Source organism: Callospermophilus lateralis, chromosome 3 (genome assembly GCF_048772815.1).
Source record: "Callospermophilus lateralis isolate mCalLat2 chromosome 3, mCalLat2.hap1, whole genome shotgun sequence".
Taxonomy (NCBI): Eukaryota; Metazoa; Chordata; class Mammalia; order Rodentia; family Sciuridae; genus Callospermophilus; species Callospermophilus lateralis.
This window is the reverse complement of record NC_135307.1, coordinates 19,483,856-19,628,034: the sequence shown is the minus strand read 5'-3', so window position 1 is coordinate 19,628,034 and position 144,179 is coordinate 19,483,856. Positions and strand designations below refer to the sequence as shown.

At 38.8% G+C, this 144,179-nt stretch overlaps 1 protein-coding gene across 2 annotated transcripts; it reads left to right on the top strand.

Moving 5' to 3' along the window:
* The first annotated feature begins 46,424 nt into the window (after positions 1-46,424).
* Flrt2 (fibronectin leucine rich transmembrane protein 2) lies at positions 46,425-135,648 on the top strand. 2 transcript variants are annotated; one of them, XM_076849784.2, is made up of 2 exons: positions 46,425-46,501; positions 127,727-135,648. In XM_076849784.2, exon 2 carries the CDS (start codon positions 128,112-128,114, stop codon positions 130,092-130,094), a length of 1,983 nt encoding a protein of 660 aa, XP_076705899.2. In that variant the 5' UTR covers positions 46,425-46,501; positions 127,727-128,111; the 3' UTR covers positions 130,095-135,648. The 2 variants fall into 2 exon arrangements, with proteins under 2 accessions (XP_076705899.2, XP_076705898.2); XM_076849783.2 differs by lacking the exon at positions 46,425-46,501 and adding an exon at positions 49,779-49,906.
* The last annotated feature ends 8,531 nt before the right edge of the window (positions 135,649-144,179 follow it).

Here is a 144,179-nt window from a genome sequence, read left to right as displayed (position 1 = left end):
ACTTCTGTTCCAAGCTTCCCATTGGTAGAGCCAAAGAGTTTAGACACCAAATTTATATTCCTCTGAAAGAAAGGAAATCAAACCTGGAATAAAGCCTTTCTGCTCTCCAGAAACCATGCTTGCCTTTAACAAGAAATAACAAGAACTGATCAGGTGATTCTTTTATTTTCTAAGCCAAGCACATGCATTTTTTTTTTTTTTTTTTTTTTTGCAGTGGGGGAGACACATGTCTATATGTGGAGGAAAGGAACTCAGAAAAGAAAATGTGGTCTCTGAAAAACAAAGTCAGACCAACAAAAGGGGATTTTTAAATGACACCTTTAAAGTCAACTATGATTTTTACTGGATAATTAAAGTAATAGCAAATTCCATTGCATAATTTCATTTAAATCAGCAAAGATGAAAATGGCCATCCTCTAAATGCTTGTTGCAGTTAGAATTTAGAAGGCATTCATGTTGTGAATGGAAAGTATATGCTATATATTCTAAGCCTAGTTTGATAGTCTGGTTCAGATCTATGGCTAAATGAAAAAGATAAAAACAATGTTCATAAAGCCCCTGTATTTAACTTAAATAACTTACTATGTGTTTCCCATTTTGAGGAAATGTTTATGGTAAATGTTGTATTCTCATTTAGTGTGTTTAATTGGTAAATTTGAAGTCAACCACTATGTGTTGATCTTTAAGTGTTTTGGGTTTTATTTCTCCTTGTTTACACTATTCAAAACTCAGAAATGTTCCAGTAAATGCTGAAAACATTGGGTTCACCATCATTTAGAATGTTTTAATTCAGCAGTAAATGTGCCTTATTTTCCTTTTATTTGGAATGAAAATGTAGCAAGTAAAATTAGATACGTTTTCTACAGTGTGTTTCAAGAGTCAGAAATTATCTAGTTACAGGCAACTATGGAATCATGCTTTGAAGTTCAGATCAACTACATCTTTAAGTATTTGAGATATTTCCAATAATCAGTGAATCCAAGCAGGATTTTCACCTTGGGTCTTTTTTCTCCAAGATGACTGGGGAGAGGTACACACACACACACATACACACACACACACACACACACACACACACACACTCTACTGGGAGTCCAAAAGAAATAAAAGCCACACTTTAACAAAGGACTAAAAAGTACCTCCAGGCAACTCTTGCTTGTCAATAGATGCATCATTGACCTGACACTGGAGGTGTGAGAAGAACTGGTAAAAGTTTTGTAGATTGGAATTAAAGTGTCCTAGGCTGACAGGTTTAAAACCCGATTGTCTCATGTTCTTGTCACAACTCATAATACTGTGAAAATGACCAAAGTCTAGCGAAAGAATACAAGTGTGGTTGTCATGTGTATAGGCAAACACACAGAAGGAGTTGAGTGGTAGAAACCAAAAGATCCAAAGGCATCATGTTCATTTGCAGTTGGTCAAATGAAAGAAGAAGAAAATATTTGCAGTCCTTGTCCTGAGTCTGTGACATCTTGCTCTTTCCTTCCAGCTTGTGGACTTTTCTATCAGAATTGAGGATATGACAGCAGCACTAACTGTATCGGTGAAACTTAGAACTTAATGTTTTTAAGTCCCAAGAGATGCCAACATAAGTGGTTGGCGAAGGGTTAGTACCATGCAGTACCTCATTGGAGTTAGGGTGCTCTCACCCATTTGTCACTACTTTCTTCTCTGATGATGTCAAACACTCTGGATTCCATGTGGCAGGGTCTTTGAAATAGCATTAATATTTTCGTACTGTATATAAGTAAGGATGCAACCCCAAACTCTGGACAGTAACTGGTAGTTCCCAGGAAATATACAATAATATAAAAAATGTGCTCAATGGTTGGCCTAGTAGGAATTTTGCATCATAGTAGGAATTTTGCATCTCTCTACTAATCAGAAACACAATATGGAAAATGTATTAAGTCCTGTGATGTGAGAAATGGCAAGACCTCTTTTAATTCATATTCCATGCATTGTGTTTATTTTTCCTAGTAATAAAACAGGGTCCAGTATTATCTAGTAATAATACAGTTGTCCTTAGCATGAGCTTATAAAAGAAAACGTATTCTAAGGATTAATCTGTCTGTAAATTCAATAGTATGTCTTATTTCCAATGCTTCTCATTCAAATGTTTGATCAAACTGTAAGTTTGCTAAGAGGGAGAGTTTTTTATCCATGTAGGACCAAGAACATCTACCTTGTGTTGACTTTGGCTTTAGCAAAAGAGAAACTTGGGGCGAGACTTCTGGAATTTTTCCTTCTTGTCAATAATATATTATCTCTGCTATTTAACCACAGGATAGCTTCTCAAACCAGTTCCCAGCTTTCTGAATCTTGTTATGAGTAGAAGTTGCTTAATAGGTGTGAATTCTTAAGTAGGACACTGCAGAAAGTATTTTATGGTAATCTCTAGTGTGAAATCACTGTAATGGTATATAACCTCAGACACTGAAGTGTTATCCATCTTTTCTTCCTAGAATGAAGAAGAAGACAGTCTAAAGGTGAGATTTCATTCTTTCTGACATCTAATCCAACTAAATATATTGAACATTTATGATATGCAATTGGATTTCACAAGGAGGATTATTTCTCTGCAAGAGTTATTATGAGCACTATATTGCAGATTCTTGAAAAAACTTCTGAAGCTGTGGGAAGTTAAGTAACCTGCTTCAGGTGTAATACTTACTAAGATCTAATTCATCATGGAATTATCCCAAATTCAGGTCTCATTCAGCCATACTTAACCTACCTTGGATCTCTTGGATGGTGTAAGTATTTGACCTTCAGGCCTCTTTTACACTTAATATGTTCTGAGAGTGCCCATGGCCTAGATTATGCAGAAGATTAGTAGACCAGGTTTCAAAACCTGTCGCAGTCCGGCTGCAGCAAACTAACCGGGGGGGTGATGAACAACTTGTGTAGATCGATACAGCAGGAGTGGAAGCCGTTTATTGTAGGACCGGAGCGATATTTATACATTCCACACACCTTATCTTAATTAGCATAAACTAGATACAGCAGTCAACCAATAAGGAATCTCCACACTTAATGGCTCGCTGGTGTTACTTCATAAATTATTCCCTCTGGCATTTTGTTAGGTGCCATCTAGACTTGTTTACAGACCTTCACAAAAACCTTTGTATTTCTCCTCTCAAACCTCATCCTGATAAAATTCCTGATGGTAACAAGGTGGCTCTAAATGGTTATGTAAGCTGGGAAACCAAGCTTCCATGACAATGATGGCAATGTCCTATAGTATTTGCCATTCCTGAAAACTCAAAATTAAGTTTATTATTTTTTCTGGAGATATTCAAAACCTTTCAACGTGTTGATACTGAAACACAAGGGCTACCTTGTGCTCTCCTTCAAATGTCCCTGTCCTGGTACCTGGGGAAGAAGGGGTTTCATTCTACAAACTTCCTAAACTACTGACCTTGGATTATTGCTTCTCTGATTCCACCTCACTCCTTGGCCAAGCACCGAAACTAACTCCTGGTAGGAAGCTGACATCTGCATCAGGTCCATGTGAGGTTATTTCAACAATCCTTTGACCTGATTTATCTGGACTCAGCAAATTATAATAAAAATATGTGAAATGAATAAAACTGTATGTGAAATGCATTTTTCTTATAGTTCAAGTGTGTGGTGGCCTCCAAAATAGTATTCTTCCTGCCCAATTTTAAAATATCTGAGAGAGAAGCAAGAAAGTCAGACAAGTGAAGATCAAAATAGTTGTATTATACACACAAAAACTGATGGGTATGGCTTAGGTATCTGTCCACAGTGGACTTCCTAGTAGTAAACACCAGAATGAGCCTTATTTCCCTGAGCCCAGGCAGCACTGAACAATCACGACAGGCTTCCCCACATTGGGTCCTCCCTGTTAAACACTAGAGTGAGGAGCAGACAGAAAGCATTCTCCTTGTAGGCAGCCTAGCTCTCAAGGGAAAAAGAGTTCCAGGGTTACGCTGTGCTTACCAAGTTCCTCTTAACTCAGCATCTGACAATGACCTCTTCATTCCTGGGGAAGAGTAAGAGAGACAGTGAGGAGGGGACAGGAATGTTTAGGGAAAATCTCCCCTGATTAAAATCCAGAAAAAATGAGTAATAAATGAACCTCCAAATGCAGAAGATAAACATCTTAACAATGAAGCTGCTCACAGGAAATTCTCCTCATATGGATGTTTCTAACTTTCTTTAGGTACTTGTAGTTCTCATATCTGTAAAAAGAACAGTTTCTTTAGCATTGGTCTAGTCTCTTCTTTAAAATCAGTTGACCAGTATTTGGAAAGCCCTGGCCCTCTGGATGATGTATGATTTACACCGCGATCCATTCCCTTCCCTGCCTCAGTGTATTTTCCTCTGTGAATTTCAGAATACAGGAATAACCTCAGAGGACAGAGTGACTCAATCAAAGTAATCAGTGATGGCATTTGGCATCAATATTCCACAACCTAATCCAAAGGAGCAGGTAGGACTTTTATGGTGAATTTCAGCCCTCTTAATCTTTCCAAATAGGCCAGCCTGGGTGTTCCTTCCTACTCCCTCCCATTATCTGTGTCCTTTGAGGTCTATAGATAAAATTCTCTATTCTCTTATACTACTAGTTGCAGAGAAGTAAATATTGACACTCTCACAGCCAGTATCCAAGGACAGATTCTTTCAGTTAAAATGTTATAGGTACAGTTTACCATTAACAGACATAATGACCAGGCAAGTTTGAAAAATGATCTTCCCAAGATCCTGTGACTAGCACTGAATTAAAATTGTAGTCTACTGACTTGAGTGCTTTTTCCACACTACATTTTCCTCTCGTTTGAAAACCAAATCATAAATCTGGAATGTTCTATAAAATATTCAATCAGCACTTCCAAGAATTTAAATCCAGTTGTCCTATAAGTGCCATTTGAATTCAGTTGTGGCGACATCTTATCAGACTACTCTAAGCGAGGACTGACTCGAACCTCATAGGGTAATTGTCTGTATTAACTGTTTTGGCATTATATTATTTGTCCTGGCTTAAATGAAATTTATTTTCAAAAAGCAGATGGTAAGCTCTTGAAAACACTGACCTCTTCTTTTACATCTCTCAAATCTCCCACATTTTGTGTTCACTGAATGCTAATTGATTGGCTGAAGAATTTGTCCTCCTCTGACACTGTGTTTGGAATAATGCTGCCTAATTACTCATACTTCTTTATCAGAGTGTCATGTTTTGATACAACTTAATGGAGATAGTAGGAGGAGGAGGAGGTGGAGGCATAGGACTAAGATATTGAAGCCAGGTAATTAAAATGATTCAGCTCAAAGACATCCTGCTAGTTAACAGCAGATGTGGGACCAAAGATTTAGCTCTCTTGACACTTACTATGATGAAGTTTCCATTTTGCCACGCTGAATCTTTCTGGGCTACTTTGGCAGTATTCCTAGTCTGGGAAGCCGTCCCTATAATCAAAATACATATTTTGAGGTTTGAATCCCAGAGATGAAGATCAAGTCAATATTAGGTGGAATACAGAAATCTGCATTGTTAGCAAATACCCAGAGTGATTTTAAGCTTGTCCTTTGAATCATCACCTGAGAAACAGCCCTAATATTATCAGCAATCTGTTTTTACTCTCCTAGTGTTTTCCTATCTCTACTTAGTTTGTTAATTCTTTTTCCCTATGCCTAAATCCAAGATGAATGGATGTGTGGGTGGATAGTTAGATAGATAGATAGACAGACAGACAGACAGGCTTGGTGAATATGTTGAGGAAGAGTGTTTAGAAATGGCCAACAGACAGATAAGTCATTGACAAGACAGTCTTTACAGCAGCAAAAGTGAAAAGTAACTCTGGTTTACCGCCATTGCAGCCCTAACCATCATACCTGTGAGAATAACTCAAAATCACAGGCCTGTTCCTTCTACCTGTGCACCGATAGCCCCAGGATCCATAAAGTAAACTCGCTTCCTACTTAACATGCTTTTAAATGCAGGGATGAACAATGAAGAGACACTAAGTTGAACCTTGTGACATATTTAATGAATGAAGTGACAGCAACACATTCTTCAAAAACAGTTCAAACAAAACTAACTCCATTTGTCATTGCCCATTGAAGATCAAGCTGCAACAACTTTGACCCAACCTCATATCTAGAAAGATCCAAGGTTGCATGAATGCATGCTCTTACTACATATTGTGTTATAGATTTGAATACTTGAGAAAAGGCCACTGCTTATCTTGCTTCCTTTTGTAATTTGGAGTTTAGCACTACTTCTGGAAAACAAAAGATATTCAACAAAAATTAAGAAAACAAGCGTCTTGAAAAGGCCTCAAGAGGCTTCCACTATCCATAGCAGACATTAATAGAAAAGTGTATTATCACTCCGGAAAACAACTTCTGTTAAACAGTAGCAAATTACATGGCATTCAGAATGATACTATGGATTATATGAATGGCTTGATGTTATATATGAAATGATCAGCATTAAATCTAGTACATAGTGGATGCTCAATGCAGAGCTATGATCATAATTATTACAGTTATTATTATAAATATTAGGCTTTAATTAAAAGAAAATATTCAGAACTTGACTTGTAATTGCATGTGGTTCCTGAATGATTGAAGTTGACTAAGGGTTAAAATTTCCAGGAATTCTGTCTCTGAAGATAAGTAAAGAGTATTTTGGTATGTAATTGAAAGATTTTCTCTGAGTTAGCAGAACTTGTGGGCCTCTGATCATTTTTAAATAAATCTGTCTTCCTATGATCATTTTAGAATAAATCTGGCTTCCTATAAATAACACATACTGAGACTACTTTAAAAACATAGTGAATAATTTTATGACATTTTGTAAGAATATATATATATATTATATATATTGGAAAAGGAAGGCTATATGTACATGCAGACTTATACACATGTGTGTGTGTGTGTCTTTGTGTTAGGAAAGGGATGTATTTTTAATTGCATAATCCAGAGTTTTCTCTCTTGATCTTTAATGTTCCAAAATTCTTTTAAAACTAATACAAGTCAAAGATTATACACTATACTCATAATTCCCATGGTCCAAATTTTAGACCACTATTACACTGCAATAAATTCCTGTTTACCCACAGTCCATACCACTAGGATAGGAAAATACCATAAATGGATTTTATGGGATCTTTGTTAATACCATCCTCCAGTTTTATGCTTAAGAAGAGGGAAATAGTGACCGAATACTATTTAGGCTGTGGTCAGATGAAAACAACCTCCAAGATGTGTCAAGGATCAACAGAGCCTGCCCAGGCTGCCATGACCAGTGGTTCTTAACTTCCACCCCCACTTAGAGTTCACTTGGAAAGCCTCAGGAAAATAATAGATTTTTCTTTGAAGAATATACTTTTACACATGCACATAAAATCTGGCATAAAACTTCAGGATATTCACGACTCCCAGAGAAATTAAATTTTAAAAAAGTCTCACATATAGCATGTAAAATATTTCCAGCTAAGGTTGCATATCATTATAGGAGGCAACCCTTCTTTACCAAATGCTCTTTCCACAGAGTGACTCAGTTGGTGACGAGCCAGCACAAAGTCCAGACGTGAGCAAGCCTTCCATCGATGAGATGTGTTGTCTTAGAAACTATAGAAATAGAGCTACATGCATGACTATGGATTTTTTTTGAATGATGTATTTTGATCACTTTTTCTTTTTGAAAATCCAAAGAACTGTTTTTATTAAATTTTTATAAGTAGAATTATCAGCACGTCAATAATCTGAAATACCAATCATAAGTATTTACTACATCTTTGGTATATCACTGAATTAGCCCCTGTAGAAGTCACACAAAGGTATCATAAGGATAAATTTTAGTCCTTGAAAAAATTCAAATCTGTTTGAGATTCCCAAATAAACACTGACACAAGTATATATCTAATAAAAATATAGCATGCACCAAACAAATAAAGAAACTTTTGGCAATTTCATGTGCCAGCATAAAAATACAGAATGTTTTAGATTGCCAGAGTACTGAGTTGCCATGGTATCTCAGGATACATCCAGGTATTGCTCTCTGGTCTATAACAGGAGAGAACAGATTTGCAAGGTCTAAAACTAGGTTGGAGTATGAAAAAAAATTGCAAGGACAGATTCTTCCTCCTCCACCTCCTTGTCATAGTAGCTAACTTTGGTGTGTGTGTGTAGCAAGTATTGTTCTAAGGTTTTCATAGATTAATATTCCTGGTCTTTACTAGCATACCGTGAGGTAGGTTCTGTCTTCATTTGACCACTGCGGTAACTGTGACATACCTCATGTCCAAGATATTAGGGACAGAAAATGGTCCATTCAAAATGCCAACTTTGATAGGTCTGCTTTTAGAGGCTGTGCCTTTATGAATGTGGCATTCTGTTTCGAAACTGTTAAGCACTGTGCCAACACAGCGCGTGACTCTGGGAAGACAGAGCTCACTGTCAATGTTCCACTGTGCAAGATCGTTTTTGCAAAGATGGTCACGACAACATCAACCATCCCACAGCATCCACAGCATTCTGGTTTTGTCGTGCCGCCATTAGTGACTGGAGTCTATTCTTTTCCCTGGATCTGGTGGACTCTGTGATGGTTTTAACTAGCTGAACACAGCAGACATTCTGGGGGCTTGTGATTTGAGGTCTTAAGCAGGAGGAGAAGCTCCTGGCTGGGCTTTGCAGAATGCTTGCACTTGATGCACTCTTCCTAAGAACCTTGCTGCTGTGCTGAGAAGTCCAGGGGCTCTGTAGATAGATCCAGCTGCACTTGCAGCCAGCATCAACTGCCAGAGATGGGAATGACAGTCTTGTGCACCCTGCCAGGTCGGTTCAGCTTCAGCTGACTCCAGACCCGGCTGCAATCTCACTGCATCCAAATGAGACCCAAAAAACCATCCTTGTGGGGCCCACTCTAGCGGTGCTCCTGACCTTCTCCTATGCCCATCTGTGTACTTACTTATAAAATCTAGTTTTATCACAGAACCCTGCTGTCAGTTGAGCAAGACCCTTATGTCCTTTAATACCTGATCAACTTGGATATCAGATCCCTCATCCTCAACCTACCCCCTGATATCTAATTACTCTATCTTCAGTAAAAATCTTGTGATGTCACTTTAGGCAAAATCCCCTTACCCTAGATGTTTCCTGTTAGTAATTTCCCATCTATTGACCCTTTTGCTGCTCTTGTTATACATTTCCACTTGCCTTTACTGTATTCAGAGTTGAACCTAATCTCTCTCTCCCTCTGCAAAATCCCAGAGCAGTCATCCCTATACGTATCATGATGGTCCTGAATAAGACTCCCTTCCCACACATTAACAAGAATCACTGAATAATTTTCTTTAGCAAATAGAAAATTTGGGATTTGGTAGCTGAGCACAGTCAATCAACAATGAACATGTTTAAGTGTTATGTAGACAAACATATGAATGGTTGGTTGCTTTAAACCATTAAACTTAGGGCAATTTGTTATATAGCAATATAGACCTGAAATGCCCACTGACAAGAAGGTCTATTGAGAAATAGTCAAGTGATGATAAAATAGTTCTTAGAATTACAGTGTAAGTTACAGTCAAGAGAAGCACAGGGAACTAGGGGAGCACAAAGCTGTAGCACCTTCAGATCTGGAGATGGGAATGGCTCTTAGAGTGTCAGCAGCTGAGATGGAGAAAGGCAAAGGAGGAAGCAGGGAGAGATAGAGGTAAGAAGAAGGAGAAAGTGCCAGGAAGAAGGATGGAAGGAGAAAAGTAGGAAGAAGAAGAGGGGAGAGAGAGAGATATTGCAGAGTGGTGCCCATGAGAGGAGACAGGTGAGTGGGTTGGCATAGTTAAAGAAAAGGCCTGGTAGGCAGGAGTGTGTTTTGGGAGGAGGTGATAAATGAGAGGAGTCTGGGCTTAGAATAGGTTTGAGAAAGATCACACAGATCTTTGTGTGGCCTGCTGAAATTTTTAGATTTTATTCAGAAGGTAATGGAGACCTGACAATTGCAAAAGACAGAGCTAAATAACCTTATGTGCAACTTGGGAAGGTAGGTCTATTTGGCAGTGTTGTGCAATAAATGACAGGAAAAGATTTTGTCAGGAGATGGATCAGAAACCTATAAAGAAAGAGGAAAAGGAATACTGAATCTATAGTTATAATTATGTGGAAGAGTTGATTAAGAAATAAATGAAGGGGCTGGTGTTGTAGCTCAGGGGTAGACCACTTGCCTAGCATGTGTGAGGTACTGGGTTTAATCCTCAGCACTACACATAAATAAGCAAAATAAAGGTCCATTGACAACTAATAAAAAATTTAATTTAAAATACATAGATAAATGAATGAAGGCCATAGAATCAAGGGCACTTAGAGATTGATAGTATGGAGGGGAAAATGAGAGGATGGAGTTATAGATAAGTCCCAGTTTTCAGGCTTTGGCAATCATTGGCTAGTTCGGCTATCATTCAGGGAAATGAATAAAGACCAAGGAGCAGAAATGAAGAAAAGATACAGAATAAATTTTGAACAAAATCTGAGTCTGGTACACTTTAATGGTATCCATGGAGAGATGTCAAATAAATGAAAAGCAGAACTCTGAATTTCAAGATGGATGTTACAGAAAACATACAGATGAGAGTATACATACACACACACACACACATACACACACACACATGCACATACCTTAGCATTTTAACATCTCTGAAGCCAGAATACCTCTTAAAGTTAGTAGAAACTGTCTAATTCCTTGACAATGTTTTTTCTTAACGTTTTAAAAAATACTGTTGTTTAATCAATGGCATCTTAAATTCAATGAAATAAAATAGCATCTCAAAACAGTCTGTATCTAGAGATTGCTTAGAAAAAGGTTACATTTATTTAATTTTTTTAAAAAAAAGTCTATGAAAAATACATTAAGAAAATATTAGTGCAGGTAATACACTAGAGGGGTCAAATAAAGTCACATGATTCAAAAGATGAATTTGGGAACATTGAGTGATATGGTTTGTGTGTGTCCCTCAAATTTCATGTGCTAGAAACTTGATTCCCAAAGTCATATTTTATTATTATTTTTTTAATTGACACATAATAATTCTATACATCATGATGTTATGTTATGTTTTGATACATGTAGGAGACTGAGGCAGAGGATCCCAAGTTCAAAGCCAGCTTCAGCAAGAGCAAGGCACAAAGCAACTCAGCAAGACCCTATCTCTAAATAAAATACAAAAAAAAATAGGGTTTGGGATGTTGCTCAGTATTCAAGTACCCCTGAGTACAATTCCTGATATGAGCCCCCCCCAAGAAAAAACTCATGTATGAGACAGTGCAAGAACATTCAGAGGTGAGATGATCGTTTTCTGAGAACCTTAACCTAATCAATTAATTAATCCCCTGATGAAATTAACTGGGTGGAAACTGAAGGTTACCCCTGGAGGTAACCTGCTGGAGTGGCTGGAGGCAGTGGGTCATTGGGGTCATGCCTGGGGTATATATTTTGTTTCTGACAGAGTGGGATTCTCTCTAATCATCATGTGAGCTGCTTCTCTCTACCACACTCTTCACCATGATGTTCTGACTCACCTTGAGCCGGGAGAAATGAAGACAGCTGTCTAAGGATTGAGACCTCTGAAACCATAAGCCTCCAAATAAACTTTTCCTTCTCTAAAATTGCTTTTGTCAAGTCTTTTAGTTATAGCAGTGAAAACGTTGACTAAAACAATGTTCAAACCAGGGTAAGTATATCCATCTCCTCAAATATTTGTCATTCCTTTTTGGTGAGAACATTCAAAATCCTTCTAACTTTTTTGAAATATACAATACATTATCACTATCTATAGTCACTTTCCTTTGCACTGGAACACCAGAAATTATCTCTCTTATCTAACTGTAACTTAGTACCTGTTGTCCAAACTTTCTCCACCCCTCTCTCCACCCTACTCTCTACAGCCTCCAATAACCACTATTCTATTCTTAAATTCTATGATATCAATCCAAAGTCATTTTATGGTACTTGAGAGCTGTGCACTTTGGGAGGTGACAAGGTCCTGAAGGCTCTTCCCTCATGAATGGATTATTCTATCCACGGATCAACAAGTTAGTGAGGGGATAGCTTTCCTATAAAAGGGAGCTCTCTCTGGCAGGCTTGCTCTGTCTCACCAGGTGATGGCAGGACTCTGGACACAGCTGCAGTTAATGAACAAGGTACTAATACTCTAGAAACAAAGCTTCCAAGAATAATCAAGACCTCACCTGCAAGAAGTAAATGGAGCACTTGAGGAAGTTGGTGGAATGACAAATGGGGAACAGGACCAAGATGGACACCCTGATGCAAATAGAATAGAACCCAATAGAGTCCTCTGGGGAAAGGTTTTGGGGAGAGTGAACCGGGAGGCTGTTTGAGCTACTCCAGATCATCAACCAGTAAGTGGCTTGGGGATTGTTTAAAACTTAGTCAACATCAGGTTCAAAGTTAATCTGGAACTGAGGAAAGAGGTGATTCATAACAGGAGGATGAAGAAGCCTTAGCTGTGTCTGTGGGGAATGAGAGGTTACAGAGACTGGAGGAATCAGTGAGATGGGTTTTCAGGAATTGCTTGGCTGTTGGATGCCATCATCCAGGGGAGAAAGACTCAGTTCCAGAGAAAACGACTTTTCTCTTCCCAGACAACAGGACTGGATATCAGATCCCTCATCCTCAACCTACCCCCTGATATCTAATTACTCTATCTTCAGTAAAAATCTTGTGATGTCACTTTAGGCAAAATCCCCTTACCCTAGATGTTTCCTGTTAGTAATTTCCCATCTATTGACCCTTTTGCTGCTCTTGTTATACATTTCCACTTGCCTTTACTGTATTCAGAGTTGAACCTAATCTCTGAAGATTTCCAGTAAGTTTCAAATAGCTAGATAATTTGGTTTTCCAGGCTATGGGTCAAAAAATCATAAAAGTAATAAAACATTGAGAATTTTCTTAAAAATCCATTGTGATTTAGCCAAATCACTTTATTGATCAAAAGCAAAAAGTAAAAATACTCTTAATATTATATAACTATAATGTAATATATACTTATCATGTAACTCATGCTGTGTATTCTTACCCATTATCTTAACTCTCCAATAACTGAACCAAGGAAGCCCACAATTATCACATCTGTTATTACTCACAAGGAGATGAAGACCCAACGATATTATTTCATTTGCTCTAGGACCAGGTAGTGAAAAGAAGAGTCAAACTCAGGTTATCAATGTTAAAGCACAAGTTGCTTCTGTATTATTTTATCCAAATGTCTTTTTTGACTCTCGGTTTAAGATCTAGATTGTAGCAATATAAGATGCCCAGCTCTTCAGTTAAAAAAGGAAGTGGCTAAGGAGAATAATCATCTGGGAAGATTTGGCTAAAATGAAGAAAGACATCAGAACTGCCAAACCTTCCCATACAGAAGCCCCCAAAAACAAGTCTCAAAACTTTCAAAGTGCACAGAAAATACTATGCCAAAGAATCCTGGGTTTTATGTAATTTTTGTGTTATGCAGGAAAAAGCTAGATTTCATGAAGTTTCGTGGTGATCTGAGGTCAGGAAGTAAGTTAGAATTGACAAAATCGCTGCAATACTCAAAACAAGGGGTGAGCAGACAGACTATGAAGAAATCCTGCAACTCTCTTTTCTAGACAGCGTGTGAATTCACATTTTTTAAAAATTTTTAAATGACTGGAAAAATACAAACACAGTCAAAATATATTTTTTTGTCAAAATGGTATGAAATTGAAAATTCAATGTCCATCATTCACATTTATTGAAATGCTTGCCCACTCATTCGTTTATATATTGCCCATGGCTATGGTACCAGCAAAGTGAAGTGGTGGTGTCAGAAACCAGAAAGCCTTACTATATCTTGCTTTGTGGAAGAATGTTGGCTGATACCTGCTCTAAATAAAAATGGAAAATAATCTCTTTTCAGACAATCATTCATCATTTCTGAGAAAGTAAAACTTAGTAGCAAATGTATAAATTCCAGCTTTCAAACTGATGGGGAACTCTACTCTCAACTCTACTCTTATATCTCTGTTTCTCATTTGGCAACTCTCATTCTCTATATGAGTTACACTTGATCATTTTTAGAATCTAGAACATGATGTCCTTCTGCTCTGAGTTTCTGTTCGTGCTCTTGCCTGCCTGAAATTCTTTCGCCATCCTCCTCAGCACATATTATTATTCATTGCCCAAGCCCACTAGCCTACAAGGAAAACAGACAGATACAATGAAATTTATTTTAAAATTCACTGTAACTGTAAATCTGTAAATATGACATCATTTTTTTCTTCCAGTTTGAGGTATCATTACAACGATTGATCATGTTTAGCTGGTCAAATGATGTAATTATTTACAAATATTCATTAACATTGTTAAACCTAAAAAATAAAATTTTAATGTGCAAGCATCCTTACTAAGATGGACTGGACTTTTTTCATTTATATTTCCCGAGGTCCATGTGTTTTGAATGAATCTCAAATTATTGATAGAATAACACAGAACTCAACATCAAATTCCCTTCCCTTATTTTTCATTATTGTCTCTATTTTTTGGTGTGGTAGTGATAAAATCTATTGGCATAAATAAGCATTTTGGAATGGGAGAGTTTAGGGAGAATCATTTCACAGACCTACCTTAAGAGTTTCACACCAAAAACTGCATAACGATTTATAATCTATTTTTTTAATGATCTACCAGCCTTCCATTCAATTTGGTTCTCATTCTTTTTTTATTTTTAAGCAGGTAATTGGAAGCCACCAGGCTCACAAAGGAATTTGTTACAGAGTCTCCAATGATTCATTCCCCTACCATCATTAATCTTTGTACCTGCAAGGTTCTTACACTTTTGAGCAGAACCCCAGATGCATACCTTTCCTTTGTAAATGGAAGAAGAGGCACCTACTGACAAAGTGAGGTGGGAAAGTTCCCTGTTGAGTAGATTAATTTTAGGAACATGTAAGAATAAAGCCAACTCTGTAGACACTGATGTCTACAGAACACGTTGGCCTATCCTACCTGCCCTGCAAATCTCTGAAGCCTAAGAGGTGCATGCTCCAATAGTTGACTATATGCACCCCTGTACTCCCCAGCAGTCAGCACAGAGTACAAATGAATTGAACTTACATGAATGACTAATGGAGTTACATCCTGAGATTCTAATATTCATTGAAGTGTGGTATTTTCCTTCCTCATTATTCCCATATAAGCTAAAGACTTGTAGTTTTCTCACAGTTCGTGAAAACATTCCAGATTTCTCAGATTTCTTAAACAGTTTTTTCTCCAACAAACCCTATGAAGAAATACAAAGCCCCCCACTCCCTACCCTTTTGAGAAAAGAGAAACAAGCAGCTTTGGGCTGTGACAACATGATAACCTCACTTTTTAAAAATGTATGGCTATTGAAAAACCAGATTAATTAGTACTCCCAGAGTTAGGCTATATTCACGGGGTAGAGAACTCAGTAGAGGTGGCTTCTGGCCAAAATAACAATGATCAGTTGCTAATTAGCTTTGCCTATTATTTGTCTGAAGGCATTCATTCTGTACACCAGAATAAAGTATATATTTGAGCTATGTAAATTATTAAGAAACCTGATACATTACAACTAACTAAAAATCAGGGTGGAATAAATGAAGAACCTGAATACTTTCACCTTCTAAAAGAAAACTTTCATTTATGTTCTACTCTTTTTCTGTAGTTATATTTTTCTATAGCCAAAAACCAAAGGAGAAATAAATCACAGTACTACAGTTTTCTTTGTTATAGAGCATTTTCCCAGAATCCCACCCCACCAATACCCCTTTGTCTATAAAGGCAAAGAATAAAATTGATTCCACTCAATTTCTTCTAAACTCACTGCTGTATTTTTATAAGACAAGAAAACCAAGGGCAAAACCATCTAGACTTTCCACCTATAGAGGCAAAATTAGCTGAAGTCTCCGGTTCACTTTGTTTTTATAGTTAAACTATAAATTTCAGGACTTGCCTTTCTATGTCTATATTTCTTTATTGGCACTCTACCGCTAAAATTGGCGACCCCATTAGATCTCTATTTCCAAAGTTAGGATGGAGCTCTCTACTTTTCCTTTTTCTTTTCAATGGCAACTTCTACCTTAAGGACCCTAGCTTATATTCCTGAGATAGCCAGTGTTTCACAGGAAATCCCAGACCATACTATTGACAAATGGATCCAACCTACTAAGACCAATTTAAGTCAAGGCTGGTTTCACCATAGGGAAAGTTGGCCCAAGTGTAGGACCAGACAAGTGTCGTTTCAAATATTTATAATAAATAACATAATCTATTACGCGGGTACAAAACCTGAAGACTAAAGATGTAGTAAATTGCTCAGGGTTACAAGACGATAAAATGTAGGTGTAGGTTTGCTGACTCCAAAATCAGGACCTTTCTTAGCAACCTTCCCATGTAGCAGAATTGGAAGATGGAGCCTAAGAGAAAGTATTTGGGTCATTTAATCATCATAGCTGGATTAATTCTGGTTAGTTGTATAAGAGTTTGAGGCTGCAAGTTTAATTACTTTCCCTCTCTCTCCTTCTCTTTGTACCTTTTTCATGGAATGAGGCACCAAGAAAGTCCTCATCAGATGCCTGCCTCCTTGATATTGCACTTCCCAACTTCTGTCCACATCCATGAGGAATTAAGTTACCGTTCCTTATACATTACCCAGTCTCAGGTATTCAGGTGTAACAGTGCAACATGGACTAAGACACCGTCCAAGGAAGTCTCCTTTTCTAGGGAACACTCCCACCTGTATGACCCACAAAGATTTACTTACAAAGTCATATTTTGTTACATATAATGACGTTCCTCCTGAATAGAACTGGTTAGACAAGAAACAAGCCACAACACAAAGGCGGTGAAATCACAGTCATGTAAATTAACCCGTCCTCACTGTAGTCTCTTTCAAAGAAGCTAGGCAGCTTTAGAAACCTGAACAACTGAGCTAGTTGCTAGAGTTAGAGCAGAGGATAATCCAGGGATGACAATGTAGGTCTATGTGGATAAGAGGGAGCAGAAGAGACTAATGTGAAGGCAAAGTTTATAAGGAAATGGAACTGGAGCAAGAGAAGAGCATAGGAACTAGGATAAAATGAGGTCTCCTGAGAAGCTTTGCCTCCTAAACATACCAATATGTCCATAAATCATGCCTTTTAAAGCGATTTGAATAGATCACTTTTCCTTACAGATAGCCAGTCTAACAAAGTCATTACTAAGTGCACTATGAGGTTATATTTGGATTAACTATATAAGAAATGTATTTTTATCCTGCATTTGAGATAATGTTTATGATGTCAGGTGTACCCGAGGGTGTCCACAAACAAAAATGTACAGAATCATGGTTCAGTAACTAAATGCTTAGGTCAAGGGCAGAAAACAATGTTTTATTGAGGGGTGTTTTGTTAAAACAAGCACATCTAATGAACTTGCAAATGGTTACATCTTGAAAATGATCGTATCTGTGAAAATCCATGGAAAGTCAGAACTATGCAGCTGCATCTTAAATTAAACTTCCTACGGCAGGTGTGGCAACTTTGGGGTCTTTCATTTTGTTCTCAATTTTTAAATATAGTATGGTAAAGATCAACCACACCAAGAGAAGATGAAAGGTGATCTTTGCTAAGAGGAAGGCAGCTACATTTTAATGGGTAATGCTGATTTTGTGGCATCTATTGTATAAAGGTGACAGAGAAAAATAGACACCGAAACATTAATCACACAAAATCTGTCACTAAAGGGGGACACAACCAACAATTTTACCATCAAAATGCAATCCATAATCAGGAGAAAAGGGAATTGTTTCACTGTGTGATTCCACCCCTAATAACTAATTAATTAGATGCCAACTGCTAACTACTGGAGCCAATACAGACAAAAGGTCTATTTTCTTCCTTTGCAACAATAGCAATTATCAATGGACTATATTCATTTCTTCAAAATTTCATTTTGTCAGAGATTTAAAATGAATCATTTTCAAAGCTCTGATAATTAAAGTCCCTAAAACCTTGAGTATAAATTTGCAAGGTGAAATCTTTTAAAAATGCGATCAGTAGTATTTATTCCACTTATATTTAAGACGATATGGTGTGCTGCTTGCAAAACCCTAAACATTTGTTGTTACCCTGAGTTAAAGTTTAAATAAATACTAAACCATGGTACAGGTTCTATGTAAAGGCTGAACAGTATATATTTTTGTGTACACATGGTTTACATTTCCCTTTGAGAGTTTTAAAAGGAAGTAAAATATGGAAAGGAATGGAATAAAAAGCCCTTGGCCTTCAGATTTCAAATCCATTAAAAGATAGGTTTTAGGGAGGTGGGTGTTTTTATCTGAATTATTTTTCTTTTCTTTTATTCCTATCCTAGTTATTAACCAAATTAGAGTTATTACCCAATGAATAGAGGTCCTAGAATCAGGCCCAGAGGGAATTCAAGGGCAGCAGCTTTTGTGTATGAATTTGTACTGTTCTGTTCAAAGAAAGTAATTCAAGCTCTTAGCAACTTTGTTTTAATCGGTGTTTTAAGAGGAACCAAAAAAAGAAAGAGAAAGAAATTAATATGGTGGAGGCGTGAAGGTACTTGAATATGGAATTTGAGAGGTCCAAAAGCAAAATCAAAAGAAGAATTGAGAGACTTTATATTCATTGTTTTCTTGGGAAGTATAAGACCTCATGGATATTTCCCATTTGGTTGCTACAACTCAAAATCCGGTGGATCTGAGAGTCATTGCCATTAACTGCCCCTGAATTTCCTCATTTTCTGATTCCCAACCAGAAGTAAGATTGATTGGATGCTCTCTGAATCTCAGCTACACTAAAGCCTCTTCAACCAGTATATTAGTCATTTCTGACTAAACCCAAAAGATTTCCATTTTCTTTGGGGTCAGTCATTCCGTTTTTCACAAATGCTCATCCTGTGAGTTACCTGATCCTAAAAGACATCTTTCCTGCCCTCAAGAGGTCTGTGGTGTACAGGTCTTCAGTGGAGGTGAGCTAACCCACAAGAAATAACAAGCTGGGGACAGGAAGGTGGGAAGGGCACACTGTGCTGCTCCTTCAAAAGCAAAAGACATTCCCTTAGCAACCCCTCAGTTCTAAAATTATTCATTTACAAGGGAATGTAGGGTGTTGTGGTAGAAACCTGTAAGCTAATTCTCCATATCTGTGATTGGAAATTTGCATTCTTTAAATCTGAAAATGAAAGAAAAACTTGTTCCATAACCAGTTGGTGCTAGCAAGGTTTTCTAGGTCCTGTTGTAGAGCAAGCATAAGCTTCACCCTTGAATCCTTCCTTGCTCAATTCTTTGGTTCTGAGAGTCCATTCACCCCTCAAGGTGCCAAAGAAACTTTTCAATTATTTAAAGTAAATATTGGTTAAGAATTTTTCACAGTATAATACACAGTGGTACATTTGAATAGGACTTTTTTAATAGTATGCCTGGATCATATTTTCTTGTTAGAAAAGGGCAATTTCAAATTATTTTCATGGTTCTTTATGTAAATTTTGCACTTGGGTACATAAATAGCATTTTTGTTTTAAAATGTATGGAGATGGCATTTGGGTATATTATACTAGTTCATTTATTGAGAATACTACAACATTTATATTAGTGGGCCCTTTAAAATATTATACAAAATAGCCACGTTTTCAAAGATTTTTAAAACTACATTTATTTCCACAAAACACTAAAAGCAGAATTCTGTGCTAAAAATCAGGAGATATAAATCACCATCTCTGCTGTATTGATATGCTGCTTTCTGATCTCTGGAAAATCACATGAAATCTTTAATAATTTCCTTTTTCCTGATAATAATAGTAGCAATAATATAATGGGGATTGGTAACTAGGGAGATGGATAACTACAGATGAAGAAGGCATGCTATAGGACACTAAATGTTGGCAGCAATAGATGCACATATCTCAAAAACGTAATGCTTTGTTAAACATTGGGAAACAGAAAAATATTTACAGCATAATCCTAGTTCTACAAACTTTACACACATATGCATATATGCACACTAATAACTGTACCGTATTCTTTTTTACGAACATACATATGTATCTGCAGACACACCACGTGCATTATAGAAAATTCACACAGGTGTCTGGGAGAGAGAAGAGGAAACGAGATGCTGAAGATGATGGAGAAGAAGATTACTAGATTATTCTAAAACTAGTTCCCTAATATTCCTGGGTGTGCATTACAGTGATTACATCTTTGTTTTTCCATGTATGATAGCTATCCATACAGAAGATAATGTGTAACTTTTTATAGGAAAAGTGTGGTTTGACTATTTTTGCCTTATCAATCTAAGATTTACAAGTCTTAATGATCATATTGCATGTAGAGAAAAAATTTTATTGACACTCCCCCCATTAAGACATTCTCTAGCAATTATATTTAGAATCTATTTTAAAATTTGCTCTAATTCATTATACATGATAGTAGAATGCACTTTAACACATTGTACACAAATAAAGCACAATTTCTCTTTCCTCTGGCTGAATATGGTGCAGAGTTACACCGATAGTGTAATCATACATGTATATAGGATAATAATGTCCATCTCATTACACCGTCCTTACCATCTCCATACTCACTCCCCTCTGCACACTACAAAGTTCCTTCATTCTTCCTCCTCTACCCCCACCCCCAGTCTAAATTAACATCCACTTATCAGAGAAAACATTCAACTTTTTTTTGGGGGGGGGGGGATTTGGTTGATTTCACTTAGCATGGTATTCTTCAGCAGCATCCATATGCCTGCAAATGCCATAATTTAGTTCTACTTTAAGGATGAGTAAAATTCCATTGTGAATATGTATCAATCTTAATTTTTCTAATTCAAGTTCAAGTTCACTGTATTAGTAATTTTTAATCCATAATTAAAACATGATTGCTTTTACACAGGTGAAGTTTCATAAGATTTTAAAGTTATTTGTAAATTAACTGAATTACAGTTCTCTCTAATATGAATTGACAGTATTCTCTTGAATAAGTTGATTTAATTTTGTTTTTGTTTTTGGTTAGAGATGATCCAAGGATATTTAGTTTGAAGGCATTGACTTTTTTCTTTTTCTTCTTCTTTTTTTTTTTTTTTAAATAGTTAAGGGTATTTGGATTTTTTTTTTTTTTTTTTTTTTGTCACATGAATTAAGTTAGAAAGTAGAAGCAGAATAATAAAGGTTCTAGCCAGAAATATATTTTTTGGATTTTGGGGAGGTTTTAATCAGTAATACAGCTCATGGATTTTGTGGTGATAAAATTTTGTTTTTAAAAGAAAAGTTTTCTATATTAAGTGAGAGAGATGCAGGTGAGCCCACTCTGCAGGCTGCAGATCATGACATGCCAGAAGTTGTTTACTTTGTTTTGATTTAGGTGTGCATATATGTCAATATTTCCTTATGATCACCTTCTCTTCTTCTTTCTCTCCCCTCTCTCTATTTCAAAAGAAAGTTGGGTACTTCTGGATACCCAGAAAATCTTTAGTCTTCTATCTCAGTCACCTGTTCAGATCTGTCTGGGTTCTAAACAAAGTGGAAGAAACTGAGAATTTTCTGCCATGTGAGTATTGTTATTGATATGGTTTTAAGCAGCAAGCTCTGCTATTGTAAATCTTTCTTGATGGCAACATGTAAGACCATATAAGTAAGGATGAAGGGAGAAAAGAAGCAGGGGAGGCTTTTCAATGTTCTCAAAAGTCAGAACAATTGCCTGGTGATAATTAATGAGATGTTGAAGTCAAATTTTTAAGTTGGCATCTCAAATGATTTGGATACCAACCCTGTGGAGTATTTACAATTTTTTTCTGAGTAGAATCTTTAGTTGTTCCTACGATTTTAAAGCACTACCAGATATAACATTTAATTGGAATATATTAGGCAGTTGGAAAAATATTTGGGACTAAATATTAATATTAAAATTTATTTCCAAGTAAATGTTCATTAAAATAGAAGGATATCTAGGATAAGTGTGAGTATGTGCTTACATAGATGGCTACTAAGTAAAATATAATGAAGAAACAAGTACATTTCCCTTTTTTTTTTTTCATGGAGGCTACACGTTCAGGGTAATTGCTTTGTGGATCTTGGCTATCAAAATTTTTTTCTTTGTTTTGAATATCCGTACGGTTTTACAAAGTTTGTGTCAGTAAACTAATTGAAGTTATGCTTCTCTACAGAGAGATTTAAATTAATGAGTATACTACTGCTGCTGCTTGTTTCTTTTAGTTTAAAATGTATGACTTGGTGTTTTAAAGGTTATTTTGCAGAAACTAAAACATTTGCACAACTGACTGAAATAAAACACTTGGAATAAATTTAGTAAGGGGATCAGAAAGTACAAAATATTGACATTTTTCTCCTAATTTTAACAATTGAAACGCCCAGCTTTAGTCTCTATGAATTCTCATTACATATTATGCCAGATTATTAAATACTTATTTTTAAAATGAAGTCTATGTATTGACTTTTTTAATCTATCATCTTATTGTGCAATCAAAATCAGAGTTCTTCAGTTTGAAAACAACACTTAGTAAACCTCCAGATAACTTTTAAGAACTTATTTAGCTTTGTGGCTGGTATTTTCATGCAAATAAGAAAGGGGGTTTTATATTTTGTAGACATTTTGGGTCCTATTTTAATGCCCTTTCTACAGAGTGTTAAGTTCTTTAAGAATGTCTCCTTTAAAACTTGGAGGTTAATATTTTTGCACAGCAATGTTTGTGAGTAAAACCATGACAGTGCTAAAAAATAACTAAAAAAGGAAAAGAAAATGTATACAGGTTGAAAAAAATAAGAATGAAGTGACAAAGATTAAGAGAAAATGGAAAAGGTAAGTCAAGTAAGAGAAAATTTGCTTGGATCTTCAATAATAATTTGGTACAAATGGAGAAAGATTATCTCAAACTCTACATCTGCAGACTAAGAGGAAAGGAAAATGTATGCTTTAGATTTAAATGGATATGCCTGGACTGGTACATCAAGATTCCCCAAGATGAGCCCATGGTCTCAAGGATCTGAGAGGGGACCAGTAAAGGGAGGAGAACTTTGCCTATCCATGCACTACAGCCATATGCTCTCCCAGATCCTTGCTTACATTCTCTTGTCATGGTGATTTGGGATGCAAGCACTTTCTTATTTAGACCATGAAGAACTGGAACTGAACAAATTCTTAAGGAACACTGCAGAGTCATGGAAAGAATACCTGCTTTGTCCATTCATCTATTAATGGGCATTTAGGTTGCTTCCACAGTTTAGCTATTGTAAATTGAGCTGCTATAAACATTGATGTGGTTGTGTTACTATAGTAAGCTGATTTTAAGTCCTTTGGGTATAGACTGAGGAGTGGGATGACTGGGTCAAATTGTGATTCCATTCCCAGTTTTCCAAGGAATTACCGTACTGCTTTCCATATTGGTTGCTCCAAATTGCAGTCCCACCAGCAGTGTACGAGTGTGCCTTTTCCCTCACATCCTCATCAACATTTATTGCTGTCTGTATTCTTGATAGCTGCCATTCTGACTGACGTGAGATGAAATCTTAGAGTAGTTTTGATTTAATTTCTCTAATTACTAGAGATGCTGAACATTTTTTCATATATTTGTTTAATATATTTGTTGATTGAATGTATATATGCACAATGGAATATTACTCAGCATTAAAAGAGAATAAAATTATGGCATTTGCAGGTAAATGGATGGAGTTAGAGAAGATAAGGCTAAGTGAAGTAAGCCAATCCTAAAAAAACAAAAACCGAATGTTCTCTCTGATAAGTAGATGTTGATCCATAATTGGGGCGGGGGGGTGGTGGTAATAGGAAAAATGGAGGAACTATGATGGAAGGGAGGGGGCAGGATATAGGAAAGATGGTGGAATGAGATGGATATCTTTACCCTAGGTACATGTATTACTGCACATATGGTGTGATGTTACATTGTGTACAAACACAGAAATGAAAAGTTGTGCTGCAATTGTGTATAATGAATCAAATGAATTCTTCTGTCATATATATAAATATATATATATATATATATATATATATATATGTATAATTTAAATAAATAAATAAATAATACCTACTTTGGCAACAGAGAAGAACTCTGCCCAGCTTTTTACAGATCACAGGACCTTGAACAAGTTAATTATTTCTATAAAAGCCTTGGTCCTTTACAATGATATAATCTATTTATTTCATTCAACAAATGTTTATTGAGTGTCTATTATATTCCACTCTTGGGTGAGGGGCTAGGATATGTCCCTGATGGATTATAGTTGTATGAAAACACTGTAATAAATAAAATTAAAAAATGTCCTGAGTAGATAGTGATAATGATAAATTTGACAGACAGAAAAAAAAATCAGGGAAGAGGTATGGGAAGTACCAAGAAGTAGAATAATTCCACTTTAAATACAAAAGATCCTTGCTGACAGTTTTAAACAAAAGATCTGGGGAAAATAATGGAGCCAGTTGGGCAGATAACTGTGAGAAGGGCAATCAATCTTGGTGACCAGAGGTGGGAGCTGGTCTGTGGTGTTAAGGAAGGGCCAGGGCTCGCTCTGATTGAAGAGTGGTGAGGAAAGGGGAAGCATCAGGTGCCCAGGGTAAGAGTTCAACATCCACATTCCAAGGAGTTCATGCCCTTGTAATGACTTTGACCTCTGTTCAGAGGCAGGAAGCCCTTGAAAGGATCTGAACATAGGAAACACTTGACTGGACTCACATTGAAAGAGAGCTTTCTGGCAGACGTGTGGGGATGGACTGAAGGAGTATAAGGGTAGAAGTAAGAAATTAGCCAGGAAGTATGAGCAGTAACCTTGGCAAGAGATGAGGGTGGCTTGACCATACTTGTAGAGCAGAGATAGTGACAGAGTTCCACTCTGAGTCTGCTGTGAATATGCAAACAGGTTTGGAGACAGAGTGTGAGCAAGAGAGGTATTTAGATTAATGGACATAACCAAAGAATTTAAGAGTTGCTTTCTAAGGCAGGCACCTCAAACCCTATTTTCAGAACAAAACGGTGGAGAGAGCTTGTTAAAATTCAGAGGGCTGGCACCTATGCTCAGAGATGTTCATCCAGCATATTTGGGATGAGCTCTTTCGGGAATGTGCATTTACGACAAGCATGCTATTTGATTCTGGCAGGTTTGCTCATCCATCCTTCAAAAAACACCCACCTAGAGATTTGTTGACATTTTCACAGTTGTAGGCAATCTTAGAAACAATACAACTGGCCAAGAAAAAGTCAATGAAATTCCTGAGGCAAGTATTGCAATTTATTTCTAAATCAGGGGAAATGGACAGCAGATCCAACTTATTTTTTTCTTTTCTTTTTAGTTTTTTTATTTGTTTTAATTAGTTATACATGACAGTAGAATGCATCTATGCACTTTGATATATCATACATACATGTGTTATAATTTCTCATTTTTCTGAATATACATATCTTAGAATCATATTGGCCAGGTAGTCATGGATATACATGAAGTAATAATGTCTGTTTTGTTCTACTCTTCCCTATCTCCACATTCCCTAACCTCCATTCCCTTCACTTCCTTCTACCTAATCTAAGATAACGCTATTCTTCACCCGTGTTCTCTGCCTTATTGTGAATTAGCATCCTCATATTAGAGATAATATTTGGCCTTTGATTTTTTGGGATTGGCTTATTTCATTTAGCATAATATTCTCCTACTCCCTTTATTTACTGGTAAATGCCATAATTTTATTTTTCTTTGAAGCTGAGCTGAGTTTAAATGAGACAAGTATTGAGGTAAATGGGAAATAGTTACAATTAACATTTTCTTCTAATGAACATAAAACCCACTGTGACTGAGCACACCTGTAATATACATTCAATGGTCTTTATATGAGGGTAGAGTGGGCAATATACAAATTATGACAGAAGCAAAACTAAGGAGAAGGCACTGACTCTTTCCCAGTTCTTTTACTATTATTTTGTGTTTAGTTAAAGTTACATCTGTCCAACTGCCAGAGCAAAACAAATGAAATGAAAAGTACCCACCACTAATTATCAAATCTCAACCTGAATTTGAAAATCAAATTGGAGGAGCAGCAAACATCTTTAAGCCTTTTTTATTTGAAACTTGATTATTGTCTTTCTTTTAAAAATGCAAATCACTGATGCCACTTAACCTGAGCTTCTGAAGTTGTTGATTGAAGGCTCTCAAAGAGATCCAAGATTAAGAATCTTTCTAGTACAAAATAATATGTCACGCTAAACAATGCCATGTGACAAAGTGTCTGTTGTAGTTTTAATGAAATATCGGAGGTTCATGTTCTCTGTATTCACAAATTTCCCCAAATTGAGCAGTTTTCTTAAAAGCAAGAAGTCTAGCAAGACAGGGTGCTCGTTAATTTTAAATTCAATATTTGTTATGTGAGGTTCAGAAAGTGAGTTCATTTAGATAAGTTTCAGGTTTAGACTCTCATATTTGGATGTTTTTGAACTTCTTAAATTCACCTCCTTTCTGTAAGTGGGAGTGGAGCATTTGTGGATAAAGCATAGAGATTGTTTCTGCTGATGGTACACATAGATAAACACCCAGGTTAATGGCCAGCGATAGATAAATTTCTGTAAATCATATAAACAATAATGCAAAATGACCATCATTATTTTGTCTTGGAACAGCTAGAGGATTATAACCAACCTCATTGTTCAGCTAGGAAAATTAAAGGCAGACAATGTCAAATGTAGCTTATACTCACTTAAGAATCATCACAGATGGGTAAGTAACCAGCAAAAGTTGTACAAATGCAAAAGGACCCGGCTCAGATGCTTGCAGATGACAGACAGTTCAATGTAGACAAATGAAATGTAATTATGACTTTGATGAGTCTTTACACCACAAGACAACACTTTGTAAGAAATAAAATATGAGGCTTTTTTTTTCCCTTTTACTGAAAAGATGAGAAAAAAATCGGTGGAGACAAATCACTATGTATCATTAATGAAAGAGAAACACAAAGAAAAAGACAAATTAATGCATTTAACAATTCTTAATGGCTCAATTGTATATTCACTTCACCAATTCTGAACACTTGAGAGAGCACAAAACAAAAGACGACTTTTGAATTGCAAAATCCTAGAAATGAGTAACAGACTTCGGAGGACTAGATAATGTTTGAATGGGAAGGATGCATCCTGAATTCTCTCAGGTTTGGCTCTGATAAATCTAATATTAGAAAACAATGATGCTCACCAGATTTCCCAAATGACAGCATTTAGAAATGCGTGATTTACTTTTTTTACTTTTTTCCCCCCTGACCTTGTCAACCACAATCAAGATGGCAAATAAGAATGATTAATTCATGTTGAATTCAGTGAATACTCCACAGGCATAGGATCCAAACCAGGAAGATGTCAAGGATTATACTGGAACAATGGTTCTTGACCTTTAGCTCCTGCCCCCACCCAGTAAACCTTTGGTGAGATCTAAAGACTTTGTTGATTATCATCCCTGGCTAGGGTTTTGCTGGCACCTGTGAGCAGAAGCCAGCAATGATGCTAAAGATTCTACAACATCTTGGGCAAAGTTCCCCAGACCCAAGGGTCATCCCACCTCAAGTATCAACAGTATTGAGGTTGAGAAACCACAGACTACAGATTTAAAGAACTTATGAGAACATGTGCATGCAACAAAGTAGGTAGAAAAAGATATTCAGAGTTAAATGGGAACTATCAGAAGGAGTGATTAGCTTCTTGGGGAATGCGGATAAAGTAAGACATTTTACAACTGTCATAATCTTTTTTTTTTCTTTTTTTTTATTGGTTGTTCAAAATATTACAAAGCTCTTGACATCTCATATTACATATATTAGATTCAAGTGGATTATGAACTCCCATTTTTACCCCCAATACAGATTGCAGAATCACATCGGTTACACATCCACATTTTTACATAATGCCCTATTAGTAACTGTTGTATTCTGCTACCTTTCCTATCCTCTACTATCCTCCCTCCCCTTCCCTCCCCTCCCATCTTCTCTCTCTACCCCATCTACTGTAATTCATTTCCCTCCTTGTTTATTTTCCCCTTCCCCTCACAACTTCTTATATGTAATTTTGTATAACATTTCAGCTTACCCTAAGTGAAAAAGAATTTTGGCTGATAGAACTAAATCAAGACAAATATTCAAAGTAGTAAGATGTAAAAGTGAGTTAGAATATCAACACTTGGTGAATGACATTCAGGAAGACATGGGACTGTGGAGATGAGACCTATGCTACAGACTCACTTATAAAGTACAAGAGTTTGGTCTCCACCCTTGATCTTTGTACAACTGATAAAGATCAATTAAAGAGGAAATCTCAATAGTCTAACACTGTGGTCAAGACCTGAAACTTATTCTATTGCCAATGTGAAGTCATGCAGAAGTTTTAAACCCAGAGATGATATGGTCAATCATAAAATTTTAAAAAGATGACTCTGGTGACAGAGAATAAATGGATTGAAGGGAAAAGAAGTTTGAGCAAAGTTATTGGGGTATTTCCCAAAATAGAATGTCTTTGTGAAAGCTTGTTAATGGCCAAGTAAGTTTGGAAAATGCTTAGAAACTAATGAACATGGTTCTCTACTACAGCACCCTTCAGAATCTTTCATAGCTATTACACCTTGTGATTCTTTATTCGAGCTGTAGTATGTAGCATTTTCCAAGTATTTTAACTCAAGCAAATTTGCTACAGATTATTCAATAGAAATGATGTTCCAAGAAAACACTAAGAAATGTAAAGTAATATTTAGGAGAAGATGATGACAGTGGATTAATTTAAGAGCTATTGAGATAACTAAATTAACTACACTTCCTGCTGGGATACTGAGCAGAGAATCATAACCTACAGAAAACAAACAGGGATCAAGGTGTTCTTGTGAACCTCAAAATATAAGCCTGAAGGTAGGAAGAAACAAACTCTAAGAGACCACTAGAAACTCTAAGAGCCCATTAGGATTCTATTCATTGGTTAAAACAGATGCCCCAACACTTGACCAATTATTGTAGTTGTCTGATATTCTGAGTTGAGAAGGATTCTAAAGCTCTGTCAGGGATCAGTGAGAGATGACATGAGCCCAGCAACAGCTTCCATGGAAGGAAGAAAAATAACAATCAGCATTCGTGCCACACATTGTCCCATATAGACAAGAAGCTGGATCAAAGATAGTCTGTATAATGGTTTTAAAAATTCTTATCTCCACAATTTTTTTTCCCCAAAGAAACCTCACTTAGAAATGTAAAAAGACACAACGGATAAAAGCAAAACCCATCTAAATAATGTCTGACCTATAAGCCCCACCCATTCTCTTCTTCCTCCCTGACTTTCCCTGCTGAGGTCACTACTCAGTATCACTGCTGGAATTCATTAACAAGGTGAAAAAGACAAGGCTCACAGATACTCAGGAAAGCTAGATATGATGAACACAAGCACTTCTACCTTGTCAGGGGGAAAACTTCTCTCTTCTATTTTTCTACATTTAGTTTCCATTTATTCTTTATTAATATCCAGTAAAGATTTGTGGAGCTCCCTGAGGAATTAAGATTTATCAACTTTATCAACTAAAGATCAAGAGGAGGGATTTCTGGCTCACAAATAGATGTTAATGTAAAAGACCAGAGTTTACAGTTAGGGGACTCAACAGATGTTGAGGGTAGATTGGCAGGAGTAAATGAAAGCAGAATAATTCCTATAAGAAGTAACTAACTTTGGTGGGCAGAATCAGCGGTCTTCTCTCTCCTGGGCAATTATCCTTGCTGAACTAAAGAAGTTTTGCAATTTATTTGATTACTCATGAGTGATTGCTTTTCATCTTTGGTTTTTAACTTAATGGTTTGTTCTATAAACTCATAGTGAAACACAAAGTATAGCAAAAACATACTTGATAATCATGTTTTGTCTTGAAATCAACAAAGAAGTATTACAAGAATAATCTGTCGCTTTGACAGGCTTCAGATTGCTAATGAAATTGGCAGGCACTTTCTTTAAAAAAGATTTGCTCTGGAACAAAAGAAAACCTGTAATTTGCAGTTGGATATTAATTGATGGGTTTATCTGATACTCACATGCCATTATTGTCAATGAAGGCAACTTAATATTCTCTTCTCTGGTTTCAACCAAATTCAGAGGGATCACAGTTAAGAGAACTTCCTATTTTTATCCCCAGCACCTGGTATAAATGTCCAATGCATATGTAAAAGGCTCTCAGTTAATGTTTGCCAAATTTATTGTTTCTGAGTATCTAAATCATGTACAATAGCAACAGGTATTTTGCTTCCAAGAGACATGAAAAAAAAAAAATAGGGCAGTGAAAAACTCTAGTCTTCTGTTAGGAGGTCTTGGAGATATCATTGAGGACCTAACATCTAAGCTCAGCAAGCTACAGTATCTGGACACATGCAGAATATGCTTTCTGTTTTTGAGCAATGGGGTCAGAGGTTACTAGGAATTAATTCCTGTTTATAGATTGGTAAAATTAGCAGACTTGACAGGGATGGGTTAATTTTTGCTGCATGAAAAATCCTGGCCTACTATAATATAGATTACTAAGCATATGCTAAGTAATCAATCTCTGCATATTCTCCACGTGACTTGGGTAGTTACTTCCTAAGGTATGATTTTTTAAAAATGTTTTTTGAAAGCATTGATTTTGTGTTTTGAATTACCTAAAATGCATTTCTACACAGTGTGGCTATGAAATTTTGAAGAGTTACAATCTTGATCATTTACTCTGAAATTGTTTCAGCCAAAGCCATTAGTTTTTACAACTAATTGTAAATATCACCTTTCAGTGGTTTTAATGAATCTAATAAAGAAATATGGAGATTTGCCTGCTGTATGCAGACATTTAACTAGGAGAAAATTAAATTAAGATCAAGGCATATTAACCTTCATTAATTAATAAGAGTATGCATAGTTTGTATAACTTAAGACAGTAAAATAATCATATATGTGGGTCTTTGGGAATTTAAAAATGAACATATGATGTTCTTTACAGTTAGATTTGAGATGTGATGGAATGAATTTTGAATATGATGAACCAGCGACAGGGGCACATAGATTTAGCATAGGTAGACACAGTCTTATTCTAGCAATACACCCAGTAGGAATCTAGCATTTCCTTCCTTTTTTTTTTCCTTAAAACTGTGCCCTATAAAAAGGTACACTCACACATTTGTGGTGGGATTGTAAATCAGTACAACCAATCTGGAAAGCAGTGTGGAGATTTCTGAAAGAAATAGAAATGGAACCACCACATGACCCATCTATCCCACTCCTCAGTATTTATCCAAAAGAACTAAAGTCAGCATAGTATATCAATACAGCTACTACAATATTTATGTTAGTAAAATTCACAATAGCAAAATTATGGAATCAACCCAGATGCCCATCAACATGTGGTCTGTATACACAATAGATTTTACTCAGCCAAAAAAAAAAATAAAAAATAAAAAAGAAAGAATGGCATTTGCTGATAAATGGATGGAAATGAAGAAAATCATGCTAAGTGAAATAAGCCAGACCCAAAAAATCAAAGAGTTGAATGTTTTCTCTCATATGGGGAAGCGAGAGCAAAGTAAGGGAAAGAAGGCTGTAGCACGGGGTTGATATCATAAATAAACAGGGACAATCAGAGGAGTTGAAGAAGGAGAAAGAGAGGGAAGAAGGGAAAGGGGAAGAAATATGGAGTGAATTTAACAAAATTCTGATACAAATGTACTGAAGAGAATTTCACCTTTATGTATAATAGGATAGATAAACAAAAGAGCATAAGAAAGACAATGGAGGAGAGAAAAAGAGGGGAGCAAAAGGGGGTAGGAATGGGGATTGAGATCAAATTCCTTATATATATAATTTTGTCAAAATGAACCCAAATACTATATTAATTATGATGCTCTAATAAAAGAAAAAAACTTGTGCCCCATTTCGTTAAAATAGACCATGCCAGCTGGGCATGGCAGTAAACAACTGAAATTCCAATAGCTTGGGAGGCTAAGGCAAGAGGATTGCAAGTTCAAAGTCAGCCTCAGCATTTTGTAAGGCCCTAAAGAGCTGATCAAAACCCGATCTCTGAACCATGTCATTAAAAAAAAAAACTCAAGGATATGATCTTAGACATGTGCTCTTATTTCTACATTACAGGAATTATAACTAGGAAGATCTTTCTTTTGAAGTTGATGAAAATCATCATCATCATCATCATCATCATAATATCTACAATCTGCATTTTGGAAGAGAAAAGCTTTGAATTTGACTTTCTGAACACTGGCTTTTTTTCCCTTTGAAAATGTAAACCATGCATATATGTAAAAATAAGTTTATATATGTAAAACTTTACCCACAGAGATGTATATAGTGTTAACCACCATAAATACATATGGACAGACAAGCAGGCTCTAAAGAAACTACTATCCGTGGTACACCTGCACCTTCTTTCCCAGGAAAGCTACATGAAATCTTATCCACATACATCTGGACATACTCAGGGCTTGTCATGTTGAAGCTAAGAACTGGGGAGGGCTTCAACCATGCAGCCATTGGTTTTCACCATTTGTATCAGTGTCCTCCATTTAATTTTAGGGCATTCAGACAGTTCCTTGAGGGGTACTTAAGATCTAAAACACACTAAGGAGGCTCAACATACATGAAAAGGAAATATTGTATTAGTGGTGGTTTCCAAGGCAACAGTTTCTGGACTTGTCAAAGAGAATGAAACCAAGTTTCCAGAGCACAAGAATTGGTAGAGTTGCAGGTGGTTGGGGATTGGTAAGATATTTGGATTTTGGTTGCTAAAAAAAATGAAAGCTTGAATTTTTTTTTTTTTTTTTTTGCCAAAAATGTAAAAGCTACATCTTCTCCTACTGATGGGACAACTGTGATGGTCCAAGAGGGAAGCAGGCCAAAAAATGGGGTGGGAGTGTGTGTGCAAGGGGTTTCCTTTACTCATAGTATTTAATATCGCCCAAATGTCTTGTAGAATCCAATTGTTAGGAGTTGCCAAATGTTTTACCACAGTATGGCACAATTTCACTCATTCCATGTTCATCTACAGAACGTGAAGGATGGAAGCAAAAATAGATTTGGAGAAGATGAGAAAAATATTGTGAGGGTACTAGGAATTCAGGTGATAGGGTGATATTATCTTGGAGATTGGTAAAATTCCAATCTTGAACACAGATAAATTATAGCTGAAGGTACTCCTAAAAGGAAATAAATGGAATAGAAATATGTAACTTAAAGAGAAAAGACAGATTCTCCACTCATCTTATCTCTTAAGAATGAGATACTGCACCATCTGCTCTCCAAACCGATATTTCCTTTCACTCTGCATTTCTCCTCAGTCTCCTCCCTATGTTTCTCTGAGTTTGCAGATTGGCTCTTTTCCTGTGAGTCACATCCTTTCTTTAAATGTTTCCATATTTCCCCCATCTCTCTGAAACTTGTGTATGACTCTTTGTTAAGCATTTCAAAATATCACATGTCACTACATTTTGATATTTTGCCTGTATCTTACATCTTTATTTTTAGAATGTAATGTTGTTCAGACACTGTCTTTCCAACCATGATATTTTAAAAAATGATTATTCTTTTTACAGGTGCAAATCATAATTTTTAAAATGGTAGATTGGCTAGCTCACACTTTGATTCTATAATATATAATCTACCTGAGTGTCTTCGTAGGGCCACTTCAAGACATCCTGTGAGTTCTAGTTGCCCTAGTACTGTGTCATTGTCTTTTTCTATAACATTTTACATGGTATATTGACACATGTGCCTTAGGGTTCTCCTTAGTGATTATCTGCCACATATTGGTTAAGCCAGGAAACTGACATCTCTCTCTGTCTTACTTCTAGCCAGTGAACAAATACTTGCACTTTTACCTCCTCAGCACCTTTCTTAAATTTTACTAACTATGCCCTCTGGGTTAATTCCATTCAGCTGTTTTGTATAGCAAATGTTTTGCAAATGAAGTTATATTGAACATAGGGTTATGGTTTGTCTATGAGGTTTCCCTAAGAGCTCCTGTGTGAGACAATGCAAGAACTTTCAGAGATGAAATGATCAAATTATGAGAGGTGTAACCTAATTGGTGGATTAATCCACTGATGTAAATCAACTCTGGTAACTATAGGTAGGTAGCATGTGGTTGGAGGAAGTAGGTCACTGGGGGTGTGTTTTCTGCTGTGTCCTGAGCTGCTTTCTTATGCCACACCCTTGTGCCATATTGTATTGCCTTACTGAGACCCAGAGCTATGGAGTAGGTCAATCAGAAGGTAAATCTCTGATACCATGAGCCAAAGTGAACTTTTCTTCCTTTAAGTTTCTTCCTTTGCCAGGTCTTTTGGTCACAATGACACAAAAACAGACTAAAACACACCCACACTCATTTGTTATCATATCATCTGTGGCAGAGTTGTGTACCAAATGCACAAATTAGATTTTATCAAAATCCTACTTCAGAAAGGGACTCTCCTTTTCTGTCAGCACAGTGCTCCCTCTTATAAAGTCAAAGTGCAAGTCCTATTGCTACCTCTACCTCTTCTCTTTTTTCCTTCCTATACAATCAATATTTTAGGCAGTATGAAAAGCATCAAGTATCTTAATATTTAATGCCACACCAGAAAAATCTTCTGAGCCCAAAAACTTGTATTAGACGTATATTCTGTGTTCTTCCATGGAAACTTATGTTTCCCTTAACCTAAGCACCTGCTGGGATTGCTCTGCAGTGTCATCTACTTGCCTGAATCCTCTGCAATCAATAACGTACTCTAGAGCTAGTTTTAACTGCTACCACATTTATCAGCACCAAATTCAGCACTTGGCATATAGTAGGGATTCAGAAATATTTAATGATGTGGGTAAAAAAAAATGTAGAAACTGTTCACATGCTAAGGAAGAAGAGGAAAAAAATCTGTCATATCAAGATATGAAGTTTAATATGGAAAAGTACAAAGAGAACAACAAAGTTAGAAGCAGATAAGACCCAAGGATGGTGAAAGGAATATACATTTTTATTGGTACATTAGCTAAGTTTGAGTAAAAAATACATAATGATGTAATAACTAGACATATGATATGCAAGAACCAAGAAACAATTGCATAGATGCATTTGACACTATTTAGTCCATTATCATAAGCATGTTGACACTTTCACTTTTGTGTTATCTTGTTAATGATTCTCATGTACTTACTACTATTATTTAGATATGCATTTTGATTAATTTTTTGTGTTTTTATTAATTACTTACATTGAATCTTACTATTTGGAAAATGTGAAAATGTCAATTATTATAAAAATGGTCAACATTGTATTAACTACTGAACTTGCTTTCTTAGACCAATCTCTACCACCAGAGTCTTGAGTTTACCTGGAGTATAAGTGAATGGAAGGGGTCAAAGACAAGAAATGCAGACAGGAAATTAATGTTTTCATTCATTATTATTCAATATCTAGACTTCCCAAAATAGCATGGAAATTCAGGCTTAATATATTCTTCAACTAAACCATAAATTAATAGTGGCAAAATTTGTATTTGTATGTTCTGTACAAATTTCATCCACACAATTATTTAAGTGGTTTTGTTAGCATTGATTCTGTTGGGATCATTGCTATTATAGCTTAAAAAGCAAAGCAAAACAAAACAAAACTACATTCTAACTGATAGATATATATGCCTTTCAACCATTACCAGGAAGGAAAATGTTAGTCAAGTATTACTAAATAACATAAAACATTTACAAATGAGAGAATCTTTGAGGCTTTCAAAGGTAAGTGCAAGCAAAATAGAAGGATCAACCATGTTCAGTTGAATACTAGTGAACTCAGACATATTCTGATCCATAGTGTCAAACGCCAAAGTTGATCTGTTTTCTTAATTCTGTCAAAGTTGCCCATTCCTATAAAGAAGGCTTAGCCAAAGAATGTTTGAATCAGTTAGAAAGACCACTTTCCTTTTAGTCTCACCCAGCATATCCACAGGAAGTTTTGCCAGCATTCTCTTCCTAGTTATAACCTTACAGCATTTGTTTCCAAAGGCAAATAAATGTGGAATATTGTGTGATTCACATGAACAACTTGCCTTACCCTGAGAAAGGAAAGGCCCCCTACTGTTCTTAATGGTTATGTGAGGGGACAAACCCTGTCTGAACTGTTTGAATGCATATCCCCTTACTTCTGCCTGGTGGGATCCACAGTCACCCACTAGGCAGGGTTAGCTAATGACTGAAATGAAATCCAGTCACTTAAGGAAATCTCAAAGGCTTCCTGGGGTTAGGCTGGAAAGATGTTACTAGGAGAAGGCCTGCACTTGATGCCTTCGCAGTGTTTATGGAACCTATAGCACAATGGAGTGTGATTAATGAGGCTCTTCAAACTCTGACTTAGGCTAGGTCTTCGTCCTTGTCATGTCTACAGATCAGCCTTTATCACCCCCATGCCAGCATAAATGTAAACCAGAACCTAGTGTTTCCGAGAGAGGTTGCCCTAGCCTTCATCCTCAAGTAAACTAAGGGGTCAAAGAGGACAAGTTCTCATTTTTAAATGACAGTGAAACCTTTACCTCATGAAATGCTTTTCCCTTAAACACTTTTACATTTATCAGTTTATCCTGTAGTTACAAAATGATATAAAGCAAGTTTGCGAGAAATTTTTGTCACCTTGTGATAGATAAGACCTCTGGGCCATAAGGTCATTAAGTAAGTTTCCTAAATACCTACCTGGTTGGGAACATATTCGATACTGAAACCCCATCTAATTCTAATTGAAATAGATGGTGACACCCTCTTGTACCTGAACACATCCTATTAGGCATTAGAATTGGCAGATTTTCTCAAAATCGTCAACTCTAGTTTCTACTCTTTCTCTGAAGTCTGGGAGTAATGTGAAAAGTGAAATTAAAAGGTGAATTGTACTCACAGTAAAATACTTTTCCTTGTTTCAATCTAAGAAGTAGATCTCAAAAACTTCAGAATTGTGCTTTTCTGCCCATTCCAAACTCAGGCCTTGTTAAATGTGTTCACCCTCATCTCTCTTCTATCCAGGATACTGTGAATGGGTGACAGGTCCATTGGATAATCACAGGTCAACATCCTTTAGTCTATCCACAGTTTTCTGACACCTGAAAAACAGTCTTCTTGGCTGTAAAAGGGCCATTAAAAAGCATACAAACTCGATTTTACTGCATCTAGTGGGCAACTTCCGTTTGAGAAATATGAACACAGGATACCAACCAGGGCCTGCTTTTAGCTAAGAGCAACTACATCATTTGTCCTGAGCCTCTGCATATGAGGACTATAAATATATGCCTTGGATCCTTTTATATTATTGAAGGTAGATGTAAATTATTCTTCCTGGACATTTTCATCAGCATCACTGAGCAAAGCATGACAATGACAGTTATCCAAATGTAAGAGAGATGACATACCCTTTTTCAATTTTCTTCTTTTTTCTTTTTCTTTTTGTTGTGGTAAAAAATTTCAGGTCATCCTCCTGGTAAAATGACATGTTTACCTGCTCCAGATCTTGCAATGGAAACCCACAGAAACACCAATGGTGTTTTTGCTTATTTATTTTCTAGTTGCTCATAGCTCTGGAGCTGTCGTCATTTGAGTTAAAGAAAAATCCTTGATCTGAGCTCCTTGATGGATGAGATGTTGTCTTTATTTTTGCCTCCTTTGTCAATTGATACTACATTTGAAATTCTTCTTAACCCATCTTATTTTTCTCCTTTTGCCAGAAAAAAAAGAAAAAATTGACATTCTTACAAATTGATATGTACATTTTTCTAACTGGAAAGTAAAAAAGAAGATACCTGGTTATTGAACATCTGAAGCAAATACACGGTTCTCTTGATATGTAAAATAATTCACAATTCTATTATCAACAATATATTTTTATTAATAAACAACCAAACAACTCAAACAATCTGACTTTGAGCCATAGTATATGATTATTCGATAGGTTGTAAAAATAGGAGACATTTTGGGCTCAGTTGTCTGGTGAGTAGAGAATTTAATGCAAAACCAAAAGATTTGTTTTCTCTTGTGGATTCAAAACCTTTTAAAAATGTTGCTTAAAAAAAAGAAAGTGAAAAGCATATGTCATTTTGCATTTTACTTATTTTACCTCTAAATTTTACAGATCAAATAACTGCATTTAATCAAATTAAGCTTTACCTGCTGTTTAGAAGAATCAGAAAAACACAGGAGGAATTGTTTAGAGTTTCACATTAGTTTGATTTTCCTAATAATAAACTCCATATCCCTTATTTACTCCTCCTAATAAAATTCAAATATTATTTATTGTGATAGACGGGAATACTAAGGATTTTAGAAAGATTAGGTATTCGTTGATACTTCACTTTTTGAAAAATAATTCTATTTAGACATATTTTGTGTGTCATATAATTTACTCTTTCAGAGTGTTTGGTTTAATGATTTTTTGTTGGGTTTTACTAAATTATGCTTCCATCACTGTGAATCACTTTTGGAATATTTTTATCCTGGCATTTTGATCCTTCATACACATTTTCTGGTAATTCACATTCCCTCTTTCCCTCCATTTCCCCTCACCTAGCAACTAGTAATATGCTCTCTGCCATCAGAATTTTATCTTTTCTGCATATTTATGCAAATTGAATCACATAATTTAATTTGGTCTCTTGTGTACAGCTTCATGAATGTTGTTACATGTGTCTATAATTTGTTCCTTTTTATTGCCAAATGGTTTTTATTTTGTGGATATTTTGCCTATTATTCACCAATTGATAGATCTTTAGGTTGTTGCCAGTTTTTGAGAATCATAAATGATGCCACTAAGAACACCTGTGTGAAAGTGTTTGCATGGACAGGTTTTCATTTCTCTTAGTTTGTTCTTTCAGAGTGAAACTGCTCAACCAAATAGTAACTTTATGTTCAAATTTTGAAGACACTATTGTTCAAACTGTTCTCCAAAGTGGCTTTGCTATTGTACATTTTCATCCATAATGAACAAGCTTCCCAATTTCTCTACTTTTTGACAACACTTGTTACTCTTCTTGTTTTAATTTTAATTTTAATTTGCTATATCTGACAACAGGATGCATTACAATTCATATTTCACATAAGAACTCAATTTTTCATATCTCTGGTTGTACACAAAAGTAGTACTCTCTGTCTTTTTGATTACAGTCACTCTAGTGGGTATGATGTGGCATCTCATTGAGGTCTTGGTTTATATTTTCCTGATGATACTGAGAACTCCTTCAGTCTTATAGGCTCAGTTCCATAATTTTGAAAGCAATCTGTATAAGATGGACATATTAGGAAGACGTGGTATTTTAGGGAAGTCTGACTTTTATTTCAGAGATAATTAGAAAAAAATTAGAGTATTTTTGGTTTTATCGATAAGAATAAGAACAACTATTCTTTCCCATGGGATAATAACATTTATATCAAGTGAATGGACCAAACTCTACACAGTCTTCTAAAGATCTATCACCTTTACTTGCTGCCTCACTGTCTCTGTGACTACGCAGCTTATTATCTTGTCATGGTGAATGGTGGTGGGAAGCTCTTAGCTACTATAATTCATGTAGGGATGCTCTAAGGGACACAGGCTCTGCAAATGAAATTGTTTTACTGTCCACTGCTTGATTTTCTACCAAATCTGACCTATACTCCTTATTTTTGTGTCTCTTACATCTAAAAAAAAAAACCTAATCTTAACACTATGCCATTTATAAAAAGCACTGAAGGAAAAGGAAAGATGTGTCCCACTGTATAAAATGAAAATGGATCCTTAGAAGGAAAAATAAATAAATAATTTTAAAACAGAACAATCCTGATCATTTTTATAGTTTGATGTTGGGTTTGGGATCAACTAGACATCTCTGAAACCCACCAGAAGTGAGAAGGATTTTCTGAAATCAAGCTCACAAAGATTTCTTCAATAAGAAGAGCCCCCAGGGCTTTGCTAACCTACAAAATAGCCTAGAGATCCACATTTTATCTTCAGTGCCCAGGAAGGAGAATTTAATTCCTTCCCCTGTACCATGAATAAAGAACAAACCTCAAATACTATTAAACTCACATATACTCATACTAAATTATTTCCTGTTCTGTTTACAAAATATTTTATTCATGGAAATTTTTAAAGTTAATAAACAGAGACAGAAGAGACTATCTATCTATCTATCTATCTATCTATCTATCTATCTATGGATAGTAGGGATTGAACTTAGGGGCACTCTACCATTGAGCCACATCCCCAGCCCTATTTTGTATTTTATTTAGAGACAGGGTCTCATTGAGTTTCTTAGGGCCTCACCAAATTGCTGAGTCTGGCTTTGAACTCACAATCTTCCTGTCTCAGCCTCCAGAGCTGCTGGGAATACAGGTGTGTGCCACCATGAGACGTTATCTTTGATAAACCTTTTTTTAATATTAAGTTTTTGTGTTAATTTTATTTTTCAAAGATGTTTTAGGTGAAGAAAGGAAAACATGAAAGCCAAGTTGTTTCAACTGAGTAAGTAAATAAGAATGACTAAATCCTGAAAATTCAGACACTATGATATTTGAAGAATAAAATCAAGAAGCAAAATAAAAGAACCACTTGAAAAACTTCAGTGACTTCCACTAGCTAAGAAGAGGAAGCATGAAAGAAAATTGGCCAAGCAATTTCTTAATGACTTTTTAATGATATAGGGAAAGATAAGCTGATAATTTCCTGGGTTAAGGAAGTTTATTTCTCAGGTCCAAACTTGGTAGCAAAGATGATACCTGAAGCTATTGTGCAAAGTGACTTTACGGGAACTAAGCAGTTTTCTACCTTTGAAGTCTGGAGAGATTATGTGGGAGAAGGTCAAGATATAGCAACACAAGTAAAACCCATGGAGTGACTTAAGGTCACACAGAGTAAACTATATCTCATAATAAATTATGTTCTGCCAAACACAATAGTTGTATAATGACAGTATTTTCTTGTTTTGTGATTTGAAATACTTTACCTTCCTTAATTTCTACATATCTACTCTGAACAAGGGTCTTGGTTTTACTTTTCTCATTTGTTAGGGAGACTGAGGTTCAGGGGCATTAAGTGATTTCCTAACAAAGTGACGGAGACTTGAAGTAAGATCTTCCAAGTGCAAGTTCAGAGTTCTTTGTAATGCACAAATCTCAGGGGAAGGTAGTTGTTCTTCAAATAAGTCAGTCTTTTCTTTCAGGGCATGCAATTTATTTCTGAAGCTTGTCAATATACAGGGGAGAAAAATATTTATCAATTTTAATGCAGAATCTTATATATACATTGAATTAAATGTTTTCTCAGATTAAAATATCCTCTCTTCATCAGAATTATAGTTCAATACAGAAAATTCAGTAACATTTTCTACAAGAGCAGCACAGAGCATTGAACAAGTCCCTGGGTAGATCGTTCATCTTTTTTAATACTTTTTTTTTTAAGGAGTTTCCTCAGTTTTTCCACCCACTACACTTGGAGAATGTTTGCATCAAGTTTTCTTTTTTTTTTCCAAGCTTCCCTTCTGAACAGAGAGCAACTGCTTAACAAATGGCAGGTTTATGTAAGAGGAAATCTCCATGGTTTAACGTGCTTTTGTTTCCTGTCAGTATGTACCTTCTGTTTTTGTTCACGCATAATCATCTTGTAACCTGCACAGAAAGGCAAAGAAACTGAGGCTTGGGGAAATGAAGCAATTGCTTACATACTGATTTTCCAATTCTTGGCCTAAAGAATTTTCCGTGAGACAGGAGACCCCAGTAGCTGGGGCTGCTGTATACAGAAGACTAGATACCTCCCAGTCCCTGTAAAATCAGTACATTGTCAAAAGAACCTCATCATCACTTGAATGAGGCCTTCTTTCTAGAGAGAATTTGTGTCATGTCACTATAGTCCTTTTGAACATAACAAAATCTTTGTATTTCCATAGCGAGCATACAATTATTTGTGTCTTCACTAAACTGAGAGTTTTGACAGGGTAGCGGCTGAATCCATTCATCAAATTTCTGCTACATGTTTTGGATTTTCTACAAATGTGGTTGGGTGAATGGATGAACCATAAACTCTAGCCTGGCATTTCCAAATCAGAATGGTATGAATTCCAAAGTCCTGGATTCAGATGAATCAGGCCACGCTCACAAAAGGATGGCATAGATTAGGAGTACTTTCTACTCCTTCAGGAGAGGAAAAGTTGGGCTCGGGCAGTAGCTCAGCGGTAGAGTACTTGCCTTGCATGTGTGAGGTACTGGGTTTGATCCTCAGCACCACATAAAAAAGAGAAGAAAAGCTAATTCTCTAAACTGTATTAGCCAAGGATTTCCTTTCAATGGTCCTCACCTTAGAAGAAAGAATGCATTCCTCTCTACCTGCCAGAGAAGCTTGTTTGTGAAATCAATGATCATACTTTAAGCTTCTACCAGATGAAAAGTGTTGTACTTGACACTAGAAAAATACAAAAGTGAAATAAACACCATTATTTAAGAAGACACTAAGATTTAGCTAAGAGATGAACATGTGGAGAGCAAATACTACTTTAAGAGAAAACAGAATCAGCAGTATATTGGTAGAAAATGTGAAAGGTAGAGAGGGATGGGAGGGGATGGATGCACATGAAAGTTGAAATTTTGAACCAACAAAAGCTATGGCAATGGGTTAGGGAAAAAAAAGCAGCTGTTTCTAAAAGCATCAACAGGATTTGGACAATGACTGGGTTTGAAAATTGTAAAACAGATTAGTTGAAAATGGTTTCAACATAAGTAACCAGAGAAGACAGTTCAATGATTTCCTTAGAATTTACTAAATTCTACATAGGAATTTTTTTTTTCTGAGAGATTTTTGCAGAGAGAATTTCATATCTGGAATGTTTACAAGTCACGTAGGTGCTTATTTTGCTAGTTAGAAATCCTAAATTCATGAGAGTGGACTGAATTTAGTGGCTCATTTCCAGAGAATCCGAAGAATTGTGTAGGCCAGGGTAGATGGTCTCACAGCAGAAAAACCTGGTGCAGAATGCCTTCAAGAGTGTTGACATCACCTGTGACACAAGACTGCGTGTGATGAGTAGGACCCCGCCCCTACTGTTCTCCCACCAAGGCCCAAGACCAGACACTATTCATGAGAGAACGACAAACCCAAGCTGAGAGATGTTCTGTGAAAGTACCTGAGCATAACTTCTCAAAATTCTCAGGGTCATAAAAGACATGTGAAGATGTAGGAACTATCTCAGAGCACAGGAGATGTGAAGACTAAAGGGAATATGGAGTCCTTAATGGGATTCTGAACAGGAAAAGGATATCAAAGGAAAAATAGAGCTTAGTAGCAATGCACTAATGTTGGGTTCTTAGATTGATGTAATTTTCCTATGTTTTGAAGAGTGGGAATAAGTGATACAATAATAATAACATTAACAATAGCTCATGACATTTTTTTTTCTTTTTTTTTTTGGTATCAGGGATTGAACCTGAGGGAACTCAAACAGGGAGCCATATCCTCAGCCCTTTTTATATTTATTTAGAGACAGGGTCTTGCTGAATTGCTTAGGATCTTGCCAAATTGCTGAGCCTGGCCTTGAACTCGGGATCCTCCTGCCTCAGCCTTCAGAGCCACTTGGACACAGGTGTGTGCCACTATGCCCTGCAGCACATGACATTTCTAAAGCATTTTCACCTGTGCTGGCTCACTCTGGGACAATGTTATGAGGTTGATAGGACAGGGATAGTCAATGTTCATTTTGTAAATGAAGAAGCAGAGGCTCAGAACTGGACACACCCAAGATCAAAACTGTCACTGCCTGGAGTTTCAACCACGGTTTTAGGAGACAGATACTGTGTTATTTTTACTTTTCTCAAGTATTAAGAAGACAGGTCATTGAAGATGTGTGTGTATATACAGGGAATGACACAAGAAACACTTGGGGGAAGGTAAAGACTTTGAGATGGCAATAAGATTTCTACTGAAACGAAATCTCTATTAAGGACTGAATTCTTCAGCATTAGTAATGAGATATCCTTCTGTTTTTGTTTTCTATTTAATCTCCCAGATTGTCATTTGTTTCTTTTCTGTCTCCCTATCTTTATGTATCAGTGATATTTTATCAATAAAATAACATAAATATCACAGTTTTTGAGTTGGCAAAATTATTACACTTTGGATCCCCTGAATCACATTTCCTATTATTTCGCTTCTTCTGGTCACATTGCCATATATTGTTAAAGCTGATTCAGGTCAGATGAATAAAAATTTTTACAATGGTTTTCTTCAGAAATTTGATGTGATCTTTTTCACTACTTATTTTTCTTTGTCCTGATTACCACGTCTGCACCAATAGCCTCTTGTAGGGAGAACACAGTCATAACATTGTTTGCTTATGATTTAGAAACAGCAGTAATTGCAAATACAGTATCTGTACTTCTACAACCATCCCCTCCCCCCTTCTCCAGCTCATTCATTTTTCAGCAGCAAAAGTGAGAAAGTAAAAGCTGTAAAGAGTTCCATCTTGCTTTCAAACAAAAATGTGTTTTTAAAGGGGAAATCATTATAAGGCCCTCACAGATCAACATTTCAAAGGAAGGACATCATGCAGGCTCTTATATACACTTACATAGGAAAATGGATGTTTAAAAGCAGGCAGATGTGTATATGTCCTAAAACGCGGACTTTCTAGTTCATTCTGGAGCCCAAGGAGCTATCCCTATGCTTTGCTGCCACCTTGGCTAACTAGAAGGATTTACAACGGAATTCTCCACTGTATGGGCTGGAAGCGACTCGCACTGCCTCACCGGGCTGGCAGAGCTCAGAGAGGCATTTGAAGTGGTTATTACTATTTCCCCTGGCTTGGGTATGTTGCAGAGAGAAATTAGAACATCTATCCAGTGGAAAAGCACTCTTTCACTTTTGAAATAACTCAGTTTCAGCACGATCCACGATTACTCTCTGAAGACTTTTAAAAAGGCATCTTCCTTAGTCCAGAACGGAAACTCTGAAGGAGGTGATGTCCAAATGCGGATCTGAGGTTGCACTCCCTGAGGTCCTGGCTCATTTGGGTGTGACGGTGACCGGAGCAATGCTGTGCCAACATTTTTTTCTTGTCTGTTCGCATTCTGTCTTCAAGAGAAGACTGGCCTCCAACTCCGCTGAATTTCTTGAGCTGAGAACACTTAGTCAAAGCTGTTTATTGAATGCAAGGCAGAGGTATATTCTCTGTTTCACCTCTTCCAAAGCAGCTGGGAAAATATTGCGATCAAAATCTTGGCGCTTAACACTGACCTGCTCTTTCAGTGCTGGGACCTTGATAATTTTTTTTGCATCGTGATTCTTATTTTTATTTCCCCTATTTGTTTCTTTCTAAGGCTAACTTCTGTCTCTGTGTCTACTCCTTCCCTTCTCCCCCTTTCTCTTTCTCTCTAATCTCCTTCTCCCTTCATTCCCCTTTCCCCATTAACAAATCAAACTCCTGCATCTCATCCTCACAATTTTCTGGTGTCTTAATCCTCGTTATTTGAGTATGTCTTCATTATTGAGTATTTGTCATTTGTCTTACTCTGGCTCTAGATGGGTGGGAGGCAGCATTCCTTGAGGGTTGATTTAAATTTGGCCTGAGTGTCTCGCACACGCAATACAGTTAGGAGCTAGAGTTAGAATCAGCGACGAGTTCCAAATCTTCAAAGCTCAGCTAGTGAAGGAAATAATAAGAGGGGCGGGGAACAGAAGTAGAGGAATAAAACCCAACTTTGCTGGCAACTTCCATAAATCCGGTAACTGGAGGCAAAAAATAGATTCCGAGGGCTGGGTCTGGTCCGGATGAAATGCTAGGGCTCCTTCCCATCCCTGAGTCTGGCGCTGGAAGCCCGTCACTGGCGTCTTGCCACGCGAGTGCCCCTAGACAGCAACACACCCACTGGAAACGCACGTGAACAAAGCTCTCGCCCTGGGAGCCGCCGCCTGCGGTTTCCTAGTCCATTCCAAGCTTCTCCCCGGAGTGCAGGGCGCACACAGGGTTAAGTTAGTCCCCTCCCTGGTAGGAGGCAGAGCTGGGGGAGGGGAAAAGAAGCATACCGTCTCACGCTGGGTATCTTGTAGTTAGTTGTACGTTCAAAACCTGTCGCCTTCACTAGTGAGTTTGGCATCATCCATTGTCATCTCGGAGGAACTAGCGCTCGGAGATAACAACCGTGCTCGCAACCGCTGGCAACCTTCGCGCCGAGGCGCTGAGCTTCCCCCGCTGGGGGTGCGCTTCTGGTCCTTCCACCCGGGAGTTTAGCGGCGGGGAGGTGGCACCTCCTCGCCCGCGACAGTGTCCACCGAGCCCAGGACCAGGGTGGCAGTTCTCAACAATGGGCAGAAGGGACCTCGGCGGCGACCCCTAAAACAATACCATGCCCCGGGAGCCCCGCTGCTGCCGCGCCAGCTTCTTCCCTTTCCACCTCCCCGACCCTGTCGGATTCGGATGAGCCCACTGGGAGGAGACTCGGCCGCCAGGTAAAGAGACTGCGGTGCCAGGTGAAGTTTCTAATAGCCGCCCTAGCAGCCGCGAAGCGGGCATCACGCTCTTTGGGGGAAGATATATTTATTTTTTAACTGGGGAGGGAATCACCCTGATGGGATATTCTAGACTTTTTCCTTTACCAGGAGAGAAATTAGGCTCCCGACTTTAGGGACGTCTATCTGCAGGTCCAATCCGCCTTCTTTAAGGAGTTTTGTAATGGCTCAGGGTCAAAAAGCAAAAATGATTGCCTGCTGGATGTATAGGTCTTAAAGGAGGATTTCCAGACCCTTAAGCCTGCTGGAGTACAGCCTCCCATTTCGTCAGAAAGAATCTCTTAACTTCCACGATTAACAACCTCCTTTTCCATCTACTTTTAATGCTACCAGCGTTATTATCAAGTGGTTATATCTAAAGCCACCAGCCCGCTCCATTCCCTCAATCCAAGATCGTTTAGCCGCTAAGAGGAAGCGGAAACTAATTCGTTTTCTTTTCATTTGGGGAGAGGGGATGCTTTTCCCCAAACCGAGTCTATCCCGAGCCCTTTTGGTTCTCTGGGGCTGGCGGTCACTCAGCTGGGGCCACTGCGCCTTCCTGAAGCGAAGGAGAGGGTGGCGAAGACGCGAGGCACAAGAATAGCCGAACTGTGGTCGCGTTCTGGCTCCGCTTGCGTTGGACGCAGAGATGGGGCGGGTAACGCCCCCAGGCGCTGAATGCAGGGACAAGAAGACCGGTAGAGTGGCTGAAGCAAGGCCTAGCAAGCTGCCACCGGGTCGCTGCTAGAGCCCCAACCTCCTGGAAAGATCCTTCCGCCGTGCTGACCAGTCCAGTGCGCTCCCCAGCTCTTTCAGAGTCGGCATGATCACTTCTCTTTCTTTGATAATTAGGCCCAAGATCGAGGTGCCGAGTTGAGACCCAGGCACTTAAGAGGATAAGGGAGCCCTCTGGGGAACAGGGTGACTGGAGCGGGTTGAATCCACACTTGACTCCTGGAAAACTCCTGGAGCATGTGAAACAGTTGCCGGTGGAGACTGAAGCCACCGCTGCTGTGGTCTCTGGCGCTTGCTCCAGGAACCTCCCAGCAAGATGGCACTTACTGTTTCTCTGTGATTAGCTCCACCATCCTCTCCCCTTCCTTCCCTGGATAATTATTAGTTACACTCTGGGAGTTTGGGTAGAGGACGGGCTATGCATATCTAAGTTCAAGCGTTTTCTAGTCACCTTTGCATGATACAACAGAACAGCGGCAGGCGCTCAAGCATTCGAGTAGTGTGTATGAGTGTGTGTGCACGTGTGAGCGCGTGTGTCAACGTGTGCCTGGGTGGGTCCATGCGTGGCTTAGGAGACAAATCTGGCGTTTTTCCAAGTCGTCTTAACCTTACTTAGGCTTTCAAACACATAAAGGCAGTAGACACAACAGGGATGCGAAGGAAATAAAAACAATCGGAGAAGGGGTGCCAAGTGACTCAGGCTTTGAACTGAAGACAGGGAGTGCGGTCTCGCCTGGGCGCGTCCGGAAATCATCTCCAGCCGGTTACAGGCACCGCCCCCGTCCTACTTCATTGCCCACGGAGCTAAGAGGATCCCTAGAGTGTTGGTCCGGGGTTAAACTTGCGGATTGCATCTCCCTTGGCCTCACTGACAGCGCGTCTAGGCGCAGCCCAGCGCTTGGCGCGGGCTCGTTCTCCCTCTTCTGTTCAGATTCAGCCTCTCTCCGGACTTGTTAAAACATGACAGCAACTTACTGGAGGCAGGAAGAGCAGCAATGAAACGAAGAGCAAACCAGTTCCCGTCCCCCGTTCCGCACCTCGCAAAGAAAAAGACATACCCCTCGGTTATCTCAGATTATTCTTTACTTACTCTTTGCAAAGAGATTGAGAATTGGAAATGCTGTTTATATACAAATTAGGTTTCTTTTGCTGTCCAGTCTGTCTCCAAAGTCTTTGAGGCTGAATTTTGGCTGTCCACTGAAATCTGTGGGGAAATTGACCCACCCCCACCCCACCAGCTGCAGCCAGGGTAATAGGAGAAAGTAGAGGTGTTTAAAATGGTCATATCAAACTCTAGTTTATTCCCCAATTAAAGTTTAAAAAGGTCCGGAATGAAGGAACCTGTAATGGGGTGGAGATGGGGGTGGGGCAAATCATCAAGGTTGCCTGCATTTGAAATAACGCCATTTTGGTTCAGAGGCTTGCTATATTTTTACCCTCAAATCTCAGGTTTCGATCCTTTCTCGGAATCAAAGTAATAGATCCTCTCTCCTGGAAGTACAGCATTAGCCGACTTGGGGGAAATCGCCTTTCAGGGTTCGGACGCTGGAAGTATTTCTAAAAACTGTGGGTAGGGAGGGCATGTGCATAGTAGAAAACCCAGAGGCAGCGTGCAGGGTCAAGGTGGTATCCGCGGGGTTAGCCCCAATGCTCTGGAACTCTCTCCAGGAAAGAGAGGGTTAAAATTCGAGTCAGACTTTGCCTCTTGGAAAGCTTTGGGCAGCAGCCGCTCCTCCCCAGCATTCTTTAAACCAGAAAAGTGGGAGGGACTCCGCAAGGGAGGAAGAGAAAGGGGGGGGGGGAGAGAAAGAGGGCTCTAGGAGTGGAGAGCGCGCCAGAGCGCGAGGGACGGAGGGAGAGGAGGAGCGCGGGAGCCGCGGAGGCGATCCCGCGAATTCATTACTGTAAACATCTCCCGGGGGTGTCAGCAGGGGTGGGGGTGGAGGCCTCAGCGCCTACATTAGCCAGACCGCCTCAGATTGAGGCAGCAGTTTGGTCAGAGCAGCCTCCACATCCGCGCTGGGCGGGCGCAGCACTTGGAGCGAGCCCCGCGCCCGCCCCCGCGCAGATCCGCACGCAGTTTCGCCGGGTCCGCACACACGCGTCGGAGGAGCGCCCGCCTGGCTCTTCCGCCGACCCCCGGGGTTCTCGGTCTCCCAGGAGTCCGGGTGCCTCCTGGCCGTTTTCCACCGCTTTCACCGCCCGCCCTACTTTTTTCGGGGTTCCTTGGCTTAGCCGAGGCTGTGAGAAGGAAGGCAGAGGAGGCGAGGAGGCGGGAGCCAGGGCGGCCCGAGCCGAGAGAAAGTGGCATGCCCGAGCCCTGGAGGCGGAGGTGGCGGAGGACGGGGGAAGACGATGCCGCGCATCCGTAGGGGAAGTAGGCGAGAGCGAGCGAGGCGAGTGGGGCGCCCGGGCGCCTACAGGCTGCGGGGAGGCGCGCATCGCTCTGAGGCTCCGGCCTCCGCTCCCCCGTGCCCCGACGCTGCAGGCGACAGGGCTCGGCTCCAGCAGCCTCCGCCGTCGCCGCCGCCGCCACCCGGAGGACTAAGCAAAAGTTTGGATCTTGGGGAGGGCGCAGCGCTGAGCGGGATTACCACCAGGGTTGGAAGGAGACCTCGAGAACCTTCGCAGGTAAAGCACTTCCCCAGCCTTCTCTTTCTGTACCCCTCTGCTTTCCCTCAGACCCTTTCCTAGCGCTCGCCAGGCTTGGGTCAAAGTGAGAGGGAGATGAAGTTCAAGATGCCGGAGATGGGTACGTAGCGCTAGGATCTTACATGTGCCCGATGGGCAGCTGTGCCCGGCGCAGATGCCCCTGGTAGTGAATGATAACCCTCAGCCCCCAGATGGTGCCTCATCTTGTATGGCTCTTTGGAAATCTGGAAAGTGAATCCAGGGGCTTTTAGTATTCCTCAATCCAGGGAAATGATTGATGGATTTCACTTACCCCGCCCGCTCAAACCTCTCATCCCTATTTAGCATCTTTAAAAAAAGAAAGAAAGAAAGAAATTCAAGCCCACTCTTAATTTGCCTGCTTGGTTTTGCTTCCTCAGAACAACAAATATGGGGAGGTGTGTGCAAATTGACTGCAAAGAGGCAAAAAAATCTTTCCCTTTTGACATCCCTGGAGTCCTCCCCTCTTCCATTCACCTTCTGGCGTCATATAATAGGAACTTTAGAACTCACATTTTCATTGAGGGGGCTAAGATGAAACGGGTTAGCTTTTGGAAATGTGAATTTTCAGTATGTGTGTGTGTGTGTGTGTGTGTGTGTGTGTATGTGTGTGTCTGTCTGTCTTAGAGGGAGAGGGTTCCTGGTTGCAGAGGGCCAGTTTCCCCCCCTCCCCTCTTAATGGCCTGACGCATGATGGTGCCAGGGAATTGAGTGGCCATGTGGGTGCACTGAGGCTGTGGGCCCAAGAGAAGGTAGTCATGTCTCTGGAACAGTGGCCGGCCTTACTTAAGCTGAGAAAATAGCTGCCATTCATTCTCAGAGCCAAAAGATTCCAGCTCCAACTTCTCAATGCCTACTTCAACCCCCCATAGAGTTTTGAGTTGGAAAGCACCTCAACGTTTGCTGCTGCTATCGTCTTTATTATTATGATCATTATTAATTCACCTGAAAACTCATCATGCTTTCTCCTTTGAATGGAAAACAGTCTCTAAGAGCTTTTGATTAATTTTAATGGAGGGAATCTCATGTAAAGCTTACTGTAAGCTAATCAAGTAAGTGCAAGGCACAAATCCGTGTAAATGCAGGAGTGCAAGGTGCTGATTAGATTTCTTTACATGCTGCATTTGCTATGCAAAGCCTCTTCTAAATGGGAGCTATTGCTCCCCATTCAGCTGGGAGGCTCTTTAATCACACAGGGTTTCAGGGAGCTTTGGAGCATGTCCACTGCTTACAGGCTTATTGCTAGATTTATTATGTCTAACTTCCCCCAGCCAAAAGCTAATATGAAGGCTAGCTCCCATATCGTGACTTAGATTGTCTATAGACTTAACTGGTATGACCTTATTAAATCTCTAGTGAAAGGATCCCCCAAACATTTGAGGTAAATAGAATGCAGGTTGGCATCTGTCCAGGGATATATTTAGTTGTTGTTTGAATGTAAAAATTTAGGTCAGTGTCTAAAATGTTAGAACTGGATTATTATTATTATTTCAATCTCTAAGCAACATGTGCCAGATAGGGATGATCGGCAGGTTACCATATTGCAAGAGAATTAATGTTTGGATGATAAATATACATGCCAAGAAAAGTTGCTTTTTCCCACAAAATGTTATTACTCCGAAAAACACAACCTCTCTTCCAGCTCTCCTGGAAAACCTGTAACAAGATAGGGTTAAACTATCTAATTTTTTAATAATCACAGATGACAGTGCAGCACCATACTATCACATTGAGTTGCAAATATCTGTGACTGGAGGAGGTTTGAAGATGGGATTTTAAACAGGATTCCATGTCCCTGCCAGTAGGTATATGAAATTGTAAAAAGAATTGGACTAGGTATACTGTAACAGAACCCATTACAAACCTAGCATGGAAAGAATGCTAGTTTAAAAAAAAATTGCTGTGTCCTAACACTTTGATAGTTTCATTACATTTTTAGAAATTCCAGGTGATGCTTTTAACAAAAGAAAGTAGATTCCCAAATTACAACATGCTGGGATAGATACCCTGAGTCCCCAGGTTTTTCCTGTATACCAGGCTTCTTGATGTGATCTTATCCTAGTGTGACTTTAACCGTCTGGATCTAATTTGAACCCTCTCTGATGCCCTATTACATTTATATTCTGGCTTGCTGGAGAGTTTGATTTAGGATTTATACGTGTCTCCCTAAATCAACTTTATATTTTCCCAGTTTGAACCTGGGGTTTCAGGAAAGGCTCAAGTATGTCTGATTCTTGAAGTCTTATTCTGGAGAGACTCAGTGTGAGCATCTAATCTAGTTTGACTCTTCAGCTCCTTACTTTATCAGGAAGAATTGCTGCTTCTGCGATCAGCAGCTTCTGAAGTTAAAAAACTGCCAGGGTGCCAAGCGGCTTTAGGTTTTGCTCTCTGTTTAGAAGATTCAAGAAAGGTCAAGGTGATGAAATATTATTTGAATTCAGGTCACACCTTTCTAGATAATCGTCTTTTGGTATCTTTTCTTTATTTTTAATTCAAGTTCATTTTTCACTAGATTGCTTTAATAACTATGTGGTTTCTGCCACAGTGATTCAAATCCAGTCCATTAGTGACCTCTATCTGCGAGAAGTGAATACTCATTGTTTTTCTTCTTCTCATCAGTCTGCAGATGTGGGGGGTGGGAACCCACCCGTTTCCTAGTTCTTTCTGAATGTTTCAGTTTTTCTAATGTGATTTTTCTAATACGGAGTTCAGTATGGCTAATGATATTGAGTAGCAGCAATACAAATATGATGGACTAATACTGAGTCCACTAAATGGTTATTCCATAGAGCACTGACAATATGATCAACATAAATAAAACCCCAGTGCTGTCCATTGCCAGTAAGAGGATTGCACGGCCGGGTAGACTGTTGTTTTGGGACTCACAGTGCTGCTGTATATAAGTGAAATTTTATTGTCCCTAAGTGCTTACATAACAAGGGAAACTTGAGACTAGCCCAGAACATATATGTGGTAACTAGACTTCATAGTAGCCGTATGTATGTCTTTAAATTTAGTCTGCTTCTGCTGTGAACTTGTGGTACAGATCAAGGACAAAGTAGAGTGTGAGAAGAGTATTTATAAACAGATGGTCCTTTTAAGGAGACTTTTAAAAATTGGATTCCAAATCCTGCTTTGTCTTTGGAGGGTTTTCCGATCGAATTTTCAATTCTATAAATGCTAACTGAAGACAAAGTTTACTGAATTTCTAGGGTGGGCGGATACCATTATCTGACATTTTCCAGATGGTTTTTGATGTAGTGGTATTTGGGGATATGGAATTTTTAGGAGGTTTTCTTTCTTTTCCCTTGGGCAGGTTTTTACGCAAAAGACATTTTTAAAGACCAATTATTGTTATTATTGAAGTTAAGCAACCCTTCTAGTACCTCCGCCAACTTTCTTGCCTTTCTTGCCTGCCACAGTTCTTTGCTTTTGTGAAATTATATTTTTCTTCCAAGACTATATTGTTGGAGAGAGGAGTAGGAGTGTCACTCCTTTCAGTAATAAGCTACCTCTAATTAAGTATCTGTTTATAGTAACGTGTGCACGTACATTGCACATTTACACACATGCGCGCGCATGTCGCACACTCACACGCATGCATGCACTCACATACACATGCATGCGTGCGCACGTGCGCGCACACACACACACACACACACACACACACACCAAAAGCCATTATCAGACAAAAATTCTCTTCAAATTTTTAAGTATGTTTCTTTTTTAAGGGCTATGACACAAATATTGTAATAAAAATATCCTGTGTTCTGATGAATACAGAGACTTATTTCAGTCGGGTGAAACAGTAAAACACTGTATTAGCAAAATAATCAGTGGTATTTTGAGTACATGGTCAAAATCTGTTAGAAACTTTATTTCCCCCCTCCTCCCTTGGTGAATTTCTCATCCACTGGTCTTTTTGGTTTTCTTTGATTCCTTCTACTGTGGCTCTTTGAAGTGATTGAAAATTAAACAGTAGCTACTTTTTAGGGAAATTCATCATGCTATGTTCAGGATTCCAGAGGAGTTAATGATGCAGAAAAAGTCCTGTAAAACATCTTTCTAAAAGAAGTCCTTCTCTTGCAGGCTTCCCACTTACTGGCCTCCCGTACCGTTTGCAGTGAATTGGAACTCCATTATTTATTTATTTTTCAAATACTGCCTCTAACTTAATTTAATGTGGGATGTGTTTCTACGAAAGTGTATAGTGCCATGTGTCCCGATTCACCTGAACAAAGCAGTGTCATTGTTACCGATCTGCAGTAAGGGAAGGTTAAAGAAAAAATCCTGATATAATTTGGGAAGTCAAAAGGCCACATTCATGATTCTCAAACACTGCTCACTTATTCTGCTAATACCTAGGAAGGCCATACTTTTTCTGGCAGCTGAATGGTTAAAGATCTCAGCCCTTTTTTGAGGCATTCACAAAATAAATCTGTGGAGCTGCTAACCATTAGGTGCTCATTAGAACTGATTTTTTTTTTAACATTTTTTATTTTTTCCCTTACTTTCTTTTCAGGTTGCTTTTAAGGGAATGTGCAAGAAACTTGGAAAAACGTCTTCTGTTCTCCTCAGTCCACAGCTCATATTGTTGTATTTGGGTTCGCTTTATTAGAGCTTTCAAGATACAGATAAAAGAATCTCCCATATGAACCTTTTAAGAACCTGAGGGCTTTGGGATTTAAACCCACTGAAAAATATCAGGTCCCAAAGTTCATAGATGCTATTAGGCCTCAGAACACTGAAACTACCTTTAATGGGGAGTAAAAGAGCAGCAGTTCCTAAAATCAGTTCACGAATAGACTGTCCATTGAAGTCACCAGGGGTCATGTGGCTGGATGGAAAACACTGAACACATATCAGTCCTGAAATAGGTTCACATGTTGGTGTCACTCTCGGCCCCAGCTGCCTAGGAGTGTCACTTTCATGAGACTCCAGTGTCATAACAGTCTCTGTGCTAGTTTTCTCTCCTACTTTGCTCCCACAGTTGGACTCAAATAATTAGACAGAAATAATGCAGGGAATTGTGATTCTTAACCACAACATGGGATACAGAGAAGATGAGTTGTAATTTGTATCATATATATTAGATAAAGGGGAGGTGAGAGATGAAGGCAAATAGTTTGGATAAGTATGGACCACAGAGGTTCCAGGGAACTCTTTTTAAGACAGATTTAAAAATACTTTCATATACTCTTCATAACCCAGTGCTTATGTTTTCCACTTCTCACACAAGCAATTTCACTTATATCTTCCATCTGACTCGGTGAGTTGGTGCCTGACTTCCAACTGGGTTGCTGGAGACACAAAGAAGCTAAGGGCTATCTGACTGCACAGACTTTGATGACTAACACTTATTTTACTTTTTATTACAAATATATAGAGTTCTCAAGATACAGTTTTACAGTTTAGAAGTTTTATTCTTTTTGTGTTTTGGTATGGAAGATTGAACCCAGGAGTGATTAACCACTGAGCCACATCCCCAGCCCTTTTTATTTTATTTTATTTTATTATTGTTTCTTGAGACAAGGTCTTGCTCAGTTGCTTAGGGCCTCATAAATTGCTGAGCCTGACTTTGAATTTGTGATCCTCCTGCCTCAGCCTTCCGAGCCTCTGGAAAGAAGCTTCATTCTTTACATACCTGCCGCAGACTGGCTGGGCACAATTCAGGAGCCACTTGTCAAAAGAAACTAACTTTATTTTTAAAGTTTTGCTGGCAGCTGGAAGTTTGCTGGGGCCCCTTCGGCTGTGGCTCTCAACACATACCTACCCCAAAGAATCAGAGTTGGGTACATTTATTAAAAAAGTAGAAAATATTGCAATCATAGAAATGTTTAGATTTAAAAATAGTAGCATTTAACTATTTCTCAAACATTGTATTTTATATTAGAGTACAGGTTTGCCTCTTCTGAATAATTTTATGATGCAGGTATTTGACCTTTTTTTTATTGGTTGTTCAAAACATTACAATGCTCTTGACATATCATATTTCTTACATTTGATTCAAGTGGGGTATGAACTCCCATTTTTACCACATATACAGATTGCAGATTCACATTGGTAAGGAGGGAAAAACAGGAAATTGTTTTAGAAGAAAGAAAAGAATATCTGCATTTTCATGTCAGCACAGCCTTCCTTTATTTGCCTTCCTTTATTCGACCTTGTATGAATTGCTTAATCTCCAGGAGACTTAATTTCCCCTTTGCAGAGTTCAACAGAGTTGTTGAGGGTCAAATAAGATTAATGTGTGTGAAAATGCCTCAGTAACAATACAAACTCTTATTCTCAAAAGCAGGCCTCATTCAGGTTGATGGTGTTTATCATTGCGTGATTGTCTTGTGCTAAAACAGGCTCAGCTTTATCTAATTAGGATTATAACCTCGACCCAGTACTTGCCCTTCAGGAGCTTTTGTTCTTGTGGGTGGGGTTTCCCTCAATTTGTAACTTGTCTGATGGCCCTTGGCATCATTTTTTTTTTTTTTTCCTATTCATTTAATGCTGGGTACTCTCCTTCTGTGAGTTTGCTCTATTTTGTTGCAGGCATCCTTTCCAAGGATAGAGGGTAATTAGGGTGAGTTGAGTTCAAGGGCCAAACTTTCCTTCTTGAAGCTTTGGCTTGTTGATGGAAACCAAATTCGTCAAGGATGAATTTCATGGAGGATCTTATTTTGGATCAAACCATTAACATTCCCTGACTGAAGCTTATTTTTCTTTTTGACCAAGTTTGAACTTTAGCCATTCAAGTTAACCTTTTGTAAAAGCAGTGTCATTAGTAGAAACTATGATGATTAAAAAAAAATTATCTTGCAAAATAAACCAGACTAGTAACAAAAGACCACCACTTTGGCAAATTTCTTTCATTTCATTTAGCAGTAAACGGAAAGATAAGATTTATTATAATTCCAACATATATGCCAAAGCTAGGCCTTATTTTGATGTTGTTACTGTCACTAAATCCTGGTAGGCCAATTCTTTATAATTTATTTCTGTGTATTTTGTTCAGTTGTATTTTTACAATTGTCAGATCTGAGACATTTTTAATTTTGAGTGTTTCAATTTTAGTCTTGCTTAATGTTGTTAATTTGCTTATATTGAAGTGTTTGTAAATGTTAGTTCTTAATTATTTTATTGTTGTTTTGTTGAAGGCTTCAGAAAAACATGCACTTATAAAATGTGAATTTATAAAATATATGATCATGATTAGATCATGATTCTTGGTCAGAATGCATGTTTACTCAGTGATTTGAAATATAAATCTGTAATTAACAATGTTCTTTACCATTTCTGATTTGCTATTTGCCAAGTTCTGAAGCTTGCTTTTCTTTTTCAAGTTAACTAATTTTTTTGTAATACATTGTAAAGTACATGGCCATAGAAATACATTTTAACATGAAAAATTACAGAGTTTGGTCAAATTAATCTAAGTTCCTTTTGTTCCAGCAGTGTTGAATGCTATAATAATATTTTTAAAAAGACAGTGTTTCTATTACTTTGAAGAGTTCTACCCAAAGAAATGAGAAGAATCTGTAGGCAACTGTTTGGGGAATTAGTATGTGTATCTTTGAAATGCACAAATCCAAGAGTTCAGTACTATGAGGAGGGACTGCTCTTTTACCCCAAACCTAAGTGCTGCTAATTTACCCCATATCTCCTTGCTTGGCATAAAATAATGAAATAATCCAAATTTTAATTGAAGATTTTTCCTCCAAATAGGCTGTAGGGCAATGTAAATGGAGAAAAACATGAAGTTATATCAGAAATGATACTTTTGTGTGAGGAGCCCGGTCCTCCTGTCCGAGATGTCCTTCTTGTAGAATCGGGAGCCATATACCACATGGTGAAGAGAGCTTCGGCTTTCATTCAAGACCATGTGTGGCACTTAGCATGCACCAGGCAGGGACTCCAGTCATGGATGACCTGGGCTAGACAGGAGAGTCTGCACATAGTGAGCAGGAAGCTGCTAAGCAGTGAGGAGACACAAAACCTAATTCCGTGGCAGTTTCATACATGATTGAAGACAGTGAAGTCAACACTGATAATGTGCCAGGAATTCATAGGATTAGTGCAAAGAACTCTGCCTTTGAAGAGGGATCCTCCAGGTTCCAGTGCTAGCTAGAAGTCTAGTTCATTTTATAAATAGGACCCCCAATTTAAATGTCTCTTAGTCTTTGTCATTTCAAATAGAAAGTGGGCAGGACTGGGGCTGTAGCTCAGCAGTAGAGCGCAGGCTTGGCATGCATGAGGTAGGGGAGGATGGAAACAAGGCTCCTCTCAGGAGGGGATTCGGAAAGGGGGGTCAGCAAGGTTCTGCCTAACTTGGACTTTTTTCTTCCTTAAAAGCACAATTGTTGTTAATTAAGAGGTTTGTCCCCAAATGTACCTAATGCTGATGACCAGTGCCTGCAGCCTGCAAGAATTCCTATGTCTAGACTGAGACTCAGAGCATAGTGAGCTGTGGTTATGACGTCTCTGCCAAAGTACAGAGATGTTTATCAAAGTGAATTTTAAACACCTTGCCTTCACAATTTCCTTGGCAGAGTCATGAGGATATTTTATTGTAGATTAATGCATAAATTATTGTTACCCTTACTTAACACTTATTCTGTCCTTACAGAATGATTGTACCTTGCTTGTATAATGATAGACGATAGAGTTGGAATGATGTGATTGGGTATTCCATCAGCCCAGTGTGGAAATATTTTCTTGCAGAAGGTAATTTTCAATTAATTTCAGTAAAGGAGCTTCTTACTATGTCTGCAGCAAACACTTCTGAACAAGTACAGTGCTAGATGCACTGGTCAAATGCATAATTATAATTTATCCTTATAATTTCATGTATGCATTAGTTTAATTTCTGCACTCTAGTCAATAATTGAAATTAATCTATTTTTTATTTTTTTACATTGTGAATCTGTAAATTTTTTGATTTAGAAATGTTATTTATTGCGAGGTTAGGCATGCCCCAGACCTCCAAGATGGCAAATACAGTAGCTTTTCCTGTTAAGATCACATAATATATAATGTAATATAAATACATATAATTAATCAAATTGGAACAGCAAGAAGCAGGCACTTGAGTATACTTTATAAGCTGTTAACATCTTAGTAAGTAGCTTCTGAACCAACATTCAACCCAACATAAAACAATAAGACCTTGTTTTGCTACTTTAGAAAATGTAAGAGAGATTAAAATTCCTTGGGAAATGGTTTTTTTAAAAAAAACATTTCTTTTACCCAAATAGGTAAGGAACAAGTCCAGTAGTGCTGACAGCAATGGAATTTAAAACTCTATTCTAATAACCTCAGTCTCCAAGGAATGCCAGGCAGACATCCGTTCAAGTCTTGAGCTTGTAGCTGAGGATTTGACAAAGGTTGAGTCCTTACCAAGCTAAGCCTTGTGCTAGGTATTTGGGATACTCTTGTAAAAACGCTTATCCCTGCTTATCAAGAATTCTGATGGGTTAGACTGCAATCCCCCTTCTACAGAGTTCATTCATTTATGTGAATTAACAGGAAGAGATGGTTAAAAATACAGGTTCCAAGTCCCTAACTGGAGATGTTGACTTACTAAGGCTTTAGTGGAGCCCAGGAATGTGGATTCTTGAAAGTTCTGAGATCAGGAATCATTGACCTGTATAATTTTTAGAATATTTCTCTGAACTAGAGATTCAGTGGTTTTATAATCTAGTTGAAAGTCACTTATGAATTTCTGGGAGTAAATTGTGGGTGTATTTTGCCACTTAGGAAATATTGCTCAATTTAACTCTACTCTTCTAGAAAAGAACCTACAGAGGAGCCAGCTCTCGGGGCTGCTTCACTCTTGGCAATAGTGGAACACCCTAAACTATCATAATGTTCTTGCATTCCCAATTTCCTTAAAAGAACAAAAAATGCAAATTACATAATGTTCTTCAGTCACCTGCATCTTGGATGCCCTCTCCTTATGGATAAAGTTATCCAGATGTGTGTCCTGTCATGTGAGATCTTTGTCTCCATCTCAAACTAGCACTCAGACATTGTTTTCAAACTCCTGTTCCCTATAGTGCACCCACATTCCGAAGATGGTAAGGCATGACTCTCTTAATTCTTAGCCTTTCCCATGCTATTTATTCTTTCCATAGAACATAAACTCCTTTTGGCAAAATCTTTTTCTTTTAAGTCCCACATGGATACCACCTTCCTTCCCAGTCAGAAGGAACCACTCCTCTTCTGGGCTCCTACAGCATTCTCTGTAAACCTTGGTTGGTTTCCTGTTCATGTTGTCCTCTCATGTATCTGTTTACATGTCTGTTTCTCCCACTAGACTCCATGAACTTTGACTTATTCATTCTGTCTCTCTGGTGCTGATAGATGTGCCCATTGCACCAAGGTCTGCATAAATGTAATTGAATGAATAAATGTGTAATCACACCAGCCCAGCTATGAAGACAAGATGTTCGTAGTCTAGGGAGAGGGACTGTTTCCTCAGAAGTGCTTTTGCATCACTATAGATGGGTTGCCCAAGAGAAATAAATGCAGTTACTACCTTTCTGCTTTACTCTATATATCTTAGTTCAGAAATATCTGCTGGTTAACCCAGTCCAAACCATGCATGAGATAATTCACATGCCATACTGGATAGATCTGTGTAAAGAAGAAATAATTTTGCTTCATGTTCTATCTTTCTTGGCACCAAATAAAACTGTCAGTTAAGTAGATGGTCACACAGGTGTATTTTTTCCCCCTTTTACAGACTTTAAAATTTAAATTTTAAATATTTAATCATAGCTTTAATTTTATGAATCTGCCCTGGCAAAATTGAAGAGAGCAAAGCAAAAACTTGTGAAAATTGGTGCATTTGCTTTTTCTGTTTTGCTCTTTGTTTTTATTTCGTTTATTTTACTTAGGCATATTCTTTTCCTGATGGAGATCTCTGAGGAGCAAGGATCCTCCAAGGAAGAGAAAAGAAGACTAGAAATCCCAACTCCTTAATCGCTCTGTCTCCACAGAGAAGGATGCGTTAGTCTTCATGAGGGCAAATTGAAGGGCATAAGAAGGTTATGGTACATTCTAAATTTATGTAGTTTAATATGATTTAACCATTAATCATGATGGTGACAGAAGTTGGGCTTTAGGTCTTCATGAGGACCAAAAGTCAATTATAACAACTTGGCTACTCTCATGGTGAATTATCAATTAATGGACAGAGATGGCTCCTGTGTAGGTGGTGTAGGTGGTGAGCACCACTTAAACACATCTCAGTCCCCATCTTTTGTTTTTCAGCAAAATTTTCAGTGTGTAAATGTATGGAAGAGGGTAGAGTGTATTTTGATATGCCTTTCCTTGGCTGTCCATACATTGTCATCACTCTCTACTATAGCAGGAAAGACAGGGACTAACACCTGAGATGGTGTTTGAGAAACCACTCATCTTTCAACACTGGGGCTCCCACCATCCCAGAGTTTTAATGCTGATTGTGTGATACTGTTTAGAAACAATGTGCTCTTCTGTCTTGAATGACACCGAGTATTAGCAAGGCCACATTCTCATCCAGAGGATCAATAAGGATAATAACAAAGATAATGGTATTAATAATAATGGTATTGATTGTATACAGGTTTTTTTTTTTTTTTTTAGAATGCTGCTTATGCAGTTCATTTACATTATCACATTTAAATCTTCATAAAACCCCTGTGAGGTGGGTTCTGTTGTTAAATACCAGGAATAGTCCCATCCTACACACAGGGAAACTGAACTAGATTGGCTGGGGTTGCTTATTTTATTTTATAGTTATAATTAATTATTTTTACATGATGAGTGAGCCCCACATCGTTTGTAACATCAACTGTCATTTGTCCCTGAGTTAAAAATGGAATCCAGAAGGGATGGCTCACTGTTCAGTGGTTATGAGTGGAAAGCTGCTCAATGGTATCTACCTTCCATATTTGACTTTTCTAGTAGATAACTATCTAAGGTGCCATCATGAAGCCTTTGCCATTTTGGAGTGAACGAATATTCTTGAGTCTCTTTATAATGTCTTTCTGTAAAGTGGAAATTGTGAAAAGAACCCCTAAATCGAAAATAAAGCACATTTTCAACAGAAATGAGAGTCTGTGGGTAAAGTGTAGTGATCAAGGACTACATTTATAATAGAGGCAATTCACCATTATTTTCCCTCACCCTTTTCCCAGCAACACTAATACGTAGTTAAATGGATTGATTTGAGATTCGCCCCTTTTTCCCTGTGAAGGTGATAATGGACAGCGAAATGACCAGAGGGCAGATAATAGCAGAAAGCATGTAGCCTCTGAGGGAGTCTGGGAATAATGGAGAATTGGCAGTGTTATAAATAGCCTGATTCACTGCTTCAATATCTATGTAATTGCTTAGGCGGTAGACTTCTATTGGGTGAAAAAATGACCCAGGCATGGACTGGGAAAGGCTTGTTCCACATTGATGGTTTGAAAATAAGCATGACATGAACCTTTTTGCCTTATTGAAGTAGATTTTTTGTTTTTGGTTGGGGGAGTACTAGAGATTGAACCCAGGGACATTTCACCACATCCCAGCACTTTTTATTTTTCATTGTGAGACAGGGTCTCCCTAAGTTGCTTTGAACTTGTGATCTTCCAGCCTCAGCCTGCGGAGCCCCTGGGATTAAAGACGTGTACCATCAAGCCCAACTTGAAGTGGGTTTTTGACCATCCCTTGGTTTTTTACTTTCTACCAACATACTCATCTTTGCACCTACAAAAGTTGCTTTTCTTTTTAACTTCAGCATTGCAGTTAAAACCCTCCACTTATTTGCCCATGGTATTTATGTATAAAAATTAATAATACTGCCAAAATTAAATGATCCATTCCTTAACTTCTTCATTTCCCGAGATGGCATGTAGTTTCTGTCACTTCTAGGTTCCTTTGTTACCACATCCCCATTATCTGTCACGAGGTGATTGTGGTCCATTTCTGACTTGGTTCAGTCTGGATTCATTTAAGGAGTCCATGGGTTTAGTGTAGGGTTGTTTGTGATGGCAGTGAGTTCCCAGGTGCAGGAGCAGTTTAGAGAGGGGGTCCATAGCCAGCTCTACCACCCCACGGAAACACCAGCTCTGTTGGGATTGATGGGAAATTCTGTGATGTTTCTGTCTACTGGCATGTACTGCATAGAATCAAAACATTTGCTAGACTTTGTAGCTGGAAAATGATCAGACAATGTGAGAGAAACCTGACATGCCAGTGTTGCTCCGGCTTAACTAACGGCTAGGTTTGTCTAGACCACATGCATCTGCAAAAGGTAAGTCTGGGGTGTGGTGTCTCTCTTCTCTCCCCAATTTCTAGTGCTGAACTCACTTGGATTTTCTGGACCTCAGTGTCAGAGTGTTTTAGATTGAACTATTCATTCTCAGTGAAGTTGCCCTCAAGCTCAACCCACATTTCTTACAGAACAAGACAGGCTGCTCCAACCACCGCTTCAAGTTGTCTTTCTCACTCCCTCTCATTCTTCTTCATTTGTCCCATTCATGCATTTTGAAGAAATTCTGTCTTTCTTGCCTTTTCACATTTGTCCCACTGTGGTCATTGTATTGAAACCTAGTGGATCCCTTTTGTCTCTCCACCTCTGATCTGTACACTGGTTACCTGAGTCTTTCCTATTCCTGTGTTAACATCACTGTCCATTCCTCATGTGGTCAAGTCTAAACATCTAAGCCTCACACCCAAGTTCTTTCTGAAGCTTTCTCTACTCTTTCAAAGAAAGCTTTATCTACTCTTTTCTCTTCTGAACTAGATTTAGGCTGTGTGCTTACCTTTATGTTTATAGTAGGCTCAATGTGGGTCTGCATTTCCCCCGAATGCTTTGCTTTTGCTATGTGGCTGAGCTCATTTAGAGCAAAGGCCTTGCTGAAATTAACTCACATGACTGAACCTAACCTGCCTCTGTGAAACCTCCAGTACAGTACAAGGCATGTCCCTCCTTGTGTAGACTTGTTCCTATCAAGCTTTAAATGTTGAACAAATTAATATTCACAAAGTTTTCACAAATAACCCCCATGTATATGATTTTCCAGATGATCTAATAGAAGAAGTTTCCTTTGTTCTCTTCATGGAATACTCTCTGAAAGCAGTGCGGTCTCTTGCTTTGAAAACAGGAAGGTAGAACATTCCAACAGCATCGTGAGCCCTCTGTTTATATTTGTAAGACCTGTACTCTTTCCAGGCCTCTAGGCAAAAGCAAATAGAAATAATCAGAGGCATTAGAACTTGATTATGTTGAATTGGATTCTTATAACCAAGCCTTGATAGCCAAAATTAGTGGTGTGGTAGTTTATTCTGAAAGAGATGCTTGTGATATTGCAAAACCATAGACTGCAGCTTGCTGGAATCTTTGAAGACATCTGGATGTTTGGACAAATGCAATAATCACATGCTTTTAATTATCTCCATAATAAAAAGAGAGCTCTGTATGAAGACATGGGGGTGGGGTGTAGAACAGGGAGTTTGGATTTAGACTGGATTTGAATCCTGATTCTGCCTCAAGAGCTTAGCATGACTTTAGCATGTTGCTTCATTTTAGGGGTCTACTTCTTCCATTTTTGTGGAGAGAAAAAAAATACACGATGATTATGACATGTAGGATGCGTGACATCTGGCACACATCTAGAGTACTGGTATGCGTACCTGTGTACCATAGCCTTCGCCATTCAACTTGAAACAACATGAGGACTGGGCCTTGTGAACAGCTCTTGATAAGGTGGTTTTGTAAGATTGTTAACATTTTCCCCAAAGGATGTGTCTCCGGGGCCACAGTATATCCTGCCTAATTAATCCATAACAGTACTAATTTCTGGGTCTCAGAGGAAGCAGTCACCTTGGAAACAGTCACCACTCTGTCTCACTGAAGACACTCACTGTTGAAGGACTCTTAATATCACTTCTCTTTCTGGGAAAGAGGAATCATGTCATGAGTCTCTTCACCTCAAATACTGTGGAGATCAGGGATTATTGGGAAGGAATTACCCAAACAAAGTGCTCTTCAGAACAACCACCTGTACAGGAAGCTGGTTTCTCAGCGAAGAAAAGAGTGGTTTTTTCTACTAAGTTTCAGGTTGTCACTCTAAGTGAGAAAATAGCAACATTCATGATATATTCTGCGGGGACAATGCTGTGAGTGTTTTTCCACTGGGTGGAATTCTCAAGTAGGAGCTTCTAAGAATGAACATTTACTCTTAGAGAACCCTAGGGAACGTCTATTAGGAAACAGGTAGATGACAGCATGGGAACCAGTGCAAAAAGGGAAGCAAAGAGTAACTGGTTCCCTCCAGCTCCCAGTGGGGAAATGTGATGTGATGTGGGGCACATTTCTCCTCATTTAGCATGAAGGATCAATGTAATTATAATCAGCCAATGAATATTTTTTCCTTTTCTGCATAATATTAATATCACTTAAAGTTTTGACTATTTTTCCATGTTCAAGCTCTGTAGTCATTCAGAATTCTATATTTTTAGACTTCTTTTCTGGTGCTTGGTATTTTTAGACTTTACCTAGATTTCAATTTAAAGGTTTATCCACAATCTAGAAGTTAAATGTTGGAAGATAAAGAAGGATCTATAGAACATACTTTTTAAAAACAAAACAAAAAAATCAAAAAAGGTATTAGAGCTAATACTTGATTGTGCATATATATGTGTGCATATATATGTATATATATTAATTTTTTTCTTGGAAGGATTGATCTAATTTGATGTACTTTCGAAATCTGGAAGGGGTTTCCACGAAACATTTCAGCATTTCTTACATCACCGATCTTTAAAATAACAAGAATGATTATCTGATGGTTTAGTTGTAATTTGGCCTTCTCATGACAAGTATTCAAAGCAGGTTGGCTGCCTCTGCCCCTCTTGTTCCTTGATTCAGTACTGCTAAATTATTAATGGGATTTCTATGAAAATATATAGCCAATAGATTTCTGAAACAATCAGTATTCAGATAATTCTCCCTAAAGTAATTCTTCTCCTTAAGATAATTCTTAAGATAATTGCAGATAATGAAATCTAGTGATGAATTTCCAGTTTTGTTTAACTAGCAGTTTGGATTGGATTGTGATTCACCTTTTTATCAGAACTTCTAATACAAATATGATGGGATCTAATCTTCATATCCAATCTTCATATCCTATTTACTTCTCTCTTTGAAATTAGGAGAACCTCGCTGGTGGTGGAGTGGCAGTTGGTATTGGTGAAAGGTGGTAAATGGGGCTGCTTTGCCATTATTGAAGTAATAAAAGAAAAAAAGATTGTCTGGAAAGATTAGGAAACCAGCTGGGGGCCTGGAGGGGGGAACTTGGAAAAACCCAGCCATGGTAATAATAGAAATAACCTTTTAGCTGGGCATGGTGGCATATATCTATAATCCCAGTGTCTTGGGAGGTTGAGTCAAGAGAACTGAAAGTTCAAAGCCAACCTCAGAAACTTAGTGAGGCCCTAAGCAATTTAGCAAAACCCTGTCTCAAAACTCAAAATAAAAAAATAAACAGGGCTGCGGAAGGGGCTCAGTGGCTAAGCATTCCTGGGTTCATTCTGCAGTACCAAAAAAAAAAAAAAGAAAGAAAAAAATCTGTTAGCATTTTCTTTCTGTATATATAAGCTTGTATTTCTCAATAAAGGGTATTTATTGATAATTCATTTTTTAAAAAATGAACATTTTTTTCACATTACTCTATCATTTAACTCTTGAAAGCCCAAGTGATAACAACAGCTGCTCCAGTGTCACCTTCATTTCTCCTGTATAATAGGAGGGGCCAGGAGGAGTAAGACCTGTGGCCCTTGGCAAATCTAAACACAACTCTTGGTAGATGGACTCTCTAGCATACACCCATGTTAGAATTTAGTGGACCAGATGTGAATTCCAGCTCTACTCCTATCTGACTCTGAAAACTTGAGCAAATTATGTGTTTTATGTACTCTCCTGTAAAATGAAGATTTTTATACATTATAGAGACCCCATAAAGCTTAGATGAAATAAGATCTGCCAAGTATTCTGAACAGTAGGATCTTATATATAGTACCAACGACAATATATTATTTGGCTAATTAACTCTGTATCCTAAGTTCTTTAATAAATGAGTGGATGAATGAACACATGTATGGATGGATGCATGGATTTAATCAATATGCATGGGGATTCTGCTCTGAAATACTGTGAAGATACATTTTATTTAAGGTTGTAATGGACCCTGGTGAGATAACTAAAGACTTAATTCAACCATTACCAATGAGAAAACATAGCACACAGTGAGAAACTTAGAGGTAGAAACTGGTTTTCATAACTCTTTGTTTTCATAACTCATATTTCTTTTATTTCTTAAAATTTCATTCTGCTTATCTCATTTTACTTTCTTGTCTACTGCAGTAGGTAGGGCGTATGTCATTAACCTATTTGCTGAAGGTAACCTATTTCCTTCCTGTGTTTTTTAGCTGTGTACCAAATAGACATCCTATCAGCCTTGTGGCCAGGAATTGAATTGCTCAAACAATGTGATTCTGAGAAAGTCAACAGTATGGTGGGCAGGAGTGCTGAATTATGTTTTTTTTTTTTTTTTTTTTTGTGCTGCCTCTAAGAAATCTTTGACACTGTTAAATTATTTAACTGTGCATCTCAGTTTCTTCAAGGCAGGCAGTTCCAGTACCTCCCTGAGTCTCAGAATCTAGGGAGGTGAAATTACTGTTGAGGGGCTTGACCCTGGATTTGGTCTGCTCAGGTCTGCAGCTGATTTTACTGCTTCAGGGCTGTGTGGCTTTGACAAATAATTGACATAAGCCTCAATTTTCTCATCTGTACAGTGAGCATAGCCATGATAAACCACTTTAAAGACTTGCCCTGAGGATTAAATGATGTACACCACAAGAAGCCTTAACGGAGTGCCGGGTACTGTTCACTGCTTGACAGATAGTGACAGTTTCTCCAACACTTGTTCAGAAAAAAAGTGAGAGTATCACTGATTTTCTCAGAAAGTTATTGACATTGACATGGTCCTATATTATTACCCAAGAGCCTAAATCATACTCATCAAGGCTCCCCAAAGTACAGGCCGTCATGGCTGATCTTGGAATGTCCCAAAGGCCTTCTCAAAGACAAAAATAGTCCCTTTAGGAACTCAGCAGTTTGAGGATGATAACATTGATGATTCTGTGTAGCATGGGGTTTTCAGGTGCATTCAGGTAAGACACAAGAGGCCTTGGGGTTTATGGCAGGATTTGAAAGGCTGATTATGGCACCTTTTATGTTAGGGAGATATTCCTGAAATCCTCCTGAGACACCTAAGCTGCTGTAACTAATGAGTCTTGTTCCTCATCTATCTGACGCTTCTGCCACTGTATTAAGGCTCTGAAAAATTTACCAGCCTGACATCCAGGGTCTAGTTTTAGAAGACTGCAGGAAGAATGGTATTGTTTAATGCAGTGTCCAACATAGGCCTCCTGCATTGAGTTTTAACAATAGGAATTATGTGAATTAAAGATGTTCAGGCAAAACAGATACAGTGAATAAGGCTGGGAATACTGAGAGAGCAGCCACCTCCCCCGCCTTTTGGCTCTTTTCTTTTGATCAGGTAAGGCTATCCCGGTGTCTGTATTAGTTGTGGACACAATGTGTTCCCAGGTCTTTCTTGCAGCATTCAGATGGAGGAAAAGGATTCAGTGAAGAGTGCAGGTTTATTGGCCAGGACATATGAATGAGGACAAGATGGGATGATCAAATCGTAGAATGCAGATGAGGGTATTTAATAGTGGCCAACTTTTCAATGCCTGGCCCCCCTTCCCTGATTATTGACATGCCCTCTCTTTTTCAGGAGGGCTATACCACTGATATTATATAAGGTCATTTGCTCTTGTTGAAACCCTTGAGGATGATGGATGACACATTCTGACTTTTATTTGCAGATCCTATCAGCAATGGAGACTATAGTCAGGATTCAAAAAATATTTATGAAAGGAAGGATTGGGTAATGAAGATAGGGAAAAATATTTCAGGTTACATCTAGTAGGTGATTATAGTAGTTGCTGTTTTGGGTGTTTGTTGTCATTGTAATTTTGGAGAAGGATAGTCTGTGTGCTATTGAAACAAATCATGTTACAGTTGAGTTTCACGGTGCATTAAAACTCAACTCAGACTATGTCCTCAGCACAGTTATTCAAACTACTATAGCAATGGAAGAGATTCTGTGTTCTTTAGCCTACAGGGTAGTGTAGATATTGTCAAATGTGATTTTGAGGGTTTGAATTGGAAATACAATCTCATTAGATATATAAAGCAAAGCCTCCCTTTTTATCTTCAGGGAAAAGAAAGGATAAGTATCTTATTTTGTTCTTTATTTTAAAGAGCTTAACACAGGAGAGAATAGGGCTTTTTGATACTCTGTAGGACACCATATATATTTAAGTAAAATAGATTCGTGATGGAGACAGTCATCATCAAGTATTTATTGATGTTCCAAATATCAGAAAGTTTTAGTGTTAGTTTAGTGGTACTCCTGATGGATCTAGAAACTGTCATCTTGCAAAATATATTGTAGAAGACAAATTTTTATCAGCGAATTGTTGTAGGCTGAAGATACCTTAATCCAGATTGGAAGTATATTTTATTTTCTAACATTTCGATACACCTAAGAAATTTTGATCTAGAATGTTCAACATTTTCTTTCTTTCTTTTTTTTTTTTTTGTTAAGTGTGCCAGTGGCCTTTAGATGATTCTTGGTCCTACCAGATCTTTTCTGTGTGGTTTTTATACCTATTTTGAATCCTCTGTTCCTTTCCTAAAGCAAACTCTGTTGTTCCATCTGACTGCTAATTCAATTCACTAGCAGGGGTTGTGGCTGGCTCCTCTTTAGTTGTGTTAGGTCTCCTTGATCCATTATCTATAAATTTTAATTCATTGACCAAAATGATTAATGTTGTTGATTTTTATTTTAATATTTTTTTTAGTTGTAGATGGACACAATTAATTAATTAATTAATTAATTTTTATGTGCTGCTGAGGATTAAAACCAGTGCCTTACATGTACTAAGCAAGTGCTCTATCCCTGAGCCACAATGCCTGCCCTAATACTGCGAATCTGAGATGTGATTTTTAATCTAATCAAAGCAGTGGCTACCTGTCTTTGGTTATTCCTTTCTGAATATGAAAATAGAGAATTGCTACTTTGAATTTCAATATACTTGACCTTGTTAAGAGAGCAGTTCCATATCTCTACCAGATGCCCAATTACAGTCTGACTCTAAGGTCCTCTTTTCCTGTGGCTAAGGTGTTGGCTTGCTGTCCTGCAGGGCCACGGGAGGCATTTTTTACATGCCAGAGTCACATACTCTCACCCCTTGGGTATGTGTCACACCCACAGAATAAACTTATGAATTAAAGACCTTTACCATCATCTAGTAATGCTTGTCTAATGGAAATAGGCACCATTCTAATAGTATTATTTTGGTCCTTAAGGACTTGGTATACACTTTAGAAATTTGATTTTATTCTTGGTGAAAAAGAGTATTTATTGGAAGGCAAAAAAGGAATATTTGAGGTGATAACTTAGTGAAAGTTAGTTTTACACCTCAAATTTTACTAGAGATCTAGAATTTGAGTGAAGGGGCCACCAGAAGTTATCAAGCCTGATAATCTTGGTGGGCATTCAGAAATAAACTAGTCCGTGTGTCAGAATATACCTGGATTCCTAGCTGATGTGACAAATCTGCAATAAAACTGTTCCCCCCATCCGAAATCTTAAAATGAATATAATTAAGGAGAGAATAAAACTGAAAGAAAGCCAACTAGAAAATACTTGCAAGAATAAGAGGAAGAAATAAACATTAAGAGGCATGCATGTTTATATTTTCTAGCGATGAGATGTCAGTACAATATAAGTAGAAATAAGAAATTTGCTATTTATTTAGTAAATCCTATCTTGTGAATATAGATTTTTATACTTACATAAAACTGTAGAATATACAGATGATTCTATTAAAATAATATCAAAGCCATGATAATAAGCCATGCTGTCTAGACATTAAAAAAGTTTTCCATGTTTCACGTCCTGGAGACAGCTGTATAGATTTCATCTGCAGGATTCACCCACTGGGTGGTTGGGAAATGAGCTTAGCAGAGTGTGTGCCTGTGCCACAGCAATTTTCCTGAAAGGAGCTTTCCCTTAGATTGTTGGCTTCCCTTTTGAGAGGCTCTAGCCTACATCCTGAATGCCTTCTTTTCTTTTCCTGAACTTCACATACAAGCAGTGCTCTGTTAATTTCAGAAAAGTTAGTGTAAAATTCTTTTTGCTAAAAATGTTTCAGCTTTAAAAATAGAATCATGAGATGATGTGTGTCCCTGCAGGCCAAGTCACTTCCAAACCAGACTACTGTGTGTGCTGTGCTGTGCCTGGATGCACCCCTGCCTAATGGCAGTTGTAGAATATGACTACAGTGTTCCAGGAGCCAGACTCCCTGGGTTCAAATCTCATCTCTTCCACACACTGGATTACATTAGACACGTTTTCTCAGTTAGAGCATGGAGATGGGAATGATGCCTACGTCATAGAGCTGTTGATGGTATTAAATTGAGTTAGCACATAGAATGTGCCTGGCACATGGTACATGCACAATTAGTAATAGCAATTATAATTAGTTAAAAATACTGTTTTCCTAGCATAATTCCTGTGCTGTTTGTGATTGATCTGGTAAACAAAGTTATGAATAAAACAACAACAAAAAAAAACCCCACAGATTCTCTTACTAGAGTGGAATTTAAAACTGTGACTAATTTTCAGTGTTCTTTCTTTAAAGCATTTTTTAATGAGTAGCTGTTACTAGTTTGCAAATACCTTGAGAGCAAGGTTCATATCATATTCATCTTGTAGTACCTCTGTAGCACCTAACTGAGTATTGAAGTGATGAATAAATCTTCTTGAATTATTCCTTTCCTAAGTATACATTATGAATGTGAGGTATTTCATGCTGGGCACCTCGATTTCCAGAGGTAGAAAGATAGACTGACTGGGTGATATCCCTACATGGACCGGTATAAAGTATAAAAACTAAAACAAAAGAAGCACACTTTGTTTATACCACTTGTTCATATTACAATGAAAACTGATTGCAGAAATAGCTTGGATCCTTTCTAGGAAATAAAGCATGTAATGGGACTTCCATAGAAAGCATCTCTGAGCTTGCCTTAGGAACAGATTGTAGGTTCATGAAGCCTTAATATGTTCTGGGTTGCCCTTGGAATCGTATGTGCCTCTGCATGTGTGTCTACACATATGTGTGTTGTGTATGCTTTCTATTGAGTTCTGTGGACATTTTTTTATTTTGTAATCAGAACAAGAGGCAAAGAGGGCTCTCATTTGACCCCAGAGTTATATTTCAGTATTTCAGGGGAATTTGTGTTTTCACCCTGCAAGCTTTATCTTTTCTTCAAAATAAATTTTAAACTACATAAATAAAAATACATAGAGAAAACAAACTGGGTAGGTGGGGGGAGGGAAGACTCAATCATGGGAACGAGCAGGTGCTTAGCTGATTTAGAATGAGAAGTAAAAGCAAGGGCTGATGTTCCTGGATAAATGTCAATATGCATTATTAAATGAAACAGCAGTAAAATATAGACTGTCAGATGCATTTTTCTTCTAGAGACACGGGGAGAATTGAAATGCAGTTTCAAAGAAGAAGCCTCTTTCAGGGGTTTCTTCAATCATTTTCTGTTTGAAGCTTTAATTACAGTGCTCCGTGCTACCTAATGCTTTCAGTTTAAAATCACATCACAAAAGAGAAGGGAAAGTGCAGTTGCTCGGATGAAGAACAGCCATTCCTGCGGCTGGAGGTGTTTATTCACCTGGGAGTTCCTGCTACAGGATTCCTTTCTAGATCAACATTTTGTTTTTAGAATGCTTTTGTATCATGCATATCTGACACAGTGTTGCTTTAGAGTGATTGTTGCGATACTGCTATTGCTGGAGCAGATAATAACCTTTGGGAGATAATGTATTCTAAAATAAAGGAACTGGTTATTTGCATAGCTTTCCCTGAATCGGATAACTCCAAGGTGTCTGGTGGCTTGCTAGGAATTTAGCATCCTAATCATAAAAAAAATATATATTTAAAATAGATTTATGTGGGCAAATACACATAGAGGCGCAGGTGTACACATGAATGTGTGCACATGCATATAAAAATAGATGCACACACTTACATGACTGTCACAGTTATTCATGCAGAATAATTCATTATTTGGCCCTGTTCACATGTGTTACACTGAATACACATAGGTGCTCTTTGTAGGGATGCAGTGGTGCAGGAGAATTAGCCCCCTGTTCTTAGGTGGGTCTTTGTGGTGGATCCAGATGGGAGTAGAGATCATAAGCTGTGATGGTGGAGATGTGCTCACAGTCACCTGGGAGCAGAGCAGAAGTTAGGCTTTTTTTTTCCTCAGGAACTATGGACAGACTTCAGGAGGTGGCAACCTTTGAGTTGATCCTTCCTTGTTACAGGAACATGGATGAGCAAAGCAGATAAGCAGTAGAAAAGTACATCAGGTGAGCTAAGTAATCATTTTGGGGTTCAATTTACACTAAAATGAATAGTAATTCTTCTTGTTTCCAAGGAGTTCAGCTGTTGTTAAAATGCACTGTTCTCATGCCCAGAGTCAACGGAGTCAGGGACTTTAACTGTAGTCGTTTGTAGTCAAGATTATATTTAGTATGTTTTATGTGGTACATTTGCATATGTATATATGCCCATATGAATGTATATAATACTGCATATATATATATACATTCATATAGCTTTGTGTGTGTTGCTGTTTATAAAGTCCATTCATCTCCTTTCCTCATTTAACCTCAGTTCAGCAATCATTGTTATCATCATTTTTCAGGAAAGACAGGGAGTCTCATGAAGATAGTGTCACTTTCACAGGACCATGTGACTCATTTTCCCTGACCACCTGAGGTGAGACTTGGGTTGCACATGAGATCTCAGACTCCAGGACCTTGGTGGCAGTAGCAGCATCTGGTCAGTGGTTCTCCTGAGCCTGCCTGGATCACTTTCACTTCTGATGATCTGTCTCAGGAAGCTCATAGACTTGAAGCAAAATGTTCACTTCCTCTCATCTCTGCAAGTCCTCCTAGGAATTTCCCCCACCTAGGAATTTCAACAAATCTCTTAATGCTGCTTCCTCATTTCCATTCTTCAAAGTATTTCTGCTGAATGCTGGATGTAACTTGTCTGCCTCTGACAGTCCGGGGACGGTGACTGGAGATATATATATATATATATATATATATATATATATATATATATATATATATATTTATTTATTTATTTATTTATTTTAAAATTCTTGCTTGTTTTCTCCTACCAACCAGGTGTTTTGTCCTCATTTCTGTAGGTGAGAAGGGGTGAGCACACAATTAACTGAAACTAAGCCCAGAACAGGAAGAAGAAACACATCTTAAGGTACCAGGATTAGAAATGATACCACGCCACCAAGGACAAAATCCTCACACAGTCACATGTAGAACCTATAGATGCAGGGACTGTCACATGTAGAACCTATAGATGCAGGGACTGGTAGCTGCTTAAAAAAAAAAAGGCAGGAGCTATGTGCCAATGTAGCTGGTCTTCCTGCTTTTGGGTTCTATGATACTTGGGAGAAATTTTAAATTTATATATGAAGAATGTTCCTTTCTCTCCTTTTTTCCTACAATTAGATCTTCTTGACTAAGAAAAAGATGCAGGGGCTGGGGATGTTGCTCAAGCAGTAGTGCGCTGGCCTGGCATGCATGCGACCCGGGTTTGATCCTCAGCACCACATACAAACAAAGATGTTGTGTCCGCTGAAAACTAGAGAATAAATATAAATTGTATTAAAAAAAAAGAAAAAGATGCAGAAGAGCAATTACTTCGTTACTTTAATTACTTTCCTAATTATAACTATAACCTTGTCATATTATCATAATTTCCCAAACAGAAAAGGCAAGCCCCAAGTTGCACCAGTATTTGGTAATTTCACCTTGATAACAGCTCACTGTCAGTATGCAGGACACTAAGTCTTTTTTCCCCCGATTACCTTTCGATTGCAATATGTATATTTCTTTGCCTCCAAATGATAATCCATTCTGTATAGCCTGTTTGTGTTCTACCACCCCATGATTTGAATACTGCTTTATAACATCTTCCCAGCTTCAGAAGCTGTCTCCTGAGCAGGGTGTAATTCTCAGCTGTTTGATGGTAATGGGAGCTGTACATGTAACTCGAGGGAGGAGAGCACAGCCTGGGGTGGGAAAGGTGCCATTTATCAAGGTATCTTACAATCTCGGTTTATGTTGCTGTAAAATGTTACTGTGCATGTTCTGGGAGATTATATCCACTAGGAATTTGTCAGCCATTGTCAACATACTATAAGGAATAAGGATGTGTATTATTCTAGTCAACTTAATTTTATTCTGCATTTCTTTGTCTTCATTTTCAAAGAGACTATCAGGGACACTTGTTTAATGGTGCCGTCTGTTAGGGTATGAAATGCACTTCCAGGACAAGTGGAGGAACACCCTAGAGCACTCCCAGAGCTCTAGAAGGTAGGTGATAGACAGCCTTGATGCATGACTCCTGCCTGCCTGGGTGTTCTCCCTCCGATATCACAGCAGATGATGATGTCGAGAATCAGAAGAGTTGCAGAATGGCTGTTGCCATCGCATTGAATCACAGTTCAGTGTCAAAGTAGGAATGAAGTAAAATAGAATCATACCAGAAACTTCTCCAAATACAATATCAAATCGCCCCTATTTTAAAGTGTATAATAATGAGGTTTGAAAGTGATCCATTCTTCTGACAGCCCCAGCCTTTGGTAAAGTTGCACTTTTTTTCTGTTGTAGTAATTATCTTTGCATTTTGTTATTGTCAGTGTTTGGCTTCAGTGTCCCTAAAATTTCAGAGCTCCCCATCTTCACCCGTGGGCTACTTTGGTTTACATAGTTCTTTTCTATCTTTAAGCATTCTTAATGAAGAAGCTGGTTTCAAGATAAGTTGGAGGCTCATTCTCACTACTGTGAATATGCCAAATGTTAGTGTTCTGAACATATTTGTACTTTAAAAATGGAAGTGACACCTTGGAGTAAATACAGGTATCCACTGAAATAGAAATTGATAGCCAATTGAATAACTCAGAATAAGAGCAGATAACAGCTATTGAAAAAACAAATTTGTTTCCTTACTTACCTGTGGTGCCAGGGATCGAACCCAGGACCTTGTACACACCAGGAAGAGTAGGAATGTTTATAGGAGGGAAGGCGTCACTTGCCTCTGGAAGTTGCATATCACACACATGATCAGCTTCTTGAGTTCATGCAACTCCCAGAGGACATTTCATTTTCATAGACATAGATATTGTTGAAATGTAAATCAAAAGTAATTGAAACGTGCTGTAAAACATTTGAATTTCTTTGGTTTTCAATATATGGCCATTGATATTGACTCAAGTTATAGTTCAGTGTCTACCACTTATGGACTGTGGAGACCTAATTTAGGATTTTTGGCTTTCCAAAAAAAAAAAAAAAAAAAAAAAAAACAAGCTGCAGTCTCCTCCACTGTACATTGAAATTAACCATATCAACTCAGAAACTTACTCCAATGACCAGTGAGATGCTTTCAATATCAGAGGGAGTGGAGGGGTAGATAATGGCAGACACTTAAGCTAGTCCCAAATCTCCCCTTATCCCACCTGAATTTTCTTTTGGAATCCAGACTTGAGTTATGTTATTTATTTGGTAATTGCCTTAAAGTCCATGATGCTCATGAGCATCAATTATTTTCCTGTACTTTGGAACATTATTCAGGCCACAACGGTTCAATAACAGGAAAGAATACCATCACGTGATTGCATCATGTTCTTCAAAATGAAATCTATCGATGGCTCAACAGCATAAACAACAAAGAACATAATTGGTCACAGTTACCCAGGGGAAATACCCAATGAAATTAAGCAAAGGAAATTTTATCCTTTGTGTAGGAAATCAATGGACTGTAACAGAACCCTACAGCAAGAGACAAGGCTCTTGAGTCCCAGAGAACCAGAGGTGATTGTGAAGCACTGTAGACCAGGTATTGGGTTTCTTGTTCCGCTCTTCCAAGGCTGTTTTCACAGTGTTAAATGTGAAATATATATAATAAACAAATACGTTTTAAAATATTTTTATTCTTACATAGTCATAGGCATTAGAAGGTTCTGTGGGACATCTGTCCCTTAAAAGGAACACCTTATTTTTTAGAATTAGAGTTTTTCCTGAATACTGTTATCTTACTCAGTTTAATTATTACAGAAGCCTAATGAATTACTACAGTAGTTCCCAGGGTACAGAGGATACAGGGTCAGCAAGGCCACACAATCAAGAAATGAGATGCATCTGACCCCATGGTCTCTGCTGTGTAACAAATACCAGTTGCATCTAATTCTTGCTTTCCTTTTTGTGACTGACATAGTTCACATCTTTTATTAACCTTGGACACCAGAATACCAGTACTTTAGGTGACCTTGAGAAACAAAACCAAAAAAAAAATGGCAGGACAGACTTCTCTCAGATGTTACATCCATCGCCTCCTGGGCAGAGCTGATGGGAAGGTCTGCTGTCCTTGCTTACCTCAGTGGATGATGGTGGTCTCTAATCCTGGTGAAGATACTGGAGTGAAAAGTGAGGTGACATTGACATCTGGAAAAGCCCTAGCACAAAAAGGCCCTTAAAGAAATAAATCCTGCCTTACATGGTGGTACACCCCTGTAAAACCCAGAGGCTTGGGAAGCTGAGGCGGGAGGATCATGAGTTCAAAGCCAGCCTCAGCAAACGTAGCAATAATTTAAGCAACTCAGTGAGATCCTATCTCTAAATAAAATATATAAAAGGGCTGGAGATATGGCTCAGTGGTTAAGTACCCCTGAGTTCAATCCTCCCATACCAAATAAATAAATAAATAAGTAAAAGTAAGTCCTACATTTGGCTCTTGAATGGACAATCAGGGTATTGGCGCTGTTTGTACATGAGGTGACTTTAGTAAGGGAAATATAGGATAGACATGTAAGTTTCCTTCTTTAGTGACTCTATTTGCAGTGTTTATAAGGCAGAAACCAAAGTGGAACTTGGCTACCTGCTCTTCTCAGTCTTAACATGGCGAGTATTACAGCCAAATGGCATTTTTCTCATACCTCGTTAACTGATTTAGTAAGCGACTGTTTAACTTAAATGACGACTGCATGGAATGCCTTGAATTGGCTATCAGTTTAGAAGCTTTAGCAATCTTTGACCCATATGTTAAGTAGCAATTTGAGATTGTTAAAAGAACAACCAGACCGGTTTCCCTTATTTTGGTACAAATGAATCATCTGAGGGAAACAGAAGGGGAAAAAAAATCACTAGTTATAGATATATTTAGGTAATTAAAAACTTCAGTCATGACATCTCCACTGGACCAATCAAAACCAGTCCAAATATACTTGGAAGATCTCTGAAAAACATTCTGATGTTAGCAAAATGGGCTTTTTCTGGTGTGTATTAGACTCGCAAATAATATTAATAGAAAGAATTTGAAAGTAAGATTCTGTCTTAAAAACCATTTTCTGTGTAATTTCTATATCTTGCTAAGGTAGAAAAATGCTACTATACCTATTATGATTAAAACAAATGATGTATAATTTAATGCAGTAGTTCTTAAATGATGTAGCTGTGCATCCTCTCAGATCAGCTGTTTCATCTGCTAGGATTCTAATGGCACTGATCTCAAAGGCTTTTTGTAGTGATGTGGGACTATATCTAAAAGAGATTTGCAAGTTGAAGAGCCCTATTCACATGTGAATCCTGGTAGTGATACTTATTCTGATTCTTTGGGAGTGGTTCATATATTAAGCCCTATTTCATGTGGTTTCTCTTCTTACATTTATATAGTATTATGCAATTTATTTATTAACTTTTATTTCATTAAACTATTTTCTAATATTTCCAGGGATAGTCATGGATTAGTTCTCAATTGCAATCCTGACCTTACCAAAAAGCAAATCATTTAATTTTATGATTCAATCAAGTCTTTGGGATTTTTAAAAATATTGCTTCTTCGACATTAAAGAGGATCCCAATTCATGAATTGATAGGTTTCATCTAATCTTTGTAATATTCAAAGGAAAATTTTGAATGCATGATATTAATTTTGTAATAGGAGGAGGGTTACATATTTATCATGTGACCACTGTTTTTATTCTAGACCCTGTTCTGTGACAGTGAGTAAGTAGTGGAGTTATGAACACTTCCAGTCTTGTAAGATGGCACATAGAATTACTGAAATACAAAGCCACAGGAATCCTAAATTCTTATTTTAACTTATATTTCCATTTGTGTCATGACCAATCTTTTTAGGGATCTTATGAAAGAGAATTTAAAAAAAATTCGTTATGGTTTTGTTTTTGTTCTTCTGAATGAGGGTAATGAAAGTCTTCTAGACTCAAATGACATGCAGCCTGGAGTGTCACATGTTGGTTTCGCATAGACTAATGTTAATAATCTCAGTATGCACAGAGTCCTACAAATAGCTTTTGTCATAGCATCTCTGATGTGCTATTACTTTTCTCATAAGAAATCTGTCAGGCTTGTTTTAAGTTAAAATGTAGATATGAGGCCGGTGAATATTGCAGTTGTTTTAATAGACTGGGTGTAGAAATAATGACCTTGATGTAGCTATTCAGAGTCATTTGATCCTCTCTGGAATCCCGGTACTTCCTTAATTCAGAGTAGTAGTACTACGGCTCTATTACATGCAAGGTCGGTAATTAATTTCTTTAATTATCAAATTTTCCAATGATTTCAGGAACCAAATAACAAGGCAACATATTAAGATATATAAGCTTGACAATGTGGTTATTGGTTTTAAAATAAAGGTGGTTAACTTTTAAAATAAAAGTTGCTGTTTTAGGTTGTTGTGCTTGAAAGATCCTTAGAAATAGCACAAAAAGCCTTTTACATTGAAAGAGCAGTGGAAGGCCATGAGGGAAAACATGCTTGAAGTGACACTGATGTGTTCATACTGATTGAATCCACAGGACCTTGGAACCTGGAATGAAATTTATTATAAAATACGTACTATCAGGCCTTATCTTAAGGGGGAAAAGTCATTACTTTGTTAGTCTGCTAGACAAAAATCTCAACTGTTCAAGTAATGATTTGAGTAGAGGATGAATATGCACATTGTATCTAATTTTACAAGATCCCCTGTCAATCACTGGAATAAGAAAGATATAGGTCTTCATCCTTTGCCAGTTTTATAACATGCTAACAGGTAGATTGTTACAAGAAAGGGACAAACATAGGGAAATGTGGAATACTGCTGTGCCAGGTGTATGTATCAGAGATTGGAGGACAAAGTAGCTTATGCCTGGATAGAGAGTCATCTTCATTAATTGTATTTGGTCCAGTTCACTCCAATTGAGGACCTCAAGAAGGCACATGAGCCAACTAACTATAGGGTCTTCATGTGTCAGGAGGAAAAGCCTAAGTGTTGTGGCCTGAAGTACCCCGGAAGACAAATATCATGGGTGGCTCTTTAGTCTGTAGAGATGTACAAGGGAAGGTTTCATTGGGAAAAATGGAAACGGAACAGATTATTATTTCATTTAAGACAAATCAGGGATGTTCTCCAGGAATAAAAAGGAATGAATGGCATAGAGAAAAAAATCATTCTGGTTTTTCAGCCCATAAGATAACTCTGGAAAAATTCTCAAGTCTTGCCCTAAAGGAGCAGTCTTTATCGAGAGACAGAGAGAGAGAGAGAGAGAGAGAGAGAGAGAGAGAGAGAGAGAGAGAGAGAGATGGAGTGGGGAGATAGGTTGGATGGGGGGATATACAAAGTCTATATTCCCGGCCTATTTGCAAAGAAATAAAATGTCACCCAGGGATTGAAAAGGAGTCTCATTGTTGGATACTATCAAATCTTTGGCATGAAAAAAGGGAAACATATCCCTTTTATGGGTCAGCTCCCTAGGAGTGGAACAAGCATAGATGTTTTTCTGTTTGGTCATTTGTGAATTAGTCATGATGAGAAAGCGGCTTAATTTTGCCAGAGGAAGGGAATACAGAGCAGAGCTCTCAAACAGTAATAGATATTTGGATAATGACTAAAGGTAATGAAAATAGTTTCCACAGGTTGTACAATATTTCTCATGATTTGCGCAGTGTCACTGAAAGCTGAGGAAGGATGTGTCTGTTAACACCTGTTCAAATGATGAATGTGTTAATGCTTATGCTCAGTGGTAATGTTTTCAAAGGGACTGGAGTTGGAACAGGTACATATCAACACATGCAAAAATCAGAAGCAGTATGGTAGATTTGACTTTACAGAGATGGTTGAAACCATCCCAGTTTAGCGGTCACACTTGACATGTCCTCAGAACTCTGTGGACACCTGTGCAGGGTTTGGAACAGTGGTACCCTAGCTGTTGTGTGGTACCTGCACATAACAGAAGCTCCACAAGTATTTGGAACTTCTAGGCTTATTTTATTCCCTTTGTATTTCATTGCTGGACCAAGATGGAGCTTTCTAAGAAAACATACACCTCACATGTTTGTGTGTGTGCACACAACATGTGTGCTTGCCCTATTGCCATATTATGTCAGTTACGAGCATGGAATATGGAGTCGTATCTGGGCTGTGCTACTTAACTATTTAAGACTTTGGCCAAGTTTCTTTGGTTCTCTGCCTCTGTAAATGGCTTAGAAGAGGTTCTAGCACATGGCCTTTAAAGGGATTTGTACCCCACAGAGAACATAGGGATGTGTGCAGTGATCAACTCTTCCTATAAACCATGTGACCCACCCTCCTCTTACAAGGCATATGATGGTAACACTAGCAAGCAGCCTGCCTCCTGGTTTGGAAATTAGCCCTTCTCTTCTCTTGCGGTGAGCTCCTTAAGTATATGCCCCTTCCCCTGTTTCAGGAGGGGGCAAAGAAAAACGAGATAGTGAAGGAATGGGAGGTGCTGCCTTCTATTTACAGCACCTTCCTGGGTGGAGGAGGGAGGCTGCCGTGCCCAGCAGGGACCTCTGAGGCACAGTAGCTTTGATGTAATCCTGCTGTAGGTACATCACAGTGCTCACTGAATGGGCAGAGTGCTCTTCCCTGCTTGCCCAGCTAAAGGGCTTATTGTTAAGAGAAGAACACTGAAATCATAAGACCTTGTGTGAGGCGTAATACCAAGAGAACAGTCAGAGCTAGACAATCTTTTCATTGATTCTGAGTGAATTTAATTTTCATTCTGTTACATAAGGTAGATGGGGATTATAATTACAGATATGCTCTCTTTTCAGAAGTCCAGAGCAGCTCTGGACCAAGTGGCACAGGAGATGGTGTTGAATTTCACATCCTCTTTACCTCCTTCCTCTGCCCTTCTATCACCTTATCACCTTGTGTTTCCATGGAGTTTCTCAGAGACCAGGGTCCCCATACTATACTTTCCTCACCCCAGTTAATGAGGACACCTCAGTGTGGAGCCCACTTATTTTTGCTCTCCTCCTATCCTTGGGATCTGAGCTTTTTCCTCTCAGTTGCTTATCTTTTGGGAACCCAGTTTCACAGTTTGTAAAGTGGAGAAGTCATTACCAACTTCAGAGGTTAATGGACTGGGTGTGGTCTGTCCTCCACATCCATGGCTTCTGTGTGAATCAAAAATAATGGAAAAAATTATGTCTCTATTGAACATGTATAGATTTTTTTCTTGTCATTATCCCTTAATAAATATTGTGTAGCAACTATTTACATAGCATTTGCATTGTATTTAGAATTATAAGTCATCTCATGATGATTTGAAGAGGATGTACAGGAATTATATGCAAATACAACACCACTTTGTATAAAAGGCTGAGCATCCTTCGGTTTGGGTGTTGGATTTTCCTGGAACCAATTCCCCACAGATACTAAGGGACAATTGTAAAGCGTCTACAACAGTAACCAGCATGTATTAGTCACCCCTCCCTACATCTCATTTGTTCCATCTCCCATTTGCCCTGGTGTCCTATTGACACTATAGATTTGTAGTTCAATCTATTTATTCTAGAAATCCTAGCTATTATACTAATTGATTTTTAAATCCTTTTATAATAGATAGTAACATTTAACAGCAATTTCCCAGCAGTTGCAACCTTCACTGAAACACAGGGCAATGTAGTGGTGGACTTATTAGGCATGTGACAAACCAATGCGGGCTCAGTGGGGGGAAAGCAGGGCTCTGCACCTGCTGCAGGTGATTACTGTTTTGTCTTTGACCACTATTCTTGGATTTCTCTTAGAAAGGAGGGAGCGTGTCTTCCCAAAGCAGCTCTGTCTTTGCCCCCACATCCTTGGCAACTGAACAGCCATTGTCAAGGCTACCGCTGTCAATGCTGGCTTTCTTTTTCCAGCCTGACCTGGAATGAAGGGGAAATTTAAGCTCCATTGGTTCCTTTGGCTGACCAGGACGTGGCACTGAGAGTAGCATGGTGTGCACAGTTGGAGTGATGTCCTCTGTCCTGGGGCTGTAGAGCCAGGGCAGGATGAGAAGAACAAGGATGAGAGGTGATTTTGTGCAGCAGTCATCGCCACACCGTAGCTTCACCCAGGTCCTCAGAGATAAAAGTTAGTGACAAGTAGCCTTTAGTGCTTACGAGTTCTACAAAAAAAGTCTGTAGCCGGTCACAGTGAGGAGTGCATTTTGAGATTTTCAGATGAGGTTTATTTTGTCTTCAGCCTCTTTGGTAACCACAGCTTGTTTTGGTTTTATCAGCGCTACTAAAAAAAATATATATGTATCTTGCTAACCCATGATGAGACAATGGCAGAATACCAATCTTGAAATAATGTTATTGGGGCATTTTTTTTTTTCCTGTGCTTTTGGAGGGATTTTGCATTAGCAATCAATAGGATCACCCGAGTTGTCATGACCAAGCTGTTTTCTTTTAAACGTTTTGGCCGGATCGAATTTTAGGATCATGTTAATTAAAAGTGACAGTGAGTCTTAGTGATATTTATAAGAAATTATTATGCCCACTTCGTCTACTCCAGGACTTTTTAAAACAGTCGTTCTCCAAATGGGCATATCATCTTTCAACCTTAGAGAAAATCAAGAACGGAAAGTGACAAGCTTTCATGCCAGATGAGACTGCATATTTCTGCCATCCTCCCTCTCCAGCTTCCGGTATTGACAGCTGTCACCCAGGAGGGTAGAGTTGTCATCTTGACACATAAATTATATCCTGGCTCCTTCAAAGATGTTCTCTTGTTCTTTCTCCAAGTTTGCATTGAGTATAAACGTGGAAGACCTTGGTTTGTATAAATTTCAGATTTCTACTCCAGGTTGGAAACCATGTGAGGATACTGTAAATAATTCAGGAAATACATATGAAAATTGAACATGTAATAATTCAACTTCTTTTTTCAGTGTAGGCATTAGAATTCCTAGTTGTGCTTTCTTACCTCAATCCGAACACAGTATTATTGCAAGTAAGCAAACTATTTCACATTTAAAGATCAATTATTTAAAGCATTGCATTGGTGTGCTGCAATTTGTACAGATACTGAAAGAGCAAAGTGAAGTCCATGGTTTTAATGAGTTCTTTAAGTTTGTGTTTTCCATTAAATTCTCATTACTACTTTGAAAACATCTCTAGTAGCTTAATATAATACACCAGTAAACTTTTCTTTTCTTTTTTTGGTGCTTAGTGCTTGGGTGATGTCAGGTGACAGCAGGGGATCTTGGGCTGTAGTGACATCATAAAGGTTTGAACCTGGGGTTTTTCTTTATCTTTTTTCCTCAATGGTTTAAAATGGATATTCTTGACTTCAGCACAGAAGGCCATCTGCTACTGTGTTTCTGTAGAAGAGAAGTTTGCATTAAGGGCCCCATGATCTTAACCTAGGATCTGCCATATTATATTTATATTTTAGAAAGTATTGCCTTCTACATATGAATTTCAGAAACCAGCATATTTCACCATGAGAGGGCTGTGGAGTGGGAGGAATTAGGTGGCTAAATAATATCTAATATGACATTTCACTTCTCTGTACATAATGGATGATAAGGGGTGGTTGGGGCATGAGAAAGAAGAAGTTGATCTCTGGCCTCTTTTTCTCCCATGGGTCTGCCTCAAGACTGTATCAACGATTAAGTCCAATGAATAGAATCAGATGCAATCATTGTCCATATGGTGTGAGTATTTCCATGACATTGTCCCCAGGATGGGGTGGGAGGACTTCTGACAGGTGGGCTGGGAGCAGGGGCAGAGCAATGGGCAGCTTCTCCTTATCTGACTCCTTGTGCCTTTGATGTCTGAAAACACAGACCACCTTCCTTCCTTATCAAGGGTGTCATGATTCGGCTTGCCAGAACTCTTAGTGGCACCATGTGTCAAGAAACCTTTTATTTTTTTGTGGTTCAGTGAACTAGAAGTGTGAGAGTGTTTATGTTGTTTGGGGGCGGGAATGATTTTCAGTTTAGCGACTTTCTCCTATAGTCTTAGTTCTCATATATCTATGCAGCCCCAAATATTTTGGGGTAGAGCCTTGAGAATAGTCACTGTTATTGTTCAATGGTGAGACAGCAGACGACAGTGATCCAACTCCTGTGCCTGGCATTCAAAACTGGGAAAAAACGTGGATAATGTACTGTATATCCCTGTGTCATCGCTCAGTCCTTTGTGTCCTCATTTTGGTAGCTTTACTTGTGCCCTAAGCCCAGGATTTCCTCTTCTCTGTTTATCTAAATCCTTCTCTTTCAGGGCCAGTCTCAAGTGGCTTATCTTCCGTGAAGAATTCTCCAACTGCCATAACTCATAGAAGGGCCCTTTCCCTAGTCTTTATCAGCTCTACCACTTCTGGCTACTTCTCAGGAACTGCCATTTGTTCGTTATGCTGTCTTTTCATAGTTGATACTGAACTATCGTTTTTGTTGACTTCTCAAATAGGCATGCTTTATCTCTTCAACCAAGATATGGAGAGCAGGGCAGGATGCGTTAGAATTTGGGGGCATCATCTACATAATCAGTCCATGTTCACGGCAGGGGTTGTTCATAAGTATGCACTGATTAATTGATTGTAGGACAAGTAGGTACAGACAGTAGGTCTTGCTGTTCTTTCGTCCTCCACACAGCTACTCATGGAGTCAGTTTATTCGTAAAGACTGGTCAATGTAGAGCTACCGACTAATAACCCTTTGGGGTCACAGAAATGCACCCTCTTGCTTGTCTTCCTTCCCATTTAGTCAGCTACATGCCATGTCAGGTGGTAGGAGCTTCGTGCATATTTGTTTATTTACTCTCACAGATAACTAAGGTGCTCAGGGTGTTTTAGCAGCCTGCCCAGGATCTCATGGCCACTAAAGGTAGAGCTTCAATTTGAACACAGGTGTGAGCAGCTCTCGAGAGTTTTTATCACTCAGTCTTTTGCCTGTGCTGAATTCCTCCAGAATACATGCTGTTGCCACTGTTTCAGCTGTCCAGTCCTTGGCCAGCCTTGTCATGGATAATCTTTGTGTGTGTTTGTGTGTGTGTGTGTGTGTACACCTCTATTTGTCTAGCTATCATATGGCTCTTTGAAACTAATAGGTGGCAACCCAGAATTGTCAACCATCACCTCTAGGAGGGTCATTTTTATCCATTTTTAATGGAGAGGTAGGTGGTGAGTTATTTTAAATGGCCAGTCACAGAGAAGATACTCTGCTGATGGAAAGAAAAGGGGGGATGCCCTCCCCCACTCTCCATGTTGCATGTTCAGATACACAACACACACCCTTGAGATCAAGAAGCAATGGAAGTTTTATTTTCATTAGGGTACAGTTATATTTTTCTGGATTCGCTTTTAATGTTGTCTTAGCATTTGCTGATAAAATGAAGAAGCCATTTACATCTGTGGAGGTAATTCCTGACTCAGAAATGGATTTCTTTATGCCAGGCTGATTGGATAGTCCCTTTGTCCTCAAGGAGTTAGCACTTTAGCTCAGCACAGAAGAATGCCTTGCTCCTTCTGCTGGGTGTGCCAACTCTTTCAGCTGTTCCAGAAGCAGGATGTCAAGGGGATTTTTGAACAGTGATAGCATAGGGAGATTTCTGGCATCAGGTGTCCGAGGGAGGTTCTATTCTTATTCTTCTGGATTGCTGGTTTAGATAGGATGATCCCCCCACCCCCAACCAACACCACCACCACCTCCACCAATGTTCTCATCTAGATGGTAAAGAACCCCATGGTATTTTCTCACCCAGTATTTGGGTTCATATTATCTCGTTTTGACATTCCCAAGTTATACTGTCTTTAGATTTAAGTCTTCTAAAGCCCTAATGGAATGATTTGACTCAACAGAGAAATTTGGCTTACTGTGTCTTCCTCATTTTTTAAAAAAAATTATTCTGGGTTACAACAGTTGTTCTCAAGACTATAAACATAGTGATGTTTGGCCTATTGGAGACCTGATCTCTAGGGGGAGGGCCTGCTAATTTGCATTTTCAAAGTGCTCCAAGTAGATGAGGACCTCTGAGTTGCACCACTAGTCAGCTCAAAAATAGTTCATCCAATATTTGTTCATGGCAGTTTGATTGTTCTGTTATGAGGGTGAGTAGATTTAATAAATAAAATAAAGCATGCCCAATTACAATTGAATTTTTGATGAGTTATTTTTGCATACATATGTCCCATGCAATAATTATATCTCATTTTATCTACAACCTTTATACTACAGTCAGGAAAATCTTGGTTCTTTTACTAGTGGTAATGCCAAGAGGTCAACAAGGATCCTGAGACAAAGAGGTTTGAAGACCTGCCTGTGAGCATGTATCCTGAGTCCTTTTGAGAACGATTATATAAGAAATTTGAGGTTCTTTTTTTATCTTTCATTCTTTTTTGTCCCTTTCTGCTGCATGGTGCCAAGGAAGCATTCACTTTTATTCCTTAAATAAATAGAAGGGTTGTTTTTTTTTTTTTTTTTTAAGAATGCAAAGGAATTTAGCCACTTGACTTATTAAGCCATCCCTTCATATGGAAATCTGTTCCAACTTTTCTCATGTGGCTACAATCACCTTCTCCTAAATTGAAAAACTTTAGTTTCATGTGAAGTTTATAAGGAATCTACGACCTCCCTATTGGCCAATTTTTTGTCTTCTTACATAGTTATTATTCTAAATGGCATATTTTCCATGGTTGTTGAATTGTACCTCCTCAGTCTCCTTTGAAGGAAAAAAAAAAAAAAAAACACCCAGAACAATACTGGGCAATGTAGAAAACAAAGACATTGGCCATTGTTCAAGAGCAAACCAGGTCAGCACCAATAACACTGGGATTCATTTCTACTTAAATTGATCTCTGGGTACCACCCACACTTATTATGAACTCACCCTGCAGAAAAAGCCTGTGGCCATTAGATAAGCAAATAGTTTCTCTTTGGCTTTTAGTTAATAAGTTATCAGCTGTGATTTTATGTGCACTTAATAGGCATAATTATCTTGTGAAAATGGCAGATTCTGGGATGCAGCCTGAAATAAGTGGATGTGATAGGCAAGGAGATAGTCCATCTGTCCTTACCCAACTTCACCTTAGTCTGAGGTTATTGACTCTCAACTCCTATCCCCCCCATTTTTATAGTTTCACTACAGTTGAGAAACTTGGACCCAGATCATCCCACACACAATCTTAATGTCTAAAGCAGGACCTAGGTTATTTTGCATGAAATGCTGAATGCTTATATCTGCTACCACTGGGTTCTTTGCCGGGGAATATGGATACATGGAATAGGGGACTCTGTGACTTAGAACCCCATGCCTCACTTTCTGGGGCCGATGACAGTTTCATTCTCTCTTATTTAAAGATTTCTTCAAACTCAATAGTTATTATCTACTTTTTTCGTCTCCCCCCTTAAGGTATTGTTTTAGAGCACAGTAATGGGTCCTGTTTCTCAAAAAGAATGTCCCTAAATTTACTTTCCTTTTTTAGTAGGTACAAGTTGGTCTGGAACCGGGGAAATACAATCATCCAGTGCTTTAGAGCTTGCCTGGGTAATCCTGTGCAAAGGGAGCTAAGTGGAGTAATGGGAGATGAACAATTTGGATCCTAAAAAACTAACAGTTTTTACAGTGAGCATTGAAGATCCTGCCTTGGACTGTACTGTTTTCCATCCCTGCATAGGAGCTGCAGAGTGAGTGTTCAGGAAGGAGAACAGAAAGGGCCTAGCATTGTGGCCACCTTCTAGCCAGTATACACAGCTACAGGTCTTCCCTTCCCAGTGTCACATGTTCCCCTCTAAAGACATGGCACTTGGCCTAGGCCCTACCGCATAGAAAGTTAAAGCAAGTAATGCATGTTTAGAGACCAGCAGGATCTGGGAGGGCCATGACCTTTCAGGACCTCTGTAAAACTTTAATTCCTCCTTGTCTTTGCAACTGTTTGAGGCATATTCCAGAACCAATAAGGATGCTTATTGCACTGACTTGTTAAGACATAATTCACAGACCTGTTTGTTTATATGTCAAGTTTCCTCTGATTAATGATCTACCATTGAACACACCAGGACCAACCACTAGGTAAAACAGTCTTCCTTTATTCATAACCTGCTATAGTTGAAAATATGACTGACAGATGCAGCCTAAGAACATGAGATTCTTGATCAAACCCTCAGTTATTTGTTTTTTTCTTTTTGATTTGATGCTACTTTAATTAATGTGTGTTTTCTTACTTTCCTTTCAATAGCTATGTGTTTTGTTTTGTTTTGTTTTCTATAGTTATCTTCCGATGCCTCCAAGTATTTGCCTATTTCCCTCAATTTGGTCATTGAAGCAGAAACATTCTAATTTGCCCCACAGTATTTGCTGTCTCCCAACAGTAGACAGAGTGGCTTACATTGATAAAGTACTAAAATATTTCCATTGTTTTGTGTTTGGTGCTTGCAAACTTGAAACTTTGCATATTATTAAGAGCTTCCAACACCTTCTCTTTGAAAAATAATCAGCAGATTGCTTGCCTCTAGCATCCCTTTAAGGAAAGCCAGAGACAGTGGTTTTCAGTTTTGAAAAAAATTTTAATTCCCAATTCAATGGTAGGACAAGCAGCCTGTACCTTTTGGAGTAGTTTAACAAGATATTTGTCCTTTGTGTTTTTTTGTTTTCAGACTCATTTCACGTTTGCAGCTCTCCATAGGGAAACTAATTGCTTGGCTTGATTGTGGAAATTCTTTATTGCATTGGAGAAAAGACTTTGTAGATATATACTTTGAAAGAATTCCATCGTACCTGCGAGAGCACTGTGGGGGAAACAGTAATTCTGCTGAAAAACACAGATCTTTTACATGAAATTCAGACAACCCCCACATGTTTTGTGTTTCTGTTTGGAAAAAGTGGAAAGCCAGCTCTACTCTTGTGTGCCGCTGATCTTAAGTATGATTATTCCTCTAAATATAGTTCAGGACATTTGTCAGTGAACTGTGAAGCTCTTGTTAAAAATAAAATGGAAATTCAAATCTTAAAATAAATGAAGAGATAGCCAGAATGTGTTACCACTTACATTTTTCATCTTGGGTTGGAGAATCTGGGGCCTGTGGAATTCCATTGTGGATGACCCTATTTAAATAATTATTTGAAGGCTATCACATCTTATATTTCTGATGGCTACTTTTGCTGCTTCAGGAAAACACTACAAAACCAAATTGATTTTTTTGAGAATATATTTTTATATTTTGTCAATATGTATAAAAATGGAGGAGAGGAAGTGAAATGATTCATTTTAAGTGACATATGAATCCATATCCCCCTGCAGTGCTGTTACAAAACTCCTGTTGGCACTGAATTTGAGTGCGTTTGTGAAGAGGAAGAATTCAGTCACAAGCTCTTTGCTGCTGTTGTTAAAGAGGAGATGCATGAATTAATTCCCTGAAACCAGGCTCCCCTTTTGTGGTCTCCTTTCTAGATGTGTATTCTCTTTTAGGCTGTTCATTAGCCTCTAAGGATCATTCCTGACCTTCTGAGTGTATGTTACTTCCTATCCTGGCAGTTGGGTTACATGAGAAGGTCAAGGGCAGACTTTGGCCTTCATGCAGCAAATGGCTGTGGCTGTCCTTGGAGAGTTTGTTAAAATGAGTCAAGTGGGGAGAGGGCCAGAGGTTTTTAATGTTGTATTCTGTACTCCCTTTTTGTTGTCATCTGTGCACAAAAGGTTACCCAATCTGTTGTTTCAAAAAGTACGTTGACACCTGTTTTGGTTCCCCATCCCCAGTTCTACACATAGCCATTCCTAATGCTGCTAAACATTCTACTGCAGCAGCTCTCGTGACTTGTGCCAGGACCCAAATCACAGGCATGCTATATTAACTAGGCAGTGTAAAAGCATATTGCAAACATTATTATCAGAGGAGAACATCTTTATAAGTCTATAATCATTGGAATAATAATGGCAGCAGTAACAATGATAACCGATGGATGATAAACCGAGAATGGATGCCTAAGTGGCTGTCTCGAAAAAGTCAGCTTGTAAATCAGCTGCAGAGCGGAGGCAAGGAGGCATTGATCTGACTCCCAGGCAGAAATCTCCAACCCCTGATACGGGCAAAAAAAAATAGACACACTGGCAATGTGGAGAGAATGGGCGTCGGGAGTATAGCAAACCTACAGAAAGGAACTTTCTGATTATTTCATGTTTACTTTACATAGCTCATCTAGGGGCATTCTTGAACAAATAGAGTATTGCTTGAAATTATAGAAATGCACAGGGTCAAAGAGCTCTGTGGGAGGGTCCAATACTGATGCTCTGCCATGGTATGGGTAAATTGAATCTGATGGACTCATGGATGGGTTTCCATGTGCATCAAACTCAAACTAGCTCTTCAAAACCTGCAGTCCCCTCATAAGCCGGAGAAGCATCTGAGCAGTAGAAGCTCATGCATTCCTTCCACTTGGAACCTCATATCTTCTGATCCACCCCAGCAGCCCTGATAGAAATCAGGTTTGGGAAGATACTTTGAACTCCTGTTTTGAGATAACTGCAAGGAACCTCTGCTCTTCTTCCACCCTCCCCTGTAGATAAGTCCTCCTTCCAGCTGACTTGACTTAACTTTATTGCTCTTTCTACCCCCAGAAGCTGTCTTTGAATTTGGTGGGAGCTGTGCAGTGGGCTGGTGGGAGTGGAATGATGGAGGGGAGGAGTCAGGGTCAAATAGACTTGTGGACTCCATGGGATTGCAGTTTCTTCTTCTCCTTTTTTTTATATATATATATATTTTTTATTTTGAAATGCATGTCTTCTCTTGCCTAAAATAAAGAGAACAATAGGTCTGGCTTTTAAGAACCCTCCAGAGCCAGCTTATTCATACAGAGTTGACTGTCAGGAGCAGCAACCACCAGAGGTATGGGTGCCATGATTTAGAAGTTGGACAGATACTGTTTCATTTAGGCTGAGGTTGTTTGAGGGAAGGAAGGACTCAGAAGTGTCACAAAACGTACAAATGAATTCTGATACGCTCTTTCCTAGGATCTCATTTTCTAGCTACTTTAAATCAAATTACTTTGCCTCTTGGAACCCCAATTTTTCTTATCTGTAAAATGGAAATAAAACTCTTTTATCTCATAGGGTTGTTTTGAAGATTAAAGGACATGGTATTCTGAAGGACTTTACCCCATTTCTGGTTCATCCCAAGTGCACCATAACTTAAAGCCTTTGTCATTATCATTGCTGTTTTTATGGCAAGGCAGATTTCTACCAAAAAGATATCAGTGTTTAAAGGGCAGAAATTTATAGGCTTTAAAAACAGCACCACTGGAATAACTTTGAATACTTCTCTGTGAATATGTAAATGCTACTCCAGATTGGGAGGGGGTGGGCATCCCATATGTAGGACATTGGGATTTCCTGAAATAAGTGGGTGTCAAAAGAGGATGCCTTCGTCATTTGTAGATTCGTCCTTGAACATGCACCCGTCTGGTTTGGGTTGTCTCAATTTTGACACTGAAATTTGCATCTTGTCTATCTTTCTGTTTTTACTTGTTTGGATTTCTCCCAGAGTATTTGTGGCTGAAATTTCTTTTGGACTCGGAACTGTCTTTTTTACATAAGCTTTGGACAGGAATCAATAGAATGTCAAGATGCCAGGCACACTGGGCCTAATAGCAGGTGGGTGTCTGCTGGACGGTATGCCCCATCTGCCTGACAGCAACAAATTGAGGCCAGAATTAATGAGCCAGGGAAGGTGCTGTTGGTGTTGCAAGATTCTTGCAGCATTTTCAGAAGTAATTTTATTTTTCCCTTCTAATGGGATTATGTTTGCAGAAGAAATACATGGTTGTGTGTGTGCTCATACGTGTGCATTTTTAAATGATACCGGTATCATGGCATTGAGCCAGTTTACTAGTAGAAAGAGATAGTCATACTTCCATGAACTTCTCACTGGAGTTTAAGGTAATGATTTGTCGCAGTCATTTTAATGTCCAGAGAGGAAAACGCTCAAAGGCTGATGAGTTGCTGAAGTTTTTGTTTACAAGTATCAGGACACATTCTTGTTATGTGAAGGGCTAATGTCAGAGAATGGCCGATCAGTGGAAAGCAGGTCTCCTGGGAGTAGAGGAAATGGGTTCAGAGCCAGACAACTACCTCCTTTGAATCCTGTGTCTACGTTTTAGAGTATCTTGAAAACCCTCACTTCTAGGTCCTTTTAAAGATTAAATGGGGAAATGCAAATGAAGTGTTTGGTGTACATCACAGACACTCCCTAAATACAGAGGCTTTCTAGCTAATCCTCAGAGACAGAAGGCATGGTGATGATTCCGTGGCTTCCGTGTTTATCCCATTGCTGGCCTTTTTTGTCTGTCTGATTATCTGTCTCTGTGCTTCTCTAGTTTCAGCTTTTAATTTCAAGTATAAACTCAATTCTGAAGCCCACTGTTGACCAGAAATGCCCTTTAAATTTGTGCGACCTCCCACCGTGGGATGGTATTAAAACATCCTGATCTAGATTTGGGCAGAAGATGAATAAAATGGAAATGTGTCCTATGCAAATCAACCTCTCATTTATTTGGAGATGGTCTGGAGGCAGCAGCAGTTGCTCAGTATTCCAGATTCTGGAACAGAGCAAGCAGTGCTCTGAATGACAAGCCTGTGGCTTCCCATGGCTCATTACAGGATGCCACTTAGCCCCGGAGAAGACTGGCCTCTTATTTAGTGGTCGAAGAGAGGAAAGTCATAGCTTGACAGCACTAGGTCAATTTAGGAAACGCGACCACGTCTCCACTTCTTGGAGTAACTCTGACGTTGATCCTTCCCTCAGGTCACAGCCTTTCTTCATGGACATCCACAGTCACTGGTACCATAAGATCTACCATGGAGATTGATTCCACAATACAGACTTCTGTTTCCTTCTGGAATGGAAAATTAAATTTTCCTCACAACATGGTGACATGACACACATTCGTACCTAGTTCTTTTTTTTTTTAAATAATATTTACAATTTTTAAATATATAGAAATGGATATTAAACAATGAAATATTTTTTTTTTTACTTTGAGTAAAGAAAAGAGTGTATTTATTTATGGGGCTTAAGAGACTGGTTGCCCCAAGGCTCTTTTCCCACATTTCACTTGAGTAGAAAATGGTCTAATATCTGAGGTCACATTTCAGTCTTATTGCTTCATATATTCTGCCCACAGTGAAGGACGCATGACACATGTGATTCTGTGTCATTTCATTTCAGTTTGGGTCACAGCTTTTGAAGGATGCAGTGTTGGTTATGGCTGGCAGCTGTACCTGCAAACATGGATGTGGTTTGGTCTTAATTCACAAACATTACCTCTAATAGCAGGTTCCTCTAAAAACAGCTACCACTCTTCAGTCTGTATGATGTATGGGTTAAATGTATATAAAGGCCCAGTTCTTAGATCTTGCAGGTTGGAGGTAAGGCAAAAGAAACAGATTTTTGACATAATTCTGTTCAATAGCCATATGAGTCCACATCACGTACAACCACAAAAATGGCAAGTTATACTTTTATGTACGTATGATATGTCAAAATACAATCTACTGTCATGTATAACGAAAAAGAGCAAATAAAAATTTAAAAATAGCTGTATGAGCATTATTCTGAGAGATACGAAATTTGACCTTAGAATTATATGATGACGTGCATGTGCTTGTAAGGCATAGTTGTGGTTTGATTCATTTAGGAATCTCTGTTGAAGGGGCAGAAAGCTTGAAGTGGGGACCTAAGGAAAAGGCCAAAGTTATTTCCTCAAAAACTCTTAGAGATCTTTTTCAACCTCACTCACTGATTTTCATTTGTGTGTGTTTGAGGCAGTAAAACAGAGTGGTTAAGTAGTCTTGAATGAGGCCAGTCTGAGTTTAAATTCTGGCATTTATATGGATAGATGTTTGAGTAAGACATTCATCCTCTTAGGGTCCACCTTCATTTTTTATGCTATATCAAGATACTTACAAAAGCACAGGTTGTATCGGGAGTAACTGAAGAACACATTCCATAATGCTGCTGCCTGGGTTAAATGAAGACACTTTAAAACCAGATGCCTGTTACATAGCTCGGAGCTCCATGAGACTGTTGCTGCTATAATCATACTGTGATATGTATAAAGAGAATAATAATTAGTCCCATCCTAAGTGGTCCTCCTAGGGGTGCCATGAGATATTCATGTGTAGATTTACTCTGCAGAGAATATGCTCAATAAATTCTAGCTATTTTTTATTATTAATGCAGAAGGAAAGCACCTAATTTTAAGGGCTGTTAAGTAGTGACTTTAAAAAAAAAAGACATCGTTTTATAGGATTTTGTGCATGTTAGATGTGTTTTAAGGTTTTGGCCATACATGTGTTGCAGAAAAGCATTGAAGGATAATGTCCATAGGACCCTGAAAATGACTGGCAAAGATCAACTCTGGTGGGTTAGATGGTCTCTCCCAGGACTTCTTGAAGTGTATATTTAAGGGGTGTGCATAGTCTGTGGTGTCCACCTTCATTTTTTATGCTATATCAAGATACTTACAAAAGCACAGATAAGGCACAAGAACGTATCCCTTTTGTTGAATCAAACATTAATGAAACTCTCCTCACCCACCAGAGTCCTTGCTCCTGATGAAGGAGAGCAGAGAGCAGCCAGGGTGCCCCTTCCCATAGCTACCAAGGAGTTAATCTATTGAGCATTGGATGGACACTGTGTCCCATGAATGGAATTCAAATGTGGTTTAACGCAATGAAGTTTAGGAGCAAACACTCCTACTTTGGCAACAGTTGCTTGAAGTCTCATGTGCTCCTAGAATTGGGCCACAGATGCCTTGGAGAGATGGATAGTCGGAACACAGCCCAGGACAGCCCTGGGGTCAAGTCAGAAGTACAGCTTCTGGCCTCCTTCAAGACATTGTTTAAGGAACTATAACTCACTCTATATAACATCAAGTGCTGCATGTTGATTGTCCTACTCTGGAGAAGAAAGCAGGCACCTCCTGAGAATTGGGCTAATCACAATCTGACAATGGTTATATGGATATTTTAAGAAGAGCTGGTGATTGGCACCAGTTTCTGTTATCTATAGACTCCTGTGTTGCAGTGGACTGTCTTTATTCTTGCAATAGGATTTATTTGTTTATCCTTTAGGGAATATGGACTCCCACACTCCCTTGTCAGTGAGTTGCAAGGCGTGGAAAGGCCCTGCAATTAAATTCTCTATTGTCTTAACCTCTCTAAGCACTGGTGAACCAGGGCTCCTTAGTACTTGTCTCCCAACATGAACCAGTGTTGATTAATGTTTGCACAGGACTAGAAAATGCCTGTTCCGAGTGGAATGTACACGTACCAGGCTGCATAATGTTGACTCAGGACATGGTACTTATTTCCTTGTTTAAATAATTAGCAAAAGAAATTACACTAAAAAAAAATGCCGAAAGGTAAAAATGAGAAAAATGCAGGGACCAATTAAAGCTGTAAAAGGCCTTTCTTCTACTGGCCTTATATTTGTATTTCTCTAAAGCTGCATTGGGTGATGCGAACAGTGGGGCAAGTTCTTCCTTTGACGTTCTGCGTTCTCTCTGCTTCCTGTCTTTCAGGACATGACAATATGCCCTCCAGAGCCACAGAGGACAGGCATTCTTCTCTGGACTCCAGGGCCCTGCCTGGGTCAGCAGAGAATTCCTCACTGTGCAGGAGCTGGTGGCTGCTGCAGATGCCCACGCACAGGCTTCTAAGTGGGCTGAAAGCTGCTTTATGAGCCTTGCGGCACTGCTGTGCACGTCTGCAGCTGCGCTTCTGCCAGAGCGCTGGTGGGATCAGGCCTCCTTGGCCCTACCTTAGTCAGGCCTTCTGTGCGCGAGCCATAGGAGGCTTTTGTCCTCCTGCTCAGTTTTCACTGAGCATCCAAAAGGCCTGGAGTGGGGGTGGCTTGGGGGGGCACGATCCAGGCAATGAATAAAGATGTAAGAAGGCTAAGCAAAGGCAAGAGGCAGGGAGGGCCTCTGTGGCATGGTGAAAAGACATTTAGCTTAGTGCCAGGCGATGTGATTGGCATTCCAAGGCTGCTCCTGACCGGCTGTGTGACTTGGAGCCCTGGTTTTCTTCTGAGTGAAAGGGTGGCCCCAGTAGCTCCATAGGAGGTGAGGTGAGATTAAGGGAGATGCTGCCTTTCAGTCCTCTGTCATCAACACTGCATGGGCCTCTCTCTTGGGCAGTCCTCTCTCCCCAGGTCCAGCTGAGTTGAATATCTGCCCTCTGGCCTGAAAGAGAAAAGTTATTTGCTCAGAGGTGTTATTTCTCTTACTGATCTCCTTCAGGCTTGGTTTATTCCAGACTATCATCTATCAGGGCAGTATTTATATTATACTGTGCTTATGCTTACTGCCCCACTCAGAAGGGACTCTAGCATTCAGTTAAAATGGAATACTAAAATTGTCCCCATTTTAAGAATGTGAACCTTTTTGTTTCTAATTAACCTTTTAATTTCTAAATATGTAAGCCAGATTTACTGTGGATAATTTGGAAAATCCAAAGGGAAAGGGTTAAAGAACCACCAGTTGTGACTTTAGCACCCAGAAGGTCACTGAATGTTTATTACACGGGCATGTACAAAGTGTACATCATTATGTAGTATATTTTTCTTAATGCATTAGTTAGGGTTCTTGATGCTGCCAGCGCAGTTTTTAGAAAATGAAGATGGTTGTTTTTTTTTTTAACTTAATATTTAGCAAGAGGTATGATAAAAGAGAGAATGCTGTGCATGCATCCTTGGATTTCTTCCTGAAACATGTGGAAGGTCTAGCTGAAGGGCCAGGAAAGCAGAGATAAGTGCTTGCTGTCCCCTTCCTAATGCCCTGCAGGAGGAGCTGGGCTTCATCTCTGCTGTTGTCAGTGATGATCATAGCAGATATCTTGTTGAATTTACCTCCGTGGCATTGATTCTAATGATCAAAATGCATAAGTATATTTAATTAAAGTATGTAACTTATATACCTGCATATCTATTATATATACGTAATAAATGTATACATAATCAATGTGTATATAATAGATAAACTCATATGTGCACATACACATGTTATATGCTGTAGTCAGATGTTTTGTTGCTGTGGCTAAAAGATCTGACTAGACAATTTTAAGGAAGAAAAGTTTATTTCATGGCTTATGGTTTCAGAAGTCTCCCTCCATCTAAAGAAGGCTGGCTGCTGTATGTGAGGCAGAACATCACGGCAGAAGACAGTAGTGGAGGAAGTGGCTCATAGGATGATCAGAAGCAGAGAGGGACTCCACTTGCCACACACAAATATATACCCAAAGCCATGCCCCAATCCTACTTCCTCCAACCACACTCTACCACTCTAGTTACCACTCAGTTAATCCCTATCAAGGGATTAAATTACTAATTGGGTTAAGATTCTTACAACCCAATCATTTCTCCTCCGAGCATTCTTGCATTGTCTCACACATAAGCTTTTTGAGGACATCTCACATCCAAACAGTAGCATTATATATTCATACACACACATATATATATGTATGATATGTATTAGACAAAAATATATGACTAATCCGTACAAAAATTCTATGATATGCAGTTTTCCTTATTTACAGATGAAGAAAATGAGACCAAGTTTTATATTCTCTGCTTGCTGTGTTAAAAGTGTTGGTGTCAGAAATAATGCTCAATCAGGCACAATTAAGTTTCGTTTATGAAAGATGAACAGGTCTTATAGATCTATTGTACAATATTGTGCCTATAGTTAAAAATACCTTATTGAACACTTAAAGAAATTATTGAGTGTAGATATCATGTTAAGTGTTATTGCTATAATACAATAAAATTTCTAAAAACAGAAAATGATGTTCAAAGCCGATGTTTCATAGTCCTGATAAAACTCATCTATACAATTTATGTATGCATTTTTTTCATAGTTTAGAAGTCGGAAATATGGTATTTTGATATGTACAAAGAAATATGAAAAATTTTATATCAAAAATACACAGTTGTGAGGAGGAAAAAATAAAAAGCCTGTCTTGGTTTACCTGATATTTTAGCAGTTGAAGCTTTAACAATCTGTCAAATTGTCATGGCGTGGTCTATATGAAATCAGTTGGTAATGATTCCATTATTGGAACCATGTGGCTATAATGTTTCTCAAAGTAACAGGGAGGAAGTTCACATCCAAAAGGTTGACACAGTAGGTGAGCTGGTTGTCCTGGGGCTTCTGTGGAACAAAAAAAAAAAAAAAAAAAAAATGAGCAGGGAGCATGCCAGTGTAAAAATAATGGATTTGTTCACGTATCAATGTTCTCTGGTTTTCCTTTATAGACCAGTATTCTCCACCTTGGCTATAGGGAAGTCTACTCTATTTTATGGAACCAGGATGTAATTTGATATTTGGTCCCTCACCTGTATATAGACAAGGGTGTTGTGATTGCTTTTTACTTTTTGCCATCAAAGGAGGAAGCTGACTTTTACTTTGGTTTCAAAATGATAGACATACATACGCACACTCACATTCTTTCAGCATTTCAGGAAGTGGGCACAAGTAAACTTGAGCCTTGAAAACTGCTTTGTCATCTAGTTTGTAGCTGGCTAAGGAATGAAATACAGTAAAGTAATATCAACAGAAAGGCCAAGCCCATCATGGCCACTCTAATTGGCACCGACAGCAGATACCAGTGTGCCAGTCTTTCCAAAGAATTCCTGTGGAAGGCTACTCCAGCTGTCCGATATCTTCCCAATTTGTTTTGTTTGCACATTGACTGTATAATCTTGTGGTTTCTGGCTCTCCTCATCACCTAAAGCAGAAAAACACATTGGATCCCTAGGTTGCTCTTACAGGATGCTCCTCAAGCCAACTATTTCAACAAATTAAAGGACTTGACCATGACTTTTTTTTTTTTTTTTCCAAGAGAACACTTTACTCTTACTCAAACCCTACCACAAGTTCAGCAGAAAAATGCAAATAACCTTTTTAGATGTGGTCACAGTCGACAGTTTAAATGAATCCAGTCAAGACCCTTAGGACTAAATAAAAACTCAGCCCTAGACCAAGAGCTCATATTTCAAAGATGATATTAATATGATAATGAGCTTAACATCCTTTTTCAACATAAATTTTTTCCTGTTTGTGCATTACCCACAATGCTGTATTGTTTTAATCACCCTTTAGTAAGATACCTGGAACTCTCTTGCATGGTAAATGATGAGGAACTGTTCTGGGGGATTGCTTTTATTGGTGCTTTCTTTCTAATTGGTTGTAAAGAGATTCAAATAAAATATTCTAAAATGAATCAAGTATGATTCCCGAGCACTTGAATTTTATTTTTCTTAACATTATAAACTTAAAACGAGTGCTTATTTTTGTAGCCTCTCCAGATAGGTCGTTAAGTGTAAGACATGCCATATCACTGTTAAAAATAATAGAAATACTTCAATCCAAGAAGACTTCCAGTAACTAGATGAAGTACTTGGCTTTGAGTTATCTTTTAAAGTATCCTCACCTACCTTTAAGGTAGGTACTGTTTTATTGGTAGCATTATACTGATAAAAGAGACTTGGTCTTTCAGAAATTCATCATCTTGGCAAAATCCTACCACTAGTTCAGGGTTCCTTAATAGCAACCCTGCTGATCTTTTGGTTTTCCTTGTGGGCTTCTGTGCTGTGAACGGAAGATTTTGCAGCCTCCAATGTCTTTGCCCACAGCACAGGTCATGGCTACCAAAGCAGTCTACAGGATCCAATTCTTTGGGATGGGGATTGGGAGGTAAAATTACCCTCACAGAAAACCACTGCACAAGCTAGATGACAGAACTTGGGAATGTTCTAGACTAATTTCATTCACTGAACTCTTTATGTCTCACCTGTGTGTAGTTAACTGTGTGTAATTTCTTGTCCCTTTATGTCTTTCTTCTGAGTTTTAGCACTTCAGAAGCCAATCACTAATGTTGATGATAAGTGCATTGATAAAGATTTCCCTTTCCCTCTTGTAGGTGTATTCAATGAAAGAGTGTGTAGAGGTCTGTGTAGTTAAGGCAGTAGCGTTGGCACAGGGTCACATGCAATCCTGTAGTAAGCACTTCTTGAATTACTCACTTCTGTACCCTCCCTGCTTTTATGCCTGGGGTATGCTGTAGTCACAAGTGCTCTGAGTCAGACTTCTGATCACTGTTTCTTCCAAAGTGCAGAGTGGCCTTGAGCAAGTCAATGAATCATTTGTAAAGCTTCTGCTTTTTTCCATTTTGAGTAATTGAGGACCATCCTTTTACTGTAACACCCCCTACTCTTGACTTTGGAGAGTAATGATGATGTTTACTGAAAAATACTTTGAAAGGAATTCCGAGGTGTCCAGTGCATCAAAGTGTAAATACTGTTTTTGAAAAAGAAAACATTGTTCATTGGAGTTAATTTGGAGATGAAGTAGTCCATCTAGCCTTAAAAACATTGCAAGAAGGAAGCCAGAAGGTAGCAATGGAAGGTTGTTCTGAGTCAACTTTTCTGAGGGTGGCTTCTGTTTTCTAGATGGTGGTCACTTTCTTAGGCCGTAGAATCACTGAGGAGGTAAATACAAAAATATCTGTAGCAAAACTTAATGAAAGCATACATCAGAAGTGACTTGATGTTGGTGACATTCATTCATTTAAGAAACCTAGGACACATCTTACCCTTTTCCAGAGTCCTTATGCGTGAAGTGCATTCTTCTGTGACAATTAGAAAGTCAACAATAGGAAAAGGTTCAGCTTTTGAAGATGGTAGGAGAAGAACACATTCCACAGCCCTGCTTCTTACCCCAGGAGTGCCAGAGCAGGTTCATGCTGTGCACTTGTAAATGTGAAGTAGGTAAATAAATGCCAGGAATTCCAATACCTTAAGTCTGAAAAATAGCTACTAAATTGTTTTTGCCAATTAGTACATAAGATTAGTGGAGAATAAAGCAAATCTTCATTTATCTAGGATTATAGCAACTAAATATTTCTTCTTAATTGCTCTTAGTTTATTGAGTGACAGGCATATATGGCTACCTAATTGTAAGTGATGTGGAATTTTGTCTGCTAAATATATAGTATTTTTTTATTGCTTAATAAATATTTCATGAGCTCAGCCCTGACTCTTATGAATATGAGGAATAAAGGGACATTATGATTACAGAGACTGCCATATAACTTTAATATAGATTTACCTTATTGTTTTAAACACACATAACAGTCGAAAAATGAATAACTCACTCCACTAAATTGATTGAAGGCAGCAAAGTAAATTACCACTTGATTTAAAAAGTGTTAAATTAGGAATTGCTTTATGTGTTAGTTGATTTCACCCTGCCTGAAATGGGTCTTAAAATAGATGTGATATGATGAAAAAATATCTTTGTAAAACTGTTTCAAGAAACAAGATAAAACAGTTTTTCTTATTTTTAAATTTTCATCAATATAGATCTTGTGATGATAGAAAAGAAAAAATAACTCCAAAGAAGGAAGGACAGAGCTCCTCCTGCTGGGTCATTGCGTTTCATTGATGGCATCTCCCAGCAGGTGGCAGTTGGACTGCCAATTGTGGAACACACTATAAGTGAGATCTCCACTGTCCCTTTCTTTCTCATCAGGCAGGTAGGTAATAGAACCTTCTGTTTAGTGATAAAATACATCAGCTGTAAGAATAAATGGTGCCTGTAAAGGGGTACTGGTATTGCCTGCTCTGTTGAAACCTGGAACCACGTGAATTCTGTAGCAGTTCATGCAGAATGTCATTCAGAGCATTCTGGAGCATTCTGGAGATGGACAGTGTACCAGGTGGTCAGTCCCATGAGTACAGGGCCATCTGTGTAGGCATTCCATGTCATTTCCCAATCACATAAATGTTTTATGTAATATTTTCAAATTGGTGGTTGGATGGTGAAACATAGTTCACACCTGGAAACAAGTAACATTTTCTTCTTGGATTAAATAATTGTCACTAGATTACATTTAAAAAAAAGAAAATTAAAGTTAAATACAGAAGAAAAAAGAAAATATACTTGATTAGATGTTTGTGTATTATTCCTAGATTAACTACTTTTTTTTTTTTTTTTTTTTAGAAAAACTGGCTTTTAAGGGGTTCATCACTTGAGTTTTTAGACTTTCCTGATATTTTCATATTTTTCTCCTTTGCCTGTGTGCCCAGGTCTACATTGCTTCTGAAATTCCACAAAGCTAAACTCTTGCACGTGATGCGTAGATTCTTTCTGGTACCTCCTCTCCGGGCTGCATATCTGGAGGGTTGATTTAAGGCTTTTTTTCCTATGTGTGTGTCTTTTAAGTATAATTGAAACCCTGTTGGTTTGATAAGATTGAAAATGTGTTGAGCCAAAATCAGTAAGTGCCAGTAGGATTTAAATGTGTCATGTAGTTTCTAAGGACAGGAACCAAGGGGAATTGGTGGGTATTTATAGTATACCTGGGCACCAGTAAATAACATTTTATAGCTTCTGGACTGTATGTCATTGTCAATTCTGAACTACTCCTTTTGGTTGTTTAACATTGTCGGAATGACTTTTAGTTACTTGAGCTTCTCCCACCCCCTTTTCATGAAATAACTTTGCACCTGGTCTTAAGTAATTAACATCTAATTTTTAAAATTATATTTTTATAATTCCTCATCACTTCTGATAGCATCCCATCATTTGTCAGCTTATTTAGAATATTTGGGTTGAAGTATTCGTTACTTTGTTTACGAATTTATTAAGAACAATATTACTTTATAATATTTAATATACACTAAGTACCTGATATTTAAATGTTGTTACTTAAATAATAATACATCAAGTAATGGAATTGTACATGACATGAATGAGCATAATTAGTTTTTGCCTAAGGGAGAATGAGCATTTTCTAGAGTAATGAGTTTTTTAAGTTCAATCAGATTGTGGCCTTCTGGACATTATTTTTATGAGCTGACTCTACCTTAAGCTCTTTAATGCAGTTTCTACAGAAAACTCAAATGGAAGTTGGTAAGCCCAGGTCATTTACCAGTCACATGATAAAACAGCTAATCTCTGTCCTGACGTGACCAAGATATGCAGTTCTAACAGCTCAGAACAGGACAGCAGGCCAGGTGGGAAGAGTTTGGTCTCCATCCTGTGCTTGGAAGCACATGGGTTTGAGTGCCCTGCCCCCAACTACAGTTCCACTGCCTCTTACCCACCAACATGGCTTCCTTCCTTTGAATTCCTCAGGGCTTCTCTGCAGAGAAATGTGAAAAATAACTTATGTCTATTGGAGGAGGTCTTCTAATACTAAAGAGCCCTCAAGAAAGCTATGTTGACTACTAACTTGGAACCAGAATAGGCCCAGGAAAGGTGCCTGTGGAGAGTAGAAGTGAACAAACCAGCTGATTCAAGGTGGGGTGCAGGAAGGAATAAAGGGAGAAGAGACTCCAAAGACATACCTAGGCCTGTCAGGAGGCAGGGCTTTGAACTTAAGGAATGCTTTAGGTCTGTAACAGGAAGCAGCCCTTGAGCAGGTGACTGGAACCACAGATTGTGATGGTGATGGAGTGATTGTCAGGGAGCAGGGGTCTTGCCCAGGTCCGACTTATGTTTCAGATTTGCCTTCAGTGAAGGGGAAGAGGAGGAGAAATACAGACCTTGATCCCTAAAGTTTGGAAAGTCTGGTAATTTGTAGGGTGTGTGTGTGTGTGTGTGTGTGTGTGTGTGTATGTGATTGTGGTTTTATGCATGTGAGCATAGCTTCATTTAACAACTCTCCTCTGAGATCTTTATGCTCTGCTTTCTTCTGCAAGTCTCAGCTCAGATGTCTCAAATAAGGCTTAGCTTGACCATTGCTATTTAAAACTGTCCCCACACAGCCCTTCATTACACCCCTTAAATCCTTCTAAATCAGTAGGTTCTTAGAAAACTTTTGGGAACTTTTCCCCTGTAATCCTCATAAGAACAAAAGTTTTCTTAATAGTTCCATATGTACCCATAGTCATTAGCTAATTGGAGATGCATGTTACAGATTACAAAGTTCCTGGGTTTGGGGAGTCACATAATCCTAGGATCAAGTGATGATGTTTACAGTTTGTTTTAAGTTAAGCAAATGATTTTACTTTTCTCAATTTTAGTATTAAAAACATCTCAAAAACAGATTAGTAACAATGGCCTACATGAATTCTGTAAGGATTAGTAATAAGGTATAAAAAAATCCTGACAAGGTTGCCTGGCATTGAGAAGGTACTCAGTGGTTGGTATGAATATTTTTCAAATATATGTCTGTATGCTTGTTTATTTGTGCTTGTGTATATACACGTAGCCATAAGAAATCATGGATTCCTTTCATAGATAGGGAAGAAAGAACCTTTTGAAGTCTATATGAAAAGAGCTTAGGAATTAATGTCCTGCTTTTATCCAAGGTATAAGTGCCTATCATGTTCAAAGGGCACCAATAGGATTAATATTAAAAATTTTCTTTGAAGTCCTAATACGGAAGGGCCTGGAAGTAAAGTCCATAGCTCTTTCTATACGGGAATAAGCTCTTAGTAACAAGAAACAGGCCCGGTGGGAAAACGAGGCCATTTTAGGTTTGCTGTGCTTTCTTGTCTTCACCAATGCATTTGGATGTTTTCTGGGTTCCGTGAGTTCCGTTGCGATGGCCCAGTTGACTGGCAAGAGGGGATCCTGTTCTTTGGGCTGTTCCTTGGAGTCAAGCCCTGCAAGTTCCGTGGAGTAGTTTTGCAGGTCTTTTCACAAAGCCATTTAGAGATATTTGATTTCTTTTTGAAGAAAAATATCATATAGGTACCATTATACATTTGTTTAATTTGTTCTACTAGATTTTGCTGGCTGTATTTCCTAAATTTTTGCAGTTGGAATCGGGCTCATTTTCATTCCTATTTGGACAGGTTTGTGACTGCATCTCTCACTAAATTACAGTTCATTTTTTGACTGCCTAGGAAGAGCCTTTTAAAATACTGGTGTCCAAAATACAAACATACAAGGCAAGGAGGCTGCATCACCCTGCGGAGGGGGGGGGGGGCGGGTGTTGGAAGCAGGCTCCTCTAAACCTTTGTCATCTCTTCCAGATCTGGAGAGGACAGAGAAACTGTCCTCACGGATTTAGGTGGGGTCCATGAAATATCTACCAGGCCTCATCTTCACAAGAAGCTTCAGATGAATCAGGCCTTTCTTTGTAAATATGAACACAGTCGGACACGCTTTTCACATCATCTTGTTTTCTTTTTGAAAAGCAGCAGTGCCTTGGTTCACTAATTGTCATGTTACGCCTTTCAGACTCCTGGACCACACAGAAGTTGGGCAGTAATACAAGATGGGCTGGTTTTGAAGTGACTGTTTCTGCTTTTATAATGTATAAAAAGGATTTTAATGTGAGAATTTATTTTCTGGGTTTGTTCAGTGCACAGGTAAAAGAATTTCGGATTTTGAAACTCCAATGTAATTAAACTCATCTTTTTTCCAGAGTTTTTTTTTTTTTTTTTTTTTTAAATCATTTGCACTATTTAAAATCTGTCTGTCTACCACCATGGTGCTTGGGAAAATTGGGATGTTCCCCCTGTGAGCGGTTCCTCTGCACATGCACAGATCAGGACAGGTTAACTGTGCCTTGTTATGTGGTGTGTTGACTTTCAATTGATTTTAAATGCACTTTAAATGATAATGAGAATGCCAGGCTGGGAGATGGCATATGGCTTCAAAGATCTGATTCTCAGAAAGCAAGCAAACATTGAAAAATGATGGAGTTTCATGATAGAGAAAGTCAAGGTGAAATCAGAATGCTTGAATGGCAGAAACGATTTCTTCTTTTTTTATTATTTTTAGCTGTGCTTTTATTATATTTTGTTGTTTTGATTAGAAAACAAAATATAACAAGCAAGGCCAGAATTTGTTAGCCACATTAGGGTCAAATTAAATACAACATGCGGCAAGGGTATGACTACTTCGGTTCTTTAGAACTCAAAAAATCCTTCTTATAAGCAAAATTTAATATAAAAAGTCAATTAAAATATAATAAGGAAAAAATGCAGATCAAGGAGCTGGAAAATGAGAGAGAATGTGTCAGAGCATGAAAGAAAAATGAAGAGAAATATTAACTAGGCAGAAGTACATTTATATATGTGTGCATGTGCACACTCATAGATATTTCTCAATACATATTCCCTTATGAATTTAGAGAAGTATGTGACTAAGTGAGATGAATGAGCATGTAAGGACCCAGCTTGACATCTTGGCTGTAGCCACAATTTTGGTTGCCATTTTGCCTTGCAGATGACTCTGATAACACCCTTAACCCTGTACGACAAGCAGAGTCATTAAGATAGCCAATTGAGCATTTCATAGTAGCCACTGATGGCCAAACTGTTTCCTGACTGACATTTGAACATATCAATAGTTTGCAGAAAAGGCAAGGTACAATCCAGTTGGCAACAGTCTACTTTGGTGTAGCTTGCCATATAAATCACTTTGTCCTGCCTTGGGGTACTGAGTCCAACTATCCTGCTGTCACTCAAGACACACTTTTACCTAATAAGTCCCTTATAAGTTCCTAAGTTCCATTGACTCTCTCTTTGTCTCTTTGGTCTTATAGCACCTTCCAAATTTGGTGGCCAGTTCTCACACACTGGGAATAGGTCCCTTCTCTCCCTTTCTCTCTCTCTCTCTCTCTCTCTTTCTCTCTCTCTCTCAAAGCCATTTAGAGATATTTGATTTATTTTTGAAGAAAAAATAGGTACTCTTATACATTTGTTTAATTTGTTCTACTAAATTTTGCTGACTGCATTTCCTAAATAGCAAAAAACAGTCTTCAAACTTATTTTCTTAAATCTATACTATCTTGGGTAGGAGCTTGATACTGGAAGTAACAAAATACAATGATTTTAAGATACTTAGTGGATTTGAAACAATTGGGAGAAATTCAGTCTGTTCGCAGAGATATTATCATGCTTCTCTTCATTCAATCATTTCTATTTCTGCAGAAATCTGAAGACATTGGTGAATTGTGCAGCCGTGTGGCTTGAAATTATATATAGAAACATGTTACAACTGAATGGAACTTCAGAGATGATATATTCTGTGGCATTTTTTTTTTGCACCAGCAAAACTGATTTATTTATAGTTATAAATACAATTGTCTGCAGTTGGAAACTCAATGGAATTGATCATCTCAGTTTCAAAATTTCTTTTAATGCCTTGTCTACACCTGTCACTATTTTACTTCAGTTGTTCCACTCAAAACCATTAAGCCACTGCATTTAGACACAGCCCAAATCTAATAATAAAAATAATGATTAACTTTTATTGAGCATTTACTTCATTCAGGCCATTCACTAAGGAAAAGCTATGCATAAGTGGGCTCATTTAATCTTTACAACTACGTGGTAAGGAAATTCTGCATTAGAGATGTTAAACGATTTGCTAAATGTTCGCCCACAGCTCATTAATGGCAGAAGGAGTATTTTCACCTAGGAGTCTTGGCTGCATTTTGTTCATCTTGGAATTTAACAGGTTCTTTCACTGATTAAGGCATTATATAGGAATTCTAAATTAAATGTTCAAGTAATTTTTGGTTGCCTGAGTGATACCAGATACTAGAAGGAGATTTGGGAAATTTAGTCCTCTCTGACATCTTCACGAACACTTCATATGATGTCCATTCTTCATAGCTTCTCCATGAGTTAGGACTGCTTCTCTGTTGGCCCTGACAGTGGATGGTCCCTGGATCTATGGCATTCTCAAGCTGAAGAAGACTTTAAACATAACAGCTCTCTTCTTCCTGGTACCATTTTAATACTCAAACCAGAGAGATGACGTATCCACACATCTAGTTAGTGAGCATGCAGACAGAGATCCAGGGTTCTGGATTCCAAGGTTTCCCTCTTCCTGGTATGAATGCATAATGTAGGTTTATAAAGCATATTCTGCATAGCTCTGCATTAAGTTGAAATGAGAAATTTGGTGCTTTGTTTTTTGACTGACTTTAAAAAAAAAAAAAAGATTAGTGCAATAAGGTGCAAACACTCTTGACTGAATAGGATACAGGTGTTTTCCAGGGTCAGAGATGGCCATGCTTTGGCTGCTACCTCCGTATGCCAATCTCAAGAACAGTCCTAAGGAGTGCCCTGATGTACATGTCCCCCAGAGATACATGTTGCTGTTCCTAATTGTTAAGGTAACCGTGAAAGACAGGTATTGCCTTTCCCACTTAGAGAAAACAGTGACTCAGTGAAGTTAAATGGCTTGTCAACACAGGTGCTTATTAGAAAATTCAGGAATTGATCATGGATTTTACTAACTATAAAGCTTGCTCATTTTCCTCCATACTATACTGGACCAAATAAATAATAATTTTGTGTAACACACACAACAAACTTGTAAAGCTGCACTTTAGTCATTCAGCTTAATCCTTTCTTCTACCTGTCTCTTCCCTTTTCCTTTTCACCTTTTCTCTTTCCCTCTCTTCCTTTCCTCCATCTTCCTTCCCTCCACCTTCCTTCCCTCCTCCTCCTTTCTACCTTCCTTCATTCCTTTGCCTGCCCCTGTGTCCGTCTGTATCTCTCTTCTCCTCTCCTCTACTCTCTTTTCTTCCTTCCTTCCTTCCTTCCTTCCTTCCTTCCTTCCTTCCATCCTTCCTTCCTTCCTTCCTTCCTTCCTTCCTTCCTTTTTCTTTTGCTGATTAACAAATCCATATGTGTATTTTAAGATGAGGTAGCCAGGTTATGAGAACATTAAGTAATTTACTGTCAGTCGCACAGATAGTCAGTATTACATTTGGAATTTAAATCCAAGATCCAGATGAAAAGATAGACTGCAAGAGGAAAAAAAAGTAGAAATCGTATTATTATCACAGGCAAGAGATGTAACAGTTTATAGTAGGACAGTACAATCATGGGCATGGTAGTAGTTTCAAATCTGCCAGTAGATGTTGCCAGTAGTTGCTGGGTGAGAGAAACTGGAGACATAAGAGTTATGGGGTAGGTGCAGTTTAGCCTCTTTATGGGTTTGCAGTAAAAGTCAAAAGACGGAGGCATAGGAGAGATGCTGTACAGGGAGAACTGACCTCAGGAAAGATTCCCTTGGCTGATAAGAGGAATTTAGTATGGGTAACTGAGAGAATGTCAGTGTCATTAGTGAGAATCAGAAGCCAGAGAGCCTGAGAGATTTGGTTTGAAGTTCCAGATGGATGGCTAGCTGTCAGAATCCATGGGTTTGGAAATGTAAGACTGCATTTCTGATCAAAAACTGTAATTGGGTTAACATTTTTGGATTCAGTTCTGTAAGATTAAAGTAGTAGCATTTAATCATATCTTGAAGAAAAGGTGCATGGGAATAAAACTATGTACACATAGGAGTTGGGAAGCACATAGATGTGATCAGAAGGTTAATAGGAACGTTGACACTAGGGAGAGTTTAGGGAAAAGAAAAAAAGTGGTCAAGAGTGTCAGTTCTTGCAGAGAAGCCAAAGAGGAGGAAGACAAGGCTGAGCGAGACCATGAGATTTTGTGTTATGAAATCAATGTGTGTGTCAGGATGGTGTAAACTGGATTAGATGGAGCCAGAGAATAAGAACTAGAGACATTGTAATTTACATGAAAACAAAGAGAAAAGTGGAGTGTGAGCTTGGTGAAGGGCCGGTTCTGGGAAGGAGTTTCTAGAATGGCCAAGACCTGACCCTCTTTGTCAGGAGAAGAGCTGGTCTGAGGTCAGTTCTCTGTGACTATGCATCATGTTGTGGGTCTTATCCACTCTTAAGGGCTTAGTGGATGTTCATTGAATGACTAACCTTTTATCAGTCAGAGAGATATTACTCTTGTTTTATATTTAAAAAGTACTCTTGAATCATGGAATCCAAAACCAAATGAAATCCATGTCCCAGAGTAGGCAATTGGGTGGGAGAGTGTTTACTAAGGGGCAAAGAGTTAACCTCAGAAAGGGAAGGTCCAGCTAATGACAGGCAAGGACTGAGGTTCAGGAAGCCAGTAGTGATGCAGGTCGGGAGCCGCAGTACTAAAGCATGGGATGGGACTGAGGAAGGGAATGCTCCATGTGGAAGAGTCCCACTGGCAGGATGTGGCCCTGGGTGGGCAGTAGGCGAGGAGTCCACATCCATCAGGGCTATGGACTCAGACCACTGTTGAGCCTGTTCATCAGCATTGCTTACAAGGCCCTTTGAACTTCCAATGACAGCATGATCCTAATAAAGAGGTTCTGGAGCAAAGCCGGACTTCCATGACTAAAATCATGCCCAACACCACCAATTCCTTGGGGAGACTGCAGGCTGGTGGATAAAGGAAGACAGCAGATTGCTCCAACTGCTAGTGAATGGCAGGCTGCAGGATCCAGGGGAGAAAAAGTCTAAAGGACCCCCTCCATCCAAAGCCCAGCTCTGCTGCCTGCTGTCTAAACAAGCTTGAGCCAATCCCAGGCACTCCCTGGACTCCGTTTTGTTATTTATAAAGTGGAACCAATGACCACACTTGCCTCAGAGAGCTGTTATGAGGTATCAAATGAGATACATTGAAGAATATTAAATTTTGTGCAAACATTTAGCTCTTTAATGATTATGATTATCATTATCATTGGTAAAGCCTCAGAAATGTGGGTGGCTAAGAGTACTAGCTGAAGATTTGCTGTGTAGCTGCCATGTAGTATTCAGAAATGGGAGATTTTTTTTTTTTTTTTTTTTTTTGAGGACAATGTTTTGAATACCAGGTACTACCACTGGTTGTTCCTGGAAGCCAGGAGGAAGAGTTCATTGTCTACTACAAATAATGCTTCTGAAAGTATATAATATTTTCAACCATATCTAAACAAGTGGATAAAATGTATCACTTAGTCTTCATACTAAAGAGTAGTGAAGTATCTGTTCAGATGTATTGTGGCTGTAAACACATTTGCATATATATTTATAGACACACACCCTACAAATGCACAATAAGTACATATGTATTTTACATAAAAATACATATATAATTATTTTCTTTGCTCTCTCCTGACAAAACTGCTTTTTCAAAGGATGATATATTTATTCCAGTTCTCAAAGTAAGCATCTTACTCAAAAGTCCTTTTGTTGCAGGTGGAGTTAGCATTGCAGGAGAGTTCCTGGTGTATAACTGGCTCTTCTCTCTGCCCAGCTTCTGGATTGGAAAGCGAGATGGTACTTCCGATTTCATTAAAGCACCCTGTAGCTTAGAGAACAAATCAGAGAATCAGGATTGATTACATTCTGTGCTTTCTTTGTCTTCGTCTGGGTTTGTTCAAAGCCAAGTTCCAGCTTTCAAAGAGAGAGGAGCTTAATGGAACTTTGCACTCAGTACAGAGAATTGTGATTTGGCAAAAGTTTCAATTATTACGAAGAGTGAAATGAAAAGGATGTCATTTTGCTTTAGCATCTGTACCTCCACATGAGTGACTTTTGCTCTCTTAACTGAATGGGTCTGGCAACTTAGTAGGAAACAAGTTGCTTAAGATGTCGCAGATGGATGGTGTGTCCTTTCATGCATGTGGATTCTGAGTAGGGACCTTTTGTTTCTGTTTCCAGTGAAACTAATAACCGTTTGGAAGATAACATCATGGAGAAATCTGCCATAACCCTGAGTGAATGACCATCTCTCTCGTGGGTTGTTTTATTGATGGTGTGTGTGTGTGTGTGTGTGTGTGTGTCTGTCTGTCTGTCTGTCTGTCTGTGGATAGCTGTCTTCTTTGCAACTCTATGGGGTGTGTGAAAACTGTGGATGAAGCTTATCTCAGAAGCAGCTATCTCTCCAGGTCTTTGAGATATCCCTAAATAGTGCTGCTCTGGTTTTTGTACCTGTGTAGAATTTTGTCAATGCACCTTTATGGCATTGATGACCTTCTGCCTTGGTCTTCCATTGTGCTGTCATCCTTGTCTTCCTCTCTCCTGAATCATAGCCAGGCAAGGACATGGATTGATTAATCTCTGAATTCCCTGGAGGTTCTTCGTACCGGCACAGGCTCTGTACAGCCTCACTTAGAAACTGGTCCGTATTGCACTGATGCAAGTGCCAGAAACAGGAGACAAAGGCCCCTTTATGTCTGCAGGGAAGAAGAATGTTTGAAGTTCTAGGCACCAAGTATTAAGGGAAAACAAATTAAAAACACACACACACACACACACACACAAAAAAAAAAAAAAAAAAAAGCCAAAAAAACAAACTCTGTGTCATAATACTTTCTAGAATAATGGGATTGACTGAACAACTGATACCCACAAAAACCATTCTAAAAAGAATGGCCATGTCACATTACTGAAGGCTGAGTGAAGCTTTCTGCATGAGGACAAGATAAGGACAGACTAAGCAGCTTCTGAGAGTGATGTGATTCCCTCTTCAACGCTTTTGCTTTTGTCCTGTCCTGGCAGGTAATTAAGACCTGACTTAAGAAGGGAAAAAAGGCCAGAGATTAAAATTATATATATTTCTGAGTAACACAGAGCAACTTTTCCTTGTGTCTTGATAGGGCCATTTGGACTGTGTTAAATGTACTGTTTTCTTGGAAATCCAGGTCTATCACTTTTGTTCTTTGTTTTGATGAAATGAAAAATTTCATCCTACATAAATTAGTCCTCCTTGTTCCACTAAGTTTCAAAACCAATTTCTGTGGAGTGTTGTGTTGTTGTGGGGGATGGGATGGATTGGACAGTTGCCACATTTTAAAATTGGAAAGGAGCTGAGGTAGTGTCCATTCATCTCCTTTCAGACATGGTGACTTGGTGACATGGTGCCCAGGAGAGTTAAGTGACATCTTTGCATTCATGGAGCATTCAGGAGTTCCATGAAAATCATGATTTCCTAACGCCAACTCAGGTCTTCTTTTACTTATATCTTATTTCTTGTGTTTTCTGCGTTTTTATGTTGCCCGATAATGCTTTCCAATGTGGGGATTTTATTTACTAAAATACAGTAAAATTTTCAAAGGCTCTTGAATTTTTCAAGAGCATAACTTTGACTTCTCTTGACCTCTCACCACCTACACAGGTCTTCAACATTAGTATTCAGGGTGGATTACAATTGAAAGACAAATGATTGCCATGGGCCACATACGTTTTCGCAAATTGATGTGAGCAAAGAAATTGTGAAATAGTGGAAAACTCTACCAAGAAAGGGGGGGGGGAGAGCCATATAAATAAGGCTAGGGATTATTTTTAAATCTCAGAAGAAAAAAAAATTTTTTGTAGTTCATATTGGTTTTGAAATTGGACTAATGGTAGAGGCAATAAAATGATGCAGATAAACTAAATTGCTCTAAATAGCTGCAGTTCAAAGAGGCACAAAGAAATACCTTCAAAGAGAGTTTAGAAAATGAGGGGGAAATAGTCTTTCCTGCTGTGTGTGTGTGTGCAGAGGCCTGGAATGGGGGGATTAGGGAGGAAACTGGAAAGACAATAGAGTCCTCCTGGCCTAATCTGGCTATCAGTGCCGTGAGCCCTGAGGTGACTCTTTGACACACAGAGAGTTCATAATCACCACAGGTCACATGAGAAGACCCAGAGAATTCACTAAGAATTCATTGCCCTTGGTGGCTTAACTTCAGTGAACCTGATAAATAATTCAGGTAGTCAGAGGTGCCTGAATATGGAAGACTTCAGCTGAGCTTTTCAATCTTCCAGGCCTTTCTGTCTCACTCTCTGCCCCCTCCCCCCCCAACATACACTTTCTCTGAAGACCTCTCAGGGAGCCTCTAGTTTTGTTTACTTTCCACTGCATTTTACTTTTGATAACTCAGAAATGCAGTTAAAGATTGAGACCTGATTTCCATCCGTTGCCGTGTCTCTCTCCATTGCACGGTAGACACTGCTTTGGCATTACTTTTTGCTTCCATGAGTCTCAGATTTTCCAGGTTTTAGGTCTGATAGAATTATGACAAACTGTGTTTGAAAGTTTCTGTAATATACTACTTATCTGACATCAGACATAATTGGAAGTTACTCGAGTTCAATTAAAAGATTATAAAAATAACAAATAATAATGCAAAAATCACATCTAATTGGATACTGGTGGGCCAGTTTTTTGATGTAGGACTCAGATTCTGGTCAGCACATGGAGCCACTAATGGATTAACATTTTTTTTTCCCCTTTAAATGTGTCAACTGATTTCCAGTTTTCTTTCATATTGAAATATAGGATTTTTAAGGTTTAGCCCTGTCCTTTTCCTTCCAAACCCCCAATTTGCCGGTGACTTTGACTTAACATTAATGTGTGTTTCTAAACCATGCAACTGGGTTTGCATTTCCTTTTTGCACCTTTATTTTATTTATTTATTTATTTTAATAAAATTTTTGTTCAGATTCTGTGATTACAGGAGAAAAGCACAAGTGACATTGTAGGTTTGGGTCTTTGGGGAAGCATAGTCAAGAGATATGTTGAGATGTCTTGGCAGCCACTGATGCCCATGAGGTCACAGTTTGCTTGTTTCACTCAAGGGATGGCAGCATAATACTTTCTGGTGTATTGAATAAGTGGAATGGCAAGAAGCTTTCTGCTGCCTACATCCCAGCTACCAATTCTAAACTCATTGATCTTAGGAAAGCTACTTAAACATATGATACCTTAGTTTCATACTAAAATGGCAATACCCAGAAGTCTCAGTCCATGGTCATCTGACTTCATTACTCTGGTTCCAAGGTGAGGCAGAACATCATGTCCAAAGGATGTCACCAAGGAAGATCTGCTCACCTCATGGCAGGCAGGAAGCAGGGGCAGATGAAAGGGACCAAAGGGAAGGTGAACCCTTCCACTGATTCTTGGAGAAAGGAGAAAAAACACTTAGACTTATGATGTTGTTCATGTCCTTCCCTACTACATAAACATATGCAGAAAAAAATGTACATAAGTCACTTCTTGGAGAGGAAAAATGGAAAATATTTGAAACTCGATGCCATAGAACTACCCTATGGAAGTAAGAATAATAATAGCTGAGTGTCATGGGACACTGTGAAATGTACCACACCATGTGTCTGGGATTGGCCAACCCATTGAGTTCTTTGGGTAACCCTATAAATATTATTATTATTGGGTAATTTTGGTCATAGCAACACAAAGCTGACTAACTCAGATTGTCTTTGGAGGTATGAAGTCATAATTGATTGGCTTGAAAAATACGAGGTGGGTGGATTCTTAAAACTGTTTAGGGTGGGACCACAGCACTTTGGAAGGGAAAATTTTCAGGTCCAAGAATAAGAGACTTTGGGGGAAGCCTAGAAGCTGAAGTTAGGCCCCAGATGGATGGCCTCCGTCCAGAAGGATGCTGTCCCTCCGTTTACAGGTGAGTTTGTTCTGCAATCTTGCTATCAGACTTGGATGTCAGGGGACTCTTTCTTAGTCAGCTTCTATTACTAGTTGCGGCACGCCTTGCTCTTGTGTTCCGTATTTTACATTTTTCCTACTGTAGTATGAAGGCAGCTGTATCTAAGATTGTTAGCTTACAGTGTCATAGCAAATGACCACATTTAATTATTTTCTCTATGTAGGCAGGTCTCATAATAATGCAAAGAGCTACCACCATCAGCAGACCTGCCCCAAACATTTGCAGGAATGTATGATAAGAATATATGAGAAGATCCACTATAGATCTAATTCTTCATTAACTATAAATCTTACTTAAAAATTATTTTAAAAGTCTGTGTAGTTCTTATACGGTGACTAATCTGCCTCTCAGGAAGTCCTGGAAAGTCAGACAGGTGTGACTTTAATATTTCCAAACGTATATATTGCCAGCCCAGTAATCCCACCCACTCAGGAGGCTGAGGCAGGGGGATTTTGAGTGAGACCAACCTCAGCAATTTAGCAAGGCCTGAAGAACTTATGGAGACCTTGTCTCAAAACATAAAAAAGGGCTAGGCATGTTGCTCAGTGGTTAACCGCCCTTAGGTTCAGTCCCTGGTACCAAAATAAATAAATAAATATTTCTAATTCCAGCAAGTTCTGCATGAAAAAGTTGCTGAGCCAGGGAAGCTGCTTCCAAGTCTCTTCCTTTCCCACTGGGATTCAAAAGGGAGTTAATTGAAGGGGCCATTTCACTGGGAATTTGCTTCATTAAGTTCTGGTCCTGAGTACTTACTGTTTCTGCACTCAAGAGGACGGACTTGGTTCCAGAAGCCCCTAAGCAGGTCAGGGGTAGAAGCAGAACATGAGTGGAGCCCTGCACCCCTTGAGAGGGGCCCAGCCTCACCTGCAGAGACCCGGAACAGCTCGTATCCCCTGTTCAGGTCAGAGAGCACAACCCAGGCAGTCATCAAGAAACACATCCAACCTGGGTTGCACTAGGACTTTCCTTATCACTAGGGTCCCGAGGGTTGTTAGTGAATTATGGTTGTTTTCCAGGCTCTGCACAGAAGTTCTGAAGAAGAGGCCACAGCTTTACCACACAGAATAATTTATAAGTAGGAACCAATTTACTTGCTAGGGAACCGCAGGGTGGCCCTGTGCGTTCCCCAGCAGAAGGTACGTCCGGCTAAGCAAGGTGGCAGGCTTCAGTGCTCAGCATAGAAAGGGGAGGACCCTTCTAATTAATGACATGGCTGTCGTTACACAGCATGGGTACCTCACTTTGTCATCAAAGTCCTTGATTACTCAAAGCTGTGTTTCTTTTTTTTTTTTTTTAATTTATTATTTATACATCATCTTATTTCCAAAGAGAATTTGAGAAGGCTGGAAAAAAGAGATGTGTGGGGGTGAAACAGGACACTGAAGAGAGAAGTCTGACAGATTTTTGGAGCTGCTTTTCCTCTCCAGACTCTTCTCAGGAATCTTTCCCTTTCTGCCTCATCATTACTTCCTTTCCTCGAGAGCATCTCTAGGTCTCTCCTGCACACTTTCGGGCAGATTCTTGAAATGCACTTTCTCTCTACAGCCTCTCCTTGCCCCAGTGTATTTCCCTGCAGGCTTCCCAGTTGCCCTGAGAATAAAGTCCACTTGGCCTCCCAATACCATGAGGCCTTGCAAGTTCAGGTCTTTTAGAACTCTCAGCCCTCCATCTGCCTGGGAGGGCCCTCTCCTCATTTCCAGTTACTTTTTCATTCAGGCCTGAAGGCAGCCAAGCTCTTCCTGCCTGCTCCTACCTCGTCCTGGACAGTGATAGAAGGTAGCCTGTCTGGCCATGCTCTGCTCACCCCCAACCCTGGATCCCCATTCTCAACAACTCCTCATACATTTGGGATCCCGTTCTCTAAGCTGCCACCCATGACCACCGTGTCTGAGTGCTCCCACATCTCTCTCCAGCTGTTCTCCACCACACTTCCTCTCCTCCATGCTGGTACTAGTTTGTAGTTTTTGTTTGATTTTACTGTTTTGCTTTCTGGACATATCCCCTTCCTTGTTGATTTGTAGCAATTTCATCTGTCGTTCAACTTTTCCTCGCGCAGTGGCCACTCCACAACTAAGGAATGATTGAGAAACACTCACTTTAAGGAAATGTCTGACGTGCTTCACTTGATTTGGAATGGCTGCCAGAAACATTAGCCTCTGTCGGGAGGGTAGCATACTCATTTAAATTATTCGCTTTGTAATTACAGTGTTTTAAGCATCCAAGAACTGGCAAGGAAAGGTTTTTGAGGATGTGGAGGTCCATTGGGAAATGACAGCACACGAAGCCCTTGTCCACTCACATGTCTTGCTCTTGAACTGTGTCTTTTGTCGTCACCTGGGTTTTGTCTCAGAGAACAGGGCTGCCAATGGATGCCATGATTTATGAGATAAACCTTCATAGACCACCTACCCTACTCCCCAGGGCCAGGGCCTGCCTTTCAGCCAGGCTTAGGAGCATAGCTGAGGAAGGATGAATACACTAGTCTTATTTCACACATGTAAAAATCTCACCCTGTCTTGAGTTTAGATCTAGGTTATGCCACACTCTCCTTTGCTCTTTTAGACTTGGGTTTTTTTTTATTTACCCATAAATATTGCAGCCCAAACATTCAGTCATTAAAAAATATGGAAAATGAATCAAAACTATTTTCGTGTGTGTGTGTGTGTGTGTGTGTGTGTTTGAGAAAGAGAGAGAAAGAGACAGAGAGAGAGACAGAGATTGGAGTCACCTTTCCACAGTGTTGCCTCCCTCTGGTGGCAGTTATATGCACATGGACCCGGGTGGCATGCACTGAGTCACATTGTGGTTGTCTTTTTATAAATAAATAACCAAATAAATAAATGAATGCCTTTACGCCCCCCATCTTTTTTTTAAAACAAAAATTTAAATGGTTGAAAATGGCAGTATGAACACAAACTTTTGATGTTGGAGTAAGGTTTGGAATCTGCAGTGTCCATAAACGAGAGCAGAACTCTGACTCTCTATAAACCTAAAGAAGAATTTTCTCGAATGTTTAGATTCTTCTGTGTTTGGAGACATACCTCAAAATTTATTCATGTGAGAGAAGCCACCCAGTATAGTTTTTTTTAAAGTGGCTTTTAAAAATCTGCTGTGTATTTTTTATATTTTCCGTTGAATTATTTCTTCTGTGCGTTGTGTAGCTATCCTGGTTATAAAAGTGTTGCAAATCATCTGGGGTTTTATTTTAAGCTTTAGAAATGATTTGCTCTTAACCCATGTCTTGTCACGTTCTGGGGAAGAAAGTGTCCTTGAGACAATGAGAGGGTGAAGGATAAGAAATAATAATCTCTCTTCTGTTTCTTTCCCTTCTCATTTCCAAAATCCAGAAATAGTCCCCTGAACATAGCCTGACACCTCAGCATGACAGGTGTCCTGAAGATGAGAAGGTGCATTGTAAAAGTCTATTTATGCAGGGAGGAAATTTTATACCATTTACATTCCGAGCCATCTCTCTGATACCAAAATAGGCTTAAGCAATGAATTTTTCATTTTTCAGACTCAAAACCAGATAACTCACCTGGAAATACACACTATTTAATTTCATTTTGTGTGCCTGATCAATATTGCCGACTGGAATCTACGTTCTCCTTGTGAAAGGAGATGAAAGCTTTTCTGTTTCATTCGTACATTACATATGTGGTGTGATATTTTGGTGGGGGGAAATAGGCCATGTTTATATTTTTGGATTCCGTTTATTTATTTATTTATTTTTGGTAAGTGTTTTTATAGCTCTCAAAGACACTGCCCTATTTTATATTGATTCTAACCGTGTAGAATGATAAAATGTTATGCAATTAAAGCTCAGTTGAACTGCTACCCTGAATTTATGTAAATATTTAGAAGCAATTGATATTATGTGAGCAGAAATACATATATTTTGTGGTAGACCACAAAGACTTTCTGGTTTTAGCTCACAGCCATCATAGAACTGAAGCGATAGGTATTGACCGGCCTCTCATCAAACCTAGTTTGTAGTCATGGTTCAGAGTGACCCACTTCAGCAATACTGTAGGTTAACGAGAGCATTGAACCTGATGTTACTTTGAAAGTAAATCTATTACTGTAGTAACTACAGTGATTTCCTAGTAGCATATTCTGTGCCTTTTCCCAAGATCATTAATTTCTTTATGTTTAGGGACCCTTCATCCATCTGCCTCTCTGTCCTTCAATCTGTCCACATAGGTTAGAAAAGCTTAACACCTGTGAAAGCTGTTATGAAATATCATCTCAGTGATTTCTTGTGGGACCTTGGATTGAAGATGTTGAAGAGTTTTTACAGACTGCCTCTTCAAACAGAGTAATCATCTGAAGAGCATTCTTTGATTCGTTCGTTTATTCCACAAACAGTTCTTAAATGCCTGCCGAGGGCTGCTGTGGGCTCTGGGGAAATAACCAAGAGCAAATGCTGACCTGCCTCTGCCTGCGTGGAGCATGACAAGAGGTGGTCGGAGTATGGAGACAGGCTCTGCAGCCCATGCCTACCTTCTGGTCCCAGCCTGTCACTTTTTCACTGATTGACCTGAGAATTGTGTCCACACATTTGCAGCATTGACAGATGGCAAGAGTTGTGTGTATCTCTCAAGTAAAGAGCTTTCAGCGGATGAAAGGGAAAGGAAAATGGGATGAATTCAGCAGAAGCAACTCTACCAAACCAGGGACAAATACCACTTGTGCAGGAAGTGTTGCTGTTATTGTTTAAAACACGTTGTAGGAATGACCAACATACTGACTGTGTTCTGCAATATTCTGAGTGATTTGTAGCCTGACAACAATCATAACAGATTGATACTATTAATTTCTCCATTTTAAATGGGTTGTCAGAGAGGTGAAGTCATGTGTCCAAGTTAATAGGATTGGTAAATGAAATGCCTCTCAGGTTGTCTGTCCCTCATCTTCCCCAGAGCCCATCTGTCACTCACTGAATCATCTCTGCACACACCGGCTACTTTCTTGTTACTGGAGTTTGAACCTGGAGGTGCTTTGTCACTGAGCCACGTCACCAGCAACCAGCAGCCCCCTCTGGTTTTTGTTTATTTCTTTATTTTATTATGTTCAGGCATCCTGTCTTAGAATCCTTGTGCCTCAGCCTCCTGTCTTTTTGGGATGACAAGTCCTGCACCATCATGTCCAGCTCCTCTCTGCCTCTCTTAAGCCAGTTTGTTAGTTTGTTTTGCACTTAATCCTCATCAGTGTACATACTTGGTATCTTCTCTTCCCAACAGTTCTGTAAGCGCAGCTGATTATTACCTCCTTGAGATGAAGAAAGTGAGGTGCCAGAGGTGAAACCAGGTGTCATCGTCCTCCTGTTAGTGGATGAGCTGAGATTGCTGCTAAATTCACATGGACTCCAAACCACTTCTCTTTCCTTGCCCCCGGCCACCACCCACATGGTTGTGTGATGGGCGAGGGAGAAGGACCAGTTGTCTGGGTCCCCACAAAGCATTTCTGAATGGGAGAGGCCCAGGTGGAAGCCTCAAGTCATGATCTTCAGGCTTACCTGGGGAAGATTGACAGAGATACCCCTGCCCAGCCTCATTAGCAGATGTCTTCAACCAGGATCTGCAGGGGGTTTCCAGAAACCTCCATTTTGCCCCACCTTTCCATTATAGTTTGATGGGCCACAGGATTGGGTAGCCACAGTACCAAATGATGGGGGAAAAAAATCTTTTATCAAGGTGAGAACCTTAACAAATCAGTACTTTTCTATGAAACATGAGGTGTTACTGTTTAAGCAGATGAATTAATGTTATAAATGAGTTGAACAGCCTCTCTTTGAAGTGGATTAAAAGTACGTAGATAGGAGCTATAGGAAGTTCATCCTTTATGGGGCATGTTCTTTTGTATTCTGTCAGCATTCTTTCAATTCTTCTCTCTCTCTCTCTTTAAAACTATATTTGGGAACCAGCTACCCAGCCAGGAATTACTATCAGGAATTACTTTCCGGCATCAAGTTAACTGGTCATTTAACCTTTTGGAGCAAACCTACATGTGGGTGGTGGTTGATAAGGAAAGAGGCCATTGTCTAGCAGTTACAGATTTTAGTCCATGGTAGCTCCCTCCTGGGTTGAGGCCTGTCGTGGCAGTAGTGAATGTGCCCTCGAATGTGTGCATTTGACGTTTTATAACAGTGGTTGTTTACTCTAATCGTATCTCCATTATTTGAGCCAATTGGAAACCACATGAGGATAATCCTTCAAATGTGTTGTCAGACAGATTTTCTTTTTCTTTTTTTTTTTTTTTTTTTGAGGGCTGGGGTGAGGTTTGATTTTAATTCTAGACTGAGTGGAGCCAGGTAATTGTCAACTGTATAAAGTATTTCCTTTCTTTTCTTTCCTCCTTTTCTCCTTCTTTCCCACTTCCCTCCTTTCTCTCAGCAAACAAAAATATTTGTCTAATGAGAAACTTCAGGGGTCTTGGTCCAGTGAATGAGATGGAAAAATGGTTTCAATTCAGAGGTGGCTATTGTTATACTCCCCAGATTCCTTTGCTAATCCCCACATCTTGGCCAGCTGACTACAGAGCTCTCCGATTGTCGAACAAACAGTATTTATAACCTACCCTCAGGAATGTGGAAATGTGCACGAGATCTATAAATTGCTTTCATGTTTCCAGATCCTAACAGAGACGTTCGTCGTGTAGTTAGGCTTATGAAATCTGTAGCTGAATGGGTGCGATTTTAAACACCAATTGCTTAACACCAGAATCTCTAGAAGTGGGACCTGACCCCAGGACACTTTTCTGGGAGAAACCCTCTTCATCTGAGCTTTCTCATTCCTATCACTTTGTGCCCGGGTGCTATCTTGTCACCATCCCGCCAATGCTGAGCCCATGAAGATTTTATTAGGTTTGTCCTAGTGTGGTTATGTTATGTGATTGGCAGTGCTTATTGACAACTCTTATTTTCTGTACCGTGATTTTTATAGTCTGGATTTATTAAGCGCTCCTGGAATACAGGTTTCTGGAACCAATTAAGAAAAAAAAAAAAAAAAAAAAGAAGAAGAAGAAAAGAAAGAAAGAACTTCTTAGGTAACACCAGGAGAGAAACACTTTGCATAAAGCTTTTACGTGATTTGTGTGCTTAAGTGTCAGTTCTTATGAAAAGAGTTAAATTAAGGTAAAATAGCTTGGAAAAGCTGCTGCTGTTACTGTCATCTTTAAGAGACTGGCAGGGCCAGGCTCTCTTTGTCCCCAAAGAGCATTTGTAATGTGTTGGTTTATACGCAGGCTTTCGAAACTGTATTGTGGACTTTAAATGAAAATTTCTGTTTTTATCTAACACCTTCCATTTTGCTATTCTTCATTATCTCTGGTTTCTTGTAGGGGGAACATATTCAGTACACATTCATACAAACAGGGGAACATAAAATCATTCTGTCTCAATATTTCAAAACCATCTTACAAAGCCATTTTTATCCTAGTAGTTAAAGACGTATACATTTCTAATGATTTTGAAGTATGGGTTTGTTTATTATCTTTTAGAAGTGCAGTACTCTGGGAGAAGCTAACCAAGAGCTGGGGAGAGTGCTTTCTGGTTGGTCAAGTTTTGTTCCTTCTCTGGACTGAGCTGGGTTTCAACTCTTGATTCAAATATCAAGCAGTTTGATCTGTGTGCAAAACCCTTTGAATGGCTCCTTGGCTTGAGACTTCTGTCCTTGAGACAGTTCTCCACCTGGAATAGTTTAATTTTGTTTTCTCTTGGGCCCCCATCAGCTGTATTAAAGCTCTTTCCACAGTGCTCTCATTCCCTTCATACCCAAGTCTCTCCCTTCTCTACAATTTTAACCCTCATGAGGCCTAAAATCACACTGGCTCTGCCCTGAATTCAGCTGCCCATTCTAATGCCCATTAAATATGGATTGAATAAATGAATATTAGTATCCACCACAGTGAACATTTTTAGGTTATGCTTATTTAAAACTTACCTTTAATTTCCCCTAGAAAATTAGCAATAACGATGCTAACCTTCTGAGGCACTGGTAAGATGAAGACATTTTTGGATGCACACCACAGCCCCACAACAAAGAATTATGTGTTCCAAAATGTCATCAGTGTAAGGACTGGGAAACCCTGCAGTAGGAGAAGGTACATAGAATTTGGCAGGTCAAAAGTGGTATCATTTTGTTCTACATATTGGAGTTCACCTCTTCAGATATAATTAATAATGACAATTACATAGGAATACTGGTTTGTATTTATTGTATTTTTGCCACCTGAAGGCACTAGACAAACTTTTCCTAACTCTTGCTTACTCCTCTCAACAGTGCTATGAATTAGCAACTATTTTTCTCATATGTCAAATGGGGAGACCATGATTTTAAAGTGTCTGTTCTTTTTACCTAGGAACTTCTAAACATTGCAGCTGTGTTTCTTACCTAGGGAATATAACAGTAGCCATCCTCTGAACTGAAAGTAAGAACAGAGTGCTCCTGTCACATTTTGAAGATTCCAGATGAACACAATACTCAGACACATTAGATTCTAGGTTTTTAGGCTTTCTTTTCACCTGAAGAGCAGGTATACCTAATTACTTCATAAAGGTAGGCTGTCTGTTTACAAATAAGTGTTTAAGGTCCTACCAGACAGCCAAGCTTGTTATTGAAATAAATATTTTCCACTGAGGTCAAATGGCATAGCTAGTCATTGTGATTCTCTACCTAGAAGATCTAATTTATATATAAGATATAATCTGAGGCCATCTCCTTGAGATGGAGCTGATTAGTGTCTCTTCTACCTCTACTTGGCTCACAGAAGTCATGTGATATACTCCTGCATTTTATTTAACATGTAATAAATTAAACCATGAATAATTAAGACATCTCTGTGTTTAGGGTGGTATTTCTCCAATATTAACTGGCCTACCCACCGTTCTTGTTAAACTGCATTCTGCCCTGAGGTTCTGCATTTCTACCAGCTTCCCAGGTCAGACTCCTGCTGCTAGACCACACACTATACTTGAGGAGCAAGACATTAGGAATCATTGGGATACTGTGACACCTGAGATAGGGATGGCATAGAGGTGATGGCATCAAACTCTGTTTTCCTGTGCTACTCTCTGTTGTATAAACTATTGTTTAACCATGTAGAGATTTCTTCTGGAGAGAATGGCTCCCTTTCAGTGGCAAAACAAATTTATAAGTACCACTTCATTTTAAATAAAGCATCATATCTTTCTGCTTTTGCCCAGAAAGAAACAGCCTCTCCCTTTTTTTTAATAAGCAATCAAAAATGAATTTATCATTTCTGATCATCAAAGGCATTTTTATATGGTTTACAATCTTTTAAATGATAGAACAAATTCACAGTATCCTTGACACTGAAATAACATTTACAATACTTTTTTTTTTCTTTTTAAATTATATTTCTAAAGATAGCTGAGGGAACAGTTACAAATAGACCCTCTGTGCTTTTAGATATAAGTTATTTCGATCTCTGTATCTTGGTGAAAATTAGAGGACTTGCAGTCCCCATGTCCTGTCATGTTAGCTTATTTTGTAGGGAAATCAAATCTGGCACCTTTCAATTAACTTCTTTACCTCTGTAATCTAAAAACAAATGGAACACATTCTAGAGCAAGAAGGCATGCTTGCTAGCCCTGGATTGCCTTTCCTTCCTCCATTATGTCTTCTCTCATTTCATAATTTGCTGAAAGTCCTTCAAAAAAAGGAAAACACTCACGGGCATGAGGGAGGTGATATTGGAAAATCATTTATTCTCAATCATGAGCCTGGCAACTCTTAAAAGGAATCACAGTGGCAGAGCTCATGCATACCTGGAGGTCCCAAAGGAGGCGGGTGGTGGAAATGTGTCTCAGATTGGAGTTTGGACAGTCTCCTTGGTAACTCAAGTGGGAGCTATTTGGGAAGAAGACAAAAGAAGAGAGGCAAGAAGCGGGGAAGAAAAGAGAAGTCTTTTCTCTGCCTTCATGTGTGCTTCTGTGCATTATCCCTGTCCTAGTTCATCTGTGTCAGATGGAAAGGATGCATGGGTTTTTAATGACATGGAATGTGATCATGGCAAATTGTTAGGTAAAAAACAGGAAGGTAAATAATGATTCCAATGTTGTTATATGCATTCATAGGCAAAAGAAACAAATAAACTTATCAGTTATCTCTGAGTGGTAATATAATGAGTAATCTCTATTAATGTTGTATTCTAACCTTTTCTTTACATTCTCTAGAATTCTCCACTAAGCAGAAGTAAGCTTTCATATTAGACTTTCAAGATGCATTTTAACAGGAGATGGAAACATACAAAGCTATAGCTACATCATTTATGAGTTATCATTATGTGATAAATGTATTTGGAAACACAGTGCATTGGGAAGAATTTTTTAATAAGGCTGCATTTTTTTTTAAAGAGAGAGCGAGAGAGAGAGAGAGAGAGAATTTTTAATATTTATTTTCTAGTTTTCGGCGGACACAACATCTTTGTTTGTATGTGGTGCTGAGGATCGAACCCGGGTTGCACACATGCCAGGCAAGCACACTACCGATTGAGCCGCATCCCTAGCCCAAGAGTGCATTTTTTAAAATGACTTACTCACCATTTTGCATTTTGAAGATTTATAACTCTAGAGGGCTTCACATTTTTTTCCCTTAGTGCCCAACTCCATCTTGTAGTAAGATTGATAAATAGGATTTGGAAATGATAATCATTCACCAATCCTGTGTGTTGACTGTGTGTCTGTTGCACAAAAATATCTATTTGCATATATATATATGCAAATAGATATTTAAGAGAAGGTACTGATTGGGATGCAGAGTTCACAGTAGGATTGATAATAAGCGTTTCCTTTTGAAGATATTTCATTGGTTTCTTAAATATCTTTCCAACTAAATTCTGGTTAGCTAAAATATATGCTAGTCCCAAACTTGCTATTTTTGAAAGGTTTGTGGGCATATCAGTACTTCTTATATAACTACCGTTAACTGACTCTCTTCTCTTTTCTTCCCTACAACAGATCACAGATTGTGCTTAACCAAGAAGTCCATAGGTCCATCAGCCCTGGCCTGACCTCCATCAGAGGACAGGAGTTCTGTCCACCCACTCTGGCTGTGTAGACCCCGCAGATAACGTGGCCTCACCTGCTGCCTGCATAGAAAATTCTCCCTATTGAAGTCTTTTGCACATGGAGGACAACAGCAAAGAGGGCCATACAGGCTGATAAGACCAGAGACATCAGAAAGGTTCTTTCACCGATGCCCTCGGGACATTTCCTGTAGCTGGAATTCTGGACTTTGACAGAACCTGTCCCGTCATTTTGATTTTGCTGATATATATATATATATATATTTTTTAGTTTTTCTTTTCCCCACCACATTGTATTTTCTTTCTGTTCTTCAGAAATGGGCCTGCAGACCATAAAGTGGCCCAGCCATGGGGCTTTTTTCCTGAAATCTTGGCTTATCGTTTCCCTAGGGCTCTACTCACAAGTGTCAAAACTCCTGGCCTGCCCTAGCGTGTGCCGCTGCGACAGGAACTTTGTCTACTGTAACGAGCGAAGCTTGACCTCAGTGCCTCTTGGGATCCCGGAGGGCGTAACCGTACTCTACCTCCACAACAACCAAATTAATAATGCTGGATTTCCTGCAGAGCTGCACAATGTACAGTCAGTGCACACGGTCTACCTTTATGGCAACCAACTGGATGAATTCCCCATGAACCTTCCCAAGAACGTCCGAGTTCTCCATTTGCAGGAAAACAACATTCAGACCATTTCACGTGCTGCCCTTGCCCAGCTTCTGAAGCTTGAAGAGCTGCACCTGGATGACAACTCTATCTCCACGGTGGGGGTGGAGGATGGGGCCTTCCGGGAGGCTGTTAGCCTCAAGTTGTTGTTTCTGTCCAAGAACCACCTGAGCAGCGTGCCTGTCGGGCTTCCTGTGGACCTGCAAGAGCTGAGAGTAGATGAAAACCGAATCGCCGTGATCTCAGACATGGCCTTTCAGAACCTCACAAGCTTGGAGCGTCTGATCGTGGATGGGAATCTCTTGACGAACAAGGGCATTGCCGAGGGCACCTTCAGCCATCTCACCAAGCTCAAGGAATTTTCCATAGTCCGTAATTCGCTCTCCTATCCCCCTCCCGATCTGCCAGGTACGCATCTCATCAGGCTGTATCTGCAGGACAACCAGATTAACCACATCCCTCTGACAGCCTTCTCCAACCTCCGGAAGCTGGAACGGCTGGACATATCCAACAACCAACTGAGAAAGTTGACTCAAGGGGTCTTTGATAATCTCTCCAACTTGAAGCAGCTCACTGCTCGGAATAACCCTTGGTTTTGTGACTGCAGTATTAAGTGGGTCACAGAATGGCTCAAATATATCCCTTCATCTCTCAACGTACGGGGTTTCATGTGCCAAGGTCCTGAACAAGTCCGGGGGATGGCTGTCAGGGAGCTGAATATGAATCTTCTGTCGTGTCCCACCACGACCCCTGGCCAGCCTCTCTTTACCCCAGCCCCAAGTACTATATCTCCTACGACCCAGCCTCCCACTCTCTCTGTTCCAACCCCTAGCAGAAGCTACACACCTCCAGCTCCTACTACATCCAAACTTCCCACCGTTCCTGACTGGGATGGTAGAGAAAGAGCGACTCCACCTGTATCTGAGCGGATCCAGCTGTCCATCCACTTTGTGAATGACACTTCCATCCAAGTCAGCTGGCTGTCTCTCTTTACTGTGATGGCATACAAACTCACGTGGGTGAAGATGGGCCACAGCCTGGTGGGGGGCATCGTCCAGGAGCGCATCGTCAGTGGGGAGAAGCAACACCTGAGCCTGGTTAATTTGGAGCCCAGATCCACCTATCGGATTTGCTTAGTGCCACTGGATGCTTTTAACTACCGAGCTGCAGAAGACACCGTCTGCTCGGAGGCCACCACCCTGGCCTCCTATTTGAACAATGGCAGCAACACCGCTTCGAGCCACGAGCAGACGACGTCCCACAGCATGGGCTCCCCTTTTCTGCTGGCGGGTTTGATCGGGGGTGCGGTGATATTCGTGCTCGTGGTCTTGCTCAGCGTCTTCTGCTGGCACATGCACAAAAAGGGGCGCTACACCTCGCAGAAGTGGAAATACAACCGGGGCCGTCGGAAAGATGACTATTGTGAGGCAGGCACCAAGAAGGACAACTCCATCCTGGAGATGACGGAAACCAGCTTTCAGATCGTCTCCTTAAATAACGATCAGCTCCTTAAAGGAGATTTCAGACTGCAGCCCATTTACACCCCAAACGGGGGCATTAATTACACAGACTGCCATATCCCCAATAACATGAGATACTGCAACAGCAGCGTGCCAGACCTGGAGCACTGCCACACGTAACAACCCGAGGTCCAGCGTCGTTAGGAAGGCCAACAGCCCAACTCTTTGAGAACACACACGTGTGTGCACATAGACACGCAGATCACATTTGATAAATGTTACACAGATGCGTTTGTGCATTTGAATACTCTGTAATTTATACGGTGTACTATATAATGGGATTTAAAAAAAAAAGTGCTATCTTTTCTATTTCAAGTTAATTACAAACAGTTTTGTAACTCTTTGCTTTTTAAATCTTAAAAAAAAAAATAGTTGCTGAAGTACTGTACGGGGTTGTACAATGAGAACCTAGCGCCGAGGCAGAAGAAAGAGTGATTCTTCCTTATGATGCACATGAACCACTTTGCTGTGGTAGCTGTCAGGATAAATTCCTTTCCGACAGCTGATGGTCAGATGAAAGGGCATATTCATATGGACTCCTCCGGGTAAGAAGAATAATGGGTAAAGCAAGAAATGGCTGAGATGTTCTCATGCTATTTCTGTGCCTCCTGGTCTGGAAGAAAAGTTAAAAAAAAAAAATTCCATGAAATAAGAAAGGAGGTAGTTACCCTGAGTTGACCCAGTGCAGGAAATTTAGAAAGCATCAAAAGGAAGCCGGTTCCTGTGAGATAAGTGAACCCAGCCTGACACAATCTAGAAAATCAAGAGCCTATTTGAAAAGACCTTAGAACCCGGGGGTGGCTTTCTGAGTGGGAGCTTAAAAATCACTCTTCATGCTTCCCTGGCCCTATGTGATAACAGAGTTAGAGACTTGAGTATGATTTTAGTCATCTTCAGGGACCGGTATGATCAGTCCTAGCAAGAAAAAAAAAATCCCTTAAAAAGTGTCACTATTCAAATCATATGTCAGGTTGAATCACATTCAACAGAGATATATTCTAGAATACTTTTTTAGAAGAGCCTAATAAAATAATGGGAAGAATTATATTGAATGGAATTATTTTTGATAATGAGAATTATTTGGGTAGTTTCACTGAGGCTATATCAACATGATATTTAGACCAATGAGAAAACAGTGTTTAAAATGTATTAAAACAACTTCTTATTTCAAAATTACTGATACTATTTAGACAAAAGCAACTGATCAGTGGTTCTATGACACTCTATCAACTGACTTTATTCGTATCATGTTGAAATAGCTTGAATTAATACCTTTATCCCCTCTCAAATTCTTGTCTTCCAATCATTTTGCATCTATTTTTGTAATTAAGTTGTTTATGCCACCTTTGTTTGTCCCCCTCTGCTCAGTATTTCAAAGAGAATTATGAATGCCAGTCCTGGTTGCACAGAATATCTTTATGTACTTACATGTTTTAAAATGCATATTAATTCTCACTGCTAATAATTCTATAAGGACACATCAAAGCTGGCCAAAAGAATGCATATTTTTAAAAGCAATACCAGGTTTCCATCTTGGACCGACTTTGATCCCATTCAACACTTGAAATTTCATGTGTTCTTTTTCGATTGTGGAAGTTCCTCCAATTGGGAATTGTAGAGGGATGGTAAATCTTCTGTAAGACCACAGATGAAAAATGAACAAGTCAGAGAAGAAGAGCTTCCCCGAATGTTGGCAGAGCAGGGCAGCAAGCAGAGGGCATAGAATAGAGAGGGATATCTGCACTTAATCCTAAATGTTTTTGAAGCAACGTCCATCTTCAGCAAGCACGTACCATTTACTCTAATCTTCACCACTCCTTAGATGTAGAAGGGCTATAGATCACATGCATTATCTGAAAGAAAGTGCATCCTTGGAAAATTATTTTGGAAGATCGTGTCTAGGCATTTCACTGCGTGGTATATTTCTGTTACCACTGGCCATTATTTTAGGGACTCATGAAGTAAATGTCACACTCATCTTGCTTTCTCTGTCTTTTTAAGCAAAATAAAACTGTGATGCGTCTTTGTAAAAGTTTAGGTATAAAACGCTATGCAAGTTTTTCTTTATAGTAAGAGCTTTATTTTCCTTAACGATATACCCTGACTTATATGTTTTAATCTCCCTCATCCCTCAGAATAAGCAAAACATATAACTGAAGCTAGAATGTTGTAGACACAAGACTTGAAACTGTGCAGTCAATAGAGCTGAATTTAGCTATGAATTAATTTAAATTAATTCTAAAGTGACTCTGGTTTCCATTTTTAGTCTGTTAGCTAGAGGGTCTTCGCTGTTGTGTTTTTAAAGATAGGTCCATACCATGAAGGGATAAGACAACCTGCGAAGGTGACCAGTGTAATAGTAAGCCAACTAAAATCAGGACATTGCCGTGGGTTTTTTTTTTTTTGTACTTAACTGGATAATGTCCTTCCACTGGCCTCTTCCCCTTGGCTATGTAGATAAAACTGTTTGTTCAAATGATGGTACTCTGGCTTTTGAGGGCTTTTATTTCTGTTATCCACAAAACCATTCTCATTTATTGGTATTGTATGTTTAACTCCCAGTGGGAATTTTGGCTGTTGAGACCTCTTTGCTTTGGATCAGGAAGAACAAGAATGGAGAGGTTCTTGTAATATCTTTGGGGATTTTACGGAATTATTTCAGGTTTAAGTGGCACAGTAGAGATCTAGTCATGTGAAATGGTTAGGGTGATCTGACAGAATTTCTTTACTGAAGAGAGAAAATATAGTTACAGGATTTACTTTGATCTTGTGCACATCATGACCAAGAGTGCTACGACTAAAATCAGCCTGCCATTTACAATAACATACCTGGGGCTCTCGCCTACACCAGGATGGAAAGCACATCATAAAATCTGTAAAATCTCAGGCCTCTTACAAAAATTGTTGAATGATCGTCACTGATGGATCATGCTTTCACTAGCATGTTTCCTCATCAGAGTATGATCTGTAGATACATCTGCTCTGTATTTTCTCCTCTTTTGGTTTCGTCATTTTGTATTTTGAGGTGATTAGTCAAGGTTAAGGGTGCAGGCCAAGGACCTGGTCCACTGGCTTATAGAGATCTTGATACCGACCAGCTGCGATGATCTCAGATAGTATCCAGCCCTGTCAGAGTCCAGAAATATATCACAGTACAGAGGACATTGCAGAAGGAGAAGGCATAGCCATGGTCACACAGTATTATCAACAGGTATTCATACCCTGGGTAGTTGTTCATACCTGCTTGTTTGAGGAGATGTTTTGATCATGGAGAGACCTTGGGCTTCACTCAAACACTCTCAGATGCACTGCCCACACATCACATGGGACATTCACAGGCAGAGACCACAAGGATGTTCCTATTTTCCTTGCACAAGGTGGAAAACGATCTCTTGTGTTAGGGAAAAAAGATGCAATTTCTAATTATCCAGATGTTCATTGAAACTATATTAGATATTTCCCCCCCAAGTTACAAACAAAAATTATGACGTGACCGATCTGGTAAAAAGTCTTATTGAAGTAGCTCATAGCACAGCTCCATTTCCTACTAGTGCTGATCATAATGGTCTTAGTCATTTCACCATGTCAGAACTTCCTTCTCTTCATGTTGTGAGCAAGGTTCCCACTTAGAACACAGGGCAGCTTTGTGGTCCACACAGAGCAGGTGCCTCACTTGATCAGCAAACCCAGCTGCGTGTCCATTGCAACATTTGACTGTGAAGTGGCTCATTTCACTCAGTGTCTTTGTTTATGGCATTTTTCTCTAACTCTAATAAGAAGACTACACTTTACTTTAGAGCATGACAATCGCACCCATGCTCATAACTTTCCTTTTCAGATTCACAGGACAGCAAAGCAGAAAAGAGTACCAAACAGGGAAAAGATACATACACAGAACAGCTTCCAGTTCTTGATCTTGTCAAATATTGCCTGATGCTCTTTTATTTATGTCAAAACACTGAAGTTAGGAAGCTGTTGCTCACATCCTTCTTTGGTTCCTTCTGCAAGGTTGAAAGACAATTGCTGGCAATGGGGGATGCTTTTCACTGGCTGTGGGGAAAATGTGTTTTACACAGATGATGATGCTGTAATAACACATCTTCTTTTGCTATATTTCTTTTTTTCTCACTGCACACCCACCCAAAGAGCACAAAGCAAGGCCATTGTGACAGGCATTTTTTAATCAGTATGAAGTACGCATGTGTGTGCATACACATAGACCTGAGGGCATTTGCGAAGGTGTCCATAGGATGTAAGACTTGTAATCAGTTGAGGCACAGTGAGTCACCAGTACTGCTTGTCCCCTATAGGACTGATCTATCCACTGAAATTAATCTGATGACTTGTTATTGTTTGAATCATTTGTCGATTTGCTTCTGGTTTGTGTGAAGCGTGTTCTCTCTGACCAGGAACTTCAAGGAGCTGGAAGATTCTGCATCCCACATCCTCTTGAGACCTACCGTGTCACACACTCTGTTAACTACAAACTTCACTCCACGCTATACAGTACCTTGTTGATATGTTCAGTAAAGGCTTATTTTAAAAGAAAACCACATTGTGTTTATCTACTCAGTTCATTGGGATACAGCCAGTACTTGTATTGTTAATGTAAAAGAGGAAGGAGGAATGGAAGAGGTAATAGGATTTTCATATTCTCCGACTGACCATGCAAACAACTCGTGTTGTGTAAGGGCCATTTGATTCTTTTTTGTGTGTGAGGGGTTTAGTGAAAGCCTCATGTTCTTCCCTATTTCCCAACTAAATTTTGTGTTCTCACAAGTATCCTTAACATATACTCACATATACAGAGCGTATTGTTTTATGTTTGTGAAAATGATGTTGTTTAGGATGTAGATAATGACAATGTAGTTATCCGGTCAGAATAGTCTTCTCCCTCATAATCTGCTCTTAACATGCACTATTGAGTTTGAATGTCAGTTTTCTTTAAGAATGCTCATGGTACTTTTCTCCTTCAGAATTGCTCAGACCTCATCACCTATACTTTCTATGGGACACTCATGAAAATGTGTCTGTTCAAGTTCAATTCTGGATATTCTGGATTAGTCTCATGGAATGTTCCAGAACCCCTTTCCCTAACCTTCTTGGCCATTTTCACCACTGATGTATTTGACAGAGATTGAATCAGGAAATAAAATTTTGACATTTCAGTTAACTAGTATCACTTATTTGTAGAACCTCTGCTGGAAAATGAACTATGAAAGAGAGTGGTAATCAATGACTCCTATTACATTGGGAATATTTTATGTAAAGTAATGTCGTTTTTATTCTTGGTTGGCTTTGCCAAGAGTTTCAGACGTTACTGTATGGAGACTAGATCCCTTACCAAGGAGTACCTTTTATTTAAAAGAATTTATGAAGTTCCTGCTCCTCTGTTCCAGGCCTCAGGCTGAGTTCAGAGGCTTCATAGAACAAATGCATTGCTAGCCAAATCAAGCCCGAGTTCTACTCCACCATGTCCATAGATATTTCTGTTCATCCAGTGCATTTACCTACCCCTTAGGTTCTATTGAGATTTCAGAGAAAAATGAGACTCTGCCAAGTAGAGAACACATGGATTTTGTAATTTATTTTTTTGCCTGATGCCCTCATGTCACAGAACACATACAATCACCTGCCATTCTTTTTATTTAACTAGCAGCATGTCCAGGATAATGAGAGAGAGATGGATTCCTACCTGTTGGGAAGGTGGATGGTGCATCTACCTTATAAGGTGATCTTTGCTTTTAATATGTGTTGCAAAGTGACATCAAATTGACAAAATCAAAACTAATTTCAAATAAAGTTTTCAAATGTATACCAAATAAAAGTAATTGAAACGTTAGGAACTGTATTTTGTAATTACACATGCAAACTCTTGAATCTCTATTATGCACCAGAATGGAAAATTAATCTTGAATAACAATGGCACCTGACAATTATCAAGCACCTATGTATCCAAAAGTATGTATCCAAAATGCTTTGATACACATTTGCATTTAGTCATTAAAATAACCATGTAAAGTATGGTCTCTTAATTTTTCAGATTTTAAAACTCAGCCCCAGGGACATTAAATGATTGGTCCATAGCCACAAATATTGCAAATGGCACAGTCAGGAACTAACCCCAGGCAGGTCTCCATGGACATTTAGCAGTTTTCCTGCCTCTTAATAAATTGATTGGCCTTAAGACTGGCCTTTGGGATAAATTCTTAGTCAGTGTTTAAAGATATATGAAGATGGAACTATAATTTCTCTCTGTGGGTGCAATATTAATTATTCTTTATGACTAGTCAAGGAAACACTGGGAAAACCTCAAAAAATACTTGGCTTTTAAAGCCCTTTTTCATTTGTTCCAGTTTTTTATAGAAATTCTATTTTTTTTTCTGAATCTTTAATGCCCTCCTGCTCGATTTGAAGGTTTCAGATGGAAGCAAAATATGTCTCCACCCACAGAGAGATGGAACTATGAGACAACTTGACTTGGGCTATTTTTAGTAATCATTTGTTTCATACCTGAGAGGTTGCCCCAAGTATACTGTACATCCTGCTGAAGATGCACTTACGTCAGAATCTATTAGAGCCGTAGAACCCTGGCTTCTGGATTTATAGTCACTGTGGTACAAATAAAGAATGAGTGCTTTGGGAGATATTATTGGGGCTTTATTTTCTTGAGTTGTGTTGAAAGTTAAGGACACAGAATTTTTAATGATATATCTCAAACCAGATGTCTTTTTAACATGCACACCCAATGATAATACCACTTGTTTACTCTTTTGGTACAAAGTCTAAACAAAGTGAAAATTTCAGTATATCTTTGGAGGACTCTTATGATTTCAGGGATATGAAAAACCTCCATATTGTGTCCGTCTTCTTCAAATCAAATATAACACTGCTGGCTCAGAGGTGGTTAAAATGCCTACGTTGAATACACGGACCTTTATTCGTTTGCTTTTATTTTCATTCAGCAAATATTTACTGGGGCTAGGTAAGTCTGGGGGCTGAATAAGAGAGTTTTTCAGGGGAGTTAAACTGCATCAACAAAATCCGTCCTAGAAGCCACATATTCCACATGTGGCCCAGGCAGCCCCTGAGCTATGCTTCAACCAAACACTTACATGTCGGTTTAAATAATCCACCAAGGATTCAGCACTTGCCTAGGCCTCTCAAGTATGATTTCTCCGTTTCCTGACTTTACCTTAGTCTTTTCCCACTTTAGCCCTTCCTGCATCCTGGGACAGAAGAAAATCTATTAAAACTGGAGGAATGTGATGTCTTTCTTTCAGAATATCCCATTACCATCACTTGCAAGATAGAATTTACACCTTGTACGACACATCTGAATGCAAACTGCTCTCTGGCATGCCTTATCTGTCCTGCCTCTACCTTCATTACATTCTCTAAGATAAGACTTATATTTACAATGAACATACACAGAAAGCTTTTAGTTTGTCTCGCAGCCATCTTTGCTGTACATTCACTCAAGGAATATCATCTGACATTCTCCTTTGCCTGGGGACATGCTCATTTTAGATATAGGTCAAACATGCCCCTTGAAAAACTGTTTCAACCTCACCTGCCAATTTTCTCAAGCCGTCCCCCCATGCAGTTAATATCACTTCAGAATTTTTTTTAGCACCTACATATTTTAATTTTCTATGGGCTTACTTCATACCCACACTCTGGGTGGCCTGGAGGTGAGGAATGTATCTATCTATTGTTTCACCTCATGCTATGCTGAGCAAAGTGCCCAATCCCTTTTAGAAGACCAGCCACCCCCACAAGTCACTTTGGGTGAAGTGACTTTAAAAAAAATCTCTGAGAGGGGCTGGGGATGTGGCTCAAGCGGTAGCGCGCTCGCCTGGCATGCGTACGGCCCGAGTTCGATCCTCAGCACCACATACAGACAAAGATGTTGTGTCCTCCAAATACTAAAAAATAAATATTAAAATTCTCTCTCTCTCCCTCTCTCTCCCTCTTTAAAAAAAAAATCTCTGAGATCTGTGGAATTCTGAATTATGTGGGATCATTTAAGCACCCCAATGTGTACTTTACAAGAAGGAAAAAAACATATTTTCTAAAAATGACTCATATTATGTATCTTAAAGAAGTTTTACATTTTATGTATCTTAAAGAAGTTTTGGGTTTATGCTTATGTGATGGTCACACATTTGTCTGATTTGAAAGCTTTAGAAGGAATCAGGATGTGTCTACACCCACAGGATGAGCAGAGTGAGCTACCGAAGTAATGCAAAGAACTTACTTTTTATGTGTTATGAACAACCTGAAAACTCTGAGCCAGTTTGCAGAAAGGCACGTAAAGAGGTGTCTTTACAAATTCACCTTGTAAAAAAAAAGTGTCACCATCATGAAAAGTCTACAAAGCATGGGTAGACATAAAGTCAGAAATGTTGACAGTTAGTTAGTCAAAACGAATTCTTCACACGTAAAAAGCAGAGAGAGATGTTTCTTTCATTTCCATCAGCAAAATCAAAAGAGACAGTTATTATTCACTGTCATAGCCTACATAAAAATGCAGCATGTGTCATTTAGAGGTCCCCATTGTGTGATCCTATTTGGGAATGAATAGTCTGTCCTAGAAATAATAGCCCCTACAGGAGGCAGTGGAGAGAGGTGGTTAGGAAGAGATCATGCTTGAGTTCACTCACATTTACTTTGGAAACTTGCCTCTGCAACTGACCAGACAATTCACTTTGGCATTGACTTACACTTCAATATTATCAGTTCCCTTTTCCATAAATGGGATCTATGATGTTGAACACATGGTGACTGGAAGAATAAAAGGCATGGAGCGAGGTTGGCATAGTATCTGATGCTGAGAAGCATCACATAAATAACATGAACGTGATGTATTTTCTGTATAGGATGAATCCAGAAACACATGGTGTCATAGTGTCACCTTTTTAATATGGAAGTCAACTTCTTGAGTATTAAGATCAGAGTTACATATAGGGTTTTTTTTTATTTAAAGGTAGTTAGCTTCCAAAACTCCACGTAACTGTGCACAATAATTACCAATACAAGTCTGACAGTTTTTCATTTTCCCTATTATTTTTATTTATTTATTTTTTTTAATTTTTGCTAAGGAAGAGCTAAGGAAAGTGAGGTGCCACATGATAACAGAACAGCAGCACGTTCTTGTCTCATGAATGGGACCGTTGAACAGCTTCGTTGAACAGAAAGAAAACAAACTCCTTTGTAATACAGTATAATTCCTCTCTAATCTGCAGAGCACATATAGGTTTGGTTATTTTAGAAAATGAGCTCAAGAATTGGGAGTACCAAAGGACCCTGAGAATGGTGGTTGAGCAGAGGGTAGAAAACCAAAACATTTTTTAAAATCAGGGAAATAAATTTCTGTTCCAAAAATCTGTAATCTTGTAATCCCAGTGGCTCAGGAGGCTGAGGCAGATGATCACAAGTTCAAAGCAAGCCTTAGCAACAGCGAGGTGCTAAGCAACTCAGTGAGAGCCTGTCTCTAAATAAAATCCAAAATAAGGCTTAGTAGTTGAGTGCCCGAGTTCAATTCCCAGTACCCCCTCCCCCGCAAAATCTATTATCTTATTTATTCACTTATTTTTTTTTTTCAGTGCTGGTGATCAAACCCAGGACCTCCACCCCCCAAATCTATAATTTTAAATGACAAGATGTTGGTTCATTCTATGATACTGCCAACCATAGCATGTAAGTGCACCTTGCACAGTGGGCATGGAAGCAACCAAAAGAAAGAATATTTTTTGTGGCTATGCAAAGCAGATGTTATGGTCTACCACTTGTTTTGCAGTAGCTTTTTTCAATAGGTTCCATTCTTAATTTTATAATTTGGTAATAATTGAGAAGCATACATCCTCTTCAGCTAGATCATGTTGTCTTTTATTACCTGCACCCTTTCTGTTTGTGGGAGTTAAAATAGTCTCAAAGCAGCTCACTCATTGTGGTCTGTATTAGCATCCATTCCCCTTATTTTTCTGTCCTTCTCTTGATCAATAAATGTGGAAATTCAGATATCTGGATTCTGAGGGCAATAGTATTTTCTCTTCTAGTCCTTAACTGCATAGTTTAATTGGTTTCAGAGTAGTTATTTGTCAAGTATAAATGGAGAGCAGCATTCTGTGGTCTATAGCCAATCTCTGTTCTATTTGGAGGAGTGTCGGTTTTGATTGGTTGGCCCCCAGCTGTTTCTATTGAAAAATATTTTCAATATCAGCCCTCATTAGTTGGAACATGGCATGCTTCACTATTATTTCTGAGATAAGGGGAACAAGGAAGTGAATTGCTTTGCAATTGAAGGCAACCATATTGGACAGAGGATGGCAGTGTCTATAGGACCATCACCTATTAGGTGGGAAGGTATATCATTCAAACGTGACAGGTCTCTTTAATTTTGGGATCAAACATGCCTAGAACTTGATTTAAATCACTGCTCCAGCTCACACTATCCTTGGGTGTTGAGAACGTTTATGCTTTAGTTTTATTGTCTTTAAATAGGGAATAACAATAATACCTCCGTAATAACAGCACAACACAATACCTGGCACACCCCCAAGCATTCAATACATGTCAGTGACTATTTGAAAATGTGCAGAATTGGTGTATAAAAAGTTCGGTTGCATAGCTCAGCTATCCCTTTGATGTTGGGTAATATAACTTAGCTCTCTGGCTTCTTCCTTTTGTCAAAAATGTGGGAGTTTAGTTGATCCTAAGTTTAGTTAGTTTATTAGTCTGTTGGGGCTTTAAATTCTGTTTCATACTTCTTAGTTTTCTAGGAAGTTGAGTTTTTGTTTATTGGGCTGATTTGTGTCCTGTTTTCTTGTAAAATTCAAAAATATTTGTATTGGATAGATAGTAGGAATATTCAAGCACTCAGCTTCATTGACTTTATTATAAAGTCAAAATGCTTCACACTAGTTATTGCAACCTGAAACTAGACATGTTTGGGAAGTCACATGCATGATCATGGAAAGGAGGAGCTATGGAGTCAAGAAGAACTGTGGTTTTGTACCTATGTGATCTTATTTTATGTCGCTAAGCCTCAGTTTTCTCCTAGGTGAAATAAGGTATTAATATATCTAAGGATTAGTGAAGTTATATATGTCAAGTCTTCAATGATGCATTTATTGAAACCCATTATGGCTGAAAAATGACAGATGAACAGGAAAAGTAGCAAGTGGAAACAAAACTCCTTTTTAATTTCATTCAAATACCTTTCCCCATAACAGGGAAATGAAAACTATATTAGCAAGTAGGCATATTCATAAAATACCTTATGTCAATAAAAATGATCACATAATCCCTTACAATAAAATTATATAAGGCAAAATTGTTTCTTAGAATATTGAATATATCTTCAACCTTTGCAAGCCTTTAATGTACTAGCTATTAAACATTAAATATTCAAAAGCATAGGAATTATGAGAACACCCAGGAAAATATTAAGTTATAAGTGTGGTATATTTTGGATGAAGTAGAACACAACTTCACACTGACTCAGACACTTCTTTCTCTGAATTAAAAAAATGTACAAATATGATCTTAAAAAATTAGAGAATGAGTTTTTAGGACAATCAGATAATTTTTTTTATTTCCAACTTCTTTAATACATTTATAAAACACTGCTAAACAGATAACAATGGGTTGTTAATTTCAAAATGTTTAGACTTTTAAATAGTTGCCTAAGAATAGATTCCAATATACACTATCTTTTTTTATCATATCATAAACCTGAATATAATAATGAGACATTGTTTTATTAAGGATATTTATATAATGCAGCCTTTCCAATAATTTATAATAGCCTAATGATTGATATTTTCAACTGATGGCTTTTAATTATATAATTGGAAAGTAATCCTTGGGACTCAAATTGAAGTATTGTTATCTATTCTTTTACAAGCTATTATTTTTCTTAATTAGCTCCTTGTTATAAAATTTAAAAAAATTCATTAATTCGGTAAAAGAAATTTAATAAAGTGCAACAAAATTAGCAAAATGACTATTTTCTTAAAAATATATATAAATATTATGCTACCTCTAAAAAAGGACCAAAATAGTATTTTAAAAGGAGTTTATCAAAATAAATCAGATAAAAGTATTTAATTATATTTTTGTTACAAACAATCAGGCTCTACCAAGAAATTCAATACGTCACCAGTACTGCTTAACTTCAGGGAAATCAAGTCACCTGGGAGGAAAAAAACACATATTTATTAATCTCAACTATTTTTTTTGTAGAGTGAGAAAATCAATATTTCAAAGGACATGTTTTTGAAATAACTAGTCACTAATGAAAGAATTAGTATGAATCAAGTCTATTTTGAAAAGCCATTATAACCAGAAATGTAAGCAACATTTAATGTAAGACCTAAATAAAAAGTTTATACAAAACTGTTAACCTTTTAACAAGTAAGACAAAAACAATAAAAAACAAAAACATATAAATATTTTATACAGGATGGTGACGGAAGTGTGGGCAAGTAAATTGTGAAATGACATAACTTTTTAACCAAAAATAAACAATATGTTTTGTGGACGCATGAATAAACACTTTATACATAAAAACCATTTGTGGCATGAACACAAATTTAAATAATCAGGAATAATGCAGAAGCTATGAAAAGATTATCTGTAGAACAATGAATAATCAAGAGAATTAACAAGTAGTTTATAACATTAGCCCTCCAAGTTCTAGAAATTTTCACCATTGTCATGAAAAGTTATTCAAGATTCATCATGGCATATAACATAGTGGAAAGAGCAATGGCCTTGGAGTTCTCATGTGGACTTAATTGTTCACTTACCAACCGTGTTTCCCAGATGTATAACTTTGCCTCTTTAGTGTTTGGTTTTATATATTTAAAAATATATAATAAAAACACCTCCTATAGTGTTGGTGTGAGCATTCATTTTTGGCTACCAGCACAGTGTCTATTAATATAGAGTCGTCACCTTAGTTCGCTCCATGCAACTTTCTTTTCCACTGCCATCACTTATGATAGAACTAAACTCTTTTCTGTGCTTCTGTAGAGTAGGCATCTCAGTCTGCTCTTCCCCGAGAGCTTCCAAAGAGAGAGTTCTCTTCTTGTGTGACCAGGAGTGATGTGGCTTTGGGCATTACTGACATATCTTGTATACTCATCTATCATGTGACCTCAAGTCAGATTTAAAACATAATAGATTCCTTTGAAGTGTCTATGAATGTGTCTGGAAGAGCTGGTAGGGCACATGCTTCTTCAAATTTTTCATGTTGTAAAGTTACGTTACCTCTAAAAAGGACCAGTGATCCCAATAGTTAACTCTGTGTACTCATAAAGTAGTACCATTTAAAGGGATCATGAATTCTCTGTCATTCTGAATCTTAGCTCTGTTGTCCTCCATTCTGCTTACAATGCCCACTCTGACCCATATTTCTTTGATGCCATCACCAAAATATACACACTTGTTACCTAGATTTTCAGGAAGGGAACAGTTTCCCTTCTTGATGGGAGTGATGGGAGTCGGCACGGTGTGGTTTATTCAGTTACAACAGTCACCAATAAAGGGCAAAAGAAAACAAAATATGAACAAAGGAGAAATGGAAGAATTTTGAGCATGAGAAATTTGGATGAAGAGATCCCAAGGGAAATCCCAAATTAGGGTAGCATCAAGGACAGCAGACTTTGCCTGTATGTTTGGCCTGCCCAGATATGCTGAAGTGCCACTGCTCGAAAACCTCCTTCTGTTGCTCCCTTGGACATTGCTCAGGCTGAACAGAGCATTTCATCAGGTTGTGTACTCTTCCCAGAACACCCTTTCTGGATGACTGATGGATGTGGGGGTAGGTAGGCCTGGGAAGTTTACTCCCCCAAGGGGCCATGTCATCTTCCTGATGGCTCAGTTGAGGCTCCCTTGAGATCTTACCATGACTGACTTCTCCCTCCATCTGGTCCTGTTTCCTTTCCCTGCCTTTCACAGGGGTGTTAGTCAAGCCTTCCCTCCTGGGTGCTAATCTCTGTTTCTGAGTCTGCTTCCCTGGGACCCAACCTGCCACAGCCTCCTTCACACTTCTGCTCAAGCTGTCTTAAATTTCACCAGAGATAGAACGATAATTATGCGAAAGTGTGAGATGGAGCCCAAAGGGTTTCTTTGCATACTGAGCCAAGTTAAGTAACAATAACTTCATGTTATAATCCTTCATTGTTCTTTTAGTTC

What these genes read in the sequence shown, in the direction of transcription:
- Flrt2 (XM_076849784.2), top strand. Translation starts at nt 128,112, where the DNA reads ATGGGCCTGCAGACCATAAAGTGGCCCAGCCATGGGGCTTTTTTCCTG.